Here is a 144,179-nt window from a genome sequence, read left to right as displayed (position 1 = left end):
ATTCATTTATTCATAAATAACCTCCTAAACACTAGCATTTGAAGTTCAGGACTTCAAAACAACATGAAAAGTCAATACAACCATAATTGCATCACCATAATGGTATTGGCTTTGTGAGCAGAAGGTGCTCTGGCTGGGTCTATGTTATATTTCTGAGGGAATGAGCACATGAGTAAGTCATCATTTGTTTGTACTGTGAACCAAAATTTGGCCTCCATAAATGTATCCAAATCAGTTAAGAAAATAAAAGCAAAGGAACTTTATTTGGCATAGATTTCATTATGAAATGCAACACGAATATTTCCTCAAAAAAAGTTTCTGGATAAAATCAAATCTTTTTCCTATTCTGTTTTTTTTTTTTTTAAATGCTATACTCAAAACTTTGCACTTCTATAGTTTCATATTAGTCCTTTCCTAATTCTGCTTTATCATTCTTCTAAGCATATAAATACTGGGAAAAAACGAACTTTGTAGACTTTTTAAAAATGAATTATTTTGTTAAAGATTTTATTTATTTATTTATTTATTTATCTATCAGAGAGAGAGAGAGAGAATAAGCAAGGGGAGCAGCAGACAGAGGGAGAAGCAGGCTCCCTGCTGTGCAAGGAACCCTATGTAGGACTCAATCCCAAGATTTTGGGATCATGACCTGAGCCAAAGGCAGAGGCTTAACCGACTGAGCCATCCAGGCATCCCTGTAGACATTTTTAAAAAGATTCATTTATTCATTTTAGAGAGAAGGAGAGAATGAGCATTCATAAGCAGGGGGAGGGACAGAGGGAGAAAAAAACAAGCAGACTCCCTGCTGAGCAGGGAGCCACAGATGGGGCTTCATCCCAGGACCCCAAGATCATGATCTGAGCTGAGATCAAGAGTTGGATGCTTAACCAACTCTTAACTGAACCACCCAGACACCACAAAGTGTATAGACATTTTTGGAGATTTATCAAGTCAAAACAAAAGTTGTAAATAGAAGAATTAAAGTTGAGGAGAAAGAAAGTATTCTCTGCACTACAAGTTGTGCTCCACAAATTTAAGCAGCCCTACAAACTATGCTACACAAAATTTATAAACCTAGAATCCTATGAGATCCATAAACACGACAATGTCAGGTTCAAGGGGCTCAGTTTAAAGGTCAAATGCAATTTAAAAAGACTTCCATCCTTCCAGCATTTCTGAAGGACATTAAAGAAGATCTACATGCATGGTTTTCGACTCTAGAATAATTTACTAGAGTCCTCCATGTCCTCCCATTCCCTCCTCCCCTCAGCTGCCCCAGGACCTCTGCTTCACTCATGAACTCAGCCCATAAGACTCATCTACCCTAGCTCCCTGTCACTTAGCACTCACTCTGCCAATGCACTTAACCTTTCCTAATTCTTATTTAATAATGTCTTAGGGGGAAGTCTAAGATTCAGGGGAGTCTGTGAATTGTCTCATCAGTTATGCTTTTCCTGAATGTATTAGTAAGATTGTTTTCATTTCAAGTGTCAAAAGAGCAACTTGAACTATATATGCACAGAAAGCTAAGCTATTGGCTTGTCCAACTGTGATATTACAGAGTATGTTCCTGCAGACATAATTGGAGCAAGGTGCTCAAACCATGACTTTAGGAATCCATTTCTCTTCATCTCTTGATTTTGTTTTGTGTGTGTGTGTGTGTGTGTGTGTGTGTGTGTGTGTTAGCTTTGATATGTGATAGGCTTTTTCCAGTTGGTGGCAAAATGGCCACTAGCAGCATTAGACTCATGTCCTATTAGCTTGACAACACTGACGAAGAGATAGCCACTCTCTCTTGTTTTTTTTTAGATTTTTATTTATTTATTTGACAGACAGAGATCACAAGTAAGCAGACAGGCAGGCAGAGAGAGAGGAAGGGAAGCAGACTCCCTGCTGAGCAGAGAGCCCAACGCAGGGCTCAATCCCAGGACCCTGGGATCATGACCTGAGCTGAAGGCAGAGGCTTAAACCCACTGAGCCACCCAGGTGCCCCGAGATAGCCTCTCTTTAAAAATGTTGCAGAAAGAATCCTGGGTTTGATGCTCATTAGCCTACTTGAATTGTGGACACCCTGACTTCTAAAGGATGATGTACTCTCCTGTACCCGGCTCTTTTTATCTATCCATTCCTGCAGCCAGAGATGGCACATCTGCAGATCAGATGGGCAGTGGATAGACTCCTGGTGGTCTCTTTTAGGGAAAATGGAGGAGAATTTATCTGAAAAACAAAACAAATACTGGGGATGCCAAAACAGCAGATGGCAGTCAGGATAGACCTGGCTGATCTGGGGTAACAAATTATCCCCAAATTTCAGGAAAAAAAAAAAAGAAGCCAATCTCTTCCCCTGCTGCACATACAACATGAACTGGTAAGAAGCTCTTCTCACTGTGATCACCTTCCTGGAGTCCAGGAAGGTCAAGGACCCATGGCTGCATTTGCCTTCAGAGTCCCCAAAGAGGAAAAGGGGAAAAATGTAAGAAGCACTTTTACGATGGTAGCAAAATTTGGGTCATTTTTTTTAAGCAAGTTCTACCAGCAATGCCCCACATGGGCAATGAGATGCATTTGCCTGGAGGTGATACACATCACTTTTGCTGAAAGGACCAGAAATTGCAATCCCACCAAGTGCTTGGAAAGAGGAGAACCAGAAATATTCAAGAAGAGCTACAATGATAGCCACTGTCCACTTATTAATAAAACAATAATGTCTGTGACAAGGAAGGACTCTGGACATTATAGACACCTTTCTGCAATGTTCACACAAGCCTGACATCCTATCGACAGATCCAAGTCGACTTCTACAGCCAGAGACCCAACTCAGAGAGAATGAAAACATCTCACGTGCCAGAACTGTCCTTACATCCCCCCCTGAATCTGCAGGCTTCCATGTTCTTACAAGGATTTTCAATGCTTTGTCATATCTGAATTTTCTCCTCATTCCAAAAGAGCAAAGAAACTTTGGAGATGATGAAATTTAGGCTTTTCCTTGTGACGCCTCTATTTGGCAGGGCCCTGGGTCTCACTTAACTCTGTTAACTCTGCCATCTGGTCAGCAGCAAAGATGAAAGCAGCCAGTGGTTCTGGGGCATTTGAGTAACTTGGTACATTTAATGAGAAAAGTACTTTGTATATTCTAGTCTAAGTGAAAGTTAACAGTTCAATTTTATTTCAAATTTGGCAACAGGTTTTGATTATTTGAAATATGAGAAACTAATATAAAGTGGAGACTAAGTTCTTAAAAATCTTTTTAAATGTGTCTTTCCAAGTTCTTGCTTAGTGTGCAGGCTATACACTGTTAAATGTATAATCATAGCAGCAGGCATCATTAAATGTAACTGCCTAGAACCTTCTCCCAGTGTTCAGGACTGGCTGTATGCTGGGTCTACAATGCTGAAGAAAACTATACAAAGTGGGATTCATTCAGGGAGGATTTTCCCTCATGAGACACTGTACTAGTAACTTGATTTTTCTGTAGAAACAGACCTGTGGGGCTTCATATTCCTAGCTTATATACATTATTTTATTTCCATATTTTAAAAATGTAAGAAACTCTTTTATGATGGTGGCAAATTCTGGTGGCAAAATTCAGCAGGTTCTATCAGCAACATTTGATAAGACTAAGGCAAAGCCTTCCAGGGTCTTGGTGGCTTTTTGGAAGAGAACAAAGCTAAAGGTATTTATTTCGCACTAGTTATCCTGCAGAAAACAAGGAAGATGGATGTTAAGTATAAATCTTTCATAAACCAAGGGCTGCCTATTGGCCCAAATCAGAATCCAGTAAAATTAATGTGGACACTGTTTCAGACTGAATTAAGGTTTTTATTATTCTCCAGGTGCAAAAATGTAACTTCTGCTTTTTTTCCCCACAGGGAAAAGACAAACTTTTTGGCCCTAGACAAATAGAATTTTAGCCGATGAGATAGAAACGGATTATCAGTGTAGAGATCAAGTTTCTGTTAATAGGTGGATGGCACGCAGAAGCACAGAAAGGGGCTGCACAGATGTATTTGGGGTTTTAATCAGACCCACAATATGATAATGTTCTGAGTGATTGATGAGCCCATAACTATGTCAGGGTTTCGTCTGCTGTAACATGGCAAGAAGGGAAACTGCGTGCACTTACGAACATGAGGCAGACTCTGACAGATCATAGACCTGAGTGGAAACTATTCATCAGATAAGAATAGTTACGATTTATTGAATAGTTACTACGTGAAAAGTGCCAAGTATGGTAGATAGGTTTATCAGGAGCCCTCACTATGGTCTCCTGAGGGATTATGCCAGTTTCACCCCTTACTCTGTGTCACTTCGGGAAAGTTACCTCACCACTTCCGCCTTAGTTTTTGCACATACAGATGGTCTAGAATAGAGTTTGGCATTGATTCACTCAACTGTGTGGCAGATATGGTTCCAGGCACTCAGGATACCACAGATCCTCCCTGCCCTCTTGGAGTTCCCATTTGTGATGGTTAATATTATATGCCAGGTTGGTATCTGGTAAAACATTTCTGGGTGTGTCTGTGAGGGTGTTTCTGGAAGTGACTAGAATTGGAATGGGCACACTGAGTAAAGCAGATGATCCTCCCAATGTGAGTGGGTATCATCCCAACTCTTCCAGGGCCTGAAAAGAACAAAGGGTAAAGGAAGAGTAAAGTCATTCTCTCCTTGAGCAAGGACATCTATCTTCTCCTGTAGTTGGACATTGACTCTCCCAGCTCTCGAGCATTCAGACTCTGAATTGCACCACTGGCTTGCCTGGTTTTCCAGCCTGCAGATGACAGACCATGGAACTTCTTGGCCTCCATAATTTTGTGAGCCAATTTTTATAATCATCCTTCCTTCCTTCCTTCTTCTTTCTTTCTTTTTCCTTCCTTTCTTCCCTCCTTCCATCATCCATCCTTCCTTCCTCCATCCATCCATCCATCCACCCATCCATCCATCCATCCATCCATCCAAGTTGCAAGATGGTAGGTGCTGTGGAAAAAAGAAAAAAGAACAAGGTAAGGGGTATATTGAGTACCTGGGTGAATGTAGAAGTGGAGATGGGAATCTTAAATAGGGGAATAGGGAGAGGCCTCACTGAGAAGAGCCATCTGAGGAAGGACTTAAAGGAGGAGAAGGAGTCAGGCTCTCTGATATCTAGAAGATTGTCCCGGAAAAGGGACCAGCCAGTGCAAGGCAAGACTTGCCTGCTAAAGCTCATATTTTAGAAGGCCCTGTACATCACAAACACCCACAAAAAATAAATAAATCTATTGAAAAAATGCACAGGTGCCAGGGTCACTGGGAATCTGGTGCACGGAGCTGACACAGTGTCACCCATAACCCCAAACAGCTGCTGTTACAGCCAGCACCGTTCAGGCCCCAGGGCAATGCCTCTCCAGAGCTCTTGCTGTATGTCTTTGAAACATGAGGCAACTGTGAGCTAAAGCCCCAGCGTTGGTGGGCTGAACTTTAGCCACCATCAGAGTGAAGACAGGCTGAGCAGCAGAAGCATGTAGGGAAGAGAAAAGACAAAGTGATTAAAATGATCAAATCCTCAGCGTGAATGTACCAAATTCTGAGGTTTTTTTTTTTTTAATGCACTAGATTCCTGCATAACAATTTTTTTTCTTTTCTCAATGGTGTCAAATATCTATTTTTCTCTCTTCTCTTCATATTCTAATTCTTGATCTGGAGTTCTCACAGATGAGTATGGTGCTTTTAAGAGTTTCACATGGAGGTTGAGGAATATTTTACAGTGGTAAACAATTTATCTGAGTCTTCAGTTTGCATATATGCATAAACAAAGCATGCATAAAGCACTATACCAATTCTTTCCATTGACAAGATACTGAATCTTAAGTTACAAAGTGGTAAAATTTCTATTAAAATATTGAAGATGTTGGGGCACCTGGGTGGCTCAGTGGGTTAAGCCTCTGCCTTTGGCTCAGGTCATGATCTTAGAGTTCTGGGATCGAGCCCCGCATCAGGCTCTCTGCTCAGCAGGGAGCCTCCTTCCTCCTCTCCCCCTGCCTGCTTCTCTGCCTACTTGTGATCTCTGTCAAATAAATAAATAAAATCTTAAAAAAAAAATTCAAGATGTTTTCATTAAAATCCCAAAACATTTTAGCTCTACTTAGTTGATATTTTAATATTAATAATCATGTTTTAGATTTTGCCTTATAATTTCAGTAAATAATTCTGGATAATTTAAAAGAAAAATGACTGCTGAAAACATGAAAAAGTTTCAATTTTCAATTATTCACGCTTAATTTATATTTGATGAACTGATCTTAAATTTTTGTATATTTTGACTATAACTAAATTTTAATTTTTAATGCTTAGATCATTATAGTCCATATAACATAAATTACATAAAACTCAGTGATAATTTTACTAAAATGGAGGAAAGTAAAGCAAACATTATAGAATAAATATAAAGTAATTATATAAATAAATATAATTTATGAATGTCTTTATTTTATTACTTAGCCAGACATTCCAGTCCAACAACACCAAAACATCCACTAATAATAAAATAGTCTTCTTTGATATTTTTCAGACTTTCAGTTATATAAAAACCATAGCTTTATTCATTGTCTATTTATACATATTGATATTTTAATGTTTATCTTAATTTTTGTTATTTTTTAAGTATAAGGGTACATGTGTCAAGATAGGGAGTGGAGAACACATTTTGTTTAGAATTAGTTATTTTGATTTGTAACTTCAAATTTAGATACATGGTATGGGAGCCTCTATTTGTTCTTGTTCCGTGGGTCCCACAGGTATTAGTGGTTTCACAGAAGTGGTTTCATTAAAAAGGGAGTGTTTTCTCAAGTCATTGACTTAAGCCTTTATCTTAAGATGTTAGGACAAGAATATATTAAATCTAAAGCATCAAGAAGAAATAAAATAATAAATATAAGAGCAGGAATCATTGAAGTTGAAAGCATAAAGTAGCACAGAAAATAAAAACAAAATTCCTCCTTTATTTTTTTAAATTCCAGTATAATTAACATTTAGTGTTATATTAATTTTGGGTATATAATATAGCAACTCAACAAATATATACATAACTCAGCATAAGTGCCCTCTTAATCCCATCACTGATTTCATCCATCCCCCCACCAACCTCCCCTCTGGCATCCATCAGTTGTTCTCTAGAATTAAGAGTCTGTCCTTTGGTACATCTCTTTTTTTTCTTCATTTGTTTGGAATGGATTTTTGTATATTGGTTTTGTATCCTGTGACCGTACTGAATTCATTTATCAGTTCTAGTAGCATTTGGTGGAATATTTAGGGTTTTCTATATATACTATCTTGTCATCTGTAAATAATGAAAGTTTTGCTTCTTCCTTACCAATTTGGATGCCTTTATTTCTTTTTCTTTCTGATTCCTGTGGCTGTGACTTCCAGTACTATGTTGAATAGACGCGGTGAGAGTGGACATCCTTGTCTTTTTCCTGATCTAAGGGGAAAAGCTCTCAATTTTTCCCCATTAAGGATGATAGTAGCTCTGGGTTTTTCATAAATGGCCTTTATTTGTTGAGGTATGTTCCCTCAAAACCCACTTCATTGAGAGTTTTTATCATGAATGAATGTTGTACTTTGTCAAATGCTTTTTCTGCATCTATTGAAATGATAATATAGTTTTTGTTCTCTCCCTTGTTGATGTGATGTATCACATTGATGGATTTGCAAATATTGAACCACCTTTGCATCCCAGGCATAGATCCGACTTGATCATGGTAACTGATTTTTTTTTAATGTATTACTGGACTCAATTTGCTTATATTTTGTTGAGAATTTTTACATCTATGTTCATCAAAGATATTGGTCTGTTCTCTTTTTTTTTGTGGTGTCATTACTGGTTTTGGTATCAGGTTAATGCTGGCCTCATAGAATGAGTTTGGAAGTTTTCCCTCCTCGTCTATATTTTGGAATAGTTTAAGAGAATAGGTGTTAACTCTTCTGTAAATTTTTGGTAGAATTCCCTGTGAAGCCATCTGGTCCTGGACTTTTATTTGTTGGGAGATTTTTGATTACTTATTTAATGTCCTTGCTGGTAATCAGCCTGTTCAAATTTTATATTTCTCTCTGATTCAGTTTTGGGAAGTTAATATGTTTCTAGGAATTCATCTATTTCTTCTAGGTTGTCCAATTTATTGACATATAATTTTTCATAATATTCTCTCCTAATCCTTTTTATTTCTGTGACATTGGTTGTTATTTCTCCTTTTTCATTTTTTACTTTATTTATTTGAGTCCTCTCTCTCTTTCTCTCTCTCTTTGTATGAGTCTGGGTAAAATTTATCATCTTTTGAAAGAACCAGTTCCTAGTTTCATTGATCTGTTGTTTTTTATTTTCTATTTCATTTATTTCTGTCTAATCTTTATTATTTCCCTCCTTCTATTAGTTTTGGGTTTTCTTTCTTCTTCTTTTTCTAGCTTGTTTAGGTGTAATGGTAGGTTGTTTATTTGAGATTTTTCTTGCTTATTGAGGTAGGCCTGTATTGCTATAAACTTCCCTCTTTGAACAGCTTTTGCTGCATCTCCAAGTTTTTGGACCATTGAGTTTTCATTTTCATTTGTCTCCATGCATTTTTGGATTTCCTCTTAGATTTATTGGTTGACTCATTCATTGTTTAGTAGAATGTTATTTAACCTCCATGTATTTGTGTTCTTTCCAGTTTTTTTTTTCTTGTGGTTCATTTCTAGTTTCATAGCACTGTGGTCAGAAAAGATACATGGTATGACTTCAATCTTTTTGAACTTGTTGAGACTTATTTTGTGCCCTAATTTGTGATTTATTCTAAGAATGTTCTGTTTACCATTGAAAAGAATATGTGCTCTGCTTTTTTCAGATGGAATGCTCTGAATACATCTATTAGATCTATCTGGTCCAATGTGTCATTCAAAGCCACTATTTCCTTGTTGATTTTCTATCAGGATGTTCTATCCGTTATTATAAACAGGATGTTAAAGTCCCCTACTATTATGGTATGACTATCAATTACTTCCTTTATATTTATTATTTGTTTTATGTATTTGGGTGTTCCCATGTTGGGTGAATAAATATTAATAATTGTTATATATTCTTGATGAATTGTTCCCTTTATCATTATGTAGTGTCCTTCTTTGTCTCTTGTTACAGTCTATTTTAAAGCCTATTTTGTCTGACATAAATACTGCTACCTTGGCTTTCTTTTCACTTCCATTGGCATGATAAATGCTTTTCCATCCCTTCACTTTGAATCTGCATGTGCCTTTAAGTCTGAAATGAAACTCTTGTAGGCAGCATATAGATGGGTCTTGTTTATAACATATTTCATTATCCAATGTCTTTTGATTGGAGTGTTTAGTCCATTTACATTAAAAGTAATTACTGATAGTTGTGCACTAATTGCCATCTTGTTACTCGTTTTATACTTGTTTTTGTGTAATTCTTTGTACTTTTTTTCTCTTGCTCTCTTCTTTCATGGTTTGCTGGCTTTATTTAGTGATATACGTGGATTCTTTTCTCTTTGTTTTTTGCATATCTATTATTGGTTTTTTATTTGTGGTTACATTAAGTTTGTATATAACATCTTCTGCATACAGCAGTCTATAGTAAGTTGATGACCACTTAAGTTTGAATCCATTCTTTACTCCTATCCTTCCCATATTTTAGGTATATGATGTCATACCTTACTTCCTTTAATTTTGTGAATCCCTTGAATGGCTTTTTAAAAGATTTTATTTATTTATTTATTTATTTGAGAGAGAGAGTGCATGAGCATAGGGACGGGCAGAAGGAGAGGAAGAAGCAGACTCCCCACTGAGCAGAGAGCCCTACTTGGGGATCAATCTCCAGACCCTGAGATCATGAGCTGAGTGGGAGGCAGATGCTTAACTAACTGAGCCACCCAGGGGGCCCCTCCCTTGACTGATTTTAATAGATATACTTAATTTTACTGCTTTTGTGCATCCTTCTTTTCTTACTCATAATCTTTGTTTTCCACTCAAAAAGTTCCCTTTAACATTTCTTATAGGACTGTTTTAGCAGTGATGAACTCCTTTAACTTTTGTTTGTCTAAGAAGGTTTTTTGTTTTTTTTTTTTTAATCTCTCTTGTATTCTTAATGATAGCCTTACTGGATAGAGTATTCTTGGTTGCAGGTTTTTTTCTTTTAGCACTTTGAATATATCATGCCACCCTGTTCTGGCTACAGAGTTTCTGCTGAAAAATCAGCTGATAGACTTTTGGGTTTCTGTTTGATGTAACTGTTTTCTTTTCTATTGTTGCCTTTAAAATTCTCTCTTTATCACTTCATTTTGCCATTTTAATTACTATGTGTCTTGATGTGGTCCTCTTGGGTCGATTGCGGGGGGCGCTATCTGTGCCTCTTAGATTTGGATTTCTATTTCCTTCCCCAGATCTGCAAGGTTTCCAGCTGTTACATTTTCAAATAAATTTTCTATCACCTTTTCTCCCTCTTCTTCTGGAATGCCTACAATGTGAATGTTATTATGCTTGATGATGTTGCTGAGTTCCTTTACCTATTTTTATTTTTTATTTTTCTTTTTGCTCTCCCCTGTTCAGCTTGATTTTTTCCATTATTCTTTCCTCCAGGTCACTGATCTGTTTTTTTCCCCCCTGCTTCCTCTAGTTTACTATTTCTTCTATTTAGTATATTTTTAATTTCAGTTATTGAGTTCTTCATCTCTGATTGGTTCTTTTTTATGTTTTCTATTTTTTTGTTGAGGATCTCACTGAGGTCCTCCATTCTTTTCTTCAGTCCAGTGAATATCTTTATGACTATTACTTTAAATCTCTGTCAGGCATATTACTTATCTATTACTTGTACATTTAGGTCTCTTGCTGTGATTTTGTCCTGTTCTTTCATTTGGGACATATTACTCTGCTCTTTATTTTTTTCTAACTCTCTGTGTCTGTTTCTATGTGTTAGGTAAGTCAGCCATGTCTCTTGTTCTAGAAAGTGCCAGCCTTATGAAGAAGACATTCTGTAGTGCCCTGTAATGCAGTGTCCCCTGTTCACCAGAACCTGGTGCTTCAGGGTTGTCTCCTGTTTGTTGCATGTTCCCTGTTGTGGCTGAACCTCTTTTGTCTTTAGTCCAGCGATCTGCAATGACTCCTTTTGCCTGCTGTGGCCAGAGTTTGGTCTCTGGATTGTTAGCTGGTCAGTCTGGGGCCCTCTTAGGCCTGAGTTGAGTCAGACCAGGCATTCATTAGAGTTGTGGTAGCACCAAACTGCAGGGTGCTCTTCCTATATTGTCCCCTGAGAAACTTTTTTTTTGGTGGGTGCAGCCTGCACTCAGGCCAGATGTCAGCCCCCAGCCTACTATTGGGGCTAGAGCTGAACTGATATGTATAATTTTCTTCCCTTCTCCCTTCAGCAGGAGTCACTTCGGGGGTGGTGCTGGCTCCTGTTGGAGCTGCTGGCACACTGCCATGCTTGTGGGGCTGATTTGGCTGGACTCCTGCCAAGGGTGTGTTGAAGGGGGCAGAACCACAGGAGAGTGTGGGGACAGGGCACACAGTTAGCAATCTAGGTGGAGTGCTGGCACTGCACTGTTTCCTGCAGATGTCCAGTTATCTAGGCTGGGGCATGGGGGAAGGAAATGGCACCTGCCAGTTCTTTTGTTCTTGGAGAAATCTCCTAAAGATCCATGACCTTCTAGCATATGCTCTGAGATTAGTAAACAAATTTCCCTCTTGTATACCCCAGGCATTTTTCAAACTGCTGCTTGTATGCTATATCTCCATGGGCTGTTTTTTTTTGGCTAGTTCTTTGAAGGAGGGAACTCAGTTTCCTATCCTCTTCTGGCTCTCCTAGAATTGAGCTCATTGACTTTTAAAGTTCCAAGTGTTAAACCCCAGTGATTTTAAGAACTTGGAAGTTAGGCCCCTGTGTTTTTCAAAACCAAATGTTATGGAAAGTCATCTTTCCAATACAGGTCCCTCATGCTTGTGGTGCCTTCTCTGGTGTCTGCTCCTCTCCCCTCTCCACATCAGTGGCATCCTTCCCTCCATCTACAGACAATCCTATGGGTCCTTTTAGTTGTGTCAGCTGTGTCTCCATCCTTCCTACCCTCTGCAGTGTTGCTCCTTCTCTACATTTATCTGAGAGGAGTCTGTTCTGCTAGTCTTCTGGTCATTTTCTTGGTTATTTACACTGATGTGGGCATTTTATAGGTGTATCCTTGGGATGAGGTGAACTTAGGATCCTCCTACTCCATCATCTTCCCTGGAAGTCTTCAAAAATTATTCCTTTAAAAAGGTCAATCAAATTAATAAATACCTAGACAAACTAACCAAGAGAAAAAGAAGGTAAAAATTACTCATTTTAGAAATGAATGAGAGGACACCACTACAGACCATAGAGATGTTAAAGCAATAATAAGAGAATGGGTGGCTCAGTAGGTTAAATGTCAGGCTTTAGCTCAGGTCATGATCCCAGGGTCCTGGGATCAAGCCCTAAGTTGGGATCCCTGCTCAGTGGGGAACCTGATTTTCCCTCTCCCTGTGCCCCTCCCTCTGGTTGTGTTCTCTCTCTCTCTCTCTCTCATATAAATAAATAAAAATCTCAAAAAGGAGAGAGAGAGAGATTTCTATCAAAATTTTATGCCATGAATTTCACAACTTAGGTAAAATGAATCAAGTTTTCTTTTAATTTGAATCAAGTTTTTGAAAGATACAAACCATCAAATTATTTGTTACATTTTTAAAAATTGTTTTTAATTTAAAAAAAATTTTAAATTAACATATAATGTATTATTAGCCCCAGGGGTACAGGTCTGTGAATCGTCAGGTTTACACACTTCACGGCACTCACCATAGCACATATCCCCAATGTCCATAATCCCACCACCCTCTCCCAACCTCCCTCCCCCTGGGAACCCTCAGTTTGTTTTGTGAGATTAAGAGTCTCTTATCAAACCATCAAATTTTATGTAAAAAGAAATAGATTAAACTGAATAGTCCTGTATCTATTAAAGAAATTAAATATGTAATTAAAAACCTTCCAACAAAGAAAACTCTAGATCCAAATGGCCTCACTGGAGAATTTTACTTAACATTAAAGGAAAAAACTAATAATAATTTTATATAAATTCTTCAGGAAAATAAAAGAGGTTGCAACATTTAGAACTTATTTTACAAGACCAGAGTTACCCTGATACCAAAAGACTGTGGTACTGGCACAATAAGAGACCAAAAGACCATCAAAATAAAACACAAAGTCCATAAATAGACCCACACATATATGGTTAGTTGATTTTCAACAAAAGCACAAGGGCAATTGAAGAAATTCTAGTTTTTTCAGTCTTTCAATAATGTTGGAACATCACTAATATTCAGAAAACAAGAACCTCAACTTATATACCATGTATCTTACATAAAAATTAACTCAAAATGGATTATAGACCAAAAAGTCATAACTAAAGTTATGAAACTCTCAGAAGAAATTATACAACTTAGGAGGAAATATTTGTGATTTCTTATGTATTTCCCTGAAGTCATAATCCATAAAAGAAAAAAACCTGATGAGTTGGACTTCAGCAGGATTAAAAACATCTACTATACAGTAGACACTGCTAAGAGAATTAAAAATTCAAACCTCACACGGGAAGAAAAAGTATGTTAATCATATCTCTGACAAAAAAACCTGTTTTCAGACTATATAAAACACTTCTTTAACTCAATAATAAGAAAACAAACAAACCAATTGAAAGAAATGGGCAAAGTATTTTAAAAGACATTTCACCAAAGAATATATAAGGATGATAAATATGCACATGTAAAGATGCTAAACATAATTGCACATTAAGAAGTGCAAACGAAAACTGACAAGTCCTGCCAGCAAAGATATAGAGAAACTGAAACTCTCATACGTTACTGGTAAGAATGCAAATGGTACTGCCACTTTGGAAAACAGTTTGACAATTCTTACAAAGTTAAACGTGCATACATTTACGACATTACTAAGGAAGTCTTCTCCTAGAGAAATAAGAACTTATGCTCACACAAAATCCTATACATGAATCTTTATAGTAGCTTTATTCATAATCACCCCCAAATTAGAAACTACTCACATGTTCTTTATCTTGTAAATGCATAATCAAATTGTGCATGACACACTTATATAATGGAATAGCAATCTACCAAGTATTTATAAATCATATATCTGATAAGGGATTAAAATTCAAAATATATAAAGAACTCATACAATTCCATAGGAAAAAAACCCAATCCAATTAACAAATGGGCAGAGGATCTGAATAGAAATTTTTCTAAATAAGACATACAAATGGCCAACAGGTACATGAAAAGGTGTTCAACATCACTCATCATCAGGGAAATGTGAATCAAAAGTATAATGAAGAAAAAAAAAGAATCAATGTACACTACATCAAAATCTAATGATGTATTCCTTATACAGGGGCTAATTGAACATAATTTTAATAAGAGAGAGACCATAGTCCAAAAACACGAAAAGGAATGGATATGAATACCAGTTAACTTGATACAGTGTAGGAAAAGTGTAAGTGCTTTCCTATGACCCAACAATTTCACTTCAGGCTATCTACTTCAGGGAAACTTTTAAATTTATGCAAAAGGATGCTTCTTGCAGCAATATTTGAAATTGGAAAAGGTTACAAGCTAAGTGTCCACAATGGGAAATGGCAAAATCATTGTAAAGAAGATTATTTCATAGTTTAAAAATAATTAGGTGAAGCATGTCTGGGTGGCTCAGTCAGTTAATTATATGCCTTCAGCTCAGGTCATGATCTAATCAAGGTCCTGGGATGAAGCCCCACAGGTCTCCCTGCTCAGTGGGGAGTCTGCTTCTCCCTTCTCCCTCTGTCCCTACCCCCTCTCATGCTCCTGCTCTCTTTCTCTCTCTGAAATAAATGAAATCTTAAAAAATATTTAGGTGAAAGTATCTGGGCTAGAATGGGAAAAAATAAAGGCATATTGCCAAGTAAAAGACAAAATGCAAAACAATGTGCTCAGTATGATCTTATTCATATATTAATTATGAATAAATGATATTATACATATTTACAGGTATAAATGAATTTTAAAATGCATGAGTAAAGGTCTGAAAGGATCTGCACCATATTATTAAGTGACATCCTCTGGGGGAAGGGATTAGAATTATGGGTTACCATCCAGGGAACTTGAGCATAAATAATTTTTGCATTAGTGTACTTTTATGATCCTTTGCAATTAAAACTTAATAAAATTTCAACATAAAAAAAGTATAATAAAGTATTACCTCATACCAGTTAGGGTGGCTGGTATCAAAAAGGCAAGAAATAACAAGTGTCGGTGAGGATGTAGAGAAAAGGGAATACTCATGCACTGTTGGTGGGAATATAAATTAGAGCAGCCACTATGGAAAACAGTATGGAAGTTCCTCAAAATTTAAAAAATAGAACTATCTTATGTCCCAGTACATCCACTTTGGGTATTTATCCAAAGAAAATGAAAACAATCATTTGAAAAGATAAAATGCACCACGTCTGGATCTTTGGGGTAAATACCCAGTAGTGCAATTGCAGGGTCATAGAGAAGATCTATTTTTAATTTCTTAAGGAATCTCCACACTGTTTTCCAAAGTGGCTGCACAAACTTGCATTCCCACCAACAGTGTAAGAGGGTTCTTCTTTCTCCACATCCTCTCCAACACTTGTTGTTTACTGTCTTGTTAATTTTGGCCATTCTGACTGACATAAGGTGGTATCTCAATGTGGTTTTGGTTGTTTTTTTTTTCTTCTTCAGCGTAATAGTATTCATTGTTTTTTGCACCACACCCAGTGCTCCATGCACTCCGTGCCCTCTCTAATACCCACCACCTGGTTCCCCCAACCCCCTCAATGTGGTTTTGATTTGAATCTCCCTGATGGCTAATCATGATGAACATTTTTTCATGCATCTGTTAGCCATTTGTATGTCTTCATTGGAGAAGTGTCTGTTCATGTCTTCGGCCCATTTTTTGATGAGATTATCTGTTTTTTGAGTGTTGAGTTTGAGAAGTTCTTTATAGATGTTGGATATCAGCCCTTTGTCTGTAGTGTCATTTGGGAATATCTTCTTCCAATCCGTGGGTTGTCTGTCTGTTTTGTTGACTGTTTCCTTTGCTGTGCAGAAGCTTTTGATCTTGATGAAGTCCCAAAAGTTCATCTTTGCTTTTGTTTCCTTTGCCTTTGGAGACATGTCTTGAAAGAAGTTGCTGTGGCCGATTCAAAAAGGTTACTGCCTATGTTCTCATCCATTCTGATGGATACCTGCCTCAGGTTGAGGTCTTTTATCCATTTCAAGTTTATCTTTGTGTATGGTGTAAGAGAATGGTCAAGTTTCATTCTTCTACATATAGCTGTCCAATTTTCCAAGCACCATTTATTAAAGAGAATGTATTTTTTCCACTGTATATTTTTTCCTGCTTTGTTGAAGATTATTTAGCCATAGAGCTGCAGGTCCATATCTGGGCTATCTCCTCTGTTCCACGGGTCTATGTGTCTGTTTTTGTGCCAGTACCATGCTGTCTTCGTTATCACAGCTTTGTAGTAAAGCTTGAAATCAAGCAATGTGATGCCCCTAGTTTTGTTTTTCTTTTTCGACATTTCCTTAGCAATTTGGGGTCTCTTCTGTGTCCATACAGATGCAGTGAAAAGAAGGACCATCTGTACCCCAATGTTCATAGCAGCAATGGCCACATTCACCAAACTGTGGAAAGAGCCAAGATGCCCTTCAACAGATGAATGGATAAAGAACATATGGACCATACATACAATGGAGTATTATGCCTCCATCAGAAAGGATCAATACCCAACTTTTGTATCAACATGGACGGGACTGGAAGAGATTATGCTGAATGAAATAAGTCAAGCAGATAGAGTCAATTATCATATGGTTTCACTTACTTGTGGAGCATAAGGAATAACCCAGAGGACATTGGGAGAAGGAGAGAAGTGAGTTGGGGGAAATTAGAGGGGAAGATGAATCATGAGATACTGTGGACTCTGAGAAAAAAACTGAGAGTTTTAGAGGGGAAGGGGGGTGGGGGTTTGGGTGAGCCTGATGGTCAGTATTAAGGAGGGCACATATTGCATGGAGCACTGGGTGTGGTGCATAAACAATGAATCTTGGAACAGTGAAAAAATTAAATTAAATTAAAAAAATAGGTGATGTACTATATGTTGGTAGTTGAATGTGATAATAGAAAAATAAAAATTAAAAAGAAGATATATGCTCTGCTATGTTTATTGCAGTATTATTTACAATAGCCAAGATTTGGAAACAATCTAAGTGTCTATCCATAGATGAATAGATAAGAAGATATGGTATATATATATAGTGGAATATTACTCAACCATAAAAAGGAAGAAAATCCTGCCATCTGTGACAACAAAAATGGACCTTGAGAACATTATGCTAAATGAAATAAGGCAGACAGAGAAAGACAAATACTATATCATTTCATTTATATGTCGAATCTAAACAAAGCAAAACAAAAACAAAACAAAAAAAACTGAACTCAGATACACAGAACAGATTGGTGGTAGTTGGGAGTAAATGAAATGGGCCAAGAGTCAAAAGGTACAAAATTCTACTTATGAAAAAGTAAATTCTGGATAGTAATGTAATGTATGATAACTATAATTTTTTAAAAAGTGAATAAAATCATATGGTATTTACACACAATGGAATGCTATTCAGCCAAAAGAAGGAAATCCTGCCATTAGCAACAATATGGATGAATCTGGAGGCCATCAGGTAAGTGAAATAAATCAGACACAGAAGGACAAATATTACATGACACCACTTATCTGAGGAATCTAAGAGTCAAAGCCATGGATCAGAGAGTAAAACCTGGACAAGGACCTGGGTAAGGGTGACATTGAGTCAAAGGATGCAAAGTTTCAATTATGCAAGATGAATAAGCCCCAGAAATCTATTTTTCATAATAATGCCTGTAGTGAGTACTACTGTGTTGTATACTTAAAACATTGCTGAGAAGGAAAATCTTCTGTTAAGTGTTCTTATCACGCACAAAAAATAATAATAAATAAAGAGGGTGGAGGGAAATTCTGAAGGTGATGGACATGTTTATGGCATAGACTGTGGTGATGGCTTCTCAAGGACGTACTATCTCCAAACTCACAGAGTTTTAGACACTAATTATATTCAGGCTTTTGTCAGCCATACCTCAAAATGATTTAAAAAACCAAAAGATAAAAAATAAGAATAAAAACAAGCAAGGAATGGATCTGTATTTGGAAGAGTCCTTGGTGCTTGGTAAGGACCTACTGAAATTGGCTATTAGGGATGTGTGTATGGATGCACTAATAGTATTTACTTTGTATTTGAACAGTGAACCAATCTAATATAATCATACAATCTATTTTACAACTCAATAATTACCAATTAACTCAGAAATATCCAGACAGATAAAACCCTCTATTAATTCCAAGAAAGTCATCTGGACTGGTCAACAAGTTTTGTTGTTGCATTCCCAGTGAGGAAACAGCATTTTCCAATTCAGTATCAAAAACAGAACGCTGGTCACCAAATAAATATTTCATATAAAACAAGACAACCCAAAAATGCTGTAAATGGAATTCAGAGTCTCAAAGCAGCTGTGCTTCACATGGAACACAACAATCAAGATGACAGCACAGAGAGAAAAAGAAACACAAAATGACTTCTTTAGGTGCATTTTCCCCAATCTTTTAAAGAAGTCCAGCTTTTCAAGTACTGTTTTAGTGTAGACTGAACTCTGAGGTGGACAGGAGCTGTGTGTATTTGTCATTTGTCCATACCCCCTGGCACTCGTTGTTGTTGAAAGTTAGTTGAATCGAAGAAGGGATGGAGCAACACGTCTCTTCTACACACCATCACGTGCTGAGGGCACACGTCAGATTCACCCACTCTCCCAACATTATCCTAAGCCTGCAGTTGAAGCCCATGAAATCCTGTGTCAAAGTGAACTGTAATGTCCGGGACTCCGCACCACACATGCTCATTCCTGAATGAACCTCAGACTTCTAGAGCAGGACTACCTCCCATATAGAGCCTTCAAGATCCATCTGGCAACTGACTGTCGATTTCCCCTACTTTTTCAACTGAGGCAAATCCTTAAATTTCCAAGACTTCCAAGGAGGTGGTAGTGGGATGGGGCTTATTAGGGTCTTGCAGAGTGGGGGATGGTCTTTATGCCATGCCTGTGTAGAGACAAATGGGAAAGCAGCTGAGGCAATGTGCTGGCTCCACATTGAGGCAGGGACAAAAGTGACACAATGCTCCTCTGAATCCGATGTCACAGGAGGAGGCTCAAAAAGTGACCTGAAGTAATGCCCAGCCACAGGAAGAGTGGAATGGATGCTTTTTCCTTAAATTTGACTAAACTTTTGGGGGCAACAAACACACCTCTCTCTCCCTTTGGCCTCAGAAGCAGCTAGCACAGTTCTGACTACATAACAGAAGCTTGTGAATCAATCCTTGATAATTTAAACTAAATGAAGACTTAGTGCTGAAGAAAGCCAGATTTGTCACCTAAACCCCAAAACGTGGACCCTGTTGGGTAGAAAACACCATTTGATTCAAACCATCATTTCCCCCCAATTCTGACCACTTATCAGGGAACCTTGAGAGTTGAAGATTATTCTTTGCAAGATTACAAACAAAGAGACATTTACAGGGCAAGACAGCAAGCAGGTTTGGACTTGACTTCTGGCAATGTTCAATGTGAGAAATGCCCAGAGATAGACGTTGACAGTGACGCTCTGGTCAAAAGCAAGTTGTTGGGGGCAAGACCACCTTGATTGATTAGCTGTCTGTCATGGGTCAGGGGAAGGTGAGTGGTAGCCCCTGCACTCATATTGTCACACCTGCCAGGGAGAAGGGTGGGACCTGTGACTTGGTATGTGGCTTGGGCAGGTTATTTCAGCCTTCAGGGGCTCAGTTTTAGGTGAGATGTCTCTACCAGCTCCAAGAAGAGGAAGGAATTTGAAGTTCCTTTCTATTTAAGTGAGTGCTCTAAAAATTGTCCTTAACTCATTTTTGCTCATGATATGATAACATATTAAAGTAACTAATTAATGTGAAAAATGAGTTATCAATACCCAGATGTGGTGCATGCTTCTAGTTTGTCTCTCTAGCTATGTTCTGTTCCTTCCTTCCTTCCTTCCTTCCTTCCTTCCTTCCTTCACTCTGCTCTCTGCTGCAGGGGTGACCTGCTTCAACCTCATCAGCTAGCCTCTTTACCACCTGGTTTCCAGATGGATTTGGGTGATGGGGAGCTGGCAAGAAATAGGAAGAAGTAGGAAGGGAAAAGGAGGAAACCAGGCGTGGTTCCTTGACTGAGGTCATGCTTCTCTAAAACTGGACTTCTCTATGAGACCCTCCCTCTGGATTCTGCTAGTCATTCCTTCCTCTGGCTCTCCAGGCTCAAAGGCAGTTATGGTCAATACTGACACAATATTTCTTGGTTCCTAACCTGCACCTACATAACCAGTCCCCCGTTTCAACCTCCTTGAATGATCTAATTTGAATGTGACATCTGTTCTCTGTTGGGATGCTGATCCACCATCACTGTGGCTTATACAAGTTAGTTAGTATTAAATGTTTGCTTAATTGATGAATATGTATAAGGCCTGTGTATGCTTGGATGGGTGTATCATCTTTGAAGAGATCTAATGGGGTTGTGGAGAGTAAGGATAGAGAATTGTGAGCAAGCATCCTGGACCAAAAAACTTAGCTCTTCCTGTGTGTCTCTTGCTGTCTAAGCCTCCCTCTTGGTGTCACTGTTGAAATTATGGTGGGTTTTACTATCATCTATCTATCTATCTATCATCATCTATATCATCTCCCTAAAGAGATAATCTGATAGATGCATTTGTGGGCCCCTACAGTCACCCTCTAGTTCTAGCATCATTTTTGTCCAACGAGACTTGGGGAGGACAGCTCCTTCACAAAGCTTCTTTTCTCAGAGAGGGACAACAGGGGGAAGTGTAACTTGCAGGTGCTTTGAAGAATCCTGGCCTGTCCAGTGAGAGTGGACAGCAAAGGCATGAAATCAGGTCAGGGGAGGAGTGGGAGGCAAGCAGTCAATATAGAGACCCATCTTTAGAATCCTTTCTAGCCACTCCTTCCCCAGTCAGAGACCATGCTTTGACCCAGACACTGCCAATACCTACCATCAACTGGCCTCCTGGAACACTCTGTGTTGTCTTTCTGTCCTTCTGGAAGATGAGGCTCAGAGGAGATTTGTGGGGGATGCTATTTGCATGGGAGTTCCTCCCCTGCTCAGGTTTTCTTGGCCCAAACTACAAGTTCTCCTGGTCCTGACAAAAAGGAAAAAAGCATAGTAGTCTTGAGTCACAAAGGCTAATTATATCCCAGGTTTTGTGTTACAATGGTATATAATGTATGTCAGGTATTGGGTCTTCAATTTCCAAAGGAGAAAAATTGCAGAAATGAAAAACATTGTCACAGAACTGGAAACAGGCTAACTGAAGACCTGGAGAAGATACTAACTAGAGACACTGGAGGAATTTCTCCATGCTAGTGGGACTTTCTTGAGATAATGATGCTGGCCTCAAATTCTTTGTCCTTTGAAGAAAGCTGAACAGGGCCAGCAGATTGAAAGAAGCCGCACACAGAGGGAATGCAATCAGAGGAGAGCAACAGAGAATGCATTTAGCTATCCATTTGCTCATTCATTCTTTCACTGAAGACTTATTTACTGAACACCTGCTATGGACCAGGCTCTGCGTGTGATGTAGGAAACAACAGTAAATGAAATAGCAGACGTGGCTGTGAGCCCTTTGGGAAATTTACAAAAATTTCTCCATGAGCCCAGCTCCAGCCTTACTGGCTTACTGTAGTCATCCTCACTCTACCACAGCCCCAGGGATATGGGTAGGAATGGCCTGTGGGACCCCTCTAGCATCTACCCACCGTCTTGGGGGAAATGTCTCCTTCTCTACAGTAACTCTCAAAGCAATGATGCCCTACCCTTGCATATCTCTTTAATGTGCTTGGACTTTGGAAAAGAAAGTCAGAGGACAAAGTTGTTGTCTTCCGATATTATCTAAAGTCCCTTAAACAAAAAACAAGAAGATTTGGTTGCCATTTTGGAGCCAGGAAAGGAAGAACCATGTAGAAAACAGTTCAGGAAGGACAAGATGGTGAGCAGCTCATTTCAAAACTGGAAAATACTGACAAGTGTCCATTGGGTTGAGCCACCAGAGAGACCAGGGCCTGGGAAGCTGAATGTGAGGTGGTTCCCAGAAGCCCGGGTATGGCGGTGGTGAGACAAATGCATGGGAATGAGGTAGAGGGCTGGGGGGTAGAGTGCAGGTGGTTAATTCAGGGGCTTAGCTCAAAGCAAAGCACAGTGGGAGGGAGTGGCTGAGGGGGCATCTGGGGTGATGGAAAACATTTTTTAAATTTATATTTTATTTTATTTTATTTTTTTAAATTTATATTTTATATTTTAAAAATATTTAAGGTGAGAAAGACTAGAGCATGTCTGAATTTGGGGGAAGAATCTTTCAACACAAGAGGGAGACACCACAGCATAGAGATCAGGGCACTGGGCCTGGATTGAGGAGGCATCTCAACATCAAGACGGACATGCTTCAGGCTCGTGGGAGACTGGTGGCTCCGTCTGCCTTGAGAGCTGAGGAGTCTCCTGAATAAGGGTCAGTGGAGGGTGCAGGTGAGTGATGATGGGAAGTAGATGTCAAGACCCTGAGGACAGCCTGATGAATCTTTGTAGAAAACTACAGGGAGCTGAGGAATCCCAGACATACTGGTGGGCTGGAGAGGCACATTTTGCTCATTGAAAATTTTGGATGGAAAAGCTTTGTATTTTCAATTTGCATCTGTATCTTAGCAATATGTTCACTCATTTGGTGAATATTTACTGTAAGCCCACTCTGTGCAGGCTCTGCGACAGGCAGGAGCAAGGGGGGTAGGCAGGAGGTCAGAGTAGTGGCAGGGTCATTGGTGTCAGTGGGTATGTTGGGGGCAGCCGTGGGGTGACCAAATTGTCGGGTGCCTTGGAGGCTGTGTAAGGGTCCTAGGATTTTACCCTGAAGAAGCTGGGTATCTCAGAGCACAGAACAAAGTATATCCCCTAGTTACACCAGAGCCTGGAGTAAACTCCTCCAGCCCTCATGAGGGATCAAGGCCCGTTACTTCCAAGGCTTTCACAAACTTTCAAACTTTCTTTTTTCTTTCTTTCTTTCTTTCTTTCTTTCTTTCTTTCTTTCTTTCTTTCTTCTTTCTTTCTTTCTTTCTTTCTTCTTTCTTTCTCTTTCTTTCTTTCTTTCTTTCTTTCTTTCTTCTTTCTTCGTAGGCGGGTGGGGAGGAGCAGAGGGAGAGAGAGAGAATCTCAAGCAGACTGCCTTCTGAGCATGACCCTGAGATAAGACCTCAGCTGAAATCAAGAGTTGGACGCTCAAGTGATTGAGCGACCCAGGCACCCCTCAAGAACCTTCTATCACTGGTTGATTCACTATATCTTGTTCAGGAAGACTACATTAACATCAGTTATTCATTTCATCATTGGCCTGGTAACAAAAAGCTTCATGAAGGCTGTGTATTGCTCTCTGATTTCTGTTCAAAATTTAAAAATTTCCTGGAGCATCTCAGACAGCAAAAAGAATGTACTCATTTTTTTTTCTTTAAAAGCATAGGTGTGGTAGAGTGCATCTAAGCCATAATTTAATTATAAATATTTGGAATTGTCTTCAAACTTTTCAGTTAAGAAGGAATGATACCCCAGTGGTAGCTAGGACTGAATTGAAGGAAACGTAAGGCCTCATGTAAACAACACGAAATCCTCAATATATCCTGAGTGAAATTTTAAAATGACCAGTTGCCCAATACAGTAATTCACTTTCCTTATTTGATTTCTCCTCACCTATGTGTATTTGTCCTAAGATGTCAGTATTTTTTCCATATGCAAAGAGCCCCACGTAAGGGGCCTTGTTTCCACCAGCTGACAACCCTACGTAGGAACAGCTGGTTGGATCAGGGTGTGGACTCTTGCCCAAGACATCCAGTCCGAGCCTGGTTGGGATAGTTAGAACTGGGTACTAAGAGACTTGGAAAGCTGGTTGAGAGAAGCAGAGTTACAAGGTCTGGTGGACCAGTCATTGCACACAGGATGACAGCTGGACACTTGTATATGGCAGCACTGTGTGAAGTCTAGGGGCTGGTGGCATTTAGGCATCATGTGTCCAGAGAAAGCCATCTGCATGGAAGAATATGGGGTCATGCATGGAGAGGAGAGAGAACAGACCAGATAGAAAGGGAGACAAGAACCACTACTTGCCAACCTGTCACTCTCTGCAATCCCACAGCACCTCCCACACATTATTTCCTGTCTTGAGACTGTGTGGTCCCACCTTAGGCAAACCCTTGACTTAGCTCTTGAGTTATTTCTATTCTTGACCATCAGATAATCTCAGCCTGAGAGAATATTTCTTTCCTAATCTGGACCAAGAATTTGTATGTGTGTGTTAAATTTATTGGCTTCCAACATTATATCAATTTTACTTCTCTTTTATCATAAGCCCTTGTGTGCTTAGCTCTCATTATGATTTTTAAATTTTGTACATTAATAACCTTACAACTAAGATTTAAAATCACACCTCTGTTCAAAACAGGTATGCTCTGGGGTTTCATACAGTTTTACTGAGCTCAGCCTGATCTGAGAATGGCTGGAAATGGATGGTTGGGGAGACATTCTTACTTTCCAAACTCACTTCTTATTTCCAACTGCAAAATAGTTACACCTCAAGGAGAGGATTTTAAGGGATCCACAACATGCAAGATGCTCCATCAGCATGGATGGGCTCACTGATTCTATCAGAGGAACCCTCCCAATAGTGACCAAGAGCTGATTTCCATGCAGAGAGAGGAACCCCACTATAACCCCATTCATCATCACATTCCCAAATTCCCCAGCCCCCTGAAGTGACCAGGATCTGTGGCTTGAGTAGGTTATAGGGGAGAAAATAAATCAAAACTCATCTTGTAAAAGCTGGAAATTATGTTTTAACCAGATGATAATAAATATGCATGAAGCCTCCCAAAGAGTACGTTGACTCCCGAGACTGTCGCACAAAGGACTTGCCAAACGGGGAATCTGGGAACCGAGGATCCAGACACTTGGGGACTTACGCGTTCCGCGCAAGAGATGGTCAGAAAAAAATATAACTCAAGTAAGAGAAAGTGGAATGGACATGTATGAAGTAGTATGTGCTAGTTTTTATTTTTTATTTTTTTGTGATAGTTTTTAAATTAGGACTATGCTTTAACCTTCTTTAAACCTCAAGAAAACAAATGCGTGGGTACACAAATTTTTCTTATAGGGTGAGATAATATTTTAGGCCTTGCAAACTACAGAATATAGTCTCTGTCATATACTATTTTTTTTTTGCTTGTCTGTCTGCTGTTTACAACCCTTTTGATGTGTAGACACTGTTCTGAGCTCACAGACCATCAAAAAACAAGTGGGAGCCTCCAATGACAAGTTTAGACATTTCCATGTATATTCAAGGCCTTTCGGTAATGGATATTGTCCTATTTTCCAACAAAGCTCATTTGCTAACTGCACTCTTCTAAAATTTCATCATAATGAGCCAAAATTAGGGTGCCTGTGTGGCTCAGTTGGTTAAGCATTTGCCTTCAGCTCAGGTCATGATCCCCAAGTACCAGGATTGAGCCCCACATCGGGCTTCCCTGCTCAACGGAGAGTCTGCTTCTCCCTCTCCCTCTGCCCCTCGCCCTCTTGGAGTCTGCTTCTCCCTCTGTTCCTTATCCTGCTTGTGTTCTCTCTCAAATAAATAAATAAAATCTTTAAAACAAAAACAAAAAACATGGAGCCAAATATTCTTTTCCTTTAATCCCCACTTGTGCCTACTTTTGACCTCCAGGGTTGCCAAGCTCTTCTTTCTCAAAGCCTTTGAACTAGATGAAGCCTTCTTTAGGGAATCAGTACATTAATTTCCTACTAACTTGATACACACTGGTTTTGAGACCCATGGCATTCCTGGAACATGACCTCCAGACCTGACACAGAACCAGAAACTCGATGGTGCCCCTGTGCACTCATTTAAACTGTTATGTGACCCAGTTTGGACAGAAATCAGTAACAATACCAGTTACCTATGCTTAGATTCAGTGCGGATTTTTTGCTGTTTTGCTTTTTTCGTTTTTGCTTTCGCTACTCTGTCACCTGGGGTTTGTAGTAATTTCTGTCAAAAAACTGCCAACATTTATTTTTAATAGAAGTTCAGATTTCCAGATGAATTACAGCCTGAGGAGGTAAGCAGGGCTCGAAAATCATCGTGTGAATGAACACCAGGGAATTTCTTTGGCTTTCTGTGAGGTGAGCATAAACTCCTGAGCGACCCATGTCCTTTAAGATGCGGCCCGAGCATCCAGCCCTTTGGGGGTGAGGCAGGGAAATTGCCCTTCAATGTGTGAGTCGCAAAGGGTGAGGGTAGCTTCCTCTCAGTGCTGATCTGGATACGTGTGTCTTCCGAAAGGGGCCCCAGCACCAAGACAGGCTTGTGGAACTGACCAAATGGCTCTTCTCTCGTACATGCTAATGAATTATTTATACCCGAGGAGACACTTTCAGGAAATGTGCAATCTGCTGGTGCTCTCCCTGACAGGGGCCTCATTTTGGCATCTTTCTCCAGTCTTTGATAGCAGGCCAGTGGAGAATGAAACCGGACAGAAGTTCCAGAGGGGTGGGTGGGAGAAATGAAGGACGCCACTTATGTGTTTATCAGGAAAACTCACTTATATTCGAAGACCATATCTTTTGCTTGGCCTTATGAAGCATGTTTGAATGTTATCTGTGTGAAAAACAAGGTTTTTAGATATCCTTTTTAAAATAATCCCTCTTTCATGGATAAGAGCCCTAAAAGCTACTTAGAGGTTCCCATCCTGTTTTGCAAACTAAACTGTGAGTGATAGATGAACTTGGTATCTAATCTGATCCCTAAGGAATTCTAGTACTTCCCAGGCTGTCAGAATGCTTGCATTTTCTTTACTGTTGTTTACTGTGGAAAGGGGATCGTGGAATCTGAGGAGAACATCAGCTTTCACAGCCCCATGGAAAGGACCCTGCTAAGTTTCCTTCTAAGTTTTACCTTCAAACCCACCAGATACATTAGGCCGCCCCTCAACACAGTACTGGCACTGAAAGAAATGGACGCCAGGAAGATGGACTGCATTCTGCCATTAAATCATTCTGTAGTAGCCTGGGGGCCCCAGAAAAGGGTACGCCTCCAGCTCCCCCCTCCCCGCCACCCGCTTCTCCAATGCTGAAACCTTTATGAAAGAAGACAATACCTTCATGCCACGGAGCTGCCTGATTACATGGGACAGCCAAGCACATGGAAAGGACACCATGTTTGAAAAAGAATTAGAATAATGTGTCTTTAAATAAATGTTGTCATGTTGCCGTCCAAAGGGATAACAAGCATGTATTTTGAGGAGGAAATACTCAGGCAGGGAAGGGGAAAGGATTTTTTTAACTGGACTTTTAAATCATTTGGGACCTAAAACCTTGATAATTCTGAAAACATACTGGATATGCCCCCATAGAGGCAAGTGGTAGTTTTCACCTGGGTCTGGACAGATAGCCTCCTAAAGATACGGTCCATATATAAAATGGTTGATTACTCAGCCATCAGAAAGGATGAATACCCAACTTCTGTATCAACATGGACAGGACTCGAGGACATTATGCTGAGTGAAATAAGTCAAGCAGAGAAAGACAATTTTCATGTGCTTTCACTTATTTGTGGAACATAAGGAATAGCATGGAGGAGGTTAGGAGAAGGAAAGGAAAAGTGAAGGGGAGGAAATCAGAGGAGGAGATGAACCATGAGACACTATCGTCTCTGGGAAACAATCTGAGGGTTTCAGAGGGCAGGGGGCTGAGGGATGGGTTAGCCCGGTGATGGGTACGTATTGCATGGAGCACTGGGTATTACACCCAAACAATGAATCATGGAACACTACATCAGAAACTAATGATGTCCTGTATGGTGACTAACATAACATAATTTAAAAAAAGAAAAGATTGTCTCCTGAGGTAGAAAGCACTCGGCTTGCATCTAGGTGGCCGGTGTCAGTCGCTGTCACCGCCAGCTCCCCATCACTCCCAGAGTCCGGCAGCAATCACTCTGCTGGTCTCATTACGCAGAGTACAGATTCTTTGGACACTTCTAAAAGAGGCTCATAAATAGCACCTTTGCTCCATAGAGTCCCACACGCATTTATCTAGCAAACAAGTACAAATTTAGCCACTTTAATCAGTGTTCTTGCAGACAAGTGAGGATATGTATATGCCTATATACACATATATATATCTTTCAAAATTGAGAATTTACAAATATGATTTGATACATTTGGTCTAGCAATGGGTACACCCACGGAATAAATCTTAAGTATGGATATATTTCCTTTGGTGGTGCTTTTAGTAACTCAGTTCTACTGCATAGTGAGAGATCTGAAGCTTAGATCTGGCGACTTTCGGAAGAGTCCAGTGAGAAAAGAGAAAGTGTGCAGCATTCCATGAAGCAAGCACAGCATATTGATGCTGTTCCCTGGAGACACTGATGTGTCTGACTTTTGTGCCTATAAAGTGTGAAGACTGCAGCGAGTCAGTGGGGATTCCCTGCAGCTGTGTTTCTGCTGTCTCTGGCAGGTGCTATTACAACCAAAACACGTGGAGAAGCGAAGTTAACAGCCACACTGAATTCTGTGTGTAGTCCAGGCCAATAAATAGGACCAAGTTCCAGATGGGAGATGCCTGAAATGTCCAGTGTCCATTATGTGGTCTTGCTGGAACCAGGAGTCCATGGGGCTTGGAACACTGTCTTTTCCTGCTCACGGTCCCTAGTGCAAGTTAGTCAAGGGGGCCGGACGGGTGAGCTTTCAGTATGATCTTCCTGTAGTTACCACTTCCCTGGAATGGAGACCCCACACTCATACCAGCCCACGTAGTAGTAGGGGGTTCCAAAACCAATGTTGCCGAAGCTGACTGGCTCCTGGCGATACTGGCGGAAGTAGCCTACAAGGGTAAAAGGAGAGGAAGGGAAAGAAAATGCATCTGTGATATTGTGATTGATAATAAGAAATCTATATTTGGTCTTCACCCCTGTTCCTGGCACATAACTCCTAAAACCCTAGGACTTCCTAAGTGATGAGAGTGGTATAGGTATCTTGATATTCCTAACAAACCCCATTAGACCACTCCTGAGTTTATGCTGATGGGATTACTTTCGGAAAGCATCTATGGATGGGTTAGTCACCAGGGAGACCAGTCATGGGATTAGAGGTGAAAGTCCCACCTCCTGGCCTCTGTGGAGGGGAGAGGGGCTAGAGATTGAATTCAGTTATGAAGGGGCAATGTTTTCTTCAATCAGGCCTAGATAATGAAGTCTCCAGAAAAACCCAAACACACCAGGTTCTGAAAGTTCTGGGTTGGTGAACACATGCAGATGCTGGGACGGTGGTGCTCCCAGGGAGGACACTGCGTTCTCTCCCCACTGTGCCTTTGCATCTCTTCCATCCGGCAGCCCCCAAATTGTACACTTCTGTAATAAACTGGTAGGCAGCCTATTAAGTAAAATGTTTCTCTGAGTCCTGTGAGCCACTCTTGCAAATTACTCAAACCCAAGAAGGGGGCAATAGGGCCCTCCAATATGTAGCCAATAGGTCAGACACTCAGATGGCCATCTGGACTTTTGACTGCCACCTGAAGTTGGTCGGGGGAGGGCATTCAGTCATATGGGACTGAGCCCTTAACCTGTGTGATCTGATGCCACCTCTGGGAACACAGTGTCAGAACAGACTTGATTTGTAGTACATCCAGCTGATGTCCAGGAATTGCTATTGGTGTGGGGGAAAATCCCACACTTGGAATTGGCATCACAACTGTAGTATCAAAAGTGGCCAAACCAAGAGAAAAATTCTCATCCTTAGAACCTCTATTCAAACAGAAGATCTCTGAGGAATTGTTCTTATAACAAATGTTACTTCCAAATAAATACTACCATTTTTATGTGGGTCACAATAACCCCTTGGGTTTATACCAGACATGATTTGAAGGGATAATCCAGTCCCCACACGTATGTGACACAGGTGGGAAAGCGTGTTTGTTAGTTTCCTATTTCTCTCTCCCCACAAAAGAAGATCATTTGTAGCTGCTCTTTATGGAGACTCCCTGCAGGGTGAACAAGAGCCGGCACTTAGGACCTCAAGCCCCCAGGTTTAACTCTTGAAGTCTGTGGTAGGTTTTTAGATCTTTCAAGTAAATCTCTCAAGGAAAGAATACGATAGCACTTTTGAGCCATTATACTTTAAAGTAAAAGTGAGGCCCCAGCCTGTTCAAAAAAAATTTTTGGCAACTACTCTTTGGCCCTGTTTACTCTTGCCAGATGAAAGGTTACCTACTATCCTACCAGTGAGCATGCTGGTTAGGCAACACCTCTGCTCAGAACCAAAACCATGACCACAGCAAAATACAAATAATGCATAGTAACCCTGGGTCAATGCAAGATCCTGAAAAAAGGAGGAAATGTTATATATTTTATATACTAACTGTGATGGTTAATTCTATGTGCCAACAGGGCTAAGCCATGGTGCTCAGATATTTGGTCAAATATTATTTTAGATATTTCTGTAAAAATAGTTTTAGACGAGATTAACTTTTAAATCATCAGATTTTGAACAAAGTAAGTTACTCTCTATAATGTGGGTGGGCCTCATCCAATCAGTTGAAGGCCCTCATAGGAAAAGATTACCCTCCCTAACAAAGTCTGCCAGTAGACTGCCTTCAGACACAAACTACAACCTAGACTCTTCCTTGGGCCTCCAGCCTATTGACCTGCTCTGCAGATTTTGGACTTGACTGCCCCTATAATCATATGAGCCAATTCCTTAAGACACCTCTCTCTCAATCTCTCTCTGACTCTGTTTCTCTGGAAAACTCTGACTAATACACTTACTTTTCTGTTCTGTATATTTTACTCTATCTTAATTCTTTGAAAATAGGCAATTTGTGTTTACCAGTCAATCGTATTTTTTTTCCAATTTAAAAAAATTGATAGAGCATCTCGTGTTTTGAAATTGCCAGTTGAGTGCATAATGGAAAGAGTGTTGGACTTCATTCAGTTGTTCTGTTTATTTTCTTGTTTTGGCAGTTGAGGGAGTTAGTAGCATACTGCAGGTTGTTAAACTTTGAGGTTAATATTTTTGTTCTCACCCTGTGATACCATAATGAAATAGTTACTACATAACCTCCTGAAGTATGTGATAAGCTATGGTTGGTTTGCATGTTTGTTTACCTTTCTTTCTCTGCACCTGTGTTCATGCTGTCCTCTGCCTGGAAGACTAATCTTTACATGTCTAGGTCTCTATGACTCAGCTCAGACTCTGCTTCTTCTTTCCTGACAGCCTCAACTAGCCTGCCTTCCCTGAACTCAGATAGTGATTACAACCTGCACAATTACCTAAAAATAGTTTAACTATGTGATATAACTCCTGTCATTATCTGTACTTTAAGTTGTTCACTCTTAGTTGCCTTTCACATATTTATTTCCTCTTCCCAGTTATGGAGCAGGGAAGAGATTTTTCTGAAGTAAGGACAAGGTCTTATATTCCTTTGTACCCCTGCCTCCTAGGTTCACACCAATTCCAGCACATGGTTGGAGTATTTTGTTGGTTCCTTATCTATATGATCCAAAATGTTGTCAACATCCATCTTTAAGTGGTAAGCAAAAAGGAGAGCTATGATTATTTCCTCCTTATATTAGCCCTCCTTTCCTAACCCACAGGGTAGTATAATCAGGACTTTGTTTGAATTACCTTGAATGGTAGGGAGAGCTTCTACATAGGACTGAGGCCCTGTTCTTCCATCAAGATGTGAATCCACAAACTGGCAATGATCTTCACCTCTTCCCCAACTGTCCCCAATGCTGTAGAATGTGTCTGCATAAGGGAATATCATGGGTTAGTGACTGGTCAAAACATAAACACTTTTCTAAGAGTTTTCACAAGCTTTGGAGACCATCTGAACTGGGTACTTAAATTTGGTGTGTCATACTTTCCATGTTGGAAAAATAGTAATAATGGCACCAAGGTCAAAGTGTTGTAAGGATTCAGCAAGATCACATACACAAATACTTAACAAGTCCTCAATAAATGGAAACTATTAATATTGTAGGCAATTTCAGCCTATAAATGGTAGTGCTTTTTATGTCTTGGTTTTAAAAAAGGAATAGATAAAACCACAATAGAAATGTATCATGAAATAATTACAAAAGGCATGAAATCTGTAAAAAACAGAAGAACCTATTTTCCACACACAACTAGAAATAGGGTGTGTGTCTGTGGCATAACCTGCTGTCCATGGTCCTGAACCACCGCTGCACAGTAGGGTATTTTTTTCTGTCGACCCTGGGACACTGGAGCTGGCTGTGTAATTTCTGCCAGGAATTCTGATGCAGGGGAGGGCAAGTACAATGGTGGGAGAGAAAATAAAGAGCAGAGAGAAACAGACAGTAGGTATTGGGAGAGGCATATGCACTGGGAAACTGCCAGAGGAGAATGGTAGGGAAGACTTTGTTTTGACATTGTCTTTAAATGATCACCACTAGCAAGAAAAATAAAATCTATAGCAGCCAAGGAAAAGTTCTAAAAATGTATGTACTAAAAAAATTAAAAGTGTGCAAGTTTAAAAATAAAAAACAGATTTGTGTAGGTAGGGGAATCAAAGCCAGCTGGGTAGAAATAACATTTTGAAATGTTAGTAGTTCAAGGTGCTTATGGTATTCTTTGTTTCAATCCCCTACCATAATGAAAATAATGTAATTTTTGTTCAGGCACAGAACAAGTAATACTGAGGTATGTTTCATCATCTATATTTTTTTCTGCATAAAGGTGTAGCAATGGCAAGGGCAGGAAGGGGGTGGCTTTTCCTTGATATTTCTAGCTTATGCTCTTATCTAGTATTATTGAATACACAGCAAAGAAAATTGGCTTTTATACTTTTAACAGAATTTTGGACCTCATTTCTAAAATGTAGTGGATTTTAAAAAATAATGTATTTATAAAGTAATGTATTTAAAAGAAATACAGTGAGAGAGCACTTCACACCTACCAGGATGATCATAATGGGGAAAAAAAGAACATGGAAAAGAATAAGTGCTGGCTATGATGTGGAGAAACTGGAATGCTCACATATTATTGGCAGACTGTAAAATGTTATAGCCACTTTGGAAAAACAGTTTGGCAGTTCTTCCAAACTTAAACACAGAGTCACCATATGACCCAGCAATTCCACTCCCAGGCATGTGCCCAGGAGAACTGAAAACAGGTATTCACATGAAAACTCAGACATGAAGGTTCATTAAAGCATTATTCAAAATGCTGCAGAAGCAGAAACGACCAGAAATGTCCGTCAATAATGGATAAATAAACAAAATGTGGTCTATCCATATAATGGGGTATTATTCAGTCTTTAAAAGGAATGAGATTCATTTATATGTTACCATACAGATGAACCTTCAAGACTTCAAGACAAAGGGACAGATATATAGTTCCAGTTCTACGAGGAACCTGGAATAGGCAGATGCATACAGATAGAAAGTAGAATGGAGCTTACCAGGTGCCGGAAGAGGGGAAATGGAGAAACTGTTTAGTGAGTGTAAGTTTCCTTTTGGGAAGGTGAAAAAGTTCTGGAAATGGGTAGTGATGATGGATATTTAGTATTTAGTATCACTGAATTGTGCACTTAAAAATGGTTAAAAATGGTAAATTTTATGTTTATATATTTTACCACAATAAAAATATATACATTAAAAAGTAAAATGTAGTGGATTATAAAAAATTATATGAGTGTGTGTGTGTGTGTGTGTGTGTATTTCTGGATGTCAAAGTAAAAATAAGGAACTCCAAAGTAAAGCTTGAAAAACTGATTTGTGTTCAAGCCACAGTGATATATAATGGGTCCACAGCTCAAATACATTCTGATGCACCTGCTATGTCAAGTTAGTACCTGACAACATACCTTCTCATACTTTCCCATACCTCACCATTCTCAAAGACCTACCTTTCAGATTGTCACTGAGGTAGATCTTATACCGCAGTGAATTACAAAGAACAACTCCCACGAATTTTCTATACCATGTCCGCTTCACATACTGCCGGCCGTGGCAGTCGGTGTAGCTAGGGTCATGTTTGAAAGCAAATGGGATCCAGATGGGCTCACCACCTTGACAACACAAGACACACTCTCTCAATCATGGCATTCCACAATGTTTATTCTCACACAAAATATCAGAGAATTTGACTTATTCATCAGCCCTTCCCCTCCTCTCAGGGCTTTTCCCACCTCCCCAGTAGGCACTCTTTCCCTCATTCTGCTTCTTTCTTGGCACTGAAGTACCACTGAGGAGCTTCTTATACCTGAACACATTTAAAGTATTTGAATTTCTACAAGGGATTCTTGAAGTAACAAAAAGCCCTTCAGCTTCAAGGAAAATAAGATATAATGGCATATTTGATCTTTTGGGATATGCCATCCTACCTGCCCCCCTCCAGCAGTCCTCCTCATAGACTCTCACTGTTCTCATCACTCCCAAGAACTGTCTTGAGCTTAAGAAATAGAGCTTTCACAGTTTGTTTGAAATATGAAGTAAAATTTTGTTGTATATTTAATGCATTTTGCTACACTTTCAGCCATTTAAAATATTCAAAGAGATCATGTAAATAAAGTTATCTATTTTATAGATATTGGTCACCCCATAACAGTTTATTTTATATAGATTGGCTGCTATGGTCCTATAAAATAAATTCCCAGATCATTCTTTTCCCTAGATCAGGGTAAAGGGGGCAAGGAAAGCAAAGAAGTTGTCAGAAAATCATAAAAATGCAAAAACGGTCTAGCATTTCTACTTGTCAGCAATCATAGCAATCTCATTGTCAATATCCAACTTGGTTACTAGAACGTCAAGTTTGTCAAGAAAAGAAACTTACCTGGTGGCCTCACAACAAGCAGAGGATTGTCTGTAAAATGAAAAAGAAAGTATTGACTTCACTATCCTATTTGATAACCATGAAATTGTTGAAATGTTACTGTGGTGGAGACAGCTAACTGAAGAGCTCCCTGGAATAGGTACAAATAGAGTTTATAAAAGTGGTGCCAATGTTTTCCTTAGTTTTTATTTTCTGAACATTTCCTTTTGAAAAATATCCTCTTCTAGTTAAACTACCTTGATATTTGTACAGAAGTTGTGGGTCAGTATAGTCATATTTTGATTTGGAGTACAACAGAATAATTCAATATTCATCACTTTTAAAAGATGTGTCTGTCTTGAGAAAACAGTTTTATGGTTTCTTAAAAAGGTAAACATACACCTACTCTATGACCTATCCATTCCACTCCTAAGTTTTTACCCAAGAGGCATTAAAATACATGTCTGTGCAAACACTAGTACATGAGCATTCATAGCAGTTTTGTTTGTAATCGTCAAAAAGTAGAAGCAGCTCAAATGTCTATGAACAAGTGAATGAGTACGTTATGGCAAGTGGTTAAGTTATGATGAAATATTGCTAAGTAATTAAAAGAATGAACTATAAATAAGACAACAGTATGAACACAATGGTTTTGCTGAGGGGAAGAAGCCAGACAAAGAGTTCATATTGTATGATTTCGTTTATATAAAATTCTAGAAAGCGCAATCCAATCAAAAGTGACAGACAGCAGATGAGTTATTCCTTGTTAACAGGGGAGAAGATGGGCCCATGGAGGGGGCAGGGGAGCTGGGTTGCACAGCAGCAGTCAGCATGCTGGGGTGACGCTGATCTTCACTAGTGTGATTGTGGCGATGGCCTGAATGGGGCAAATATACTTTAAAACACATTAAGTTATACACCGTACATAAGTGCGTCTTACTGTATACCATTTGCATCTCAATAAAGCTATATGTAAAACATCTCTATGTCTTAGCCGAAGTAATGCCCCTTAAGAAAATATGGCAGCGCCTGGGTGGCAGAGTTGGAGAAACGTCTGACTCTTGGTTTTGGTTCAGGTCATGATCTCAGTGTTGTTAGATCGAGCCCCACATCGGGGAGTCTGCTTGACTCTCCCTTTCTCCCTCTCCCTCCACCCTTTCCCCCAACTCTCCTTCTCTCTCTAAAAATAAATAAATAAATCTTTAAAAAATATGGAACTAGTCTTTAAGCAATTCTGTTTTAGAAAAAAATTCATTTTTATAAAATAACATGGGCCATTCTCCTTTTTTTTTTTTTTTTGAAAAATTATCACGGAGTAAGATTACTCTTTTAGGGTAAATATCCTGTGAGTTTGAACACATGCATTGATTCACGGAGCCCTACTACAATCAAGACAGAGAATATTTCCATCACCCCAAATCTCCTGTGAGCTGCCCCTTTGTACAGACCATTCCTTCACTCCCACAGAAGAGTAACCTGAGTAACCTACCCTTAGTTATAAGTGTAAATGCTCATTTTGCTCTCCTGCTCTTAAGTTTCAATAGTCTGCTGGAAAAAACCTCAAATGCTCCAGGGTGGAGGGGGACATATAAACCAACAACAGCACAAGACAAACAATGTCAAAAGTTGACCCCATGCTGCAGCCTGTGCTCACATATGCATCTACCTCATGTATTTTCTATGTTTGGCAAGTGCCAAAGTTCAATTACTTGATAGTCTTCCTGTTGTTAACCTAACCTCTTACGGCAGGGTTGTGCAAAGTGAAGGAGAAATTTGAACAAACTGACTGAATAAAGTGAAGATGGCCAAAACTAATAATTGTTTATTAGTTATTATTTAATTATTTAATTATTAGTTATTATTTAACTAATAATTTCAAGTAATTGTCAAATGGTGTGCATGAGGATCTCCTGGGAGCTGACGGTAAAAGAGGTCTGCATGTGGGGCCCTGGAGTCCCGTCACCCATCCTTTAGGGGTCCCAAAGTATAGGGTGGGGGCATGGTGGGGCTTTTCTTGGGAGGGAGAGTAGCAGAGAGCTGTCTTTTCCAATTTATACTGCAGTCTCAGAAATTACATTTATATTTCTATTCTCAGATTTGGGGCCAATTTCTTGAAAGCTTTCTAGATTTGAATTATTTTATTTTCCTATAGACTTTTATCATGTTAATTCTGATAGTCACCAAAGGTCCATTCCCTTTTCAGAAAATGTAGCCGTGAACATAGACACGTTCCCTACTTTAGCAAATTAACCCTTGAAAATGGTTTTCTTTGACTCTTTCTTAATTACTAGTGAGGAACACACTTCTTAAATGAAAAAAATGAAAACACTCTTGAGGTCCTTTGCCAACATTTCCAATATGAAGCTTACTCTCACAAAAGATTTTATTTTTTTCCACTTAATTGTGAGTCAGTAGATTTCAAAGAAACACACTTAAAAATAACTTCCAATGATCAATATTCTGGGATCAAGCTACATGTGGGAAATAATCTAACTGAATAGAAGCTAGAGCGAATTTAGTGCACAGCTGGTTCAGCCGGACCTCTGAAGGTGGCCTAGCTTAGAGGCAGAGGGACCAGCTCCCAGTGTGGCTTCCTGTGTGGAAAGGCTGCCCACCTAGGACCATCACCACGGCCAGCTCAGGGCACACTGCTTCAGATGACCACAAGATGACCACATCTTACAGAGGGCTGGAGAGCTCTGTACACCAAGTGTCCCCCAGTGCAGGGCCATCCTCTGAGTAATACTGCTTCTAAGATTAATTAATTAATTAATTAAACTCTCCATATTAGGACCTCTTGTCTCCTAGTGAAAGAACCATCTTGGAGACCTGACTAATTGGAAGAAGCAAATGACTCTCAGGCCACATGACATTTATGCTTTTCAGCTGTTTGCAATTAAAAAAAATTAGCTCTGCAACTAAACATTTTACAGAGAGATTCAAAATTATCTTTCCCACATGGCTGAAAACTAGATTTTTTTTCCCTTTCTTTGGAATGTGATGTTTTCACTTTCCAGGCAGTTCCTCTTAATTTTGTTGTCCAGCACAAAGAAAACGATGTTTATTTTATAAAGTGATATCCAGTAAGACTCACTAAATAAAGAAGTGAGGACTTCACTTCTTCAGTTTTTATTCTATTGTGGTCATGATTCCAAATTATTTGTCTTTGAGGAAAACGGGGGAAAGATGAGAATGTGAAGTCACAGGTACCTGATTCTGTAACAAATGAGACCGAAGGGCTGATGGGTCCGTAGCCATGTGGATTTTTGGCTTGAACTTTAAAATAATACCTGAAATTATAAAAAAAAACAACATTTTTTGAAAGAGAAGATTGTTTAATTTCTGTGTAATAAGACAGATCCCAAACTATTGAGCACTTAACTCTGTGGCAGGGTTTGAGTGCTATTTCATAACAAATGCATACATTGCTGCTATTCGTTATTTTTTCTGAACTTCTCACTTTCTAATAACTCAAAATAATACAAGTCACAGCATTGACCAATGTGGCTGATGGCAGCAGAAGGAGCACATGGGGCAAATAAGCCATGTAGAGAGCATATGCTCCTTAGGGCGTCAAGGCTGTGTGGCCCCACATGGGCTCACCCCTGGATTGATGCTCCTGCTCCAACCCACCCGAGTTCCACAGCTCAAGAGGGAGAAGCTGGAGCAGCAAGTCACTTACAGCAAAATTCAAAGTTAACCTAATTCTTATCACTGAACTCCCTGTGAAAAAGCGTGTGTTTGACCCAGTAATGATACAACTCATTGTTGGTGGAAGGAAGGTCAGCCCGTCCCAAGGTTGGCCTCCTCAGTGGAACAAACGTGACAATGATGTTTTGGGTGCATGACAAGTGCTATGGTTGGCTCTGGAGCTTTAAAAGTCATGGAGTCCTGAGCTTCTGTGCCTCCAGGAAAGAGAAGCAAGTCCAAGAAGAGGAAATGGAAAAGGCTGGGAGAGATTTTGCTGTCAGATTTATCCTTGTCTTGGAACAGAGAATGTACTCATTCGTCTAGAGGGAGACTGATAGGCAGAGCGGGTGGGAAGTCCCCAAACATCCTCTGTGCTCTGATGAGCTACAGGACAAAAAGTGGTGGTGAAGTAATATTAGAGACCAACAGAGCAGCTGTGACCCATTATATCCACGGTTAATCTCCTGTATTTCCTTTCCCTCTGGGATACCCGACATTCCCTGTGCTCTCCAAGTCCTGAGCTACTTACAGGTGAAGAAAGGGGTAAGAAACCCCTGTAAGGGGTGGCTCTGCCATTGCAGAGACTTCCTGACAAGTCTTTTCCTATGTCAGTCTTGACACACAGGTTCTAAGCGCTAATTAAAATGCACTCTATTTTCAAAAGGTGGATAATTTATTCAGAGAGCAAACGCATACTTCCGTTACACCACTGTCCTGGCACCAAGCCTCCAGAGCTCCTGAGATCACCAAGGGAGCCTCCAGCTTCACGGTTACACAGAAATATGTGACTTTGGGTTTGAATAAACAGAGAGCAAAGAAAGGCTAATTTGGTAAATTTAGTCTTCTTTTCAGGCTTTCAAGAAAATCATTCACATCTCATTTAGAAGAGAATCCTTTTTAAATTTCATTTAAAAAAAAGATATGCACAATTAAGAACATATGAGTTTCCAAATCTCAATTCACTCAGTGGTCTGTGTTTTCCCAATTATGCATACTTTTATTCAGTGGTTATGGAGTTATTTAAGACAAAATTCTACAGGCAGTGGGTTTGGCGTACGTCAATGATACTGGTCAAACTTTAAAGATACTTTTTCTTTCCTTAAAAAGGGAAATCAAACCCTAAGGAATGACACCTCCTCAGAGGCTACATGAAATATTTCTGCCAAACAGTTCTTAAGCCTGAGTGGTCCTGACACCAGTGCTCAAGGTCCACAGAGGGAATCATGGCTCTACGATTGTGGGGAGGGTACAGGATGCCAAACTGGTCTGATTCCTTCACTGTATCAATTCTGTCTCCCCACTGAAACCCCAGTGTTCTCATCTACTTTCTCTGTCCCCACAGTTCCTCTATCCTCCAACAAGGCCCACATGGCCGAATTCCACAGACATACTTCCGTTTGAACCTTACCGAATGTATCAAAGCAAATTTAAATACATGAAGTCGAAAAACACAAAATTATGGGGGAAAAGTAAGATTCCTGTTTTCCAAACCATATTAAACTTCTTCTAGAAATAAAAATATCTATCTCATATTCTGAACAGTCTCTGCCTCACCCAAGTAACAAGAGAAACCCATGCCTTGCCTTCTTACATAAGTTCTTGACACCTTCTTCTGAATAATCCCCCACAGTCAGAATCTTTGTGCTTTGAAGGATGGATGAATTACGCAGATTCCAGAGAGTAGTCTGGGACTGAGTTGGGTGAACAAGGCAGGCAATCCCCAGACTGAGTTATAAAGAACCAAAGCTGGTGTCTTACACTCCAGCCCATCTTGAGGGGACTGACTTCTTGTGTCTCCTACAGGGACGTGATGGTGGTGGGTTCCTGAGAAGCCCCGAGGATAGTGCTAAAAATGGGGACACATAGCCTCCATGGAGAAGGATGTGAACCACTAATGTGGGCCCATCAGTGTAATGCAGGGAAACAATAAGGGTCCTTACATCGGGCTGTTCATAGGGGTTTGAGGAAATCTGTGTAGAAGAGCCACATGTTCTCTATGACTCTGCCCAGCGCCCTCCATCAGGAGAAAGAATAATTGAGCAGGCAACCCAGAGAGAAGGCTACAGTAGCAGCTACTGTCCCTAGCCCTTCTATCAGGGCACTGAATGTGTAAGGCTAAGAGAGAAGCCACAAGGGACTCCCAAGGCCCTCTGGGACCAGCCTGTCCAGCCTCCCCTCCTCCTGCTCCCATCATCCTGGCCTCCTTCCCTTCCTAGAACATACCATGCTGTTGGACATGCTTTCCACCTAAAACAACCTGGCCTCACCCCACATAGCTTCTCCACGTTCAGCACTGCTTATCTATTTCCCCAGGAAAATTCACCACTACCCATCCCCTCCCCACAAGCTCAGGAAAAAAGTCTCCTTCAGGAGACTGATTAGTCAACATTTATATTTATGCTGCTGCTAAACAATCTGTCTCTGCCAAACTGTGAGCTCTGTGAGGACAGTTCCTCTGTATTTTATAGCCCACCTCCCTGACTCTACTCTCCTCCTTCTACCCTCACCCGCTTCCTGCTCCCAATGCCATTCCACCCTCAGTGCATAACCTGTGTCTGGTGCAGAGCAAACACCTAGTATGAACAGAAGGAATCATGGGCACTCCTTCATACCAGTTGAAAGAACAAATAAACCTTTATCTTCCATGACCATCTCCTGACATTCTAAACTCAAGCTCAGCCTGGCAGCAAAAGTTGGAAAAAGAACATTGGCCAGAGGGGGAGAGGGGTCAGGAGATGGTGATTCAAGTTCCACCACAAGAAGCTATGCAGAAAAACCCCTCCGGTACCTCTTTCAGTTTTGGGATGCTGATGCTGAGGCTGTGCTGGGGAAGCACCCTCACTCTGTATACAATACGGAGAATTGAGTGTGGACTCCACTGTCTTAAATGTGTTGTTTGCTTGCTTTAATTAATCCATTTTCTCTCACTATTAGGGAAAAAATAAAGTCCTTTCTCAGGTTCCAGTTTTGCTCCTTGCTTTTTATTTGCCAAATCCACAAATTGATAATAGTTTATGAACCAAGTTTAGCTCAGGGAAGCCCACGGCACCCCCAATACCCTGAGGAAAGTTCTCTGCTAGTTCAGCAGAGTCTCAGTAGCCATGGCTATTAATTAGTTTCTATCCCCTTTGGCACATTTCTGTTTAAGGAGAGTATTTTTTTTCAACTTTCTCCATATTCCTCTAACTATACAAGATATGAGAGACCTTAGACCCACAGACACATCATTTAGAGCTCTTTGCCCCATAATTATGGGGTTTAATATGACCATGGGGTGCTGGACTCATTTGCATGGGCTTGAGAGAAGCAATCATTAAATATTCAAGAATCCTGCAGGCCCACTGAAGGCTGGAATTGGCCACGGTGGGAGTGCTCACACTAGAGAAAATGGTAAGCTCCATAAACCAGGGACTTTTTCTTCTCCAGAGAGCTGGTTTACATGCACACCATGCTTGATCCACATGTGCTTGGTGCTTTGCCCATTTTAACCAACCAGGAAACCTTTCCTGATGATCATTAATATCAAAACCAGATAGTGTGAAAGAGGAAATGCATGCTCACTCTGTTTGTAACCCTGGGAACAAGTTTTGTAGATTTCACACTGAGTGCCACAAACTCTGGCTCCCAGGGGGGGCCTCTGGCCAGCCAGGTACTGCCCAGTCTAGGAAGGCATGTGTGTAACCTTATTAATGTGCAACATTCGTCTTTCTAAATGGTCTGAACTTCCACATCACAGGGTCTGAGTACAGTTAACTAATATGTTCAGCAATGGCTGCCTCATTAATGCTACATATGAAGGTTGTGCTCTCTAATGTCACCACCTGGGTGCCTGCACATGGATCCAAGTCCCTTTCAGCACACAGAACAACCTTTGTTTCCCCAACAGGAGGTGGTGTTTAGACTCTGGAAAATTGGTAACAAAATATAAACACAAAAGACTAACAACTCTAATAGATGCAGTAATTTCTTCTAAGAGAAATATAATGACATATGGTGGGTATTCCTTGATATTCTATGAGAAGTAAACAGAGACTACAAAAGAAATCGTAAAACCTTTTCATCAACCTTTTCATTTCCAACCTGAGGATACCTGTGACCATGCACACAGGTCTCTCTCTCTCTCTCTCTCTCTCTCTTTCTTTAATGACTGACACATCATACCTTGTATTTGGCTTCAGGTTCTCAATGGGCAAATGAGTTACTGAGGAAGCTTGAGTGGACCACTTGTTCCTAATGAAGTCTTCATAGGATGCACTGTAAACCAGGTAACCTGCAGATGAAGATACAGAAGGATCCACTGAGCATCAAGGAACCACATCACCCAAGAGGCATGCCTGATGGAGGAGGATGGGGAGGAGGCCATGGCACAGAGGCATTGCCGTCTGAGGGTAAAGTTCAAGAATGGGAAAAACCTCCATGTTGCGTCTGGATCGGTATAATGGAAACTTCTGATGAATTCAGATGTAGATAATAAAATTAAACACACTTCTTGACAACTGCTCGTTCCCTACTTCTCTTCCTTCTCTTTATCTCCCACATTTCCTGGCCGCCTTCATTTCCTCAGAACTAATCACCTCAACTGACCTTGACAGCACAGAGAAAAAGGCAGTGGAAGAAAAAGCAGTGACCTCCACAGAAATATTTAAGAATTTCTTGTCAGAGATATATACAATTGTCCTTACACAAAATGACAAAACTGTTCATGGCAAATGCTGTGTGTGTGTGTATGTGTGTGTGTGTGTGTGTTTGCATGTGTGTGTTTACACTAGCATGTGTATGTGGGACTGAAAGAGTCCAGATTTGCAGTGGTCTCCTCACCCAGTTGGTGAAGGCTCTCCTTTGATTGCTAGTTGTTGAATATCTGTGCCTGCCCTTGACCTTGATGTCTAGTGACAGCAGTCAGGCAGCGCCTTCTGCCTTCTCTGCTATGAATGGACCCCAGTGGGCCCTTACATCTGCCCAGCCTTCAAGGAGACCTCAGAAGGCCAAGTGAAGTCATGGCTCAGTGCATCCTCTACAGTCTCCCATGTTATGCACAAAGGAAGAAAACATTCATCAGGAATTTCCCATGTGTCAAACATTCCAAACACATTCAACCAAGTTTAATTTTGGTTAATTCTCCTGTTCCTAGTATGTAGACATCTCTATCCCCATTTTGACACAAGAGAAAACTGAGTCTTACAGAGCCATTAAAGCATGATATGAAACTGAAGAAGTATAAAACAGAAATATTCAGTGCCCTGGAGTCATGCAGGTTTTTACTTTTCACTCTAAAATAAAGGGGAAGACATTACAGGGTGGCACAACCAGACTGCACTTTTTTTGTTGTTTTGTTTTTTCAGTGTTCCAAGATTCATTGTTTATGCACCACACCCAGTGCTCCATGCAATACGTGCCTCCTTAATACCTCATCAGACTGCTTTCAATGCCTCCCTCTGGTGCACAGTGAAATGGGTCAGGTATGGGGTGTGGATTGGGTAGTCTAGCCAGCTGGCTACTGTAATATCCAAGGGACAGATGGCAACAGCTAAGGTTAACTTGGTAGTTAATGGAGAGAAATTGATGGGTTCATGAGAAACGTGGAAGGTAAAACTGATAGGATTCAGTGATGAATTGAATATGGTGGGGGAAATTAAGAAGATTTGAAGACAATCCCATGCTTACAGAAAAAGGGTGAAGAATAGGGTCATTCTCTGAAATAGGAAACGCAGATGAGTAGGTTTGGGAATCAGAAGGATCATGAGTTTGATTTTGGATATGGTGTCTGAGATGTTTTAGAGACATTCTAGTGATGATATCAAGTGCCCATTTGGTTTTAGTGTTTGAACCTCAGAAGAGAGATAGGCTTAGCCTTGAGCTATAAACCAATGACTCATCTCCAGGATGAATTAAAACTATGTTCCTGGGTAAGATCCTGGAGGAAGAAGAGATGGAGCAAAAAGGAAAGAGGAGTTGAGACCATGCCCTGAGAAGTTCCAACACTTAATTCTGGGGCATTAAATGTCTGTCTCACAGATAAGCCTATGAGAGTGACTCAGATTGAAAGAAACAGGTCACAAGTTTAGGGGGAGGAAAATGTTAACAGCATCGAATGCATATATGAGGCAAGCTACTTTATTTAACAACCTGTGGCTGCTGATTACTTTCCACAGAGTCATTTTGGTGACATAAAGAGAGTGGATTAGGGGCACACAGCTAACCAACGGGCATATCAGAAACAGGTGCACTGGGCTCCGTAGCTCTTTCCACACTGTTCCCTGGAGGAGTTCATTCTTCTCTTTTTTCAACAAATATTGTGTGAGAACTCATGAAGAGCTGCTGCTCCCTCCACAGGGTTTCCTCCTCTGCTAACAGTGACATCAAGCCATGTGTGCTTCCCGTGATGCTGTAGGTAACAATGGCTGGTGCTGTGTTTGGTCTGTTGCTCTGCCTATACCTGGCAGGGCTGTCGTGAAATGTTCCATGGTCATCAATTTAGCAGGCACAGCTTTAAACTGTGAATGCCCAAGTCCCTGGAAATACCTCCTCCGTATTATTTATACTAGGGGCATGAGTACCTGTGATGGGAGCACCGAGGTTTGTTTTTGGATGAGGTGTAGGGTACATGATGATGTGATGAGACCGAAATCTCCAAGGAGCTTTGTACTCCTTGGGATTTGTATTAACAAGAGCACATGGTTCAGAAACACACCCTCTACAGGATAATACAGAAGCCGCATCTGAATTAAGTCCAGAGGCAGAATCGTGGTCCCAGTGTTGACTCTTCCACAGGACAGTGCACATTAAGAAGTCTTTCAGGGCCTGTGCTTGCAGGGTCTGACCTTGCAAGTGGCTATGTGGACTCTGTGACCATTTGTGGGATTACAGAATGTTAGAGATGGAATCAGATTTTGCAGAGGAAGGAATCAAAGTCCAGAGAGATGAAGCAGCTAGTTCAAGGTCATACAAACCAATGTGGGGCTAAGATTCAGGACTTTTGACTTCCACCTGTATTCTTCATACTACTTCACAAGGCTTCCCTTGTGGCCTGTATGTCATCCTTTTGAAAGGAGGCATTTGCCTTCATCCATCCAGTCCACCCATCTATCCACCCATCCACCCATCCATCCACTTATCCATCACCCATTCATCCCTTATAGTCTGTATTTTCTACCTACAGTCAATGAGAACTCTGAGCATCTGCCTTGGACACACCTGTTACTACATCTCCCGGGGTGGCTTTGTCCCAGTCCACAATGACAAATGAGTGGCAGCCTTCCATGGCGACCACAGTGATGTTGCGGGGGGGATGCTGCGGAGGCAGGTCACTCTTCCTCATGTCATTTGGAATGATTTCATCCAGGCTATCCACTTGAAAGTGATCCAGAGCATCGGTCAGAGAACATGGGGCTGATGGGTCTTTACTTAGGTATGTCACATAAGGAGCTGGAAAAGAAGAGAGATACCCAACTGTATTGTTGAAAACTTTCCCTAGAGGGAGAAACAGAATGTCTGCTGGATGGAGCAGACCCACCATCCAGTCTTTCCCTGCTAGACAGAGGCTCCAGCACCATCAGCCCCTCAGCCCTGATGATAAACTCATAAACACATCCTTAGCTCTCTCAGTGGATCCACACATTTACATCTTCCAATCCAGAAGTTTCAGAAGATTGGTCTCCCCATCAATATCAACGACCGGGTCTTCAAAGTAATTTTGAAGGACCCCCAAACTATAATTGAATGTCATATAAGTCTGCAGTGTTCCACCATTTGTATGCCCAGATGTTTGGAAAGGTATGAATCGGGCCCAGCTGACACTTAATTAGAGCTCTCTTGGCACTGTTCACCTCCTAGACTGTGCTGGAACCAGGAAAAAAAATACCCTGATGAGGATGTGCAGCTTCTAGCCTCCAGTCATGGGTGTTCTTCTCTAGAGCTTCAGAGATACCCAGATCATCCAGGATATTTGCACAAGGCCAGGCCTGAACAGCCTTTACAATATTACTGCTAAGTACAATACAGCTACTCACATTTATGGACAGGTTCAGGGTTTTCTATACATATTATCTCAGTGGATACAAGGGCCCTGGGAATAAAGCAGGACATGGACAGATACTCCATGTTCCAGGTGAGCCAACTGCTGCTGAGAGGGCCCACAAAGCTAGGCTCAAACAAGACTCTACCTCCAGCCCACACTTCTTTAATATAAATGCTCTGTAAGAAGCAGAAATGTCAAGGAGTTGGAGCTGGTGCTTCATATATGCAAAACTCTGAAGTGTTTTCAAGTGACAATTTCTAGTACTTTCTAAATGTTCCACTGCATCTTTTGGTATAGGTTCTCATTCTTGGTGGCCACCGAGACTAAAAGCAATTTTTAGACCCTCTAATATCCAGTAATTTGTATAAAATTAGACCTTGAGAGCTTGTTGAGAGATCTAATCAGGTAGTTCTGGGGAGTAATATACTATGCTTTGAAGAGTTTACAAACATAAAAAAAAAAATAGCCAGACAATAGTAAGCCTTTCAGTCTTGAGAAGAGTTCTGTGGAACAGCAAACAATAGTGCTGAAAGCATTTTCATTTCTGTCCTGGAGCCACAGAGAGGACGGACCAGAACATTCAGCAAATTCAGTCAGTCTGCTTAATGCCAGAGGCCAGCACTAGTGCTTGCCTCAGGAATGCTACCTCAAATTAATATTTTTGTTCTTCAAGCACATGAGATTTAGACACTCAAGACTACATCTTGGCTGGCAAGCACTTTTCTCTACTTATGGCAGAACATTTGTTTTGGAAACAGAAAAGTGTGATATTAGTTTAAGCTGTTGCCTGTCTCCACTTGGTAATATTTTTCTCCGCTTTGTAATGTACTAATCTAAGTGTCTCGTTAGTGAAGTTCATTAAGGGCGTGGGAAAAGAAGACTCCCAAAGGGAGTGAAGCACAGTGTAGTGAAATAGAATTTCTTCTTGAAGTTGTTTAATAACCGAGAAAGAAGAGTCAAGTAAACGTCTAGATTCCTAGTCCCCAAGGCTAATGAAAATTACAGGAAACAACAGAAGAAAACCAGCTTTGGCTCTGTGGTACCTTAAGATGTACCAGTAGCTCAATTCAGTAAGCTTCTCATCTTTGAGGAAGAACTTAACCACATATAGGTGAGTCCCAGTGGAAGCCCCACCTTGAAAAAGTTGATAGAACACAAACAGTCATGTTCTCTGCTCCTGAAGATGTTTACAAGTGTTCTTAACCTTGGTCTACACGAGGCAGACTCTCGAAGCTCTACTCGATTGGATACCAGATGTTCTCCTGTCAACCCCATTCCCATGACTCCTGTAGAAAGCAAGCTAATATGCCTTCCAGCAGGACTGACTCACTGAGTCACCCTGAATGGAAACTTCACTCTGGGAAAGCTTCTGCTCCAAATGTGCTGCCTTGGCCAAGTCAAGAAATTGGTTATGCTCTTCCTCAAAGAAAAAAGTTAAAACCCATGTTTCTCTGACAAAGGAAATTCTATTTACCAACAAATCGTTTCTTTCCAGCCAAATCAAACTCTTCTCCAGGAAAGGAGCTAATGGAGCCTTCTGGTGAGATGACCTCAGGCACCACAGCCATGGTGGAGGGCCTGGTGGTGGTTGGTGGCCTTGAGGTCTCAAATTCATAATCTGAAATGATACAAAGGCTTTGTAATTGGGCTCCTCCAGAAAAGGGGCATACCTTCTCGAAATTCAACTCGAGATTAAAGCACACATGCACACACACACCCAAAATAAATGCTATGCCTGAACCTAATTTGTTCCCAGTGAAAAAGTATCCCTCCGGAAGGGGAGGTGAACCATGAGAGACTATGGACTCTGAAAAACAATCTGAGGGTTTTGAAGGGGCGGGGGGTGGGAGGTTGGGGGATCCAGGTGGTGGGTATTGGAGAGGGCACAGATTACATGGAGCACTGGGTGTGGTGCAAAAATAATGAATAATGCTACGCAAAAAAAATAAAAAATAAAAAAAAATGCTCGATGCATAAAAAAAATAAAAAGAAAGAAAAAGTATCCCTCCTACTTCAATCCCCTCAGAGAAGCAGCTACAGATAAAAGAAGGGAAGAGGGAAAGGAAACACATACGAGCAGAAAAATGAGGCTTTATACTCAGAGCTGGACAGAACCTTAGAATTCATCCAGTTTAGCACGCTCTTGCTACTGGCCCCCGGACATTCTGTATCTAAATAATTTTCTCTTTTAGAGCCATGAAAGAGTCACATCAGAAAATAAACTTGATTTTTAAAAAAAAAATTTACCTTCTGGTATGGGCTTCTTTCCTGGGGACCAGGTGGAATGAATCCTATTAAAAAACTAATCCTTTAACATTTAAAAAAGAAAACTCTGCTCCCTTTCAACCGCTCAAAGATAAAAAGAAAGTAAGAATGGAGCTTAATGTTTTCAGAGGTGCTAAGATACTCTTCTTTTTCTCCTGACATCTGTTGTTTTTTCTTTAAGTCAGTTTTTTCTTTTTTCTTTTTTTCTTTTTAATTTTATTTTTTATAAACATATATTTTCTTTCCCCCCAGGGGTACAGGTCTGTGAATCTCCAGGTTTACACACTTCACCGCACTCACCATAGCACATACCCTCCCCAATGTCCATAACCCCACCCCCCCTCCAAACCCCCCTCCCCCCAGCAACCTTCAGTTTGTTTTTTCTTAAACTGTGGGATGAAACCATTTATCAAGCTTTACAATGACTGCATCAAAGGTGACATTATTCTCACACCGGGGTTTTGGGGCCCCTGGAGTTACAGATAATGGCAGACAAGGAAGCACAAAAGTGAGGATATCTTGAGTATCAAAGGCCAGCCCTGCCATGCAGACAAAATGCCCACAGGAAAAGTGCAGAGACAATTTATAAAACAGACAGAACCATCACAGGGTCACAGGGTCATACGTAGACTAACTGCACTGGCTCCAGATTCTACCCAAAGCATATTACATTCTCAGTCTTACAATCTTATACCTGCTTGAAAAGATTTTGTGATTAAAAAACACCTGCATAGCACTGCATTTCTCTTTCTTTCTTTTTCTCTTTCTTTCTCTTTCTTCCTTCCTTCCTTCCTTCCTCCCTCCCTTCTTTCTTTCTTTTTCTTCCTTCATTTCTTTCTTCCTTCCCTCCCTCCTTCCTTCCTTTTTCTTTTTTAGAGAGTGAGAGAGCACAGGCATGCACATGAGCAGGGGGTGGGTGGAGGGGGAGGGGCAGAGGAAGAGAGAGAAACTCAAGCAGGCTCCATGCCCACTGTGGAGTTCCAGGCAGAGCTTAATTGTTCAACACTGAGATCATGACCTGAGCCCAAATCAAGAGTCAGATGCTCAAATGAATGAGCCACCCAGGCGCCCCCATAGCACTGCAATTTTTAAACACAATTAGAAAAGGAGAGAAAAGAGAACAGTGAGAGGAGCCAACAGAGGAAGCGGAGTCATGGGTTAAACCAAGTCAGGTCACAAGGGGTGGTGGAAGTACAGGCCCAGACAAGCAGCTCCAGAGTTCCAGGGGGCAGGGAGAGAACGGGGACAAAGGTGCTCGTGTGGAGGCTTCATTCACATATGAAACTCACTATTTTCCTTTGGATCAAATAGCACTGGGGGCTAACTTGGAAGCTAGGGTACAACCACCTTCCCTGAGCATTACCATGCAGCCAAGAGTTCTGAGAGACACTTGGAAAATTGAGATCATCCACTTTGTAATTAAAGTGAGAGAAACTGTCCACATCCAAACTGTAAAAATCAGTTGGTACCTTCGTCATAGATAACATACGCCTCTTCTGTGGGCATTGCGGTGTCAGTCTCCAGTCCTGAGAATTCATCTAGTGAAGAAAAAAGGGAGAAAGGTTTCCTCTCAGCGGCTGGGAACCACGCCCCCGGCACAGTGTCCAGTCCCCACCATCCTTCTACAGGGGTCAGTCGCCAGGCCAGAGTCACCCAGCTTTCTCAGAAGGGAGAGCATTAGAACCCAGATAGGAAATCCAGACTTCCTTTCCTTTACATTCAGGGGCGGGCACCCCGAATGCCCCCTGGCGATCAGAGGAAAGCCACCCACTAGCACACCCACTTTCTGGCACAAAGCACCTTCTGACCTCCCTACCACATACAGTGCTCACTCACCTGCTTGCCCAGGGAGCTCTCAGGAGGCCGTGAGAAGGGCCCCAGGCCAGCAGGTCACAGGCCTGAGAACACACATTCTCAGAAAGCAGAAGGGTGGGAAACTGCTGCTCAGGGTGGGGACAAAAATCCCTCCACCTGCGATCTCCCTTGTTTATTAGGTCTTCATCTCCCTTACCCCCTCAATCTTGCCACAATCACATGTTCTGGAAGTAGGTTGATTTCCTGCCTCTCCCATATTCTATGTTGGCAAACCACACCAATGTGAATTGCCATGCCTCACTGCTTCCCTTCTAACCCCTCACCCTCTCTGGTAGGAAGCCCGCAGCCCAGGGCCTGTGAGATGCTCTAGCACCTGCTTTGCCATTTAGGTGGGGACCCTCGGTGTGTTCTGATGGGGCCAATGGATGTCAGCAGGACAGAGGTTGTAAATTACTATCCACCCTTCAGTGCTCAGGACTGTCATTTCAAGAACAGCTATTAAGACATAATTTTTGGGGGGCACCTGGGTGGCTCAGTGGGTTAAAGCCTCTGCCTTTGACTCAGGTCATGATCTCAGGGTCCTGGGATCGAGCCCTGCATCGGGCTCTCCGCTTGGTGGGGAGCCTGCTTCCCCTTCTCTCTCTACCTGCCCCTCTGCCTACTTGTGATCTCTATCAAATAAATAAACAAAATCTTTATTTAAAAAAAAGGCATAATTTTTCCTTAGGTTAGTCTAACGTCAATATTCTTGGATCCAAGAGGAATCACTTCTGGGGTGGTTCAAATCAGACAGTTTTCAAGTTCACACCACCCAGTTTGGGGCTATTTTGCCATTGCTTCCTTGGGTACCATTTTCCTTCCCTTGTCAATTTAACTTTTAAGAACATGGTCTTCTTTTTCTTCATTCTTGGTTCACATTCATTTCTTTTTCTTTTATTTTTAGCCAGCTCAAAAATGAATAAATTGTATAACTTTTGCAACCCAAAAGGAAAGAAGAAAAGGGAAAAGAATAGCATTTCTTTGCTGGATTCTCGCTGTGGAGTGTAATTCTTGTACTGGAACACGGCAGTGCACGCAGCAGGCCACAGAAATCGTGCCTTTTACCTACAAACTGGGATCACTTCTTGAATGAGTGTCTTTTAAGTCTTCTGGCAAAAGTAAACATTCTACTGAGTGATTTAGTGCTTTTTTTTTTCACTTAAGCTCAAATAAAGTCAGGCATAATTTTCCTAAAATAGCACCATCTTGGCTCCAAGTAAAAGTAAATTCCAGATGGAAGAAAGTGTTTTTTTTTTTTAAATTGGCCCTCAGAATTTGTCCCACCTGATTGCCATTTTGAAGCATTGGGAACTACGTAAAACTAGATACTTTATACGTCAACTCAGCATCATTGTCAAAAGCTTCCAGCTCTTCACATGAAAGAGCCACAGCTGGCAGCCACCAACATAGTAGTATGGTTCATTCTCTGAGTAGTTCACCCAAATGGTTATGAAAAAAATTGAGTACAAGCTATCACCAAAGAATTAGGGTCTTGGCTCCAGAAATATTTAACAAAACTATAAAAAAAATTCTGAGTAGAAGTTTAAAGAAAAAGTTTGTCCAGCTCAAGTGAATTTTCAATTATTCTTCTTGTATTTTCTGTTTTCAGAGTGAGCTGTGAGTGAGTCGACTCATTTTCCATAATGACTGATGTTTTTCTGAAACGGCCCAAGATCATGTTACAAATTATTGAAGATGTTCAATTTCCACACATTTCCACACATGCATGATAGCATCTGATCCACTGTAGAAATGGAACCTGAAAAACAAAGGCCACTGGCTTTTACTTGTCAGTTAGAAAAACGGAAAGTGCCTATAGATCAAGACATTGCGTAGATACCCAAAGACAAATAATAAGGTACCATGATGAATGTGAGATGAGCAGAAGGCACTGTCTCTACTGCAAAGAATTTGTTATTTAATGGGGGAATCAGATCAAGCAAAAAAAAAAGTGTGTGTGTGTGTGTGTGTGTGTGCGTGTGTGTGTGTGGCAAGAAAGCGAGAAGAGTAAAAGCAACAAAACACTGAAAACAAGCATATAATGTGCTTCCAGGAATATACATACACATACGGCTTGCATAATAAATGAGGAAGTACGTAAATACTGCTTGAATTACTGGAATTGTTGAATGACACAAGGTTATTCCTAGAATGTTATTTTAAACAGTGTTTTAAAGGAAAAGAGTGCATGATTTAACAGGGGAGCCAAGACTTTGAGATCTGAAAAAATGATTTTAAAATTGGAGGGCTAGGGGCACCTGGGTGGTGCAGTGGGTTAAGCCTCTGCCGTTTGGCTCAGGTCATGATCTCAGGGTCCTGGGATCAAGCCCCGCATCGGGCTCTCTGTTCAGCAGGGAGCCTGCTTCTCCCTCTCTCTCTGCCTGCCTCTCTGTCTACTTGTGATCTCTCTCTCTCTGTCAAATAAATAAATAAAATCTTTAAAAAATAAAATAAAATAAAATAAAATTGGAGGGCTAGAAACAAAATTTTAGGACTTCACCAGTGGGATATAATAACAAATGGGTGACTAGGTGGGATTGTGGAGCAGGGGTCTTGAAGGACAGGTATTCATTTGCTGATCGCTAATGCAGGTGCTAGATCATAAGCACTACCACAACAAACATTTGAGACTATGGACCTGCAAAGTGCTATGGCCAAAGTGTCACTTGCTTAATACTGACTATGTACACATGGAGCCCAGCACTTGTGAGTGTACATCATGGACTTCACTAAATACAACAAAAGAGAGGGGCCATGAGAAAAACACAAACCTGAGAGCAGAGTAAGAGGAGACAGGATATAGATGGTTCTGCAGTTCATGTGTGAAGGAGAGCCTTGGGACTGACCCTCAGCTGACATCAGAGCCTCTTACTGAAAGCATCTCTCTGCTTTCAGTATCATTACAGCATTTACAAAATAAATATCAAGGCCACTAAGAGTTGTTTCACCAACAAATGACAAACTCCATTGTATTTCATAGATAATGCACAGGATTTTCCAGAGTAATTTTGACTGATTTTCAAATTATAAGCCATCTTTAGAAACTAATTCCCACCCAAGATGCTTGCTCCATTGTCTCTCTCCAGCATTGGCCCTGGCAAGTTTCATTCCAATGATGAAAGAAATTGGGACTATGTGTGGTATCCCCAGGCAAGTGGGGGCTGGTGGAAGGAAGCCCAGTAAAGAATAACAAAGAGTATTGGGCCAACAGGCCCAGCTTATAGATGAAGAGAATGAAGCAAATCTAGGACGTGTGATGAAGGGGAGGGGCAGATGGTAGTGGAGTAGGAGGACCCTAGGGAATGTGTCCCATGAATACAACTAGATAACTATCAAATATTCTGAATACCCCAGAAACCAACCTGAAGATTGGCAGAACACGTTCCGCAACTAAAGGGAGAGAGGAGCCCACATTGGAGAAGATCAGAAGTGCAGAGATGCAGCTTGGAAGAGAAACAGATCATGGCTCCTGTGGTGGGAAGGGAACCATGGTCACAGAGAAAGGCAAGAGATGGACTAGCACACAGGCAAGTGCATGGGAAAAATGAATCCCCATAGCAATTGGCTTAGAAAGTGAGAAAGGCCAAATTTTGTGACTTCTGACAACCAGGAGACTTTCGAGCCTAGAGTTTTAAGGGTCAGTGGGCTTGGCTCTGGGAGAGCCCAGAGGATATTAAGGCTGACCTTACAGAGAAGGCTGGGCAAACAGCATGACATGCAGCATGGAAATAGTGATCCGAAGCTCACCTGGAGCGCACAATGAGGAGGTTATTCACTCATCTCAGAGCACATCCCAGAGAGACAGCATTCACAAACAGACCACTCCAGGAGCAAAGGAACTGGCAGGCATCGTTTCCCTCTCCCATCCCTCCGCATAAGCACAGGGATACTTGCAGGAACCAGCACAGTGCCAACACTGGGTACCTAACTTGCTTTCACCAAGCCCCAACCCCTGGAAGAACCGCCATCCCCCAAGTCACAGTTTCTTCAGTCCCAGCATGGCAGACCCCCTCTACTGGAAGATCAGCCCAGACCACTGCCAGTACCACATCTTCTGACCTGGGAGTTTTTCAAGGTCTCAGTTCTGGTAGTGATGGTGACAGGTCTCATTTCACAAGCAGATCAGAGCACACCTAGTCAAAACTCATATGTTTAGGCCAGGAACCAAACACAACTCACCACAGGCAAAGAGAGACTTTGCAGATGGCTGGCCTGAAGGATAACATAGCCAGGACACAACAGCATAACACATGCAACCCACATTGAAGATACTCTCAGAATCATCAGGCCCTGGTGAACAGGGGACCCTGTACTGCAGCATAATACAGGAGCTCTTCTTCATAAAGCCATTAGAACAGGAGACATAATTGACTTTCCTAACACAAAGAAACAGTCAGAGAGACTTAAACAAAATGAGAAGATGAAAAAATTTATCTCTAATGAAAGAACAGAATGAGGTCACAACCAGAGATCTAAGCAAAACAGATATAAGTAACATGCCTGATAGAGTACAAAAGTAGCGATCATAAGGATACTCATCGAGCTTTACAAAAGAAGGGAAGAAATCAGTGAGACCATTAACATGGAGATAAGATATAACATAGCAGAGATAAAGGACTCGATAAATAAAATGAGAAACATGTTTGATGGAAGAAGCAGCAGTTTGGAAGAGGCAATGGAATGAATTAAAAAACCTAGAAGACAGAGTAATGGAAAGTAATCAAGCTGAACAAAAGAAGGAAAGAATAATTATGCAAAACAAGAATAAATTTAAGGAACTCAGTGACTCCATCAAATGTAATAACGTTTGTATTATAGAAGTCCCAGAAGAAAAGAGAGAAAATGGGGCAGAGAATTTATTTGAAGAAATAATAGCTGAAAATGTCCTTAATCTGGGGAAGGAAACAGAAATCCAGATCGAAGAGTCACAGAGACCAGCCCCCTGCCAAAAACCAACAAAAGCAGATCCACACAAAGACATATTGTAACCAAATTGGCAAAATCTAGTGATAAAGAAAAAAATACTAAAAGCACCAAAAGAAGACAATTACATACAAAGGAAACCTGATAAGGCTATCAGCAGATTTTTCAGCAGAAACTTCCTAAGCCAGAAGAGAGTGACATGATATATTCAAAGTGCTGAGTGGGAAAAACTTGCACCCAAGAATACTCTATCCAGAGAGGCTATTATTCAAAATAGAGGGAGAGATAAAGAGTTTCCTAGACAAACAAAAACTAAACGAGTTTATAACCACTAAACCAGCCCTGTGAGAAATATTAAAGGGACTGCTTCAAATAGAAAAAAAAAAATGACATGACCCTTGGAACACTGAAAAAATAAAATAAAGTTAAAAAAAATATATAATACCAGTAAAAATGAATATTTCTATAACAAAATAAGCCAAGGAACTCACAAAATAAATGTATGTAAAAGTATGATGCCATATATCTGGAACATGGAGGGGGAGAGGAGAAAAGAATGGGTTCAAACTTAAATAACCATCAACTAAATATACACTGCTATATGCAGAATATGTTATGTACAAACCTAATAGTAACCACAAATCAAAAACCACTAATATATGTGCAAAGAATAAAGAGAAAGTAATCCAAACATATCACTAAAGAAAACAAGTAAACCACAGGAGAGAGAAGGACAAGAAAGGATCAGAGAGAATCTTCAGAAACAACCACAAGACGAGTAGTAAAATGGCAATAAAAATGTACCTATCAATGATTATTTTGAATGGAAAGGGACCAAACATTCCAATCAAAAGACAGAGAGTGGACAGAATGGATAAAAAGAAGACCCATCTATATGCTGCCTGCAAGAGACTCGTTTTAGACCCGGACACCTCCAGACTGAAAGTGAGGGGATGGAGAAATATTTATTATGCAAATGGATATCAAAAGAAAGCTGGAGAAGCAAAACTTAAATTGGACAAAATAGACTTTAAAACAAAGACTATGACAAAAGACAAAGAAGGGCACTATACAATAAGAAAAGGGAAAATCAAACAAGAAAATACAACAATTGTAAATATTTATGCACCCAATATGGGAGCACCTAAATACATAAAACCGTTATAACAAACATAAAAGAACTACTCAATAATAATACAGTAATAGTAAAAGACTTTAATACTGCACTTATATCAATGGATGACATTGAAATCCAAACATAGCACTAAACAGAAAGTCAACAAGAAAACAATGACTTGGAATGACACACTGGACCAGATGGATTTAACAGATACATTCAGAACATCCCATCCTAAACCAGCAGAATACACATTATTTTCAAGTGCACATGGAACATTCTCCAAAAGAGATCACATATTGGGCCACAAAGCAAACCTCAACAGGTTCAAAAAGATTGAAATCATACCATGCATTTTTTTCTAACCATAACATTATGAAACTCGAAGTCAACCACCAAAAGAAAAAAAAAAATAAAATAAAATCAGAAAGACCACAAATATATAGAGGTTAAATAACATCCCACTAAACAATGAATGGGTCAACCAGGAAATAAAAGACTTCACCAAAAAACCTCTAGAACTGATAAACAAATTTAGTAAAGTCACAGGATGTAAAATCAACATATAGAAAGTGCTGCATTTCTATGTATCGGTAATGAAGCAGCAGGAAGAGAAATTAAGGAATCAATTCTATTTATAAGTGCAACAAAAATATAAGTCACCAAGGAATAAATCTAACCAAAAGGGTGAAAAACCTGTACTCTGAAAACTATAAAATGGTAATGAAATAAACTGAAGATGACATGAACAAATGGAAAGACCTTCTATGATCATGGACTGGAAGAACAAATATTGTTAAAATGTCTATAGTACTCAAAGCAATCTACACATTTAATGCAATCCCTATCAAAATACTGAGAGCATTTTTCATAAAACTAGAAAAAATAACCCCAAAATTTTTATGGAATCACAAAATACCATGAAAAGCCAAAGCAATCTTGAAAAAGAAAAGCAAAGCTGGAAAATCACACTTCAGAGCGGTGGTAATCAAAACAGTATGGTACTGACACAAAAACAGACACATAGTTCAATACAACAGAATACAAAATCCAAAAATACACCCACAATTATATGGTTGATTAATCTTTGACAAATGGTGTTGGGAAAACTGGACAGCAACATGCAAAATAATGGAACTGGACAATTTTCTTACCCCATACACAAAAAATAAACTTTGAATGGATTAAAGACCTAAATCTGAGACCTGAAAGCATAAATATCCTGGAAAAGAACACAGGCAGTAATTTCTCTGACATTGGCCATAGCAACTTCTTTCTAGAAAAGTCTCCTGAGGCAAGGGAAACAAAAGCAAAAATAAACTATTGTGACTACATCAAAATAAAAACCTTCTGCTCAGCAATGGAAGCAATCAACAAAATTAAAAGGCAACGTACTGCATGGGAGAAGATATTTGCAAGTGACATATCTGATAAAGGGTTAGTATCTAAGATATATAAAGAACTTCTAGGGGTGCCTGGGTGGCTCAGTGGGTTAAAAACCGCCTTCGGCTCGAGTCTTGATCCCAGGGTCCTGGGATCGAGCCCTGCTTCGGGCTCTCTGCTCAGCGGGAAGCCTGCTTCCCTTCCTCTCTATCTCTGCCTGCCTCTCTGCCTACTTGTGATCTCTCTCTGTGTCAAATAAATAAATAAAATCCTTAGGGGAAAAAAAGAACTTCTATAACTCAACACCAAAAAAAAACAAATAATCCAATTAAAAATGGACAGAAGACGTGAAAGATATTTCTCCAAAGAAGACATTCCAGATGGCCAACAGACTCATGAAAGATGCTCATCATCACTTACCATCAGGAAATGCAAATCCAAACTATAACGAGATATTACCTCACACCTGTCAGAATGGCTAACATAAAATACACAAGAAACGCAAGATAAGGGAGGATGTTGGTGGGAAAGCAAAATGCTACACTGTTGGTGGGAATGCAAAATGCTTCAGCCACTGTGGAAGAGTGTAGAGGGTCCTCAAAAGTTAAAAATAGAACTACCCTAAGATCTTGCAATTACACTACTGGATATCTACCCAAAGAATACAAAAACAGAAGCACTGAGTGTTTTATGCAACTAATGAACCACTGAACACCTCATCAAAAACTCGTGCTGTACTATATGGTGGCTAACTGAACATAATAAAAATAAATAAAATAAAATAAAATAAAATAAACTTATCTAGCTATGGAAAACTACGAAAAAAACACCCCACACTAATTCAAAGGGATACAGTCACCCCTGTGTTTATAGCAGCATTATGTACAATAGCCAAGATATGGAAGCAGCCCAAGTGTCCACTGAAACATAAATGGATAAAGAAGTGGTAGATATACATAATGGAATATTATTCAGCTGTAAAAAAGAATGAAATATTGCCATTTGCAATAGCGTGGATGGAGCTAGAGAGAATGATGGTAATCAAAACAGGTCAGAGAAAGACAAATACTGTATGATTTCACGCATACATGGAATTTAAGAAACAAAACAAGCAAAGCAGAAAGACAGAGAGAGAGAGAGAGAGAGAGACTGAAAGCAAAAAACAGGTTCTTAACTCCAGAGAACAGATGGTTACCAGAGGGGAGTGGGGGTGGGGGTTGAGTAGGAAATGGGTGATGGGTATTAAAGAGTTAACTTCTCATGTTGAGCACCTGGTGATTAAAATTAAAACTTAAGGAAAAAAAAAAGGAAGCCTGGAGAATGAGTGAGTGCGCAATGAGGTCTGGCAATGAAATGAAAGAAGTCCAAGGAGACACTGAGGTTTCAGACCTGGAGAGCTCTCTGGGTTATTACGAAACAATCATTACCCTGTCTCATGTTATTTTAAAGAGGAACAATTTGGGGGATGCCTGGTTGCCTCAGTCGATGAGGCCCTTGGCTCAGGGTCCTGAGATTGAGCCCCATGTCCAGCTCCCTGCTCCTCAGGGAGTCTGTTTCTCCCTTTTCCTCTGCCCCTCCCGCCGCCCCCTTGTGCACACACACACACTCTCTCTAAAATAAATAAATAAAATCTTAAAAAAAGATAAAAATGAACAACTTAGTTTTCTGACAAGAGAGTGAGTTGTTTCTGTCCACTGTAACTTCAGTTCAATCGCAAGCCCTTCAGGGGCACAGGCAGTCATCTGTGGTTCTTCTGTATGTCCCAGAGAACCCAATCCACCTGCGCTAGATGATTAATCATCATTTGTGAATTTTATTTTATAAAATTGTGAATTAAGCCAGAATAACAAAAACAAGAGTTACTCTATCTTTTCTAGTTTACCACATGAACTTTCTCATAATGACACCACCACCACAATGATAAAGATGAAACATTATTCAAATAAATTTACTTCAATTCTACATCAGGGCTGACCTAAGGCACCAAAGATAATCCTGTCCACTTTCCCTTTCAGAACCTATCATTGGAAGGTACAAAAAAATCACCATCTCCATAGCATTAGTTATTAGGGAACTGGAAATCAGAACCACTGAGACATCACTTCACACCCACTAGGATAGCAAGAATCAGAAAGACAGAAAAGCAAGGTGTTGGTGAGGATATAGAGAAATTGGAAGCTTCATGTGCTGATGGTGGGAATGCAAAATGGTGCAGCCATTGAGGAAAACACGTCAGCAGTTCCTCCCAAAGTTAAACACAGAGATACCACTGGACACAGCATCTCTCTTACCAAGTGTATACCCTAGGGAACTGAAAACGGGTGTTAAAAAAATTGTACACACTGTTCATAGCAGCATTACTCATAATAATAGCCAAAGGTGAAAACAACCCAAATGTCCATCAGCCAATAAATGGATAAAATGTGGTTTATCCACACAATGGAATATTGATCAGCAGGAAAAGGAATAAAGTACAGATCTACTCTATAATGTGGATGAAACTTGAATACAATTCATGCTGAGCTGAAGATGCCAGACACAAAGCCCACATCTTGTAGGATTTCATTTATATGAAAAGTCCAGAAGAGACAAACTCATAGAGACGAAAGTGGATTCGTGGTTTCCCAGGGGTTAGCAGGAGGGGGGCATGAGGAGTAATGACTAATAGGTATGGAGTTTCTCTGGGGGGTGATGAAGTTGTTCTAGAATTTGATAGTGGTGATGGTTGCACAATCCTGTGACTATACTAAAAGCCACTAAACTATACACTTTAGAAGGATGAACTTTATGGTATGTGAATTGAATCTCGAGAAAGCTATAATTTAAAATTTTTTAAATAAAAATAACTACAATTAGAATGAATACAAGGAATAAAATAAAGTTGTTAGTGAAGCAGCATAAATAAAAAAGGAAGGTCAGCCATACAGGAATGTTTTTAAAATAATAATAATAGTACATCATAACATTATATAAAGATCCTAAGTTTCTCTCCACAAATTTACTTTTTTCCCAAGACTTTGTATTGATTTGTACTTATTTTGAAAATGCTGCCTAGAGGCAAATTATAATTAACACTTGGCTACGAATTTGGCCTGGGCTAGGGAAGTGGATGGATGACATAAAAGAAGTGAAAAAATACACATACATCATGATTTGCCAAAAAAAGAAGAAGAAACAAAAATACCAAAAAAAAACATTGACTTTCATGCCACATAAAGGTCCCAAAATCCAAAGTAAATGAAAAGAATATGGTATAAGCCCTCTTAGACAAAGGAAAACGCAAAATATTCATAATAATAGTAGTAATTCAATCCAAAGCCAAAATAGTCAATCTCCCGTTTTCAAACAATTATTAAGTAAATATCTGTTCCAATTACACACACACACACACACACACACACACACACACACATATCAGTGTATGCAGAATAGAAAGGTCAAGGGAAGTACATAATGTTTTCATACCAGAAATCCAAAGGTAAATTCCAAATCATGCTCCCTGGGGAAAATGATAGTGTGTGAATCTTCTCCCCAGTGACCCTCCTCTCAGCATGGTTCCTTATTCTTTGGTGTGAATTTTTAGATGGGTCCGATGTTCCTGTTTACTTGGAGATTTTCTGAAGGAAGGCCAACTTCAAAAAGAATTCCCATTTTGAATACAGCATCCAAGTTCAAGCTGATCACGGTGAAGAAGGCTGTGTAAAGAATTCTGGGTGTGCAAAATGATTCCTGAAATGAATTATCTTCACTCTGCATCAGCTTAAAAAGACGTAAGTTTCATAGCCTATGTGGTGATTCTTTTCCACCTAAGGGAAAGAAGATGAATTTTTCTCCTCTGGGCCAGACACCAGTGTAGGATGACCTCTTCCAAAGCAGCTTGAACAGGGACTAAGCAGAAAAAGATGATGACTCTGCAGGTCCACTGGGACCTGACCGAAGTGTCCTCCCTTCCATTCCTCAGGAGAAACTGGCCATTCTCAGCAGGAAGACACGGTAGGGGCAGAGGATAGTCCTAACTGCATTTCTCGAAGCAGAGGAAACAGCACAGTTCTACCCAGTGGAAAGCAGTCCTACCCTTGCTGCCACCAGAACTCAGTCACTCAAGGATTAGCATTTTGCAAAGGAAGAGCAGATTGAGAAAGCATTCAGGACACTATACTTTTCTAGGAAATTCACAAAGAGACTATTCAAGGATCTGAATGGTCCAACAGTAAGAATCATTAGCCTTGTTTAAATCACATAGCTAATCACAGAACTTTTTTTTTAATATAATGCATACAAATCTACTAATATCCAGTAATACACACTTGGGGAAACGCTCATCCATACTCATAATGTTCCATGTTTTAGCTAAATTTTTTTATTTGGTTTGTGATAAGGGTTGCCAGATAAAACACAGGATGCCCATTTAGATTTGAATTTTAAATGAACAGCAAATAATTTTTCACATTAAGTATGTCCCATGCTGTACTTTCATTTACTAAATCTGACAACCCTGGTTGTGACATATACCGCTGAACAAACCATGTGGGACTGGAAATGCCTCTTGTTGCCATTCCACTGTGCATCCTACTTACCTCTCCCTACACCCTTTGTGACCTGACTTGAAAATGAAGCATGCTAGTTACGTGGGCCACCATTACAAGGAAGGCCATTACCTTCTTCAGGGTAGCACTCTGGCACCCCGCTGGAGCCTGTTATGAGGTTGCCATTTTCATCATGCCGTTCTAAGGTCCCAGGGGGACAGGTGGGAACAGGGGTGGTGGGTTCAGGGGTGGTAGTAGTGGTGGTGGTCATCTGCATAGTGGTTCGAATGGTGGTCGTTGGGCTTGTGGTGGTGGTCGTTGGACGTGTAGTGGTGGTCATGGTCGTGGTCGTGGTCGTGCGGCGGGTGGCTGTGGTCGTGGGCCTCGGGGTTGTCGTGGTGGGTCGTGTGGTTGTGGTGGGGGCACGAGTGGTTGTTTTGACAACCTCCAAGCCCACCAAAGGCTTCCCTCCTAGACTCAGAATGGGCTTATCCTGGGCACTGGCCACGGGTTTGCCATGCCGCCCCTGCCCAAAGAGGGGCAGGCCATCAGGGCTCACCACGGGTGTTCCTCCCAGATCTGAAACAAAATCAGACAAAGGCTGTGCAACAAGATGAGATCATCCAGAGGAAGTAAAAACCAAATGCAAAGTGTCTTCTCAAAGCTTATGGATTCTTATATTCAAATCAGTAAAAAGCAAAGGAAACATTAAAAGGATACTCAGCAGAGGTAGCAATATCGGCTGCTATCCAGTAATTTCTAGCCATCTTAGATTGTCCCTTACTCTGAATTACCTTATATATACCTTATACCTCTAAATGCTTCATTGATATGCCCCATTACCCTGAAATAACTCAGTCTCTAGTCGGGGAAGTAACTCTTTCCTCCTCTTGATTCCTATACCTAGGAAGAAGAGTGTTACTTTGTACCTGGAGTGGCAAACTTATTCTGTAAAGGGCCAGAGAGCCAGATATTTTAAGCTTCATGTTGCAGCTTCTCAACTCTGCCATTGCAGGGCAAAAAAGCACAAAGAGTACACAAAGGAGTGTGTCTATGTTCCAATACAACTTTGAATATGGACACTAAACTGTGAATTTCAAATAATTGTCACATGTCACAAATATTGCTATTCTTTGGTGTGTTTTTTGTTTTTGTTTTTGTTTGTTTTGTTTTTGCAATCATTTAAAAGCGAAGAAACTATTTTGAGCTTGCAGGCAGTAAAAAACAGGAAGCAGCCAGGGTTTGGTCTTTGTACTGTCGTTTGCTGACACCTGCTGCTCTGGGCTGCCCTATCTCAAGAAGGAAGTCAAGTGCCACCTTTTCTGGAGGCAAGAATAGAACTACAGTTGTATCAGGGGAAAAGCTAAGTTCTGCCCCTTTGGGACACTCCTTTCCACATGGTAAAAGTAACTGGACCAAGGGTCCCATTAAAAATGGGCAGGGATTTGTTATCCCACAGCTGGTTCAGAACACTTTTTGTTGCCTACAACAATTCTCACCCACAATGGTGCGACCATCTCCTCCTAGTTTAATTCGAAGAGGATTTCCTTGTGAATCCTGGAGGTACCTTCCTTCTGCGTTCAACACCAACCCACGATCCAGATCCACGACCTAAAACCATGACATAGATTAAAGAATATACTGAGCATGAATCCACCTGCACGAACATATCCAAGAAGCTTCCGCAGGAGGAAACCATAATGTGAGTAGAAAATATTATTTTTGTCTGCATCATTCACAAGGCATAATAAGAATAAAGTGCAAAACAGTCCCATTTCATATTATAATGGCTTAACCACAGAATATACAAATTGTTTTCAATTTCTCAAATATGCAAAAATGTTCATAATACTGCTACCATTTAGTATGCTGTGTGTAATGCTGAAAAGAAGCAAACAATTTAAGTATTCATCAGTGGAGGGAAGGGATTAAATAAAATATGTCCCACCCACATAGTGGAAAGCTAGTGGGCAATGAAAAGGAATTGGAAATTCTACATATATTGACATTAACTGCTATGGACTCAGATTACAGGACTGACTATTTTGCAGAAATAAAAATATATTCATTTGTGTATATAAGCTTAAAATTGCAGAGAAAAATAATCTGGATAAATATATCCTAAACTGTTAGCAGTGGTTATCTCTGGGGAGTGGTTTGGGATGTTGATTAGCTTAGAAATTATCTTTTGCATATATTTCTGAATTGTTTTAACTTCTCACCATGAACATGTACTACCAGTGTGTTAAAAACATGAAATGTTTCATATGGGATCGGGAGGGAGACAAACCATAAGCGACTCTTAATCTCACAAAACAAACTGAGGGTTGCCGTTGGGGGTGGGTAAGGGAGTATGGAGAGGGTGGTTGGGTTATGGACATTGGGGAGGATATGTGCTATGGTGAGTGCTGTGAAGAGTGTAAACCTGGCGATTCACAGACTTGTACCCCTGGGGCAAAAAATACATTATATGTTAATAAAATCTTTGTTTTTAATTTAAAAAAATTAAAAATTTTTTAAAAAGCATGAAATGTTTCCATCTGGCTGTAATGTCAAACACTGAAGTTGCTATAACAAAAACAATTTAATTTGTAATTAAATTGCCTAATAGAGAATGTAGGCAAAAATTTCATATTCTAAAAAATTATAAAAACTTTGGGGGGAAGAGCTATTATTATCCCTGTTAAGGAACAAACTCATACTCTACACTGGTGGTTCTCTAACTATGGCCTGAACCAGCGCAGCCTCACTGGTCACATATGCTAATTACCTAGCCCTACTCCAAACCTTATTTGACACGCCCCCAGAGATTCTGATGCTCCATAAAGTCTGAGAACTGTGACTGCACAGTAGGTCACTGGAGGAACCCCTCCCAGAGGGCCACTTTCTTGGATGCTGTCTCAGTAATTAAAAATAAAATATACTTATATAAACCCTTCTTTTGAACTCCACTCCACACTGTTTCAATGTGAAATTTTTTCAATAACATTTGACTTTAATATACCTTCTTCCTTTATAAATTCCTGTTCCTTTAAGAAATGATAAAATGTATCTTGTAACCTGTGACTAAAAATTTTATGAAGTCTCTCAATGTTTTCCTAAACCTTACTGCTATAAAGGGGAATTTGTGACTGGGAATTCCCAGTCAAAATATGAATAATTTTGTGATTCTCTGAAAAAAAGTCTTTCAAATTCTTGAACATTGTACAGTGTTCTGCCCATTATCCTCTAAATTACCAAAAATTCCTAAACATTTAACCCCAAGAAGTTAAACTCATTTATCTTAAACACATATAAAATACTACTAATTATTTTTTATTTCAAACGACAATCATTGGAAAATTCAAAAGGTGATCTAATAAAAATTGCCTATTTGATCCAGTGTTTTTTGGTTTGCTCAGTTGTTTTTACCCTGCTTTCTTTTATAAAGGATCTGAGATAATTCGGAGAAAAATGTGTATATTAGTTAATCAAATAATAAAAAATAAAAATAAAATGAAGCTAACAGAGGTGGAGAAAAAGAAGTCCATTTGAGGAGCTAAGCATCAGAATCTATGTAATTGCTGTGGGGTTGGAAAAAATATGTGTGTGATCTTCCTAACCTGTCAAAGCAAACAGGAAGTAAAGGCCCACTTATCTTATTAGTTATGAGAAAAACACGAACTAGTCACTCAGAAGAATAAAAGATCCTTCTGAGCACAGGAAGAAGCAATATAAGAATATATTGATGTATGAGTGGTTAAAACTGGAGAAGAATACAAAAGACTATTTCGTTTATTGCTACACAGTGCCCACCACTTTTCTCTTCCCAACAGCATGAAAACAACTCATATGTGTAAAGAAGTTTACCCTACCCACTTTGTTCCTTGAGGGCCATTGATAATTCTTTGTCCACTTGGATTTCCATTACTACCAGGAAGCATTTTCCCTTCTACATTTGGTCTGCCATTATAACCTACATGGCACACAAAAGAGAACAATAGCAACAACAACAACAAAGCCAGAATCTGGTAAACTCAACACTCCTGTAAAGCTGGCTTCATACCAAACTCTAAGTAATAACACATCATTTCGAACAGAAATACTAAACAGAATTTTAAGACAATAATTAGCATATATTAGACTACAGTGTTAAATTGTGACTTCTAAGTACCAAATATGAATGTCTATGAAGAATATAATAAAGTACAGTTTTCTGACAATACTGGGGAAAGGAGAGAGTCCAGCACAAGTTTTCTAGATAAAGCTTAAGACAGTAGTGGCTAGCATGTTATTTTAACCATTTAGAAGATAGAGGGAAGGAAAGTTGGAAGGATGGAGAAACTCTCTAAAATATATTAGATGTTGTTCTGCTCTTCTTAGCAGATTATACTAAACCCAACAAGTATTTCTAGCTGAATCAGGTGCAATCATCAGTCACCAACTGTACATGCTCAGTGCTGGCCTGTGTGGGGCTGCTTGAGAAGTGTCTGCTCAGAGATAAAGTCGAAGGTCCCATTACCTGCCCCTTCAGTTGCTGCTCTGTCTGCCCCTAGCACCTGCCCATCTTCTTCGTCTCCTGGCATTTCTGATCAGCTACAGTTACTCGAGGTCTGTGCTGGAAGCATTCTGATCCAGCCCCACCCGTGGCATAAAGTACTTGGGCTTTCTGACAACTATTTGAGGGTCAGAGACTTACTTTTCTCACTCAAATAGTGAATGAAAACTAAATATTAATTGAATTTCTGCTGTATACAAGGGAATGTGGATTTTATATCTATTATCAGGGTCTAAGGTTTGCTTAAAATAGTCTATCTTAAGAGTAAACTGTCCTCTCCATGGGGCATTGTTCTATTTTTTTTTTTTAACATTGGGCTAAGGTAATAATACATAGTACAGACTAACAAACACTAATGCATTGATTCAAGAATCTTCCATTAAGTACCAATTCCATGCAAGGAGAGCGCAAGGTGTCACTAAACTGAATGCAGACATGGACTAAACACCCTAGATCCTGCCCTGGGTCCATGTCCAGACTCCAATTCAGAGCTGTCTACATGGTGTCCTCAATGTAAGTCACACATCTGCCTCTTAATCCTCCGTATGACAATCGTCTTTAACATGCATTTTCTGGAGGTTTTAAATAACATTCACCGATTGCAATATCTAAACAATTCACACACAAGACATTGAGTTTGTCCCAGGGTATGCTGAGAGTTTTATACGCACAATCAACAAGAACAAGATCCAGCCTACACAGTTACCTAATTCCTTTCTATGGATTTGTTAAATATACCCTGGCAGGTGAGCAGCTAAAAATAACCCAAAATACAGGAACCTCGTCTGGCATCATGACTGTGAAGCATTTTCACAGATTAAGAGCACATGTTGGGGAATGTAAAGAGGTAGTATGTGATAGAGGCATGGCAGAGGCATGGGGAATTAGCACGTCTGGAATGGGAACTGCAGCTCAGCCCTCAGAACTGTCTGACCTCGGGGAACCACGCAGATCCCTGGGCCCCTAGTCACTCATCTGAAAACCAGGAGACACAACACAAGAGGCAGTTAAGAGGATGAAATCAGTTACATCTGTAAAGCTCTTAACACAGTGCTTGGACGGAGCAGAGACTCAGTAATATCAAATAAGAGACTCTCAAGAATTGCTAGGAACCCTTTTGAGGACCCCAAAGAGAACGTTAAGTTAAAAACGAATTACCTTGTCTGGCAGGGGATCTCGCCGGCTGGCGCGAGAAGGGGTTCCGGAATCTCGCGTTCATCATGCGCTGGCGCAAGGAGAGCATAGGGGTGGTGGAAGAATACACCGGAGGGGCGCGGGTGGTGTACGGCTCCCGGGCCGGGGTGCCCGTGGTGGGGCTCGGGGTGGAAGGGCTGCGGTGGGGGGGTCTGGGCGCGAGGTGCGAGGCTCTCGGGGAGCTTCCTGGCGGGGGAGGAGGAGGACGCTTCACAGGAGTGTCGTTCTCGTCCTGCGGGGAGCCCACCCTGGGGAGTGAGAGCACAATGGCAGGGTCCATCTTGTCCTTAGCGATGTTCCCGTCCAAGTATTTGCTGGCCCTGGGACTGGAGGAGGAGGGCCACTTTGGAACAGAGGAGGAGAGAGGGTCCTCGTCCTTTCCTCCTTTAAAAAACATCGCGTCTTCACCCTCCTCCTCTGCCGAGACCGACTGCTGAGACTTAGAAGTGAGGGGCTCCCTTTTGGACGGCGCGGCCTGGGGAGCGCGGTCCTTGTTCCCCACAGCCTGGGGCCCCACTCGGCCCGGGACCCTGGGGCGGGCATGGGGGTAGTGGCGGGGGCTGCCAGGCCTCAGCGGGGAGCTTGGGGGTCTGCGGAGGTGACTGTCGCCCGTGCCTCCTGCGTGAGCCTCCAGCTGGCGGGGTTTGGGAAGGGACTGGATGGGGTCCCTGGCCCGGGCCGGGTGTGCGGGCGCCCGGGCGGCTCGGGCCTCTGCTTCTGTGCTGTCGTGGTGGTTTCCGCCAGATCTGCCCTCGGAATCCTCGTCCCGATGGTGGGGCGACGTGGGAAGCACCCCTCGGGAGCTTGCCCTGTGGGGGGTCTGACTGCCTCTGGCCGCGTAGGGGTCCGGGAAGGAGGGCGCCGCGGGGTGGGGACGCCCAGCCTGCGGCAGCTCGGGCTTGGGTTTGGACAGCGGATGCCCCGCTTCCTTGCTCGGGGGGCCGCGGGGCTGCGGCTGCGACACGGAGACCGCGGGAGAAGGCTGCCCTTCCGGAGCGGCGGCCCCGGCACCCAGCCCCTGGCCGGGCGCCGTCCTTCTGGGCACGCCCGGCCCCGGGTGGTGCTGGGACCGAGTCGCGGGCCGCCGAGCGGGGGCCAGCTGCGCCTTGGGGTAGCCGCCCTCCACAGCCACTTCTGTGCTCTGTTGGACGTCCAGCGCCTTGGAGGCCAGGGATTTGCCCTGAGGATGCGCACCTGCCTCAGTCCCGGCGAATTTGGGGTTCTCCGCCGGGGGCTCCTTCCGCTGAAGGCTCGCCCCTCTCTGCGGGCCTTTTCTTAGGTGGTCCACGCCCAGGGAGGCAGGCTCCCTGGAGGAGGAAGACACGTGGTCGTTTACCACGGTGGCAGGAAGTGGCTTCTCGTCCTCCGCTTCGCTCTCTGCACCGTCTCCATGGATGCCCAAGCCCTGCCTGTGGTCCGAAGCTGGGTGAGAATTCACCCTCGAGTGGACTCGGGGCGACACGGTGGACGGCGGGGAGCTGGAGGGATGCAACCGGGGTCCTCGGCCGCTGCCAGCCCGGCTTGGATATCTTGTATGGGCAGCAAAGGGCTTGTTTCTGAACAAACTGAAATGTCCAGAGACAGGCGAACCTGCGGGTAGCCGGGCCCTAGACGTCGGGGCCGTGGCTTCAGCCTGCCTACCTCTATCTTCTGTATCATTGTCACCATCCCCATCAGAGTCATCCTCTCGCTCAGAGACCTGTGTCCTTGAGGAGAGACCAGAAGACAAGGAAGACTTGGACTGTGATGGCACACTGGACTTGGAGGCTGGGGTGTCCTGACCATCCTTCCAGCCCCTGGACAGTGGGGTCCCGGGGTGTGGTTCCGTGGGCAGCAGCCGAGATGATCCTTCCTGGGGTGGAGAAAATTTCGAGGATGAGACTGAGGCACCCGAATTTTCCTCCCTACCCCCAAAATGGGGTGCTTTCCGCGCCGGCAATGCTGGTTTTGTGCTGTGGTGCCCAGGGCCTCTGTCCCGCAGGGCGCTCGAGGTGGCCTGGCGGCTGGGCCACAGGGCGGGCCTAGCCTGGGCGGTGGTGCTCTTAGGAGGCAGCCGCTGGGAGGAGGCCCCGTCCTTTGGGTCCCGGGAGCCGGTGGCTGGCTCGTCCTCCTCTTGGCCCACTGAATCATTGTCAGTAGAGCTGGGGGGCAGATGGGTGGAGGGCCCCCCTGAAGGGCGGCGAGGGCTACCCTCAATGGGTGTGTGGCGTGCAGATGAGGACGTCCCTGGATGAGGATGGGAAGGCAGAGAGGAGCCACCCCGGTCTGCGCCTTCCTTTCGGGGCAACACTGGGGTCTGCACTCCCACTGGGGTCCTCCCAAGAGCAAGGACTGGGGGGACAGATCTACTTGGTGGCCTCTGCTGTGGCTTCCACTCTTGGGTCTCTGAGGGCAACGTTGGTGGGTCCCCTTGGGAATCCAGCTCCTCCTCATCAGTGATTTCTGTCGACTGAAGATCCAAAACTTCAGTCCTCTTCGGGTGCAGCTGGGGTCTTCTGGGCACCCCACCATTAGCCAATATTTTGTTCTTTAAGTCAAGAAGAGGGTTCTTGACGTTTCTGCCTCGGGGGGAAACAGGCAAATGAGTGTGTTTTGTGGAAGCAGGAACTTTGGGAGAAGTCTCTGGCTTTTCAGATTTCCAGTCATCTTCAGCATGGGTCTTCTGCTGCACATCCGACTTGCCAGAACCGGCTATAAATAGATTTTAAAGATTCTGCCGTCAAAAAAATTGAAAGCTGAGAAACATCAGGTGAGTATTTCAGATGGCAGTGTGGAGGCATTTATAATTAGTCATTATAATTAATAACTTCTCATTCTTTAGACATTGAACACATTTTCCAAATTATGGCAATATCTTTTAAAGATCTCTTTTACTTTAAGTAATGATATAGTCCCAGAAAATGTATATTAAATTTCCATAAATTGAATCATTATGTTGCAGCTTATTATTTGCAGAAATTTTGAAAGGAGTACTTTAAAGTAATCTATTGATTTTGTGAATGCAAAATCTTGTGTAGGATTTTCTTAATAAAACTGTGAGGATACTACAGATATATTATAGCCACTCTTAGTGATGTAGGGAAGAAACACACATAAGCCTGGTAAAAAGTGTTGAAGATCTATACTCAAAACTAAATGGGGATGTGTTGTGTGTGATTTGCTGGTGACAGGTAAGCAACAAATCTGTAATTTTTAAGGCATTGCAAAGAGTTCCCTATTCCCCCTAACATGTCTGTATTTGTTTTCTCCTTCTTACTTAAAATCCCTTTAATAATGGATACATTATAATAAGGCCTGAACTCAAAAGACTCCCGGGGTAGGCAAAACATTTTATTACAGGTGCCCTACAATTTACTCTTTCCTGAGAGCAGGGTTGAATGCAGGAAGGGATGCTGCAGGAGCAGGGAGAATTTATATGGCAATGGGGGACCCAGAGGGAGCAAACCACATCTATTCCAATTTTTCCACCACAGAACTGTTTAATATTGCACTATACTGTGAATCCTCACAACACACCACGCAGGAGACAGCTACCAACATCTGGTGTAAATATGGGGAGGCAGAAAAGAAAACACAGTCTAGGAACCATGAGAGACTGTGGACTCTGAGAGACAAATTGAGAGTTTTGGAAGGGAGGGGAATGGGGGGATGGGTGAGCCTGGTGGTGGGTATTAAGGAGGTCATGGAATGCATGGAGAACTGGGTGTGGTACATAAACAATGAATCTTGGATCACTGAAAAAATAAAATTAAATTAAAAGAAATGGAAAATACAGTCTAAAAACACCTCACTCCAATTTGGGATTTTATTAACCTCCATTTTGATAGTGATCAGATTACGAGGTAATTTAAATTATCCTGACTAGAGCTGCACTCCAAAATAATGGAATATAAACTAAAAATCTTAAGCACTATCTAGAAATTGAAGAAAGCTAATAATTAAAAATGTCACATTACATCTGTAAAAATGTTATTTCCCTGTCATTATAAGCCCCAAATTACACAGTGATATAAGATCAATCACATAATTAATACATTCATGTTATTGGAATATTGTAACAGTCATTCATATGACTAGAAATCAATAATCTTTTAGTCTCCGGGGAGACCAATTTCCCAAGGGACAACAAAAATATTTTAGAAATCAACAAGCAAATGTAGCCCCCAAAATCGTCAACAAAGCAGTTCTAAATCAACGAGCATGATTCAAAGTAAGACACCACAATTAGCAGTAATGAAGAGAGACAGAGAAAGAGCCACAAACACACAATGCTTACTTGTTGGCATAGCGACAATGAAGGCTTTGGAGTGAGGCCCCAGTCCTCTCCTGTTTGCGGCCCGGATTTTGAAAAGATAGCGTTCCCCAGGCTGCAGACCATCCACTAGGGCAGAAGTAGTCTCTCCAGGATAGGTGAGGGACTTTGCTCCAAATGGTTTGAGAGCCGGGGCGTATGAAAGAATGTATTCTGAAATGATTTGGCAGACGGTTGGAAGGAGGAAACTGAAAACAGTCCTGTGTCCAGCAGACAGACTGTATGGGCAGGATGAATTAGAACGTGCATTACTAAAATTAATACTGTAGCAATGCACGCCAAGTCGGCAGCTGGAGCGTAAAGACACAATGGACGGTGAACTAACATCCATTCAGGCTACGAGACAAGGCCACGGAGTGAATTCTCGGGCAGATTTCTATTTTCGGCAAATTAAACATATGGAACCCAGGAGGCCAGTCTTCACACAACGACCAAATCTACTTACACTGCATTGGAGTTTTTCTTCATTGTGTTTATTTACTAATTTACTATGTCAGCATTAATATATCCTGAGTAGAAGAACCCGTGGAAGATTTAAATGACAATGGTCAGAACTGAATCGGAAGAGCTACCAAGACCTCTAGGAGTCTCGGTATATTAATCTGGGCTATTTGTGCATTAATCCCATATATGGAGTATAATTTCCCTTTTGTAGGAATTACATTCCTGACTCAGTATACCTAGGTAAGGATATTTCACAGTATTTAAAACTGTAAGGAAAAGTTCCCAGTTCATAGATTTATGTGATGTCTAATGTTTCCATCTCCAATCACTGATATTTATGAACATGTAATGCACTTGAACTTTGAAAATCAGAGCAAATTCAGTCCAAGGAACTAATATAGTTGTATGGCTTCTATGGAAATGCTGTGCCATAAAGAAGCTATATTTTGAAGCAGAATTTCCACCCTTGACTAAAAACTGTCATGCCTCTTTTCCTCTCAATGTACTCAAGACTTACAAAACTTGTCAAATTAATGTGAGTAGGAGCTAACCACAAAAAATCATCTGAATCACAGAAAAACCAAGTAACTGTCATACTATCTTTGTCATATCTAGAGAAGCACAGAAGACCTTTTCTCTTCCCTGAGATCTAATCTTTAAAAAGTACATTAACCTAAAAACTTCAACCAAAAATGTCTTTGCAGCATTTGTCTGAAAAAAAAAAAAAACCCACATTCTTTTCTCTTTGAAAATGAACAAACTAGTCATTTGTGGTGGTCAAAAGTAAAAATTAAAAGAACCCACTGTCTATAAAATTTGGTAATGCAGGTTTTTTTATGAATTCAATTCAATCTGGAAAAAATGTAACCATGTCAAACTATATTCTTCTATTGTGTTTTATATTTGTCATACATATAATTCCCCAGTGTAATTATGAATTTTCAGTCCCACCATCACTCCTTTGTGAAAACTGCCTGAGCAGAGTTAAGATACATGAGTTCTTTTGGACACAAAAACTCAGTAGCTGTTACTATTTTTGAAAATATTTGATTGACTACCAAGGAGGTTCATTCGCCAGAGAGCTATAAATATAAACTAAGATGTGGGAGAGGGAAAGAAAGCAAATAAGTAGCATGATAATAAAGTCATGAAAGGAGCAACAATTGACTTTTTTATAACTAATGAAAGTCATCAGCCAAAAATGTCTTTATGCAATTTTCAGAATCCTTGCCAGCATCATGACAAACTGTCATAAAAAGGATGATTTAAAGGGCTAACTAAATATTTCTTCTCTTCATTTGCTTCTCATTTATTCCATTGGGAAAAATATGAGCAAGAATAGTACAATATATTCTTTAAAATCTCCAAGCAAATGAGAAAGCATTAAGTTTAGAAACTACTCCCCTACATGTGCCTCCCTTAACTTCCATTGTTCCATCTTTACAGGTCCTCAAAGATAACTGAGATATCTTTGAAAGTTGAATATAAGAGAACATTTCAGCTTTTCAATTAAGAAATTCTCAAAAGAGGTTTGTAGATAATTTTCTCAATTTCTTTAACCTTACACAAACCTTTCATAGTTTTTGGACATAGATGTAAGTTGTCTTCCAAAATCAATAGTATAATGTACCTGTAAGGCACATCTGTATATGCGATGTCAGGGGAAAACCACCATACAGCCTTCTCAAATGTCTCTGAAAAGACTTCTGAAAGGTTCTTGAATGTTTTTACACCAAAAAGAAGTAATTTGTGTTTTTATTTCATACTCTCAAGAGATTATTTTTAAATTTAGCTGTGAATATTTTATTCTATTTTAATTTGGTTTTGTCTTTGGTAATTTTTTTTCTGTTTTAAAGTCATATTTTTCCTGAACCAAAAAAAATTTAATTAAAAAGTTTGACAAATAGGAAAAAATCCATTTTTATTTAATTTTTATTACTTTTTTTTCAAACCCATTAAATATCTATGGTCTCATTCAAGACATCTGTGGTCCCACAGGGTTTCTACTTACTCCCACATTCCATGATCTTATTGGTACAACGAGAAGATCCACAGAATGAAACACAAGGCGGTCATTTGTATGGGTAAAGGTTATGATGTCACACCCATACAATTAAAAATACCCCTCCTGATAGCAGCACTGAAATCGCTGTGGATATGGAAGATGAAAAGTCATCTTCATGCGGACCTGGATCCTACTGACAATGAGAACCTGACATGAAATACCCTTGTTCATTGGGTTAGCGCCCCATACATATATGTTGCTTCCCTATTGCTCTCCCAGTCACCAAACCTGCTATTAGAGCTGGTGCTGATCAGAGTCAATGTACACATCTCTATTTGGAGTATGTCTCTTGTGTGTGCACTCGATACCTTAAATAATGAGGTTCCTACCTTTCACTTTCCCCTCGGTCTCAGGCAGTGCGTCCCAAGCTACAGTGACGGCGGTAGGCTTGCCGTTGACTGGCCAGACATTTAAGTTTTCAGGAGCTGTTGTAGGAGCTACAAAGGGACAAGGATCTAAGGTTTAAAAATGCTCTTGTGGATATTTTAAAAGTAAGTGACATATGGTTCCTGCAGACAGATTTTTCAGGGCAGCACTACTATGTTCATTGTTAATATACATGACAGAAAACTCCACTCTGTATTACTCTTTGTGCAATATAGCGGTTATGTCAGTGCTACTGACTCATGCAGTGAGTTCAGACATATGCTTTTAGAAATTCAGAATATCTCTCATTGCTGAATCTTGAAATATATAAAGAAGATTAAAATCCAGTTCGAACTTCTTTTTAATAAAACTTGTAAAGACATCATTTAAAAGAAAATGATTGATACCAAGTACAATTCTCCCCCAGAATCAAACGCAAGCTCAGCCTCAGGGAAGAAGATTCTCCCTACCCTCCCTGCCCTCCATGCATTACCCAGGGGCATGCACAGATCCAGTGGTGATTTGTAATTATGCTCTATTCTGGGATGTACTATGCTCCACATGTCAGGATAACATGCTAATGAAGACGGCCAGTGGAGGATAAACGTGGGCAACAATGCCCGAACTTCTTTGCCTTGGTACCTAGAAACACATCCCAGATTTAGAGTTAATCTTACTTTTTTAAAAATGCCTCTGCTGGCCTTTATCACCATTGGTTTCTTAAATTATCTTTAAATCTTATTTTCAGGGCAATTCCCAAATGGAAGATCCATTTTAATACACATTTAATACAGACCATTTAAATACAGACCAGATTCTGGTGTTCTCTGGAAGACAGATGTACTCCATTTGCCATCTCTTTCACCCTGTGAAATACGGACTGCAAATTCATACATGGTGTCTGGAATCAGGTTCTCAACCAACACGCGTCTGTTGGAGGTCTGCTTGTGGTCCCACCTTGCCAATTCCCCCTTTTCTCGATAGCGCACAGTGTACTGTCTATAAGGAAACAAGGCAACCAGTTGACCAGTTCTCTGCAACTGAACGCTAGGTTCCTTGCTATTCTTCCTTCCCTATAAGTAATGACTTTGGGAGGTAAGGAGAGAAATTAAAGAGGAGAAAAACCTACATTTTTTACTATGTTATTAAGTCAAAGAATTTACTGTTAAGTTCCAGGAAAGGTGTCTAAAGTCAGCCAGGAAAGATGGAGCTTAGTGTCATACAGCTCAGAGATAAAGAAGGGAAGGGACAGAAGAGGGACAGGTTTGACCAAGCAGGTACCTTCTGAGGGATGTGTGTGTGTATGTGTGTGCAGGCATGTGGTGTGAAAAAAGCAATATTAAGAACTGAAACTGGCCTAAGGTATCTTGGTTCTCCAGAAAAGACAGACAAGAAGATCCACTTCATGCCAAAGCAGGCATGTTTTCTATAGGTTCATGAGGAAAGGCAACATGTGGTTTTGAGTAGAATTATTACCATGAGAAGGAGCAAAAGTGTGTAATAAACAGAGCAGGATAGAGGAGCTTACAGAAGGAACTCTACTGTGTGATTATCAGGGAGAGAAATGCTAGGAACAAACGTGGTAGTAATGATCCCAGACAGAAGACATCCTCCTCAGCATCCTCAAAGAGCTGCAAACTTCATTTATTGTATTCCTTTGCCAAGAAATGTTCTTTGCAGCCACTTGGCAGTAGGAAGCATCTGAAGCATTAACAAGGTGATATTTAATAAGTCAAGATAAGACTTCAGTTGCAAACACAGCCCACCAATTAATACAAGAGTCTTGCTAAGAAAACTCAGGCCCTTTATCATTTTGATCAAGATACTGGGAATCAAAGTCCAGTGGTAATCAGGAACAAAATGGAAGAGAATCACTATGAGCTTTCTCACTTTCTTTCAAATGAAGCAGATGTCTTTTTCTTTTTCTTTACTAACAGACAGTAACAAAAACTGTATATAATACAAATAATGGTGTGTGTGTGTATAAAGAATAAATATATATAATAAAAATATAAAAATATATACATAAAATACATATATAATCTCAGAATTATATTCCATTCATTTTTTTAAAGGATGTTCACTTTTCTTGGTTGTAGATATGTTCAAAAGTTAATATATAGGGTCCTAAAAGTTAATATATAGAAATCTTGGCTTTTTCTTGGTAATATAAACTATTCAGTAGTTTAACAATAAAATTTTGATGTTTATATTAATCTACCACTAACAAGGAATGGTGCCCACCAATGTTTTTTAAACACAAAGATTACTTTAATCTTATGATTGGTTTTTCTTCTACTGATATTGCAAATCAGTATAAAAATCTGAACAGAATAATATCATGAGCTATTATAATATCTAATATTATCATAATATCATTATGAGACAAAACAGTGCCTTCTGCTATGTACAAATGAGCTAGATATAAGGCAATTCAGTGTCTGAAGAATGAAGAACTACGGTGTGCAAGGCATTCGACAAATGTCCCCTTCTCTACATAAAAATCCTTCCTGCTGTCACCCTTCCTGGATAACAGGAGGAAAGGTAAGACTCCTTCTAAAATGGGGTCACATCCTCTGCTCACAAATAGATCACAATGAGGCAAAGCAAAACCCACATGGGGCAAAGAAAGAAAACGGAATCTAGGGAATTTCCAGACACAAGACAAAACTCTGAACAAGTGAGAAGTGAGGTCCTGCTGTGTGCGTTACACACAAGGCCCTGGTCATATCTGATCTGAGGAAAATGTGTGACGGCACCCGAGACTAGCTAGATTGTCATAGAACAGTCTACCACCCAGCTACCAGAGAGGCCAGCACTCACATGTCAGAAGATAAGGTCATGCAAATAAACACATGTCTCTTAAGGACCAGAAACTCACATCTCTCATACTTAAAGACAAATAAATAAGGGAAAGTACCTTGATGCAACAACTTTCTTCTGTTTTTCCAAAACAGGATCCACCCACGCTACAAGCACCGATTGGGATGACATGACCCGGACATTGATGTCTTCAGGCACATCTAGTTCATCCTCTTCTGAAATGACAACAGGACACGTTAGAGGTTATCTCTACAAGAGGATCTGCCTTGAGTCCTCTGGCCCCCAGAGTTCATTATTCATGTTATATAATTTTTAAATTGCTTACACTTGATGTAGATAAAATGAAAGCTAAGCAATTGTTTGCTCGGTCAATGTAGAACAACCAAAATCTCCATTCTTGTTCTTACCCACAGTCTAATAAATGGGCAGTTTACTTGAAAAGTTCCCCAATCCAGCTGACCTAAAGAACAGTGCAAAGGGATGCTTTGCCTTGGTCCAAAATACTCCAAATAACTCAGTGTTTTCTTAACACATACTGTAAGTTTCTGGGAAATAATACAAAATTTACAGGAAGCAAAAGTTTTGGGGGAAAAAAAGGTCAAGCCAGAGCATTTCCTTAGCGATCATGGCAATGAAATGAAATTCTGGTTCAAACAAATGCACAAATCACATTGGGTTCAATGTCCTCCCATTTTAGAAAATGTGGTTCCAGCAAGACAGATTAAAAGTTACATTCAGACATAAAGTAGAGTTCGGTTTGCCAATCTCCAAGAGAATACATCATACCCACGAAGCCTATAGCTTCTGTTCAATCTCTACCCAAAATGAGGACTTACAGGCTTCAATTTTGCTTTTAGTCTCTTGGGGGTTTTATTTTTTTTTTTCTTTTCACCTTTCAGGGACCATGTTTCAAAAGGATGTGACTTTTCTACAGGTAAGGGAAGGTAGAAATAGCTTGTTAAAAAACAATGTGGACACTTTTTCTATAGCAGTAAATACTGAAAAATAAAAACGCAGCATCATGTATTTGAGATTTCCATCACACAACGTAAGCAATTATAATCATAAACAAAAACGATAATATAGAAATATACATAATTTAGTATCTGGTCTGTCATATAAAATTGTAATCACAAATAAATTATGAATTCCTGAAAATAACCATGCTGCAGGTTGCCTCTTTAAATTAAGGTGCAGGACCCAGAATAGGTATGTGTAATTTATTAAGATGTAATATTTTAAAAATCTGTGAATAGATGTAGGGAAAAACATCCCTCGGTAAATGAACAATGGTCAGACTGTGAGTAAGCCTCTACCACACTTCTCTCACTCTTCTCAATGCTATGTTTAGGAGATTTGGGCTAAAATTAAGTATGAGGGCAGATCTTGCTCACTGGCCCCTCCACACGGACTCTCATTTCTCTCTGTTCATGGTGTGCCACCAAGGACAACTGATGTGTGGGTTAGACTGTGACTGTAATTGGACCAAATGCTTGGCAGGTCCTACAGCGGCAAATCTGTCACACAGGGAAGCCATTCAAAATACACAGAGAAATATACTTCCTCGGACGAACACGCTTATCTCTGAGTATAAATGAAACATGCTCGTGTCCGAAATATGACCAAGCCGGTCCCGTGGTTTCCTTCACACTCAGTGACATCCAAGTGATTCGCCACTTACGCAACATCATTTGGAAACAACACGGCATCCACACAGACCAGGACGTGAGCAGGTTCATCCTTGGAAACATACCTGAAATCTTCCGTTTCGTTAGGGCAGCCCTGTAGACAGGCTGACTCTGCCCCTGTGAGTTCATGGACTGCAGGGAGACCACATACACCGACTCCGAGGCTGTGGACCAACCGGCAATGGGTGAGGCTCCGCGCTTGGCTTTCCAGGACGCACACCCTCTTTGTCCGCATCCCCCACCCCCACAGCCCCGCTCCCTTCCCATCTTGTCTTTCTGGAGCATTCCAACTTCTTCAGGATAATTAAAGATGAGACCAAGAACATTAGAAAACTAGGCTCAAGAAAAACACTATCGTGTGAGAAAACGTGGAAGTGATTATTACCTGTAATTCTTGAGAAATGGGTTTCTATTTCCTCAACATTGAAGAAAGATGAACAATGTTTAAAAAAGAAAACAAGAATATATTTGCCCACAGAATCCCCCCAACTTCTTTTTACCTCCAAATAGAGAAGAGGGGTCACTCTGGTTTTTTATCTGTCATCACAAAGAAGGGAGCAAGACAAGAAGAGTGAGTGTACCATGTTATCAGTGCAGAGAGGATGCTGGGCCCTTGGAAACTGAATTCCTCAGAATTGAGCCTCCGAAAATTTGCTAAGAGCAAATGTAGGAGTTTAAACACATCCTTTATTTCTAGATTGTTCTTTCAGTTAGTTCCTTCTACGCCACATTCCAGTAGTACCTAACTGAATCTAAACTTGAAAACTATTAGGAAAAAAATTACAATGATGAAATAAAACTTGTAGCTCTTGAGTACCATGGAATCATAAAATCTGGGATCCAGATGAAACCTTGATTAAATTCCAATTTGGCCTTCTACTTTATAAGTAAGGATATAAAGCCATGAGAAAATCGATTTGCCCACAGTCATGCCCCTAAGAAGGACTCATAATCTTCTCTGAATCCGGAGTTTCTAATGCCTAACTCCCAGCTCTATTGACTGAGTTTCCAGCAACGGCCTTAATTAGTTTAAGAATAAAAATGAAGCAATATGATATATTTCTTTCTTTTTTTTTAATTTTTTTGAGATAGAACGAACACGGAGAGGGCAGGACACAGACAGAAAGGGAGAAAGAGAGAATCTTAAGCAGGCTCCATGCTCAGTGTGAAGCCCAGCGTGGGGCTCCATCTCACCTCCCTGAGATCGTGACCTGAGCCCAAATCAAGAGTGAGATGCTTAATGGGCTGAGCCACCCAGGCTCCCCAGTATGATATATTCCTAATCATACACCATCAGGTAATGTAATACACCATCTGGTAATATACCATCAGGCAACTACACCATCAGGTAATACCTAAGCAAAACTTGCAGAGGTGACAGAGATGCTAGTGAGAACTTGTAACACTGGGGAACTTCAGGCATTGCAAACTTTCATCACAGTAATGGGAAAATTAACCTTTTGTTTTTGCAAACAGCGTGTCAGTTAAACATAAAAGGAGATCAGCATTCAAAAACCTCACACAGAGCAACTTATAAACTGCAATAGCCCAGTCACATTTCATGGGAAGGGGATATTATTTGACAAACTTTGAACAGTGCCTCTCTCTCTCTCTCTCTCTCCACACACACACATACATACACAGACATAGGGCAAATGAAACTCATGCTTTGATGAGTAAACTATTATTTAGGCTAAGGTTCTGACATGCTACCACCGGATTTTGAAATATATGTTTCATAAAAGAGAAAAATCAAGTCTGTAACACTGGGATTCATAGAGCATCAAACTAAGCTTCCAAAAAGAGAAGTCCCATAAGATGGTTAATTTCTTGGTGCTACTGACAAAGGAAGCAGGCAAAGGTCAACAAAGAAAAACTCTGCCATCCAACCTCGCAACCCAGGAACACATATAAAGAAACTTAAAAAGCAGTGTGCCATCATTTATCAAAAGCCCCCAAGAAATGGATAATTTCCCACAACTGATGTTTTACATATTTGGAATGTATTTCTTAAAGTTCCTAGATTGTTGTTAATACCCAGATTCTTGACTTGCAAGCTCTCTACACTAAAGCTGGCCTGCGATTACCATGAAGTAGAATAAACCAGAAGAGCCCACGTGTCTGAGTCTGGTCTCGGCTGGGCTGAGTGTGTCACACCTGCCCCTCATTTAGTCCCAACAAAAGCCCCATGAAGAAGCTATTCCCACAGTCTCCTCTTCGCAGATGAGAAACCAGGGTCAGGGGGATGAGATGACCCACCCACAGTCATGGACAAGGTGTTAGGGCCAGTGTGACACCAGGATTTACTACAGCAGGTGAGGGAGTAGGGCCCAGAGCCAAGTGCTGGTTATGGAGTAACAATCTCTTTTTCACAGAAATAACGAAGACTCACTGGTACAATAACACACTCTGTTCTGTGCCCCTGATTATTGGTACTCTGGAGATAAAATTTCCAAAATGACCCCAGCATCATCATACCAGTGCCCCCTGAAGCCCCATCCACCACAGCCTCTTGTCAGAGCCAGTGTTTCGGCTCTGAACTTGGGACTGTCTGTCATAACTTCCTGAAGGCCCCAAACTCATGCACTACTCCTTTATTCCTGTCCCGCTCCCACGTGAGTCCGGGCGCTTGCTGTGTCCTCTGGCCTCTGTCTTCCACTGCCGTCCGTGCTCCCCTGGATGGGCTTGGCCTGGGGTGGCCACCACACCACTTCCAGCCCCCCGTGCCTATTCTACGGTTTCTGCTTTCACAACACTCTATCTGCGATCTGTCTCTGTGAGGGACTGCTGGGGCCCCGGTTCCCCCAAGAGGCCTGACACGGAAAACGTCTAGTCACATGTGCTTTGTAAATGAGTGGGAGGGTGGGACTTTTGCTGACAGGACCCCACCTCTCTCCAGGTTTCCTTGACCATTCCCTGTGGGCACCACGCTCTCAATGGCATCTTGGTCATAAACATAAGTAAAATCCTATGTAGGATAAAATGAGGACACTGGCCTCCCATGACACAGCAGATCCACTGCAACATCCCCTCCTGGAATTCACAGCATCCTCCCCATTAAGATAGAGCAAGTGTCCAGGGAGACCTCTTCTTCCTGGCAGCCTCATAGAGCATTGGTGATGGCAAGTCCAACGCTTTTTTTTTTGGTGAAAATTCAAAAGCCTAAATGTCGTGGAGGCGTAGGAGGCACTACCAGGCTGGGACCGGAGCCCAGCCCTGACCTCAGTTCCCACATTGGCTCAAGTTCAAAAAGCAGAAAAATCCTTCTGCTGCCCTCGGATGAGCCAGGGGTCACTACCGAGCAAATGAAGAGACAGCAGCACTGGTCAGGTGAGAAATTTGTTCGCACTAAACCAGGTTTTACTGCATGGTATCTATGAAGGACTCAGAACAATGAAAACCTCCCACTGGAAACACGCTGCCCTGCAGCCTCAGGAATGCAGAAGGAGTGACTCCCCTGCTGCTGATACTCTGGGCAGAATCTGGCCCATTTCCCCTGCGGAGTACACCTATTCAGGGCAAGGGGTCGGTTTGGGAATGAATGACCGATGCGTCTCCAGATGACGGGGCCTCTGGCTCTAGGTCTCACTGCTAATACTGAAGTCTCACAAAGCACGCTCAGTTCAGATGTTTCCAGTGCCTTCTATGATCCCACGTGGTTTCCGGTGGCACTGGAGAAGAGAGGTAGGTGGTCTTTTTTTTTTTTTTTTGACAGATCACGAGTAGGCAGAGAGGCAGGCAGAGAGAGAGAGGAGGAGGAGGCAGGCTCCCTGCTGAGCAGAGAGCCCGATGCGGGACAGATCCCAGGACCCTGAGATCATGACCTGAGCTGAAGGCAGAGGCTTTAACCACTGAGCCACCCAGGGGCCCCAGTAGCTGGTCTTTTGGTTGGGGGTCTCTGGAGTCTGAATTTTGAGATGGTTTGTATATTATGCCCAGGAGAACACCCACCGGAATTGTCCAAGGGTCTTCAGCAGGTGGCTGAACAGACAGCTGGAATAGGATGGTGACTCCCTGGCTATACTGGAAGGGAATGCAGCGTGGGCTTCCACTAGTGTCTCCAACCAGCTCAAACCAGCCCCAAACATGCCTGCCATGTGGCCCAGGAGGCTGGCCTTGGAAGTCCTGAGGAACTCGGAGCTTCTTGTCCAAATTCCAGAATCTGTGGTCATGCCTTGAGCAAAGGGGATTGTGTTCCCGAAGCACCTGGGGCACCTGGGACAAGCAGACCTTCTTCCCACAGGCAGCCCTGGTCCCACCATCACCTTTCTCACCAGGCTGTTTCCTGAGCTCCAAACTACTGGTCATCACTGCTGCAAGCCTAGAACCCTCACTCTGGCTTCCATTTCTCTATTTTGTCTCGCTTGTCTCATTTCCCGCCACTTGCCTGTCTGTCGTCGCGTCTGACAGACTTAAGGAGGCAACACGGGCACCACTGCCCTCTCACCAGTGACTCTGTTCATAGCACAGACCTTCAGCTCTGTGCCCTTCTGGGCTCCTCTGCCCGGAGCCGGCCCTCCTTCCCACCTCCAGCCCATCTCACCGGTATGAGGCCTGGCTGGCATCATCAAGTGAAGAGATCACCAGGTCCTACTGGAGTCTTCTGGGAGGGTCCAATAAAGAACCCCCCTTCCTCATCCAAGTACTGATCCAATTTGGAAGAGACTGAAGAATAAGCAGTGGGGCCAACATATTTATTGCTGGCACCAGCTATGTTGGAGATCATGGGGCAAGCATGCTTTCTAGTATGAGCAGCAGAACCACCAGGCTCTGCTGCCCAACCCTAGGCCCTACATGACATGTGCCCAGAGGAACTGAGCAGATCATGTGCTCTCTACAGTCTGGCTTCCCTGTGAGAAGAGAACACACAAAGGGGCAACCCATGCTTTCCCAGCACCTCCTGCCAAACTCATGAGGAAAGGGGGAGAAAAGCAGGAGTTTGCAGCATCGCCTTGCTCGGACTGTGGCCTCTGCCACTGTCCAGACCTGTCAGTGAGTGAGAGCATCAAAGGTCAGGCCTCGACCCAAGCTGGAACCATGTGCACAATCTCTCCACATTCCAGCAGATGTTCCCATCTGCATCGCATGGCCAAAGCTTCCTTCACACAATAAGGGTCTGCAAAGGAAGAAGGCGGTCCTGGTGTGCAGACTCTATCAGCAGCCACATTTCATCTTGAAAGGACCCAAGGTCCAGTGTCCTGGGAGCTAAGACAAAGCTTGAAAGAACAAAATGGTGAAAGCAGAGACAAGATGAGAAAAGCATTAGGTTCCCTCCCACATCCAGGGTAATGGCCCGGCTCAAGGAACTGGTGCTGTCAGATGAGGCAGCAGCTGAGGCGCACGTGGAGGGGGGCCTCGTCCTGCCACTAACTGAAGGTTGAAAGGATGAAGGCACAGAGGACGGACAGAGCAAAGAACACAGTTAATAATCATCATACCTGGAAAATGAACAGCACTGCGTCTCAAATATAATCCTCGGTTATGAACGAGCTTCTAAACATTGACGTGATGGCAAAGGTCACCAACACATCCGATACCATATAACATTGAACTCACCCAGTTTTTTAATTTCGTGCGTCCGCTCATCTCTCGTCAGTGGGACATAATTCATCTTCCGGCCACTTTCTCCATAGCCCAGAAGAAAACCCCGTGATCTGCGTGGACTCTTGGCTCCCGACAGGCGCGGTGCCTTCCACGCAACGGAGAGCCGGTCGTCTGAGGATCGGACGCGGACACGCAAGGGCTTGTTTGGCACTTCCTTTTCTTAAAGAGGACATGACACAGAAATTATTACACAGTATACCCCTAAGAGTGAACCGCTGAGTCTATAAAGTCTGTCTAAAGACGGAGCAGCAACAAGTAGCAGCTGGGCTCAAAACATCCATTTTTGGCAAACCAATTCTAGTAGGAACACTTTTGCCCCGAGGGTATCAACACTCGATGCACCGGTTCCTCCCCGCGCTTCAGACAGAGAGGTCCCAAGAAGTCATTTTGAGGCTGCCACCCGGAAATCTTGGATGTTTTACAACGTTCCTTCTTGTCTATTTTGCCTTCTTAAGGCCAAAATTGTATATTCTCTAGTGAGAGCTAAAGGTCAGTGTAAAAATAGAGCAAACACACTTGTGCGTTATTTCTAACAGTCCTTCCCGAAGCACTTTCCACTCTAAGGTTGAAAAGACAGGCTTTCCTTGTTTTTACAGGAAATCACTAAGAGTGGAATGCTAACTGGTTTTTGTGTTTTACCTTGGTTTCTCTGACACGGCTGTCTTGCCCCTCCAGACAAACACAGCTGCAATCCCCAGTCTCTGTTCTTTCCTTCTTGTGCAGTCGATGTCTAGAAATCCTCTTGCTAAATGAGCAATCTCAAGAAACACCCTGATTGTTAACTTTTTCAAAGCAATGCCTTCTGGTGGCCAATACTTCGTGTTCAAAGTCTTGCTTTTACATCAGTGAAGAGCTGATAAGTTTGGCAAGAAGGCGGGGGTGGGGAGGGTGCGACGACCACACCGCCCGTTTGGAACATTAGCCGCACCCTGGCCCTACATCAGGGATACAGTTTGGCTAATGAGCATCTCTCCACCTACAGAAGCCAGGTACTTCCCAGGCATCACTCATCAACCATCTACACTGGCCCTATTATTAGTCAATTCTCAGCTGACTTTTTAGACTGGAAAATTCCTAGCTAAGCAAAGACATAAAAATAAAATCTAATGTCTCAAGTTAGTGTCAACTTCAATAATGCAATAAATCAATAGCCATTGGAGATGGTTATTCTGAAAAGTCAGACACACAGTGCCCATGTCTTGAATCTAATCCAAAGGAATATCCTTTAGTACATGAGCTGGAGATTACCTACTCAGTTATTGGGCACCCCCATTCCTAAAGGCATCTACAAGAATACCAGGTTATGGTTCAGTAAATACTTTTCTCAATATGCAAAATGATCATTATTAAGATTTTTTGATTTTGACCCAAAAATGCAGCCAAAGGACTAACTACATAGAACTTGCCCTTACAGCCTGGTGTCATGAGTGTAACCACTTTCTGTAGGGTTATACTAAACTGGTTTCAGTTTTGTTCCAAGTCAGAGGTGAGCTCTCACTTTCAAGGACTAACCTCTATAAAAATTAAGGGCCACCAAGTAATTATGGAAATGATAACTACACTCATTTATATAGTTCAAAAGAAAATAATTTGCCAAACGTGTTCAATACTGATAACCCAACTCATTAATGGCACAGCACGGAGTAACTGTATGAGTTCCTACATTAATCCTATGACCTGGTAACTTTTATGCATTCCCAATGGGGATCTCTCATTCATAGCCTTAATAATGTGGTGCCCATTTTCCTAGAAAGATCCAGGCTACTAAAACTTATTAAGTGCTTGAGTTTTCCAGAGGTGACTGTGTCACAGAGGTGAACAGGAATGCCCTTTGTCAGCATTGGTCACTGATGAATAGAGCTTGTGTGGGGCCTGAGTGGGAATTTTTTTAAATACTGAGGGAAATGTCTCATAAAAACCACATATGAGAAGCAAAATCTGAATAACGAGCAGCATGTTTAGTCTCATTTATCAACAACGATGTTTAGGTTTGTTTTTAAAGTTAGCAGATTTGCAGAGGACATTCATTAGAACAAAACACATAACCAAGTTGACTTTCTCAGCAATAGTGTTTGTGCCTTTTTCAGCTTTGTGCAAAGTAACAAAATTGACTTGAATGAGCCATGAGCAGGGGCATAGAAGTCAAGAGAAAATTTCACAGGAAGCAGAAACCTTCACTTCATTCTGTCTTTACAGCTTCTAAGTCACATTCCCCTTTATGTGCCTCCAATACAAACTGTCACCACATGCACAAAATTCAGTTTTAACAGAAGACCCTCCTGTGAGTGATGACATAGATTCCCTGAGGGTGAACCACCTGAGGTTGGGGTTTGATTTCATGGGGTTCCCAGCTTTGGGCAAGGGTTGGTACTATGTTTTTTAAAAGTTTATAAGGTGAAAATTATCTCTGTCAACAACATAGGATATTTATTTTACTTCTGTAAAAAGTTCATACCTCCTCAAGGCAACCTCTCACTGATGTGGGGCTGAAAATGATGCTTGCTCAAGCTGCCACCAGCCATTTGTACTGCTAGTATTTTGGGCAGAAATGACAGGGTTATCACCCAACCATGACTGCCATGGTCTATTTCCTGAGACAGCAGTAAATGGGTCAGATATTCATGGTGCTGCTATCAGCTTGTTACCCCCCATCCTGGCTCTTTTTTTAAATCCCTTTGTGGCCTATGGCAATGTTCCCATCACTCCAGAAAGCAACATATCAGCATGGGAGTTCTGGGTGATCACTAGCAAAATGGGCAAATGTACTGAGAACACACATGTGGGTCTTACAGGAGTCAGAAAAAAAAATCAGTTATTGAACAGAGATAGTATTCTCTACCATGGGGCTCCCCTCCGGTCCTGGGACACTTCCAGCCATGCACACCACAGGGCAAAGTGTTTCGGGAGGTTGCACTCTCACTGCTGAGCCTTGGGAACACAGCAGGTCTCTACTCCAAACAGATAACCCCTGACACTCAACAGTAAAGCACTGACAAAACTCTAAAAAGGAAAAAGACCATTGGAACCATGACAGGGTCTCTGAGAAGCAGGAAACTGTAAGGTTCCAAGGACAAGGATCTTGGTCTCAGATGGCACAAGTTTATTGCCTCAGGTGCCTGTAGCTCTGTCTTGATTCCTGCCAGGCCCAGTAGGCATCAGCCACCCTGCTGCCCTCAAACTGTACGGGCTTTCACCACAGTCTCTAACCTGCTATTAGCCACCCCATACCAGGGCTGGAGAATGAGGCCGGCCTCCTGAGCAAGGGGGAATGGGGAACAGGGCCGAGGCTAGCCCCAGCCACCAAGCACACCGTCTGCTTTACATAGAACTTCACAGTTTACCACAAGGAACAGGGCCAAGGCTAGCCCCAGCCTCCAAGCACACTGCCTGATTTACATAGAACTTCACAGTTTACCATAAGCCCTCACATGGTTTATTTTAATTGTCCTTACAAGAGCTTCCAGGTTAAGTAGGATACATGCCATAATCCCCAAGAGAAAACTGAAGTTTGAAAAGGTGAAGTCTCTGACCCAAGGCCACACAGTTACAAAGTGTCAAGTGAGGACATGAATTCAAGCACTGTGGGCTGGGTTCCATTCTTATCTCACTAGACAACTTCCACTTCCACTCTCCCCTCACCCCATGTGCCATCCCGCCAACCACCTAACCTCTTCTGCCAAGTAATGTGAAGCAAGGTTCTGAGCTAGACAGACCCTCCTCAGGGCATGAGCATAATGCCTGGCACAGTAGGCACTAAGTGTGTGTGTATGTGCGAGCGCACACTTAAATAGACCAGACAGTACACACAGCAGGTAGCAAATGAGTAAGAGAAGGCCTCTCATCAAAGACTGTCCTGAGATCTCCTCCCACCATACACAGAGGTCACTGACTCTGCAAACCACCGAGTAAGGTGAAAATGGCCCCTCAACACAGTCCCCCATCTTCCAAGCCTTGGTTTTAGGAAAGCCAACTGTAATTTTTTTCAAGTATTTTGAAATTTTCCTTTCTTTAATATTCTGGGATACATACCATCAACCATTTTCTTAAAATCTTTTATAGGTCATCTAGTAATCTTCTTTTAAGCTGATGCACACATTAAAAAAAAGAAACTACCCATATGGTTCAAATTCACTTGCCATGAAATCATTTTAGTGTTTTCTCTAAGCCCCATGAAGTTTTTCTGATAATTCTCCCTTAAGTCTTCTATCATGAAAACAGGAAATCACAATTGCCACAAGTGACCACATTCACACTGACCAGCACAGAGTATCTTTTAAACTGGCAGGATACAGTCCCGCCTCCACTGCTCTTGGAACAACAGAATCAGGTAGATTACTCAGAACGGGTCCATCACAGAAGACCCACAGCACTTAATTACACACTGTCTCCTTGGCAGGGCAGCTGGGTGTGACGATTACCACCTGGATTATAGCAGACTCCAGAAAGCCAGACAGGATTAGAACATCTCTGCTGATCTCTCCTGCCAGCTACGAAAATTTGCAAATATTCTGAAGTTATACAGAATCAAAATCCATTCTTTTCACAAAGAAAAAAATTAAAAAATCAAAGGATCAACAAGGTACTGTGCCCATCTACACTCCAGCACTGGCTGAACATGGTTGCTTCTGCATTCAGCTTCCACAGGCACCAAAGTCAGGGTCTGAATCCGAGTCTAGTACTCCCAGGCTGGGTGACTTTGAGTACCTTCACTGAAGCTCAGTTTCCTCTTCTGTAAAGTATAGACAGCATACGGAGTTTTGTAAGATAATCCACATGAGGCATTTAAAGCTGTACTTGGCTTCCATTAAGCACACATTAATTGTTTAATTAAATGTGTTTGAGACTGTGATAAAGATGAAACCCCTCATTTATCAGCTTCCCTGGATGGGTGTGCCACCCCCTCCAGAATGTGAGCCATAGCTGGACCACAGAGCTTATGGTGATGCTTTGCACACAGGGGGCACAAAAAAAATGTGTCTCAAAGAACCAGACATAAGCAGAAGAAAGCGCTATTGTCAAAGACTCTTCACACTGGAAACCTTCTCAGCTATGAGGTGGTCCAATCCAGCCCCCTTTTTCTGCACCATAAACTGGCAGTGCTATTCTTCATCAACATCTAACAATTATCAGTTACTCCGAGCAAGTCCCTGCTCTTTGTTGGCATAAAAGAGTCCATGACCACTGCTGTCCAGTCACCACTTTCCTCAGCCTGGTCTCAGGTAACAGGACATTCTCATTTTCCTACAGAACATTCACCATCACTCAGCACACAGCTCCACTGAGCAGCCTGGCACCCCACTTCACTGCCCACCCAGCTTCACAGAGATAGACAGTCCCAATCCTCCTCTTCATGGCCCAAAAGGGCTGGCGTATGTGTTCTCTGGCTCTCCGCTTCCCTGTCCTCTGCCCCCAGCACCTTCCCCCAAATCCCCAAACATCAGACCCTGAGGGCAGCAGGGGCACCAGTTTGTACAGCAGGAAGGGGTCTAACCTATAAGGCCAGTGCAGTGACCCTCACACCGCAGAGTGCATCAGACTCACCTGCAGGGCTTGTGAAAACACGCCCCAGCCTCCACCTCTATCAGAGCCAGGTGCGAGTCCAAAGCTTCTGTGTACTTTTTTTTTTAAATTTTATTTATTTTTTAAATTTCTTTTCAGTGTTCCAGAACTTTTTTTTAAAAAGAATTTATTTATTTGACAGAGAGAACAAGAGAGCACAGCAGGGGGAGCAGCAGAGGAAGAAGGAGAAGCAGGCTCTCCACCGAGCAGGGAGCCTAGTGAGGGACTCTATGCTGGATCCTGGAATCATGACCTGAGCAAAAGGAAGAAGCTTAACTGACTGAGTCACCCAGGTGCCCCAGCTTACGTATACTTTTGATAAATAAGCATAAAGAAGAGGAGGGAGGGCAGGAAAAGGGGAGGGAAGATGCATTAGAGGGTGCGCAGATCAACTGTGGACAGCCAGAACAGAGACAGGATGTGGGCTTTGCTATCCCCACTCAGAGTATGGATTCCCTGCCACTGACATAGGCCCAGCCCCAGCATTGAGTGACGTCTGCCAAGGGCTCCTTCCTGAGAGTGTTCTGACTCGTCATCTCGAGACACTTCTGAATGTTTCACGAAACTCTCCTTCCACACCAACATATGCAACACTTAAACTGAAGTCTTTTGAATGCTATTGTTTTCTTTTCCAAAAAAATCCCAATAATCTGACTACTGGGTTTTTGTGTGATATTTGGATAGGCCTAGCTATTTAACAATAAGGAGAAAGGGTACCTTATTTCTTTATTTTAGAATAGTGACTGTCACTATGTTACCAACCTTCATAAATTATTGGATCCCTACCAGGTAGAAGGCATTTGACAAACGTCCTCACAATCACCCAAAAATACCTTGTTTACAAAGTGAGGCTGAGGATGCTTAAGGGGGAATTTCAAAGCCAGACAGCAGGGGCAGGAAACTGGGCTGGAACTGTGGTCTGTTGGATCTGTAGCCCTCCTTGTCTCCACTTCACTCTTGTTCAGAAACTCCTAGTGGCTACAGAGTTGGTGTCACCAGCAGCCACACTGTGGCATAAGCCTGGTGCCTGCCCTGGGAGAAAGTCCCCCTTGGTACCTCACAGACACCTCGGGGTGAAGGATCTGGTCTCCTGCTCCAGGAATCACTGTCCATGACTTCCATGCCACAAGTATACCACTTATAGAAAATGCCAACATTGTCCCCAAGACCTCGCTGCTCTTAAGGGAAGTCAGTCCATCTGCTCCGTCAGGAGCCACTCATCACATGAGTCTCTTGACATTTGTACATTTCAGCGCTCTGGGAAACACCATGCAATGAAGAGCCCAGCACCTGGGCAGCCAAACCGATGGCCTGCTTGCCTGACTCATCCTGGGAAGCAGTTGGGACATGAGACAGAACAGTTTTGCAACTTATACACATCTCTCCACCCTCAGAGATACTAAAACAGCAGCCTTAGGCCCACACCTAGAGGCAGTACATCCTCACTGTCTTTCCAGGGTTTAGGAGAGGACAGAAGATCTTGAAAGAAAAAAAAAAGAAGAGAAAAAATAGAAAAACAACCTTGATTTCCTCTGAACACACCATGGCCAATGACTAATAATGTTATGGATTATGGAAGTCCAAAGAGCCTTTCTAAAACATCAGACACTAATTCTTAAAACAAACAAGCCAACCTAAGTGTCTTTGGTCAAGCTTCCTCCTGCCCCAGGACCTGTCCAGTTCTTCATAGACTCTTCCCTCCTGCTCTCTGGGATCATGCATGGACACCCAGACTGTCACTGGATGAGGAGCCACAGGGCATCCTACTTGGCATGGAGTAGAGAAAGGACAGTGTAGTCAGAGGCCAACCGCACAGGCTGGTGTGAGGCTGCCAGCACTTGTGCCCTAAAAGGTGACCGTCAAAATTCAGAGGACTGTCTCAGAAACAAAGCAAATACAGTAAGCCCTCCTGGAACCTCTCCACAGAGGTCATTTTGTCTTGTCTGCTGTCTGTTTCACAAGATTGTGGAATCCCTTTATCCCTTAGCAGAGCTCCTCAAACTCTTCCTTGAAGTTCATTTAGCAGCAAAGAAGATGGTGCAATCCCAGAAGCCTGGTGCAAGGCAACATATTCATAATCTTTTTCTCAAAATCCCACACATTTTGAAAGATCAACCAGAAAGCACTTCCTGTGGACGTGGCCAGTGTCTCCTGTGCCTTCATGGACTCCTGGCAGGGCGGCGTCCTCCCAGGTTCTGAGAAGCCCAGTCTGAGAAGCTGCAAGCACCCCTGGTACATGAGAAGCTTCAGGCTGGCATCCAAAATGTCCATCGTGGCTGACTTTGACCCCAGGAGTGCTATGAATATCAGTAAAAATGACTTCATACTGGCAATGTCACCCCACAACATTAGGGCTGCAAAATGCCAGGTCACCCGAGATGGGTCTCTGCACAAGTTGGTGTGAAGTCCTGCCCCGGGAGTGAGAATGAAGAGGTTCAGCAACTACTTCCATGAACACATCCCTCAGTTCTTACAGATATTAAGCCTTTTGAGAGGCATCGCTCCCTACACTAAGCCGACCATCTTACTGTATAGGCAGAGAGAGGGTCTGCTTCCCACTCAGGACAGCAACTCATCTCTAAGCCTGGAAGGATGATACCAGCCACAGATGTCCTCAGCCATCTGTGACAGGAGCTTGCAGGGAGCCCAGCCCTGGCCCAGCCCCATGGACACAGCATGAGGGGATCAGGGAGCTTCTTCGGCTGTGGAGGTCTCCTCCACTGGAGATGGGTAGGGGCTGTCACAGGAAGCATCTGCTCTGGATGCCTCTGGGGGTAATGTTGCCTCCAGAAGCTCCTCCTGAGGACCCATGAGGGCCACGGAAAGCAAGGGGAGCAACAGCCCATTCCTGATCTCCTCAACAGCTGAAATGCAGACATCTGGCATTTCTTCACCCTGCAGTGTAACATGGGGTCAGCCTCCTAGACTATGGAAGCCAAGATGAAGGAGTGGGAAATATGCTGAGGAAAATTGTCTCTGTTCCAAGGTTTGTTTGGTTCAGTTTGTTTGTTTTAGTCTAAAGCTCTTCTGCCTTGCTTTCATTCAGGAGCAGGGCAGTAAGTAATGCACCTGTTTTCTGGAAATGAAAGACCTTGTTTCTGTTGAGTGGCTGCTGATTAATTCAACTTTTTACTGTGACCCAACATGCCCTTTGCAAATGGAAGACCTGGTTAGGATATATGAACAGGCTGGTAAGTTCAAAGAGAAGGGCTTTCTTTCAGGCCTAATACCTGCATTTGCAGGGATTCTATATAAGGACCACAGAGACCTCACAAGGGACATACCTGACCTCTTTTTCACTCAGACAATGAAAGAAAAGCCCGTGATGGGTCTGCCATCAGACAGTGGCAACTGGCCCCCAAGATGCTGACCTCATCAGAAGCATTAGGTATATTAACGAGTGCAGGACATGAAGGCCACACATGTGGGGACAGTTCATCTCTCCAGCGTTCAGGCCCTGCCCTGCCCTCTGGGAGCAGCCACTCATCAGCCTCTGAAGAGAGAACCCACCCCACACCTGGGGAAACAGCCTCACTCTTGGTCGCCAGCTTCCTAGGCACTCATTGATTGGAAAATCTGTGAGCACATACTCACATTCATCGATGTGGAAGAAACGCACGGTATGCCGGGGGAAAGTCTCTCCAGTCCGTGACAGCTCCTGATTCCCTTCCAGGCATTTCTGTGGGGGCTGGAACCCCTGAGACCTTTGTTCTGACCCAAGAACATTCTAATGGGAGAAGTTACACAGCTCTGCAAACAAGATTCCACTACCTACATTTTCTTTGTTGAAAAATGGGCTTGCAGGCTGGGGAGGTCTACACTCTAATGGGAGAGGGACTTTGGAAGGAGGCACTCTGATAAGATGGGAGGCCCCAGGAAGAAGGAATATCCCCATAGCAGATGGATCCTGCTGTATACACACCTCGTCTTCACAGACCAGCCACCTCGTGGAATTCCAATCCACAAATGTACTCCATGTCATTCCAAGACACTGAAGGCAAGAATTAGGATCTCTGATTGATGGCAGCACCCCTCTGTGGCCAACACTCTGCCCTGCCCAGGACCACCCCCAGCAGCAGTGGCTGAACTAGCCAGGGGTGACCCTGACCTTCTGACACCCCTCTCTGCATCTCGCACTGTCCTAGCCTAGCCTTGTCACTGCTCATCTCCCCTCCCAAGGCGCAGACACTGAGTGGAAGCAGCCTCCAAATGCACTTCTGTTTAGCAAGCATTTATGGAGCACCTACTGTGTGCTTGACCCAGGCCCCCGAGATACAAAGACGAGTAAATCAAAGCACCCTACCATTGAGGCAGCTCACCATCCAGGCTGGGAGGTGGAAACTGATTTTTGCCCTGTAAACTGCACTTAATAAAACTCATGATTGCATGAGAAAACTACTGAGAAAATCAGGTCATAGACATTACTAATTCCCTGTGGGCCAGGGCGTTAATTGAAACTAGCGTGAGAAAATAGGACCATCTGATCATAATTACTTTAAAAATTCTGGACTGGGGTACACTTTATGCACAAGTCTGGCACACAGCAGCCCCTTGCCTGGCTCCAGCATTATGGGATAGAGACCCGAAGGGAGCAGCACTGTGTGCAAATGCTCACTGGTGTGCTACACCGGCACCTTTTACCCAGAGTGACGCTCACAGTCTAAATATGTTAACGGGGCCTTCTTCCTGGCTCACACGGTGGTGGTCTGTCATGCCATCACACACAGAGAAAGGGGAGTAGGTGGTACAGACAACGGGGCCTGTGGGAGACGTGTGTCCAGTGGATCACTGGAGACGATTCTTTATTCTGTGCACCTCCGTGTGCTCAGGCACAAATTCAACACCTAGGAACTGCAATTCAGCGTTTCTCCCTTTAATAATATGATTTTGATTTTGCTGACCCAAAACAGTCAAAGGAGTGGAGAAAAAGGCAGAATTATTTCTCAGTAATACAAATGGTTCCCAATTGCTTACAAAGTTTAATCACCCAATAAAAGTGGTGGAATCAATACACTTCATGTCCTCAATTCACAACATTTCCAAGCTGAAAGGAACCCTAGAACTTTAGAATAAAACTTAGAACCTGAGATGGTTCTTAGAAAGGAGACTAGAATCTTTCCATCAAGATCCAGCACTTCACAGCTGAGGAATCTGGATCCAGGAATATGCTGGAGCTGTAGCCAGGCCAGCCATGAAGGAGTGGACAGGGTGGGGAGTATAGCCTGGTGGTGACTATGCTCTGAAGTCAACAGGTCAGGAAAGGGCCCATAGCAGGACACTATGGTTAGAATTTCCACACTCCACATCAGTCACATTTAAATAAATTGGCAAGAAGATACACCTGAAGGTCAGTGCTCATTCTGATGAACTATTGATAGGAAAGGCAAGAATTCATAATTTTAGATTATGAAATATCCATTTCTCATATGACCATAGGTATTTCCTAATAAAAGTAATGCCAGGCAAGGAATAAAGATGCCAAACTGTGGTTTACATGGTTTCTTAGTTTCATCATTTCCATGTTAAATAATTCAACACCTGTTCAACAGCAGGTATCAGCCTTTTGAGGCAGGCACCGAGGAGACTAGTGGAGCTCCATGATGGACCCGAACCTAGGCTTACCCTCAGGTCTGACCATGTGTGCAAAGCAGCTTCACATATATGAAGTCAATCTCAGGAGTCATGGGGACAGAAGTTCCCCTCAGAGACAAGAGGAGGGAAGGGAGATGAGGGTTTGGAAATCATGAGAAAGAAGAGGAGTGGTATGATGCTGATGACCTTTATTTCAAAGGGAGGCAGGAAGCAAGGCTAGAAGCAAGAGGAGCAGGAGGAAGGAGACTGAGCAAAGTGGCAATATTTTAGACCTGACAGCCCATAGAAGAAAGGAAGTAACCTTAGTAAGGACACAGAGAACAATTGCCAAACAGTGCTGAGGACCCAGTTGGAGTTAGCAGACCAGCTGCAAGGAGTCACAAATGTGCAGATCAGCTTAGCTCTTTGCTTCTCCCACAAGACTCAGAAATTCATATGCAAGAGGGAAGTCAGGGAGTAGAGGCCCTAGTATGGGGACTAACAGGCCACTAAGGCTGTCCCAGGGTCAGGGAAGCTGCCAAGCTGTCATGAGCAGGACCGGAAAAGACAAGAAATGATCCAGGAGACAGCCCTGGACTGTGGAAATGGGAAGGGTCTATGGACCCAAAGCCTGAGTCAGTCCAAAAGGGAGCTCAGGAGAGTGAGAGAGTTGAAAAAGTGAGATGACTATGGAGAGGAGCAACTCTACCACAGGCAGCAGATGGTAGCAGCTGGAAACCACGAGGTGAGGATGTCACATGGGCCACCGTCATGGAGGATGCCCATGTGGACAGACCATTAGGAGCCAAGCACTAACTTGCTATTTGTATTTGGGGAGAAACCTGGAGGTCCGAGAATGGGTGGGCACAATTATGCTGGAACTGGTTGAGAATGGCCAAGGAGAACGGTGAACTCAAGTCGGAGCTATAATTTGTTTAAAAAACGAGCAAACTTCATGTACTGAAATATAATGTAAGAAAATATGAGGCAGAAATCAGACTTTCATCTCAGTATTATGTCTAGTTTGGGCACCACAGCTTAAGGACACCATAAACAACTAGATTTTTAGAAAACCATCACCTTATTAAAAATACATATGATCCTGTTGAGAACTAAAATTTTCCAGATGAAGAGCCTGCTGAAAGCAGAATGACCTGTGCGCCAAGTCCCTGGGTTGGTTGGAAGCAGAGCTGGGCCGTGGTCTTGTCCTGACCCCAGTGTCTGTCTTGGCACAGACCAGATGACCCCACATCCGGTAACAGAAATGAAAAGCTAAAACAACTTCAGAAAAGAAGTCTACAGGGAAGGCAAATAAGATTGCAATATCTGAAGGGACTTGGAACCTTTCTTCCCAGGGGACAAAACAAAGGGATATGGGTTTATAACTCAACATGAGGGATTTCACATTGAAATACAAAGAAAACTTTCTAACTAGAAGATATAACATGAGCTATCCAAAGCCAAAGCCAAAACTTCTGTCAGAGTTGCAGTTCTGCTTAGTCCTTCTACTTTCTGAGTCCTGAGGGCTTTCAGATTTGGACTAATGACTAGTCAGATTCATTCGAGTTGACCTGCCGTGTTCTTCCTCCTCTTCAAGCTCCCACTGGCCAGTGGTTCCCATACCATCTCAGCAACATGCCACCATCATAGCACCTCCCCAACCTGGCTTAGTCTATATCTCAGTGTTGTTCATTTTTCAAAGAATTTATGATTCTGCTACAGGCTGAATTGTGTCGCCACCACAAATTCATATGTTGAAGTCTTGACTCCGAATTATCCCAGTAAGTAACTGTCTTTGGAGACTGAACCTTTTAGGAGGCAATTAAGTTACAATGAGGCCATTGGGATGGGCCCTACTCCCACCCGGCTGGTGTCCTTTTAAGGTGTCTTAAGACAGCAAGAATGTGTGCTCACAGAGGAAAGCCAAGCCAAAGAGAGGCCTCATGGGAAATCAAACCTGCTGACACCTTGATCTTGGACTTTCAGACTCTGGAACTGTGAGAGAAAATAAACATCTGTTGTTGCCACCACCCTCTGTAGTATTTTGTTATAGTGGCTCTCACAAGCAAATACAGATTTTGGGGTTATTTTTTGCTTACATGTTTATTGCCTTTCTTTCCCACTAGAATCCAGTCTTCATTAAGGTGAACCTTGTTTGTCTTACCCACTATTGTATCTGTAGCATCCAGACCTGCCTATGGAAAGCCAATGACACTGAGTGAATGAATCTAGTAGTTAGTGAAAGACATTAAGGTCGAGATAGGTCTCCACCTCAAAAAGAGGCCTTCTGGAATTTAAACTGAAACTACTGTTTCCAGCAAAGTGAAAGGATAGATTTTCCTCTGGTTTCAAATAAAACACTCAAAGAAAGTGAGATGTTACCAGTCAAAACACTAAAGGGAACCCCTGGGGCCTTCCCACAGGAGCCAATGCCAATGTCTACATTTTGAAGACAAATCCCTTCCTTTAAATGAAGATACCTTCCTTTGAAGGTATCTTTGAAGACAAATCCCTTCCTTTAAATGAAGAACACAAAATACTTACTTTGTTTAATAGTATTGTCATTTATTTAACCATTCCTCCGAAAAGCAGCATAGCATATTTTCCAAGCCTTATAAAAAAGGCATAGATGCATGCTGATCATTAACTGATAATTTCTCATAAATTATTCATAGTATTTTTTTAAAATGTCTTTTTCTTTTTATTGAATATTCTTAATATTTTTACTACCAGTGAAATGTAATTTTTTTCTGGACCATTGTAACCAAGTCTGTGCATTCTGGTATTCATTTTTTTAAAAGAAAAAATTCTGCTTTATATCATATGCTGGAAATAGTTTCAGCTAGCAATTTCTTCCAGTATCTTTTTTATCATAATGTAAAACAAATATAGTATTATGTATTATAGAAGAGTGCTCTTTGGCAACTAGGGCATACAAAGTCTTCTACAGAGAGAGGTTAAACGATTTCACAGTATGCAAAACCAATAATGAGTTGGAGCATGACTGTCTGTGGGTTCCAATTCCCAGTGTTTCTGTAACCCAGCACTCACTCAGAAAGGTCAGAGACACTCAAACACACACAGGCACACACACATGTTTTTATTAAAGAAGTCATCAGAAATTAATTACTTAAGAAAAAGCAAAAGAAAATTACTTGTTCTAAAACCACAGTCATTCAGAAAACTTTATCAGAAAAATTATAAAAAATAAAATGGTCATTTAAAATACAAGATTCCAATACAAGACACTGAACATCTGTCAGTAAAAAGTTTACATACACCTCTTCAGGCTAGAAAATCTCGGAATAAATACCCTTGCCTATTTTGCACATTTTCTAGGTGTACTACCATCATGGCTACTCCTCACTGTCATCATTCTCTCAGTTTTGATCTTAGCCCTTTGCTCTTATCCCTCCTGTCATCCTCATACTCTCTCTCAACTTCCACTCACTCTGGAGCATGACTCTGAAATCCATGCCCGCCCCTTAGTTTTCTTTTCCAACTTTCATCTCCCTGCCTCCAGTCACCTCCAAGATGTCTCCCTTCCAACACCCCATGATAGCCGCAAGTCCAACATATTAGAACAAAAGCATATCACCTTTCTTTGAAAGCCAGCTTCCTTTTCAGGTTGCTTCATTTTTCTAACCCCTTTCTGTGGAAATGGGACTTTGAAACTGCCTACACCCATCAAAGCTGACCTGAGAAGTTGATTATGGTCATTGGTTTCAAGGTACTCACCTTCCTCTCAACACCACCACCAGATCGATGGACTTAAAAAAATGGTTCATAGAATAGAATACAGGTCCTCTCCATATTGCCTTTGGGATATTATCCAACCACACTCCAAAATAACTGCACTCATTTTGCATTATTTTTTCACCATTAATCAAATATATTCAAAAAATACAAGAAATGAAAACACTTCTCCCAACAAGCAAAACAATATGACTAGACAACATCAACATCCAAATGATAAAACAGACATATATACAAATATGGAGCAGAGATGGAAGGTAGGTGCTCTGACATACCACAAAATATCCCAGGCTCATAAGAACAGAGAGAAAGACTTGATGCCATACATTTGCCAATAAAAGCCACTTCTTGGTGGATTTTATTCATTTATGCCATCTGCAGGTAACAGAGCAGTAAACATCCTTATCTTGGCCAGGGCTGCCATCTCAACGACCATATTTGCCTGTTAACAGTGCAACAGTATCCCCAGATGTAGACGCAGACAATTCCCCACACCAGAAGACAAAAGAACAGTGGAAAATGAGCAAACATGGGCGAGTGTCTGGGCCATCAGGTGCAGAGCAGATTGACTGAAACCGTGTGCCATGTGTGTTAGTTTAGCGATGGGAACTACATGAAGGTTGGTAAGCAATGTGTGTGACAGAAGCACGACCTTCTTGCGAGACGGTGCTTCAGTGAAGACATGAACCAAAGGAGGACATAGTACCTGTGACGGTTTCATTAAATGGTCCTGGACCCTTAATGGGAAAACCATCAATCTGGATCCATTCACCTCCTAAATGAGGAAAATGCAACTTCATAGTTAGAAACGAGGACGATCGGATTTTCCACATTTCAGTGCAGCCCTAATATATGTTTAGTGGTCTTTTCAACAGTCCTCAAAAAAAAAAAAAAAAAGGATCCGCTCAGGCCACATCAGTAACAAGGCACCTAAGCTTTCTGGACAGCACATCTTTTTGGTCTTTTGCACATGGCTTACTCTAATGAGTACTCAAAAATTTTAGGACAAACCACTAACAACCTACATTAAAATTACTTTAAAAGAAGGAATAAGTCTCTCCTAGTTTTCCACCTTTCAACTTGCTGTACAAGTCATTCTTGCTCAGGAACTCTAATTTAAAGATTCTAAATTTGTATAGATCTGAGAAAGCAAAGAGGGATGTTTCTCCCCATCTAAGAAACAAAAATACAGCCTCCAATTCTAGGTAAGACTTACCAGGCGGGCTTTCAGCTCTGTAAACTGGACGGCTCACTCCATTGTGGTTTTCTGCAGTAACCAGCACAAAGTACACTACCCCCGGCTCTGAAACATACGGTTTATATCAAGCCACCATTTCAAATCTCCAAGAATGACAGTTTGATTCACTAACTGTCTCCCTTACATAACCAAATATAAAAATCTGAATTAAGTGACAAGTCTAACTACAGCTTTCTCTCTCTCTTTAATCAATATCACTAATATTCCTCTCATGCAACAAAAATACACCTAACCCAAAGAACACAAAATTTATTTAGTACAAAGTACATGGCATGTCTAATAAACCTGGATGCATAAGCAGTCAACAGAAGCGGCTTTTGCAACTGTGAAATTAATGTAGGAAATAAGAAGCCACCATCCACTAACTAGGTGTTTTATAGCCTACAGTGTCAGTAACTGCAAGTAATATCTCCCCCTGGAAGCTTCAAACAGAAATCTTCAACAAATAGAAAGAAAATGTCAGGGTAACTCATAAAATTTAGCACACGGAAAATCTTCATTGCAATACATAAAGCTTCATGAAATTCTCTCCTTATGATAATAAAACACTCTCTATACTAGGTCTACATGTTATCTTTGACCATTTCAACGAAGACCTAGAGAAACAGCTGTTGGAAACTTGGACATGCTAATCTTGAAATAACTGGGCTTCATTTTGACTTGTATCTAGGGTCAAGTTCAAATAGCCATGGTCTCTTTGGCTGAGCTCCTGAAGTCAGTGGGACGGGAAGAGAAACCGAGAGGCCACATTATCGTGTGAGTGAGCCCTGAATTTGCAAAGGCAGAAAGGAAAACTCCAGTAATGCTGGTTTTCCTGAAGATGAATTACTATGAAAAGTAAATGAAGGTGCCAGTTCTTTGGAGAGATGAGAGTTTGCTAGTATTTGCCCAGACGGACAGTTGGAGAGATAAGGGTTAGTTGTGTCAAAGGCAAGAAGCATCTGTACATTTCTCAAGGTGTTAAGTGTTCCCATAACGGAACCTCTGTTCTCAAGCCAGAGGCCCAACGGGAGAGACACGGCAATGCCATCGAGCATCCCTGCTGTGCTCCAGGTCGGTAGGACCTCTGTCTGACTGCGGGAGGGCCTGGTGGTATTTCAGGTTTGGCACGGTCTGCCGGACTAACTGGGGACTGCTCTCTAAGGTCAGACACATGGAAAATCATGCTTCACCAGGCACTTTCTCTCTTCATTCTGAGGTAATTCGTATTTCAAAGAAATTTAATCCACATGTCTCTGATTTCTGTTAACTCATCAGTGAGTTACTTGGGAGACACTTTGTTTTTCAGTAAGTTCCAGGGCTCTCTTTCTGCATGTTTTTCTTCTCTGCAGTGATCATAACAACCTAAGTTTTGAACAAGCAAAGATGACCCGGCTCATGCCTCTGGCCCAACAGAATCTCCATTTAACCTCACTGTCAGACTTTGTAGGGTCATACTGATGTGGAAAATATTCGGAGAAATGAACATTTAGCTGGAACCAAGAAGAAGGAAATCTGGCTCCCTTTATGTTCATTCTATATACTTTCTGCTCTGTTACTCAGAAAGCCTAACATATATAATGTTATATATGCAAGAGGTGGAGAGGGAGAAAGTGTATAGACTATGGCCAGAAATGTGAGGAGCCATAAGTTGATTTTGATCCACTAAAGGAAGGCAGGAAAATGGTAACCTGGCACAGGGAGACCTGGTTGTCAGAGATGCTGACTTCTGTTACTTCCTTACAATCCATCATGAGGTTGGACTGTAGAATAAATGCGAGTTTCAGGCTCATGGGATCAAAAAAGCAAATGATAGAGGATCCCAAGGAAGCAGCTCAAAGGCTAAGTTCAAAACCACCTATGCCTACACTAATAAAACAATATATTTAGGAAAATTTTTAAATATCGCAGACTTTCAGAATCAACTTTAATGGGGGGGGATGTCGCATCTTTGAACCAGATGTGGCTAAGTGTGACATATCACACACACCCTCACAGGGACATATTATTTGAGTAATCTTTAATTGATTTATAAATTAGAAATCTCAAGATTAGGCTACAAAGTAGTTAAGTTTCTGTGAAACAAACAAAGGACCCACATGTTTTCCAAAATCACATTCAGAAACTAAAAACTGGTTTCCTAGATCTATTTGGAGAGCTATCCAGAAATACTTGAGTTAAAATGCAGAATGAGGAAGTCCAGGGGCAAGATAAAGGTTGAGCAACAGCCTCATGACCTTGGCTACCTGTTCTCAAAGAACCATGAGTTTCCTGGAGCCTGGCCACACTGTGTCTCACAAACAGCCACCCTACCTAAGAAGGGAACTGAGAATGTTGATGTACAGTTAGTTCTGACTGGGAACAAGACCAGAGTGTCACTTACCCACATCATCAATAAGGAAGGAGTACGTCTCAGCATTCACCTTGATGTATTTAAGACTTTTCAGTGACTTCCCATAGGCAATGTTGTAATGCTCCACGGGTCTACTGGTAGCATCTTTGGGTGGGTCCCACGTGACTTTCAGGCCCATTTTAGTGGACAGCAGTTTCACATGCCTTGGCTTCAGTGGGTGGTCAGCTATGCAAACAGCGCAACTATCAACTTATGGGAATGGCAGATTGTGAAAAGGAATTTTTTCCCAATGTTCTCTGATATTGTTATCAAAAGAGCAAATGACTTTTAATTGTCTGGTCCTAAAGACATTAAGTGTAGTCATGATTGAACATCGTTATAGTATGAGAGCAAAACAAACATATCAAACCCACAACTTTCATGTGTTTTGGATAACGGTGGGTGGTAAATTTAAAACAAAAGTGAAACAAATCAAAACAAACTCTAGGCATTCTCTGGCTTGATCATGTTGCCTTGCTAGTGCAGGAATAAGAATTCATAATTTGACACACTCTCCAGAGGCATTCATATATCAAATAAGCTCTTAGTATTCTGTAAGGTCCAGTTGGATGATCTTTAAAGTACCTCCAAAAAGAACAACATAAAATTGTCATGATGAGGATGACTATCCATTGTATCCAAAGCATTCATTTCCACAAAGAAAAAAAACAAGATCATCAACACCTTGAAAGGGAGGAAAACCTCTGGTTCATCTGCATAGAGCTAATTTAAATGTTTCCATATTTTGTCCCAGAAGAAGAAAAACAAGTTATTAAGAAGCATAGTTACATTTTTATCTTCAGTTATGAGGTTCCACAAATGTATTCTTGATTTTGAAAAATAACCCAAACGAAACATAACATTTGTCAAACAAAACCTCTCAGCTCACATTCTAACAGACCCTGCAACATCGCATAGTATAAGTGGACGCTAAACATTCACACAACAGTCAAACAAATTTTAGGCAAACCTGGATCTGAAACTGTTTATTCAATGATGGAAGGACCTCTCAGGAAAGAGAAAAGTAATCTAAGAAACCCAGAAAACCTTTAAACTGAGTAACATGAAAAAAAAAAAAGAATTTTTTCATGTGATGACGCATGGATTGGTTAGTATGTGATTTTAATACTAGATGAAAATTCTGAACAACATAAGCACAGATGACGCTGGCATACATCACTCATCCTTCCCCAAATTGCCCCACTGCCTCAGGAGTAACACAGTGGAAAAGGAGAACTCATATGGTCCCACTCAAAGAAATCCAAGGAATGGAAAAGAAGAGAATGAATCTGGGGGCACCTGGGTGGCTCAGTGGGTTAAGCCTCTGCTTTCAGCTCACGTCATGGTCCCAGTGTCCTGGGATCGAGCCCCACATCAGGCTCTCTGCTCAGCAGGGAGCCTGCTTCCCTCTCTCTCTGCCTGCCTCTCTGCCCACTTGTGATCTCTGTCTGTCAAATAAATAAAATCTTAAAAAAAAAAAAAAAAAGAATGAATCTGATGATGTCAAAGCAGTAAAGAAAGAGTGCCTATTTTGGAGACAAAAGCATGTTGTCAGACTCCATGCAAGAAGCAAAAATCCACAAAGCCTCCCATCCCCGGTTCCAGGGACGAGGGTCCCATAAACCCACAATGGGAGAAATCATAGACAAGAAACCTAGTGCTCTCTACAAGATTTTGAGTTGAGGAGATTGTACACACAAGGCGCCGGTGACTTTCTTGGAATTTAATAGCAATCATGGCTACTCTTCAATCATTCTCATGCACCCTTCCCTCCTCACCCAGGAGAAACCTTCCAGAACTTACTTAGCCAGAGGACTGGGGTTCCCTTCTCTAAGTTTCCTTTCTTTCCCCCAAGACTTCACTATAAAACCTCTCCTCTTTCCCTGCCATCTGACTAACCAGTTCTAGTTGTGATCCCTATTTCCTCCAACAGCAGCAATCAGTCCCAGGAATTCAGTATTTCACACAGACTGAAAGGTGTTCAAGAGCAAAGCAAGTTCCCCCCCAAAATGGCAAAGGGATGCTCACAGTTGGGCATACTCCTAAGGAAGGAAACAAACGAATGAATATGCAAATGACATTTTTCTCTATAGTTCGCTTCCAAATCTCCCTTAGGGTAAGTTATGTCCTGGACACACAGCCGAAAACAAGAGGTCAGTGACCCCCAAGCACTGTCACATCTTCTCTTGGGTGTAATGATTCAATCAGTACAAAATCAGTACCATCTGCCTAGGCCTGAAAACGATTGACTTTAATTACTGATACTCTGAAGAGAAGACCAGTTTATAAATATACTCACTGTTCTTCCCAGCCCTGCCTTGCATCTATCCTTGGACGCAGCCTAGAAGGGTTTCGAGCTTACATGAGAACCCACATTCAAACCGTTCCGTCAGCCCAGCATACGGGGAGACATTCCAAACCTTCAAGGAGCATATGCACGGAGATATGCAAAGTAAAGAAGGGCGAGGGGGAAATACCTCTGGGTTGCCAAAATCTAATGACTATCGTTTACGGGGCTTACACAATCGGAGCTTCCAACTGTGTCTGTGCATGGGTTTGTTTGTTCTCTTCCTGCCAATGACCAAGCACCGTCAGCGTGTCTCCACTTGATAATTGCCTGAGCCAGCATTTGTATGCTGAGAGAAAAGCCATATGGTGTGCAACGACGGTAAATACAAATGGACCTGAGGTGGGGCGGTTACGGAGTATCCACCACCCACCTCCCACTACTCTGAGCACCTAACCCAGCGTTACATGAGGTGCTCAGAACACACACCACCTGGGAGGTGTCATTTATTCCCTCCATATTCCAGACAAAGAAAGAAGGCCGGGAGCAAGGTTAGGGTTCACCCAGAGTCACACAGATGCACCAGCGCTGGAGCCAAATGCAAGCCCTGCTTTGTCCAATTCCAAAGCCCAGCTCTCCCTTCCCAGCTCACAGACCCTCAGAAGCCACTCCTGCCCAGATATGACCTGTGACCACTGCTATCGAAAATTACAGCTTAAATTAATAAAATTAATTAATTTAGGAAGCCACCACCATTCTAAAACAAATTACAAGCCTCCAGAGCGGGGTTTATCATCTCTCCCACCATGCCACTTTCCTCTCTGGGGGACACTTCTGCCCCCCATACACCGTCATGGCACCTTGCACTGGGTGTCCTCATCCTCCCCCCTTTCTGGAAGGAATGGAAGAAGCAGAGCGTGTGCTCTCTCAGGGACATTTGCCTTCTTATGACAAAACTTAAGACCAAAGACTTTTCTAATAGTGACAATTTAGGCCTCAGAGAGTTGCCTAATGAAGGTCATTTGTGAATAAAGGTCTCTGGGAGACCTGGAAATCACACTTTCAAGGCAGTTCCTTCAGTTTCCTTAAGATAAGTCCTGAATTTAAGGTTTTCCAAAGGTGCTAGGCCAATCTACCATGACCCTTCCTCCCACCCTCCCCTCCCAGCACACACAAATTGGGTCAGTTAAACAAACTGTATGGTTGCTTGATTAGCAGATATTTTCACTCCCTGGATTGTTATCTACTTTGATATTTCAAACTGGTATCATTTTTGATGCTTCCTGGTAAACATCATCTTTGTCTGCTTAGAAAGAATTGGAAGAAGAGAAGGAGAGAGGGCTGGGTGGAAAGCCATCTTTGCTGTCCAGCCCCACCCAGAGCCCCTCACTCTCAGAGAACTCATCAAACCATCATCTACCAGTGGAACAGTCAGTCTGGGCAGGCACAAATCAATGTATGTGCACTTGAATTACTTGACAGAAAGCTTCTTCTTGGGACTAGAAATGTGACCATATGTTCTATTCTTGATGATTGTTTTTGTAGGTCTCCTGATTTCATTCCTTACATGTATAGTCAAGGCATAAAGGCTGTGAAATTGGTTTCCAGGTCTGCAGACTGCATTCTGATTCTGTGCTGTGAGATCAGTAATCTGGGAGCAAAAGGATGAAACGTGACAAAGTGATTCCTGATTTATTCTAATTTATTCTAACTGTTCTTAGAAATTTAGACCAGACCACCCTCTCTGCTAGATAAATGCCACACATAACATTTTGTAGTAGTTTTCTGTATTCTTATCTGATAAAGATGATACCGGGTACATTCTTTAAAACTATAAATCCCATGAACTGCCTCTCTAAAAAGGAAAAAAGGACAAACCCAAAGTCAAGACAACAGGAATTCTATGACCCAACAAAGGGAACATGGGGAGGTAACCTCACAGAGCCTCCATGACAGGTTAGGGCTATGACAAGTTGTTTTTTCCTTCTCCCCAGGATACAAAACGAGGAAATGAGCTTAAGCGGCAACCTAAGGGATGCTAGGTTAAGTCAAAAGAATTTTCTGTCCGTGCCTTTTCCCATTTCTCCCCATTCAAGGAGTCTTTGAATGGAGCAGATGGTAAGATGATCCGAAAAGAAGAAGAAGCGAGTAGAGTCTGCTATGACTCCAGCAATTTCATACCATGAGAAAGTCACTTCCATAGTTCATTCCAGTAAACATTATCCATATTCAAGGATATTTTGCCAAGTACCAAGCGGCAATGGTATTTTGGTGATCTTTCAGATGCCCAGCAATTGCCAGGCTGGATGTTTCAGAGCCATGGCTCCAATGAGACCTCTACTGGTTTGTTCGGGAACAGACAATATGGACACAGTCAGCACCTAGAATTGTTATGTGGTCTAGCTCCAAACTTCCGGTCTTATCCAAGAGTGCTCTAGGAGGCCAGTTTATTTCCAGGGTCAAAGTACGAATCCACTTTTGTTCAAGGATGGAGACCAAAATTCCAATGACTCTGGAATGTCTGTCTTTATTAGGTCTTCAGCTTACACAGAGTGATCTCAAGGGGTTCTCCAGGGCTGAAGAATGCCCTTGGGAAGCCAGAGCTAGATTCCCAGGGCTAGGCTGGCCTGACCAACATCTGCAGGGCTCATGTCTCACAGTAAATAGGGATATAACACCTCACCTGGCCCTTGCTCACCTTCCCACTCTGGCATCTTACTCACTTTAGGTACAGATCTGTTCAAGGACTCATATCTCACTGTCAGACCTCCCTCTGTTCCTTGAGAGGCATAAAGGCTCTGAAAAATAAAAGCTGGCCTGGGTTCCAGAGAAGAAAGGAAGGCGCATCCCAGGATGGCTTTGGGGAAGGGAGTACGGGATGCTACACAGGCTTTGGCTACTAGCAAAATCGATGACAGCTACATGTCCAGCACTGGCCTAACCATCCCAGACCAACAGTCCCTACTGTCTACATGAGGGTCCCATGTGAGTTCCAACTGGAACGTGTTTAAAGTGAAACTCATTATCTCACTTCTCTTTGCCTTGCTTCAGACACCACCACCCATCCGCAAGTGTACAGGCACAACCACAATGAACAAAAATACATAATTCCTAGCAAGGGAATTCTGTGAAGGGCTATTTCTCAGAATAAAGGAAGGGAAGTTCACAATCAGTTGATAAAATGAATCAATGGTAAAAGTAATCCAAAATGCATACAATTCATGGAGAAATCATGCCTTGAGTGAGGACTGTGATTCAAAACAGTAACTGAATATTTCTGGATCCAAAGTGTTGTTTTGCTAGTTTCTTTGTTTCATGACTTCATCAGAGTCTCTGAATTGGTGAAAAAAAATCAAACCATCAGGTTTATTATCGATAAGTTTACATTAGAGAGGGCAGATCTGATATGGGACCATCACCGTGCTTCCTGTCTCCCTCCCTTCAGGACACAGAGGGGAAAGCCAAGCCTACAGAGCAGACCCCTCCGGGCCACTGCCTCACAGGTGGGGGAAGAACAACAGGCCTGAGACACCACCCAATGCCTTCCCATGTAGAAGTCAGAGAGGAACTAAATGCAGCCTTCCACCAGGAAGGCAGACCTGAAGAGGAGGCTCATATGCCTGTGTCTTCCAACGCATTAATACCATTGAGTAGAGAAAGTAGGCCAAGAGAGACTGGACTCTAGTCCCTCAAGCCTCAGATACAGCAAGTCTCAGGGAGGATAGGGAGCACAGTATGAGGCCAGAGGCCAGAAGTGAGACATGAGGTGAGGAAAATGGAAGTCCCCTTAACATGTCCAGCAGGCTATTCGCTGGCCCCACTGGGCATGACCGTTAACCTGAGTCAAGTGTGGCTGTTTCCTCAGAGAGAGGATCAAGACCACTTGTCCCACCTTCAGGGGCCTCTGCAGGACTAATCACTGTCCCATTATTATGCTCTTGGGGTGAAAGTTGGGGATCCTTCCAGACCCCAAAAAGCTCTGAGATGAGGAAGGCTCATTCTTTGGTCAACTCCAAAGCCACACTGACCTCTAGGCTAAAAATCCACTCTTGCCTGTCCTTTCTAATCTCATATTTTGACCAGTCCATGCTGTCCAAAGTAGTCTACCAGAGTTTAAGCAAGGGGATGATATATCATACACATATTCTGATAATATAATACCAGCAATAGAAAAATGTTCCAATTTCAATGTAAGTTCATCCCATTATGAAATTCCTAAGGAAAATTTAGAGTCCAAGAGTGAAGCTTTCTGGGTCTTACAGCTTAAAATCTAAAGAAATTGAGGCCCAAGTTTCTTTCCACTCTTACTTCCCGTTCTGTCTAGCCTCGGCCAGAGGAGATTCATTTAGTGCCCAGATGGGGTCAGAGCCCCTGCCATCCTTCTCTGGAACTGGTGTGAATTCTTCAGGATTCCCTGATGTAAAAATAATCAAATCCAAAGTCTTCCACCTGCCTAAATTCTTAAAGAGCCCCAAGACCCTCAAATCTCTATAAGCCAGCAAATCCAAAATGTGCAGTGTAAAAAACACATATTATGTTTGTCTATCCAATGAAGCCTCTCCCAGTTCTGGTAATAGACTTCTGTTCATGTGAGCTCAGATGGCTCAGGAGACTTCATTGGAATCGTTCTAACTGGAACCAGACCCTGGGCACCACCTCTGCTTTCCCGTCATGAGGCTGTGGCGGCAGCATCTTAGAATTGTTAGTGACAGCTTTCATGTCACACGGAGAAGAAACCAGAAATGGTCAGAGTGTCCAGCGGCTGTTAGAGTCCTGGTTCCGAGGTTCAATCCTTAAGGCCAGCTGAACCCCCTCACTTCGGAACATACAGCTCCACAAAACAATGAATTTTGGGACTTATATGAGTTCAAGTTGGGGTTTTGGCCACTTGCAGTCAGACCCTGATGGATTAATCAAGATCTTCTATGAAAGTCAAAATTAACTTTCTTGAAGCTACCCCAGTAGCCAGTACGTTTAGTCACAAAATGCTGCCAGTGTGCAGACAGACACCCCTCCCAAAAAAAATTAAAGCAAATACCAGCCAGGGATGGCTGCCATTCCTAGCTGAGGGCTCTGTACAGCCCACCCAGTCTGGCAGTTGATGCTGAGGAGAGGAGTAGACAAACTTGGTTAAGAAGGAAACCCCCAAAGGAATGTTAAGAGCTTTTGAAATAAACTAATACAGTGAATCTTGGAACACTGAGAAAAATAAAATAAAATTAAGATGTTAAAAAAAAAAAGAAAGGAACTAGTCCCTTAAAACCCCAAAAATTTTAAAATTATTTCTTAAGTATACTAAGGATTGCTCTTTAATGCAACAAAACCTTCGTGTTTATTTAAGTCTCCCTACTTTGTCTGTGTTTGAAATGCAAGTTTTACTTTCCACTGGAAACTGCCAAATACTTCCCAGACTGAAATGAAGAAAACACAGATGCAACCATGAGTGTTTGACCAAAAATTCAATCAATAAGCCAGAAAAGGTTAGGATGTAAACCGGGGTGGGGGGGAGTTGAATCAGTGTGATCTACAACTTTGAGACTATAATTCCAAGGAAAGGTGGAAAAATTCAGCCCTTATCCATAAGATACCAGTCATAAAAGGAATAGTCACAAATGTAGAAACAACCAGATGGTCGGCAACACATGGGCAAAACACTGGAATGCCTGGCCAAGTTTTAATAACTTGTCAAATGGATGGAATTATATTTGCCAAATAATTATGATGCTCCCCTCAAAAACAAACAAGGACAACCAAAAAACAAAAAAAAAAAAAAAAGGGCAAATACAGGTTGTTTTGCAATGGTGTGAAAAAAAACTTATATGAGTATAATCTACATATGGTTGACTGCATTTTCCACCTGGAAGACTAGGGCTGGGTAGACATAGTCTGAGTATTCAAATAATGGCCTGGCTCCTCTTCTGACATTTCACAATATGAATGGGGTTCAATAAAATTGTTTTCCACAGTTGGCATGTTTCTCTATGGATAACTGCTTTAAAAAATAAAACCTAGGTCTGGAAGTCTAGGTCCTTGGAGTCTTTAAACTTAAAAAACACTCCACAGACCTGAAAGAACTTTGCAAACACAACCTCTGACCCCACCATGGGGAAGCCACAAAGCGCTATCCTTGAGTCAGAGAGAAACACCAAGGCAAGCAGATGTCCCAGGTCCTTCGGGAGATCTGAGGGCAGCCAGGGCTCTCCAGACTTTATCCCTGGCCTGCATTCCTCAAAACCCAATCCACCTTCCCTTGTCCCAATGTGCTCTCCTGTTACTGGGTCCCACCCCCATGCCCAACGTGTCCTGTCACGTTCACCTATTGAGGGCATACACAAGTAGAGTGAGAAACCAGAAGACTCAGAATGCCCCAGACAGCTCTGGTGTGTGGCTGGGGCACCCTGACCCTCACTGCCGGCAGACTTTCCTAATGAACAGAGGGATGAGTGAGGCCACTAGGCTCAGTGTATGCTCTGCTCACCTCTCTCCTCAGCTAAACCTGAGTTCCCTGCCCTTGTCCCCAAACCCTCAGGCTATTCCAGTATTTTGATCACAACAAAGCATCATTTTATTCAGAATAAATGGCCAAATTCACAGGCGTACATGCCAATGAGCTTATAAGGGCACTAGATGGTCACCGAATACAATTGTGAATCACATTTTTTCTCCATCAGCTCAAAGAAGCCAAATGAAGCCATCCAAATCTCAAAACTCATGCCACTGGCCGAACTTGAGTAGAGTTTGTCTGAGTCCCTTTCTATGCTCCCCAGACATCTAGCACTGCCATCACCTTCCTCTGCCTCTGCGCAAGCATTGTCACCTGGGGCAATTCTCAGGTGGCTACATGTCACAGAAAGAGGTATCTTCATATGTAGCTTTGGTAACCTGCTTCCCTGGGTCGTGGGGTGGGGTGGAGGTGGGGGTGGGGGGCGAGGGGGCGTGGTAGTGTTGCACATAAGCTGGCCATGCCCTAGGCTGCCCAGCACTCCTGCCAGGACATGAGAACTTCCCAAGGAAAGATCCCCAGTGTTGCATGGGCTGTACTTTCTTTCCTGTGTCCCTTTCTCCTTAGGAGTTGACCCCCAAGCTCCCACCCAAGGCCACCTACACCCAAAAAAGGCTGTCATTCAAATGCCATCTCACTACCCTCAAGGGTTTATGGTTTCCTATGGGAAATTTCTGCCTAGAATGTTCTAGATTCTTTTTTTTTAAAGATTTTATTTATTTATTTAACTGAGATCACAAGTAGGCAGAGAGGCAGGCAGAGAGAGAGGGGGAAGCAGGCTCCCCACCGAGCAGAGAGCCTGATGCGGGGCTTGATCCCAGGACCCTGGGACCATGACCTGAGTTGAAGGCAGAGGCTTTACCCACTGAGGCACCGAGGCATCCCGAGAATGTTCTAGATTCTAGGTTGTTTATTTGTATTGTAATTGTATTGTATTGTATATTTGTATATTGTATTGGGGGTTGTTTATTTGTATTGTATTGTATTGTTTATTGTATTGTTTATTTGTATTGTATTGTATTTGTATTATATTGTATTTATTGTTTATTTGTATTGTAAAGGCAGAATACGTGTTAATATAGTTTACCTCACATTAATCCCTTTCATTATCTTCCTTCCTCCCTGTCAGCCACCTTGGGGAAGATCTATAAAGCAGGAAAACACACAAAATGGACAACAAAATGAAGCAGCAAGGAATTGTTTCAAAACAAGCAGCAAGTGGAAAAACTAAAATCAAACAATCAAGCCCAAAGAATACTCTTAAAGTGAATCTGCCTTCTCCCTCAAGATGTCTTCTGAGATGTTTTAAGTTGAATTTTTATTAGTTTCACTCAAGAATGGCCAGTTTCCCAACTAATTTATGACAGTTTAAAACTTGCACTAAATTCAGAAAGTGTCATGGCAGATCCATTTCTGGCTTCTTCCTCCCTTGACTTCTTCCACAATAGAAACTGGGATGCTAAATATCCATGATCCTTCAGCCTTCCCAGTAGCCATGGGTGGTCATGTGATCCACTCTAGCCAATGACACTTATGAGGAAGTTACTGCTATCATTTCCAGGAAAGTGTTATAAAGGGGATAGGACCCACTGTCTTGTGCTTTTGACCTTTTGTACCTTCCTTTATTCCCCCGTGGGATGTCAACATGACACCTAACCAGGCAGCAGCCATTTTGGAACATGAGGTGACAAGCCTGGGTGTAATGGCCCAGCTTAGGATGGCAGACTAGAAAAATGGAAAGAACCTGGTTAGCCTCTATGCTCCTGAGATTATTGATGAGTGAGATAAACAATTCTCTTACCTGTTTAGCTAGCGTTTATCAGATATTATGCCATTAGTACCCAGTCCATTGCTACCTGGTGTCATCATTTCTGGACCCATAAAATCAAGCCACTTTTTCTCTTGATTTCTAAGTGAGAGCTGCTTTGTTTTAACTTAATTTATTTCTGTTGTTGTTGTTAAGGGACCTGCTCTGGGAATTTGATTTTGACAATGTCAATACTTTATTTGTCAGTATGCCACAGACTTGAGTCAGTACATCTGTCCAGAAAATGATGCAGCCAAAAATTAGAGTAAACTTAACCCACAAAGCTGGCAGAATTTGATTGTTAGGATTTAAAGTTTTAAAGCTCTTGGCCATTTTGTTCAGGAACTAATATAAGCAAAAGCTACTCTTCCAGAGAAAAGACAAGAATGTTTCCCCATATAATCCACCAGCTTTCCAGAATGATTTAGGGAAATGGAACTGGAGTTATTGGACAGATATATTTATTTAAAAAAAAAAAAGTAAGAAAACAAGAGACCGAGAAGCGAAAATACCTATGGATTGAAAAGGAATACAGAGCTCATGCCTGCTGTTGACCGGCATCAGAGATCCCACTAGACACCAGTACTTTCCAGGTTTTTGTGGGATCTTTTGCACATTCTTCAAATTCAATTCGCAACTGAAGAATAGTTTCTCAAAGAATTACCATTGTTTTCTAGTCCAGCTTAAAGTCAGCCTACTATAAACTGCTTGACATGCCAGCCAAAAAAAACTCCCTGAAAATTCATTCCTTTTCCCAAAATGTGAAAGTCATTGTCTAACTATGTTAAACACTTGGGTATTACTATCACTGAAATCGCCACTCATCTTACTCAGAAACCTCCCTGAAAAATACCCTTAGAAGATAAGCCAAGCAAATGTTGTGGAGAGACAGGTATGAAACAGAGTAAATGAGACAGACATGACCAGAAGCCAATGACCACATGAGCCCAATGACAACCCAGACTACTACTAATAATCATCTTTTAAAATATGCTCTCATATTTTAAAAATTAATATTTTAGATCATCAGTTAATGGTTATGAATAAAGGCATGGGCAAACAATCTCTCAGTAAAGAGGAAAGAAATGCTCAACACACTTCATGAACAAGGAGTTTGGGTTTTGTAGTGGGGTCATATGTAATCAAGAAAAAATAGAGAGGGAAGTAAAAAAAAAAAGGAATGAATATTTGTTATTTACCTATTTAGTAAGAGCCAGACATCTCATTTATTTCTGCAACAGACATATGTTGAATACCTACCATGTGTCAGATTCTGAGTTAGGCACTGGGGACTCAGAGGTGATTAAAAAGAGTTCTAGATTACCATGACTATCAGCTCTTGAATCTCCATAAAAACTGTATCAACTGTGCTTTGGTATCCCCATTTTTATAAATGAGCAAACTGAGTCTCATAGAGTTCAGTGACTCCCCAAGGACACACAGTTAGTAAGTTATGGTGTTAAAACCAAGACAAATCCAAAACCAAAGACAATGCTCTTTATACTACTCTTTGTTGCCTCTCAGCTGCAGTTACAACTGAAAGAGATAAATGTAGGCCTGGACAGAAATCAGAACCAAAGTTATAAAACTGTAAGTTATTGGGGTGCCTGGGTGACTCCATTGGTTGAGTGTCCAACTCTTGAACTCAGCTCAGTTCTTGATTTCACAGTTGTGACTTTGAGCCCTACACTGGGCTCTGCACTGGGCATGGAGCCTACTTTAAAAAAAAAAACTGAAAGATATTGGTGACACCAGAATTCATGGTGATACCTGAGCTCATTGTGCTAAGTGAACTCTTACAAATAAATACTAGGAAGAGTCCACGTTGCCAAATACTCAGCTCTTGGTCCTTGACTTACTCTATCTACTTCCAATGACAGCTGAGGGGTTCTCCTCAAAGTACCTCTTCTTCTGTCTTCCCTGACCCCACTGTCACCTGCTTTCCAGAACACCATCTTCCCTGGATTCTCTTCCACATCACTGGTCTCTTTTGCCAGAACTCAAATGTTAGAGTACTCCAGAATCCAGCTTCTGGCCCTCTCTCTTCTCTGCATGCACCCCCCTTTGTCTTCTCTCCCTCCTTAGCACATCTAATCCATGATTGCAAATGCCATCCATAAAATCATGGCTCCCAAATTCATAACTCCAGTCCTGGCATTTCCTATTTTTTTTAAGATTTTTTATTTATTTATTTGACAGACAGAGATCACAAGTAGGCAGAGAGGCAGGCAGAGAGAGAGGAAGGGAAGCAGGCTTCCTGCCGAGCAGAGAGCCCAATGTAGGGCTCGATCCCAGGACCCCAGGATCATAACCTGAGCCGAAGGCAGAGGCCTTAACCCACTGAGCCACCCAGGCGCCCTGGCCTTCCCTATTTTTTTAAGATTTTATTTGAGAGAGAGAGAGACAGAGAAAGCATGACTAGGGTGCAGGGCAGAGGGAAAGGGAAGAGCAGACTCCATACTAAGCATGGAGCCTGATGAGGGTTTTGATCCCAGGCCCCCAATTCATGACTTGAACTGAAGGCAGATGCTTATCTGACTGGACCACCCAGGCACCCCTGGCTTTTCCTTTGAGCTTCAGTATATCCAACAGTGTATAAGACATCTCCAATGGGACCCAAAGAATATAGATATCTGAAGAATGACTGGAAAGAAGACATTTTAATTTGAACCATTAGTTATAAAGAGGAGAACGAGGGAAAAGTTGCATCTTGGAACACAGAAGTGGAAAGATTTTCAGGAAGAAGGGCCTAAAACAAAAGAAATAGGTCATCAAAGTTTCTCTTGGAAAATATAAAACTCTTCTACAGCTATCCTCAAGGACTGATGCAACAACAAAATGTGAAAGAAAATCATAAGGCACTCAACTAATGTGGGAGGCAGAAGAGCCACAGAGGGGATGATGTCACCAATTAAAACCCAATAGAAAATGGGCATAATTCCCAGTACCTGGGCTCTTGGTCAGTTCTCCCTCCTCACATAGCAGGAGTGGGCTTGGAGGTCTTCATTTTCCTCAGGAAATAGTCTTTGGATTAAATTTTAAAATCTTAAAAGTTGAAAGGAAATTTAGGTAATCTGGTCAACTTCCCCTTTTCAATCTGCCTATCAATTCTGTGCCTAAAACAGTCTTCAGTAGTTTCCATGATTAGACAGCTCTACCTAGTCAAATTCTCCACATTCCCCCCTCTTCAAAGGTATATCTCCGTGAATGTGTTCCTTAGCTGGGTGACACAGAGTTAGTATGAAAGTTGCTGCCCTGGGAATACAAATGAATAAATTCACAGCTGTGTAAGGAAGGCAGTGATCTTCAGGCTTCAGAGGGAAGCACTGTACTCATGCATGAAAAAAAGAGTAAAGGTATCAGACATTTAATATCAACTGAATGCTACTAATTATGAACATTATCAGGGCTCAGAGGGTGAGGAAAGGAAGACTTTCTCAAGTCAGGATGATCAGAGAGCAAAGTACAACATTGGTGAGATTCAAGGAGGGTCTTTGCCAGAGATTTCCCCCATGTGTGGGAGACCTAACCAGTGCTTTCTGCAGCTTGAATTCTTATTTTAAATTTATTTATTTTTATTTAAATTCAATTAACATATAACATATTATTAGTTTCGGTGGTAGAGGTCAGTGATTCATCAGTCTTATATAATACCCAGTGCTCATTGCATCCTTATGCCCTCCATCACTAAGTTACCCCATCCCCCCACCCTTGTCCCCTCCAGCAACCCTCAGTTTGTTTCCTATGCTTAAGAGTCTCACAGCTTGAATTCTAAGAGGAAATTTAATCAAGGCATTTCTGTGAATCTAACCCAGCCTGCCCTTTAACCCTGAGAATGCTCTGAATTGCTTCCTATAATAATAACTCTTTATAATTTCAGAGGATCAGTGGACCCCACAGAACTCATCCCAGAGACTCTTAGTTCAAAATCCTCATGTTCCTCGAGAGAGACACTTAAGCTGCTCAGACAATACCCTATGTCTCATCTCCAAGACTTGTTCCTTCCTAAGTATTGGAGTCAAAATGTGGTGATGACACAACTATAAAATAAGATCAGCCTGTGTCTCAGGGAAGTTGGGGAGCATAGTTTCCTCTGCCTCTATTTTCTCCTCCTCTTGGCCCTGGTTTGCTCAGATATCTGCAGGTACATGTGTGTATTCTGAGAGTTATGAACTACAAAAAGAGGTTTTAATTCTCCCAGTCTATCAGAAAATAATAGAAGGCAAATGTTGGATGGGGTAGGAAATGTGAAAAAACAGAGCAGGCCAGGGCACATGTTACAACAGAAAAAAGGACATGACATTTTTCTATGACATAAAGAATGTCCACAATTAGAGCAAGGCTGCCTCACCTCATCACCTAGAAGTCTTGACTAGAGACTATAGTCTAGATAAGAGAAAGATAGTGGTGCATATTAAATTTTATTGAACAGGGAAAAAATAAAGATTGAGTGAATATTCAGGTGAGACCACCAGGAAAAGTCCTCACACAAATTTACTGATTTCTCCTGCTAATCTTATAATTTCATGTATATCAGTGTAAAAGCATTCAGAACTTGTTGAACAACAGTGGCAAGAGTGGGCATCCTTGTTGCGTTCCTGATCTCATAGGGAAGGCTGTCAGCGTTTCCCCATTGAGAATGATATTCACTGTGGGTTTTTCATAGATAGATTTTATGAAGTTGAGGAATGTTCCCTCTATCCCTATACTTTACAGAGTTTTAATCAGGAACGGATGCTGTATTTTGTCAAATGCTTTTTCTGCATCAATTGAGAGGACCATGTGGTTCTTCTCTCTTCTCTCATTGATTTGTTCTATCACATTGATTGATTTGCGAATGTTGAACCACCCTTGCATCCCAGGGATAAATCCCACCTGTTCATGGTAGATAATCTTTGTAATGTACTGTTAGTTCCTATTAGCTAGGATCTTGTTGAGAATCTTGGTATCCATATTTATTAGGGATATTGCTCTGAAATTCTCCTTTTTGATAGGTCTTTGCCTGGTTTGGGGACCAGGATAATGCCAACTTCACAGAAAGAGTGCACTACTGGGTATTTACCCCAAAGATACAGATGCAGTGAAAAGAAGGGCCATGTGTATCCCAATATTCATAACAGTAATGACCACAATCACCAAACTGTGGAAAGAGTCAAGATGCCCTTCAACAGACGAATGGATAAAGAAGATATGGTTCATATATACAATGGAGTATATTATGCATCCATCAGAAAGGATGAATACCCAACTTCTGTATCAACATGGACAGGACTGGAGGACATTGTGCTGAGTGAAATAAGTTAAGCATGGGGCGCCTGGGTGGCTCAGTGGGTTAAGGCTCTGCCTTTGGCTCAGGTCATGATCTCAGGGTTCTGGGATCGAGCCCCGCATTGGGCTCTCTGCTCAGCTCAGCAGGGAGCCTGCTTCCCTCTCTCTGCCTGCCTCTCTGCCTACTTGTGATCTCTGTCTGTCAAATAAATAAATAAAATCTTTTAAAAAAAGAAATAAGTTAAGCAGAGAGAGTCAATTATCATACGGTTTCACTTACTTGTGGAACATAAGGAATAACATGGAGGACTTTAGGAGAAGGAAAGGAAAAGTGAATTGGGGGAAATCAGAGGGGGAGATGAACCATGAGTGACTGTGGACTCTGAAAAACAAACTGAGGGTTTTGGAAGGGAGGGGATGGTGGGATGGGTGAGCCTGGTTGTGGGTATTATGGAGGGCATGTATTGCATTGAGCACTGGGTGTGGTACATAAACAAGAAATCTTGGAACACTGAAAAAAAAATAAAATAAAAACATTTGGAACTTAACTCTATATCTGATGAGTAGAAGTTAATTAGAAAGTACTAGATGATCCTATATTGCTACACATCACATTCGATGCCATTACTTATTGCTACATCAATCCTGATTTCATTATTAAGTCTTTGTATCCCTGTGCCTCAGAGCCTAGCATAGTCACTGGTCACAGAAGATATGAGTTAATTACTTACTGACTTACTTTATGAATGAAGGATTCATCCAGGTTTGATCTATGAATTAGGAGAATTGAATGTGCGTAGGTCTTTGGAACTCTGGGTTGACAGTTCAGCCCAGAGTACAACAGTGACTCATGTCTTCCTACGGCTCAACTATGGCCCACTGTTGGAAGCTGCAAGAATTCTTTCACCTACTGAAAAAGAATTGTGTTGGTAGGCATACCATATGTTGTGGGTTGAACTGTGTCTCCCCAAAAGCTATGCTGAGGGCTAAGGCCCAATATCTGTGAATGTGATTTGGAAATAGGGTTTTTGCAGATATAATCTAGTTTAGATGACGTTATGCTTGATTAAGTTTAGCCATGATCCATTGTGACCACTACCCTTATAAGAAGACTCAGAGAGAAGACCATATAACAAAGGAGACAAGAGAATGGAGTGACACATCTATAAGCCAAGGAACATCAAGAATTGCTGGAAACCACTAGTCACTAAGAAGAGACAAGGATGGAGTTTTTTCTAGAGCCTTCGGACAGAATATGACCCTGCCCTACAGATTTCAGACTTCCAGCCTCCAAAACTATGAGAGAATAAATTTATGTTGTTTAAAGCCACCCAGTTTGCAATCCTTTGTTACGGCAGCACTTGGAAACTGGTATACCATGAAATATAATTCTCCAGCTGCTGATGGACTTCCAACACAAGCCAACACTCTTCAAAAATCAGGGTCTGACCTCACAATGTCACAGTAAGATGGAGGCAGGACACTGCCCAACACTTGCCACCCCCACGTATCCTGTTCTTGTCAGGTCATGTACATAAATATATTTGGTGTATACCACATGTAATCAATAACAAAGAAAGCACACATCAATACCAACCATTCAGCAAATATTTATTAAGCATCTTCTCTCTGCAGACAGCATATCATTCTAGGCAATGAGGAGACTTCAGTGAATAAAACTAACAAAATGTCCTGCTGTCATGGAGCTTATAGTGCAATGGAGGACAACAGCCAATTATCAACTACAAAAGCAAAGTATATGAACTATCAGGTGGGGCTAAAGGTTGTGGAGAAAATTAAGCCAGGATAAGAAGTGTTGGGGGGTAGGGATAGGATTACACTGTTAAACTGGGGAGAAAGTGGTCACATAATGCCTCATGAGATGTTGCATAAAGAATCTGGACACAGTGAGAAATGTACCCATAGATGTTTATGGAAAGTTGTTTGGGCAGAGGGAACAGTAAATACAAAGGCACCGGGGTTGGAAGGTCCCCAGCACATTACAGAACCAGCAAGGAAGCCAAGGAGCTGGAGCTGACAGTGAGGGAGGGTGTGGTATAGAAGATGATTATGTGTAGCCCTGAAAACTTGTTGGGATTTGGGTTTTTATCTAAGAGAGATGGGGAGCTACTGTGACTTCTATGACTTCATACATCACATGAAGTAAGAACTACTGGGACTCCTGTTTTGAGAATAGGGTATAGGGTGAGAGGGCCAAAGCAGGGAAACCAATGAGGAGGTTCTTGCAGTAATCCCGATAAGGTGGCCTGGACCAGGGTGGCAAGCAGTACTTTCCTGCTATGCCAAATTACATACCATGAGATCTCAGAACATACAAAAACACCGGCAAGCTAACTGTAGTGATCTCAAGCAGAATGGGTGAAAATACTTCTTAAAAATAGGCTTTTAGCAATCTCAAAAGGTGACATATTCCATAGTTCCATTTATATGACATTCTCGAAATGCCAGAATTATAGAGGTGGAGAATGGTTGGTGATTGCCAAGGGTGAGGTGGAGTTAGGTAAGAAGGAAGGTGAATGCACATACACACATGGTAAAATTACGCAGGAACCCACACAAGCCACAGGTCACACTGGTGAGATGGGAACAGTAGTGGCTGGTAGAGATGTCAGCTGCCTGCCAGACCCTGCACTATAGTTATACAAGCTGTCACCTTTGGGAGACACTGGGGAAAGGATATAGGAGATCACTGCATTTTTTCTTACAATTGCATGTGACTACAACTACCTCAAAGATGACACTTTAAAAAGCCATTCTTGAGAAATAGTCCTTTGTGCCTACAGTGGAGTCCGAAATCCTAATCCAGATGCTTGGGGAATAGAGCACCCCCGGGGTAGACTCCTAATAAAGGATCGCTGAACGCACCCTTGGAAACTGAGCCACGGCCCTGCATATCACACCAGTCTCACTGTGGAACAGGCTTCCCGAAGCTTTCTGTTTTCTAGGTGGAAGCAGCTGTGTGGCACCATCACGTCTCTCTAGGGGGACTTTATTTTATAAAACTCTGCTGTCATAAGATGGTGCCACTAAGAAGGCAGTCTGCCCAGCCATCACCTGGCCAACAGCAGCCCCTGGCCGGGGTCTTCAGAAGGCTGCCATCGCCTGGCCTGGCTGAGGTTGCTGCTCCCAAGCTCCTAGGAGACCACACCTGATTGTCGGGGTCCCTGGCCTCTTCTGTGAGTTCTGGCTGCAGTGACTGCCAGAGGGATTTCACCCCAGACAAACATGGCGTCCTCCCAAATTAAGCCATTGTGGTGCATCCAACCTCTCACTGCAATGCCACCTAGTGTAGCCATAGAGTTCCATGTGCTATGGAACCCACCATCCACCCTGTGCCAAGGACAGCACAGTCGCCTTCTCAATCTGTGTTTGCTGGCTCTAACCAACCACCTGTCCACCACATAACAGCCTTCAGACCCCCAGAACGAGTAGATGCTTAGGTGGCCTTTGAACGGAGTGTCACTATTTAGACTCTAAGAGCCTGCATAAATAATATCCATTGATTTTCTCCTTCCCAAGTTACCCACCACTGCTGCCCCCATGAACTCCTAAAATTACTGACACCATTTTTTTCCCTTGGAAACTAAATTCCATCCCCAGAACCACCCTTGACCCCAAAGCCATTGTATTCAACTCTTTAGCTCCCCCATCTTAACTATAATCTACCCACATGTGGAGGCATGAGACTCATGGTAACTTGGAACCCATTCCAAGATCGGGTTGTGCTATGCTAGAACATTTCAGATAGAACTGAAGGTAAAGACAGTAGTTAGGAGCTATCAGTTTGGTCTATAAAGTAAGGAGAAACCTCCCAAATCTCAAATAAATCAGAAGATATAAAAGAACCCCCTCCCCTCTAGCCTGACTCCTGCACTGTCCAATCAGCATCTGTGTGACCTCCCACTGTGCGCACTCCTTCAATGGTCATTGGAACATCTAGTAGGGCTGTCCTTCCAGCCTTGAATGCAACCGTTCCCACAGGGGCCACTTTGCAGGATCCACCAGAAATGCATATTTCTTCAAAATTGTCACCATGATCTTTGCCTCTCTGTGCCTTCACACACGGCATGGTTCTCCTTCACCTGAAATGTCCTTCCTTGCTCTCCTTCCCTAAGTAATGCCCACTCCTCTCCTCAAAACCCAGCTCAAATATGGCTGTCCTGGATGTCCAATCCAATTTCCCCCACCCCAGGGACTGTCCTAATATGCACCACACTGGGTGCTTTCCCTCCCCTACTCCCCTCCGCCTATGCCTTCTGGACAGAGGGACTGTGTTTATTAGATTGGTATCTCTGCATCTGACATGTATTAATGCTGACTGAATGAATGAATGGATGGATGGATGCCCTTTAAATGGAGACTCACGCAAAGTTATCATCAGAAGGGACCCTTAGCCATGTCTATAGTCCGATCCCCTCACTTTGTAGATGAGAAACAAGCCTGAAGAATTATGAGCCGCCCAAACTCACACAGCGCAAATTAGCAGCTGAGTCAGGTGAAGCAAATTTGGTTGAAGAGATGGAACCCAATAAAATAATCCCTAAAAGACAAATCCCAGCGTTTAGAGAATACTGTTTTCTGAGAAGTTCCAAACACCTTAACAATAATGCTCTTACAGTCTTCTCACCTCTATGAGGTGACATAGATTAACAACTAATGTCTGTCAGCAGTGTTGCTTGATTTAAATGGTCTGCTGTAAACAAACTTGAATTCTGGGAACCTTGGGTTACAATACAAGGCTGACAGGCTCCATCATAAGGATCAGGCATCCACAGACAACCACTCTATTAAACTCTGAGGGTTTCTGTAACTAACTAGACACAGAGCATGGATCTCAAGGGCAAGTTTTTTTTTAAGTCTTTAAAAAGATTCTTTTTAAAAATTAAAAAAATTATTTAAAAAATCTTTAAAATTTGTTTTAATCTTTATTTTTTTATTAACATATAATGTATTACTTGCTTTGGGGTACAGGTCTGTGAATCATCAGTCCTACACAATCCACAGCACTCATCATAGCACATACCCTCCCCAATGTCCATAACCCAGCCACACCATCCCTCTCTCCTTTCCGCCCTCCCCACCTCAGCAGCCCTCAGTTTTTTCCCGGAGATTAAGAGTCTCTTGTGGTTTGTCTCCCTCTCGATCCCATCTTTTTTCATTTTTTCCCTCTGTACCCCTCATGAACCCCTGTTGTGCCTCTCAAATTCCTCATACCAGAGAGAGCACATGACAGTTGTCTCTCTCTGATTGACTTATTTCGTTTAGCATAATACCCTCTAGTTCCATCCACGTCATTGCAAATGGCAATATTTCATTTTTGATGGCTGCATACGTGTGTATATATATGTGTGTGTATATATACATATATATCACATCTTCTTTATCTATTCATCTACTGATAGACATCTAGACATCTAGACATCTAGGTTCTTTCCATAGTTTGGCTATTATGGACATTGCTGCTATAAACATTTGGGTGCATGTGACCCTGATCACTACATTTATATCTTTAGGGTAAATACCCAGTAGTGAGATTGCTGGGTCGTAAGGCAGCTCTATTTTCAACTTTTTGAGGAACCTCCATACTGTTTTCCAGAGCAGCTGCACAAGTTTGCATTCCCACCAACAGTGTAGGAGGGTTCCCTCAAGGGCAAGTTTTAACAGGAGTCACTAAGGAAGGGACACTGCCTGCCATGAAGATTGAGCTTGTACCCAATGCCAAATAGATTTTGTAACCGGGAACAGGTTCACTACAACCTCATCTGAACTTAACCCCTACTAGAGTTCAACATGCTTCGGTGTGTGACAGAATCATTTCTCAACAGCCAATGGCAGTGTGACTGCAGTGTAGACTTAGAAGGGCATTCCGAGCCAATCAAAAGTGGTGGTACCAGCTCCCACTACCAGCCCAAAGGAGAAAACATGGGGAATTCAGCAAACACCCAAACAGGAGCTGGATTAGCCTGCAGGAAGCACAGAGGATGTGGATCTAAAAGACTGGGGTCCAAATCCCGGGATACCACAAACTACATGACTTTGGGAAAGCCAGCGAACTCCTGGGAACCCAGTTCCCTTGTGGTGAGGGGAGGATGTTACCAACTTCACGAGGTTGCCACGAAAATCAGATGGCATGACATAGAAATGAATGTTAAACTTTGTGGCACTTTTAACTGCCAGTTAGTATTAAAAAGAAATTAAAATGCACACTGAAGAACTCCACGTAAAAATGAAAGTAGAATTGTGTAGAGTGTACCATACAGATTATGATGCTATTATAATTTAATCATTTCCTCCACATACAAGGGGCCACAGCTGGCAAATGTGATTAATAACACGAGCAGCTCTCCAGCTATTCTGCTAGACTCAGAAATCAGCCTTAGATCGCGCATTATTCTCCCCAGATACAAAAAGCATCCTGAGAGGTCAACGGGGAGAAACTTGAGACTGATTAACCAACTCATTCAAAACTGACTCGCGGTGCTCAAGAGGTCCGTGTCCTCCTCCAAAGTCCCTTGTCCCTCCCCGTCTTCCAGCTGCTGCAGTTCTGGGGCGCCGGCAGAGACGCCAGGGGTCCCCCAGGGCTGAAGGGCTGCCGACCTGTGCTTTAGCTTTAGGCTTTCATGCTCCCCCTAGCCAAGGATCATTACTAACAAGCACTCAATTCCAATCTTAACGCATGATTTGTCCTTCCTGACTTACTGTCTGAAGGAAGCTTCAATGAGGAGCAAAGCTGACAAAAGGCAAACATTAAGGGAAACCCAAAGCAGATAACTGTACGTTTTATCCTAATTTTCTTATCTCTGTAAAGCCACCGCCGCCGGGGCGCCAGTGCAAGGGGCCAGCGGGCTGTGGAAACGCCGCCACAAGGCCAGCAGCGCCCTCTAAGGGCCGCTGGGCGCAAGCGCGGCCGCCCTCGGGGCCGAGAGGAAAAGGTGGGGGGAGGGGGGAGGAATGTGTCTTCCTCATGACGTCACCTCTCAGTGGCACAGATTCCTTTTTCAAAATTTCTAAATTTTAACCATCTGGCCCATACTGGAGAAATTTCCTTAATGAAAAATCAATAATAACACAATTCCCAAAAACAGAATTAAATTCATACTCTTTGCAACAAGACAAGGATAAATTCTAGAAGGAAGGAAAAGATGTTAGCTTATGTGTATAACCAATACCCCTATCCATATGCCCTAATATGTGCTTACTATAACTGATAAAAGAAATAAGCAATATCTGTCCCTGCCCCCAGCTACCCAGCTCTTGTCAAAGTCACCTAAAATTTCAGGTTTGGATATATTGCAACGCAAATATTCTATGGATTAACAAGTAAGTATATGTATGTTTTCTCTTCTTCATTTTTATACCTTTAAATACTTGCCTTTATATTTTCAGACTGAAATAAAATGTCCTGATAAGAGACTTAACGATAACTTAAGAAATCCCCAGTTCCATAGGAACCATGAAGAAATGTTTGCTCCTCATTCAGTGACAGGTGATGGGGTCCTTCCTGAAATGTTTGCTTTTAGCCTCCCCTCCAACCCTCACCTGCAGTAGCAGAATAGCGGCCTCCAATGATGGGCATCTCCCAGTCCCCAGAACCTGTGAATATGTGACCTCATGTGGCAAAATGGACTTTGCAGATGTGACTGAGTAGAGGACCTGGAGATGGAGAGATTATCCTGCATTATTCCAGTGAGTCCAATAGAATCACAAGGATCCTCATAAGTAAAAGAGGGAGACAAGAAGGTCAGAGTCACAGAAGGTCAGGTGTGGGAAGGAGCAGAGTGACAGGACCGCTGGGAGAGGCTGCTAGAAGAATGTGGGCACCTCTAGAAGCCTGAAAAGGTAAGGACCAGATTCTCTCCAAGACCCTGCAGAAGGAACACAGCCCTTCGTTTTAGCCCAGTGAGACCTATTTCAGAGTTCAGACTTCCAGACTTACAACATAATAAATTTGTGTTGTTTTAAGCCACTAAATTTGTGATAAACTGTTACAACAATAAATAAGAAACTAATACAACCCCCCCACACACACACACACACACTCCTCACCTCCTCCCCTGCCTGTTTTCAGGAAATGGGGCTTTATAACTCAACTAGAGATATGAATGGCCCTGGGAAGACATATTGATAATCCTCTGGAACCGTCCGGTGACAACTCCTCAAGGACATGAATCGTCATTCTGAAATTCTCTTATAACCTCTGATTCCACAGCAACAAATTGCACGCTCAGTTGATGAATTAAACATTTCTTTCATCTGGGTGGGCTCCAATGCACAAGACAAAAGGAAAGGGTATATTCATCCTTTCTTCTCAAGGAGGACAAAAGTAGGTGGGAAACCCTGCAGAGCTGGGCATAGATTGGGCCATAGGGAGACCCTTTAAGACTTTGCAGATGGAAGGAATCTTTCCATTCACTTGGACTAGTGGAGACTGACTAGCTGGCCCAAGGCTGGCCATACTGCATGTGAAGAACACTGTACTGAGTCTCAGAGTTAGGCATCTTGATGGAGGACCTACTTCCCCTTTCTATCCCAGTGGCTATCAAACTTCCTCTTCTCTGGATTCCTGTCTACTCTTAAATTAATGACCATCTCCCAGAGGTTATATTTATGTTGGTTTTATCTGTTGTGATCTACTAACCAGAAATATAAACTAGGCATGCATTCCTCTGAATGCATTAAATCATTTTAAAATAGCAGCAGCAAGCCATTTCATATTGGCATTAAAAAACTTATATTTTATGAAAAATAACTGTTTTCCAAAACAAAAAGAAATGGAAGAGTGACATTGTTTTACACTTTGGCACATCTCTTCAATAGGAGACAGCAGGATCTCTTCTCTGCTTACATCTTCAGTCCATTATAATATGTTGTAGTTGAAGTGCCTGAAGAAAATCCAACTTCACACAGCTCTGTAGTTGGAAAAGTATCTTAACAGCCTCACGAATCTTTTTGGAAAATCTTTGATACTACACCAAAACTCATCAAGTAGCAGTTTCTTCAAGGTTGGCTGTGATGTAGAATCTGAAACTGTATAAAGAGTTTTTCACACTTTGTTACATGAAAGATCCATTGGGCTCTCTTGCACTTTGGCTGGATCTTTTAGCTAGGCAAGATTTGGTAACTTTATGCATTGGTCACTTGGAATTTACTAGTTCACTTGGTTATGCAGATCATCTAAATGCTGACACATTTTTATAAGACAATATTTAAACCATCATATTCATTTATCTCACCACTGATATTGTTAGAGAAGTTTTTAAGCATTGGGAAACTTTCGAATGATATTGGAGATGACTTGGCAAGATTCCAATTTTCGTCTGAAAGCTCAAATTTTATTACTGACAAGACATACTATCAGTTATTTTACTAGAAGTGACAGGTCCCCTTGTTCATCTTTGAGAAGATGTCTGCCAAATACCCAAGTTTGTCTGTGGTCATTCTTTCTGGTAAATATGGTGTGCCATGAAAAAAGAAGCTAGTTCAGTTCACAACTCAAACTATCACACAAGAGCTTTTCCTTAGGATTACCTCAGGATTACCAGGATTTTCCTTATGATTTTTCTTCAGGATTATCACTGAACTTGGGCAGTCTGCAGAAGTAATTTATGTCCCTTTCCTGTTCCTTCCCACAAAATATTAAAAAGACATGCATTCAAGGGTAGAGATTTGTGAAATTAATAATTTTTACTGTTGCACCAGGACATTCTTAACTGAAACTGGCATATCTCTTCTTCACTTCAATGACTATTAGTTCATTATGGCATCAAAACCTCAATTCACCCTAAAATACCAGCGGTTTCACCCACCAAGTTTCTACTTTTTCAGCAAACATCAACACGGTTAAAAAAAAAAAGGGGGGGGGGCAGAGTATCTTGCCATTTCTTTGAAGATAGTTTTCACCTTGCAAATTCCCTGAAAGGATATTTAGGTTCTAAAGAAAAAAATCAAAGTCACCCATAACCACCCTAAGAGAACTGCTAGAAATACATGTGAGTGTGTGTCCTCACATTTTTAGAGATATGTATCCTATCAGACTGGCAAGTGCCACTGTAATCTCAATGGTTGCTCAGTAGTTTATTGTAGGGATGGATGTTGGAGACATCACTTGCTTATTTTGGTTTATGTTTTAATGGACCACCAAGGTAAAGGGTTTCTTTTGATCTTTCGTGTGCCCTGCAAATCTCCTCTGTTTTAAGGAAAGTTCGTCTGAGCTGTGGTAGCTTGCCATTTAGAGTGGCTCTGGGTGCTTTCATTACAAGGATTCTGGCCCCCAAGGTCTGGGGAGCAGGGGAAGGCTTGACTCAGGCAGCTAGCTGGGCCCATGTGTTGATTCAGCCAGAGAAGGAGACGTGTGCCCATGGCCTTGCTATCAGACCCAGAATCCAAGTCTGGAACAGCAACTACAACTATGTACGGCAGGACAGACAGGAAGACTTCCAGAGGAGCAGATGAAATAAATTATGTGCCCCATGATTTCTTTCACAGCAGTGGGGAGCTATCTCCAGATTATATCTCTTCCTTTCCTTCTATTATTTCATTTAAAGGCAGTAGATATTCGTTTCAAAATGTGCTGGTCCATTTCTAGTCTGATCATCATTTTCCTGCAAGTCCCACGTCAACACAGTCGAGCGAAGTGCCAGCAAACATTCCAGCTCCCACATTCCACAGCTCAGTGAATTTACAGAGCAAAAGGCAAGTGAGGGCATAGCATTTCAGGAGCTGCCACACAGAACCCTAATTCCAGGCACACGCAAATGTAACCCACTGGGCAGGTGGCAGAGGAATCCAGCAGGAGTGAAGCTGGAATCATCATGAAGCCAGGTTAGCATTACTTCCAGCTCCGGCTCATTTTCTGAAACAATAACTCTTTCAACATTCAGAAAACTTAATTTAGTGGGGGAAAAAAGCCATGAGCTGTAGGTGGGGGAGTCGAAAGGCTTTAAAATAGCTTTATTCTTGTTAACTACTGCACCAAATATTCAGTGAATGCTTTCCTAGAAATTGTTGAGAGAAGAAAACAAAATCTACCACTGGTCCTGCCTTTTAGGAAGAAGTGACTTCGGGCATCCCACCATGAAGCATGAACCTGCTGCGGAGGTACCCACCATAAAGAACTGCAAGACGTGACCCCCTCCCCCCAGCCGTCCCTCATTTCCCCTTTTTAAAAGGGCAATAAGGACACTAAATAGCATCATCAAGCAAGTAGCCTTCCTTGGAATCACATCTGAATTTTTATAACCCAGCTGGGAGTGAATAGTATCAACAAAAATGTGGACTTCTTGGATTCCTACAAACTGATGGCATAAATACAAGCCTCGCCGTTTCAAGTGTGGAAATGCCTGCACAGGAGGTGGGAACAAGGGCCACCAAAGGCTTAGGGATGAAAAACCCACCACAAACTTTAACTCTCCGCAGGAAACCTTCAGAACTTCTGATACCAGCACGCTGGTATTTTCTGAAGAGTGCTGCTCACGTTTCATCCCCGAAAGAAAGCATCCTTCCCATCTCCAGCCCGGTGTCTTCGGGGAAGGGCGAGCTTCTCCCAGATCGGCTCTCCCACTTTCTCTCTCCCTCCTCTCAAGACCAAAGTCTTCTCCCAGCTCCACAGTTCCCACCCGGAGGTACTGGCTTCCGTCTGAGTGCCGCGGACGCTTGGGCGCCTGGGTACCCGACCGCCCCCGGGGCGGCTCGCAGCTTTCCCCCGTGCGCTTCTAGAAGAGTCCTACCTCCCTGCCTCCCTTCTGGTCTCCCGAGTGCCACCCTCCAACAGGCATCCCTACCTCCGGGCAGGTGAACTGGGGGAAAGGATGCCCACAGGGAAATTCTGGGCAAAGAAAAATAAGACCCCCACCTCCACCGCAATGCCAAAGCGTCGCTTTTCTCTTTTCTTTTTTGTTTTTCCTCTGCCTGAATCTCTCCAGGAAGTTAGCCTGACTGCTTGAGTCTCTGGACTCTGGGGCGTTCGACGGCAAAGTTGAAACCAAGGGCACTGAGGTCCCCAGCACCCATGGTGTCCCCTCGCCCGACTCCCATGCGCCAGGTGCCGAGTGCCCAGAGCCCGCGTCCCCAGCCGCCCCTCCGCGCCACGACCCGCGAGCGATGAGGACGCACAGGTTAGTGACACGACACGCACAGCACAGAGCGGGACGGCGGTCCCCGGAGCAACAGGCAGGGTGGGTGATGCGCGGATGGTGGGCAGAGAAGCGGCGAGGAGGCGCGGGGAGTCGGGCAGCCGAGTCCGGGACTGCGCGTACCTGGAGCCCCCGCCGGGGACACGACGGGCAGCAGCGCGGCCAAGAGCAGCAGCACCCAGGGCAGCGGGCACAGCGCGCGCGGGGCGGCCCCGGCCTCGGGCGCCATCGGGAGCCCGGGATGCGCGGCGGGCTGGGCGGGCTGGGCGGGCCGGCGCTGGGAGAGAGTCAGGGAGCGCCGAGGCGCCGCCGTCGGGTCCTCGCCGTCCGAGTGGCTGCGCGCGCTCTGCGCCGTGGCCGCGGCGCCCTGGCCCAGGGCTGATCGCTCCGCCCGCGCACCGGCCGCCGCGCGGTGTACTGAGGCCTCGGGCCGCCCGCCGAGCCTTTTAGCCGCGAGCGGGCGCCCCCTGCCGGCGGCGGGGCGGCGGGGCGGCGGACTACGGCAGGAGGGGCACCGGGTGCCGCGTCGGCGCTCCTGTGCCGGAACGCCCCGGAACCCCGCTTGGTGGTTCTGAAATTTCGGTGATTCTCAGGGCAGTGAGAATTTCCTCCCCTTGTCCAACGTCTCTCGTTTTCTGGCTCGGGAAATGGCTCCAATCGCCGCCAAGCCCAAGAGTGACCTACGATCCCATCGATACCCCTGGTTTCAACGCTGGGGACGGGAGCCACGTCGCCTCACCTTTCTGCACATCGTGGCCTTTCCTGCGGCTCAGCCCGGCCTTCCCACATCCCGCGCGCCCAGGAGAGGGTTTTGATGTCCTCGGACCCTGCTGCTCAGGCTGTCCTTTCTGTGGAGGTCATCACCTGCTCCCAGAATCCGTCCTGAAGTACGGGGAATTTCCAGCCCGAGGCCTTGACTGACCTGGCCTCCTCTAGGATCGGTGGTGTTAACACTGCTTCGACTTCCACCTGTGGTGGCCCGCTCCCGCCCTCGGAAGCCTCGCGCCCCTCCGAGCGGCTGGGTGCGCCCCTGCAGGCGACAGGGACACCTGCGCCAGAGCGCCGGCTGCCCCGCGGTTTCCGCGCCAAGCTGCTCTGCTGGAGCTGACAACCTAACCCTGAGCCGGCCCTCCATCGGGACACCCCAAAACTTGACCAGGTTTGTGTCGTTCCACAGAGAGGAAACGATTGTTGAATGAACTGCGGACCGATGAAAAAGAGAAATGCATTATCTCTTCTCCGAAACAAAGCAACAACACATTCTTGACCTTAAACCCTGGCTGGTGCCTCTTGCCTAGTGATCAGCTACGAACCTGTATTTCCCTCAGCCTTCCTTTTGGGAACGTTTCTCTCGCTTGTCAGTGAGGTTTGTTCTTCATTCATCCTGAGGGTCTCATCTCAAAATGCCTAATCATATATTCTTGAGTGGTATCTGTTTTGTTCTGATTTGCACAACAATCTTAGAGACACTGCTTTGCATCTACAGAGGGAAAACCAAGACTCCAAGAGTTTATGTGGCTTGCCCACCTAGTGTAGGTGACGCCCTCCTCCCCTCCATCTGACCCCAGGTGTGGATCTTTTCCACCACACCATGCACCTCCAGATGTCTCCTATTTGATTTTCAGCAAAAGCATCAGGATCCAAGCAGAGAGTACAAATAAAAGTGTGTTTTGCTCACCCTGTGTCCAGTACAGATGGATCAGAGACACCTCTTCATCATCCAAATGGTGAGCAATCTTTGTTAGCAGACAATTACACAACACCTCAATGTTACATCATTCACCTTCTCGAGGTTTGGAAGACATAGGAGAGAAGTGCTGGTTACACTTCCATAAATACATCATTGCCTGAAACATGCTTCCTCTGGGCAGAAGTTCTGACTAGTTTCCGCTGCAAAGCGCTACCAAGGCAAGTCCTCTTCTGTGCAAATATACTACGAATTAGTGGAATATAAAGGATTAAGATGTCAGATACCTGACCTAGCCTAAGAATCGTGGAAGATTCTAATTGTGAATGTTTTGATTGCCATGATAGGAAAGCCCACAGACCTTACTCTAAGTTTCTGTCTGGTGGCCCCAGGCCATTAGGCAAACATGCTGCAAATGGAAGCAGCTAGATACCCCAGTTTATCACTCGCCACTTGTCAGTGGGCACAGAACTTGGCTAGATCGAGAGAAAACATTCATTAATCTATTCCTTTATATGACCTTGGTGGAACAGCTGTTTTTGCGTCAAGTAATGTGTTAGAATCTAGGGATAAATTGTGACTGAGGCTCAGGCAGCTCCTTGCCCCAAAGAGCTTACACACAAAAATTTACAATCCCAAGCACCGGGCTATTTCAGCTGTGAAACTTACGGACCTCATTCTAAATGCTGCCTATCCCTTCTCTTACTTTATTCTCTTTTTTCCCCAAGGAGGGCTTTAACCCTGCATGTAATTTCCATAGGCAGACCTCACTCAGGGTACACTCACTCTAATCCTGCAGAATTAAGAAGTCTAGTTTGGGGAGAAGGCATTAGTAAGCCGGGGTGGAACAAAAGCTCAAAATGTCCCATCTCTGAGTTGCGGTTGGCAGTTGGAGAAGTTGGCTGAGGCATTATGCTAGCAAAACACACGTCTGGCTGCCTTCCAGCCTGCGCTGGCCAGGCCCCGCCTCCCGTCGAGAGCAGAACAGGGCTGCAGTTCGGTGGTACAACAGAGGCACAGAGCTGCCAACCATAGAGCATGTCACACCAGCCACATGCGCCTTGGACCCCATGCAGATAGGCAGGTATCGGTGCTCAAAATGGGGAAACTAATTATTACTTCAGCAAAACTTTCATGAGCTCCCACTGCATACCTGGCCTATATTCAGCGGCACAGACTGGTGGTCACCTCTGAAATGGCATGGGCCAGCTGACAGGTGACAGGGGCTTTGCTATCAGCAGCCCAGTGGGCTACCCCCAGGGCAAGCCACAGAAAGGTCCAGCATAATCTTGATGCCCAGCAAGACCCTTGTCTCCCCAGGAACACATAATTGGTAGTATCATGCTACCCAGAGTAACCAGCCCTGGAGAAGGTGATGAGGAAGAGAGATTGTTAGCAGTGAACCGCACCCCCTTTCCTCCTGGGTGGCACCCCCTCTCATACCGCTTGCCCCAGTGCACAGCACCCACAGAGCCTCTACCAACCCCTCCCACTACAAAACCTGCCTTCAAGGACATTCTTAGACCTCCTTCTAGCTGAAATGTGAATGACTGATATGGCTTCATGTACTCTTAACTGTAAGTATGTGGTGCTTTTCAACTCACAAAGCATGATCTTGTTCACCTTCATGAACCATGAAGGAGGAAAACACACCATTATTCCCATTTCACAGAGGTACAAACTGAGATTACACAGTTTGTATAACTAACTGTATATACAGTTATTGTGAGAGCCAAGAGGCAAATCATGAGACTCCCTTTGCAAACTCAGCCCTCTTTGCATTACAGACTAGTCTCCTAAGGCTTCTATGAATTAAAAGCAACAAAATATCAGCAAGGGGAGGGGTATTTAATGCTAGAGCCTCTTTTATTTACACTTTAGAAAAGGCACCTTTTTTTTTTTTTTTTGCATCAGTTTCATAACCAATTCTTTCAGGCCACATTTGAGAAGCAAACAGCCCATTTTTCTTACATCTTTCAGAATCTGGACGAAAGTGTCACTCAAGAAGAAACTTCCTATGATTTTGTACCATTCAAATCCATGTGCTTCTCTAACATAATTCGTGAACTAAGTAATTATTTTTATGATGCTCTTGAAAGAAAAGGTGTAGCTGAGCTATTCCTGGGTTACCTCCATTCCTGGAAGGGCCCTAGTCCTCTGTTCCTGCTTCAGCCATAGTCCAACGACTGCCCAGTGGCATCACCTCCATGACCTCTTCCTCCTTTGGGAAACACCCTTTCCTTGGCCCCCAACACTCAGTGCTGTCCTGGCTTCTCTGCTTCTGCTACACAATGCCTCCATCTCCTTTGCTGACAGGGCCTTTTCAGCTCTGGCTCTCCGTCTGTCTCTTCTCTCAGTGGAAGGCCTTCTTCCCTCAACCTCTCCTCTCCCCCCACCCCAATCCTGCTACAATAACTCTGCACACAGCCACCAGCCTTTTTGCAGTCCCCAAGTCACTGTACTGCCTCCTCCCACAGGGCTTTTGCACCAGCTGATCCCTTCCCTTGTTTTTCTGCCTTCCTTACTATCCTTCACAACTCAGCTCATATCAAAGTCTCCCAGACCTCTGCAATCTGGTAAAATGCCACCCCCCCCCAACTGCATGGCCCACTTGAAGTACCAGATAACTTTCCTTTGCAAGTCCTTCTCACGGCTGTGTGTTTATAGTTCTCCAAGTGTTTATCCGTTGTGCATCACCACCGTGTGACTGTGTGCTCCATTAGGGCTGAGACCATGTCTGGGTTTGCTCCCCCTATAGTCCAGGAACTGGCCTGTGACCTGACTCACACAGGTGCACAGCAAAAACTGATTGAGTGCATGCAGGCTGGAGGACATTCTGCGCTCAGTAGTACAAGCTTGGTGGGATGGGCCTCTGCAGGAAGGAAGGGTAAGCTTGGACCTCTGCCCTGCTGCCACTCCACTCCCACCCAGATCCTGGCTGTGCTGAACACCCTCCATGCTTAACCAGTGATTCATCGAACCAGCGGGCAGACATCCTCAGGTTAAGAGACCCTCCTGCAAGCACAATTTAGAAAGACTAGACTTCCCCAGGGCACCTGGGTGGCTCAGTTGGTTGAGCATGTGACTCTTGATTTCAGCTCAAGTCAGATTTCAGGGTCATGAGATTGAGCCCCACACTGGGCTCTGGTCTGAGTGTAGAACCTGCTTAAGATTCTCTCTCTCCCTCTGCCCCTTCCCCCTTTCTCTCTCTCTCTCTCTCTCTCCCCCTCTCTCCCTCCCTCCCTCCCTCTTAAAAAAGAAAAAGACTAGATTTCCCATTCTGGATGATCAGTGCCTTGAGTCTAGTAATCACAAGCAAATACTCATTTATTGTTTCCAACATGGAGAAGGAATGAGTCTAAAGTAATTGTGTAACAAATTCAGGGTTTTTTTTTTTTATTTATTAATTGGTGACACACATCTCGTTTGCTGTTTCTTTAATTCATTCAACAGATGGGTGTTGGGTGCCTTGGGATTTGCAGACACCATAATTTCTCCAATCAGCTCGTGTATCTAGTTTGGTATATTCAATACTACCCATTGCTGCCAGGGAGGAGTCCATGTGCTTAACAAATGTCAGTGATCGCCTTGACCAACACCATCATATCAGAAAGGCAGAGATTGAGGGATACTCCTCTTCTGATCCAAGGATATGACAGGTTTAGTTTTTTTTGTATTTTTTTTTCCAGAGGGCTTGTGTTTCAGCTATTCCAAATAGTAGTGACTTAAAGCAGTGCTCATGTGTTGTCTGTCACAGCTTCTGTGGGGCAGGAATTCAGAAGCAGTTTGGTTAGACAGTTATAGCTGCAGGTCTCTCATGAGATGCAGTCAGAATATCAGCTTTGGGGTGCTAGTCAGCTGACGGTTTGCAGGAGCACCCACTTTCAAGAGGATTCCCTCTCATGGCTGGCGTGATGGGCTGGCTGTTGGCTGTTGGCCTCATTTCCTCTCCATCTGGGCCTCCAACAGAGCTGAGTGTGCTCAGAATGGCGGCTGGCATTCCCTAGAGTAGGCAGAGCAGAAGTCCAGGAAGAAGCAGAACAACCTTCTGTGATATGTCTTGGAAGCATCTACCACCACTTACATCATATTCTATTGATGACTCAGACCAACATTGAGGCAGCACGGGAGGGGACTACACAAAGATGTAAAAACCAGGAAGCCCAGACCATGGAGGACTAACCTGGAGGCTGGCTACCACAGACTGATCCTGTGGCCATGTCCCTGCTTTCCTGCCAATTCCTAGATTCAATGACCAGTGATTTGTTTCTCTTTGAATCTTTACTCCACGCTCACTCCCCTTTGTTCCAGTTGAGGCCGCCCTGCTAGGAAAGGCACCCCACCTTCCCAGGCCTCCTCCACAGGGTCAGAGAACATGACATTCTACCCACCACTGCCTGTGATGTCCTTCGTCATTGTGTCCCAGTGGCCAGTGTCCCTGAGCATGTTTTTTTTTTTTTGCGAGGTTATGACTTTCTGGTTTGCTTTAATGGCAAGGATCCTTATGCATTCATAAGATATGACATAGATTTTAGCTCATAAATTCTTTGCAGAGAGTCATCGAGGACAGATCCCATTTGCAGCTTCATTACATTTAGCAGGCCCCCCTTAAGGATCCTGTGAATGGAAATGACAGTTTCTTTCCTAATTGCTCCCGTCGGCCCCTCTCCTCTGTACTCCCTCATGCACCTCCCTTAACCTAGAAGGTCCTTACCCGTTTTTCCTTCACCTAATCAGTTCACTTCAACAATGTTTTTTTGCAGCATGTATTCAAAGCTTATGCCACCTCCTCCTAGAAGCCTTCCCTGACTAGACCCTCAAAGAATTTTCTCCTGAAAATTCCTTTAGCACTTATGTCTGCATCACATCATTCGTAATCATGTGTTATTGTTCCAGCTTGGTGGCAAACTCCTATTCCTTTTTGATGTACCATGGAACCATGAAGAAGGTAGAGAACATTCTTCTTAGAAATCATTTTTAGAAATCATTTTTAAATACCTTCATTGATTTTTCAACAAACATGTCTGGAATGCCTTCTACATGTCAAGCACTAAGCTAAATACCAAAAGCACAAGCATGAGTAAAACACAGTGTCTGGAATGATCTTTCAGAAGAATGATATTTTGGTGGCAAATCACACACGGTCTGATCATGTATCATTCACTTTAATGTGTGACTTATCTGCCTGGCTTAGTAAGCTTTATATCACATACAAGTTCAAATGTAGCAATCAAAATGTGGTCACTTTGCATATTGCAATAGTTAGCAAACTCCTAAATAAGGCTAATTAATCAAGCTGGATATTCTCTTCAGGCACTTGTTTGCTTGGTTTGCAAAGCCTAACACGAAGATGTCATTGGAATGTATTTTTAAAAGCAGGATGCATTGTTATAACTGTTGGCAGGAAAGAAAATATGCAAAGTTTCAAATATCACACCGAAAAACTTGAAACTGCTAAACCGCCAAATTATAACTTCTCTGAGAAAAGAGACTGTCAGTGTTCCTCAAATGAGGATGGATAATCTCTCTGGCAAGCATGATCCTCTGCCCACTCCCCTCACTTCCCTGTCTTTGCTCTGATGTCCTTCTGAATGTGGTCACTGGGCTCCATGCACATATTCGAGATTGAATCATTCATTCAAGATTGTATCTCTGGGTTTTTGTCCTCTATTGTCCATATACAATACACATCAGTGGAGAGTTCTTAGCCTTTTAGTCCTCCAGAATTAAGTCCCTTGAAAGCACCGACTGAATACATGCCACGTCCAGTCCAACTTTCCACCTAGAAAGCCTTCAGGGGAGCCACTGGGTATAATTGTGCAGTTACAACCACCACAGTCTTCTCAGGGATGTCTCCACTGTGCTCCCTTTAAAACAGATGGGATTCTATAAACACATTTCACCTTTATGTGAAAGAATTATTAAAGATGGGATTGGTATGAGAAAAGCGGGGAATTTGCTACAAAGATGAAATATAGGGGTGCCTGCGGTGCTCATTCAGTTAAGTGTCCGAGTCTTGATCTCAACTCCAATCTTTACCTCAGGGTCATGAGTTCAAGCCCCATGTTGAAGTGGATGTGGAGCCAATTGGAAAAAAAAAAAAAAGACTGAAATAGAACCTGACTGAAAAAGGCATCTTCAGAGTAGTAGAAAAGAGAAGGAAAGGAATTCTGAGACAAAACACAAAACAACTAATTCCTGAGGGAAGGGTATGAATTTGTGTGTGTGCATCTGTATGTCTGTATCTGTGCAACTGTGTGTGTATCTATGCATCTGCATGTGTGCACATCTGTATCTGTGTGTGTGTGTGTGTGTGTGTGTGTGTGAGAGAGAGAGAGACAGAGACAGAGACAGAGAGAGAGAGAGAGAGAGAGAGACGCTTAATGCACTGGAGACATAAACTTGGTAAGCTGAGGAAACAATGAAAGTATCTTAGAAGGGTGAGCATTTGAGCCAGACCTTGAAGGAGAGATATGGCAAGTGGAAACAGTGATAACAGGACCTTCTCACCAGAGAGACTGATGTGAAGAAGGAGAAGGAGAACTTTGAGAAGTTCAGATTGGCTGGACTGGAGGATGCATAAAATGCATTAATAGATGGGATACTGGGAAGTAGAATTTATAGAACATGGTATATGTTCTATGGGAAGAGGCATTTTTTTAAGATTTAATTTCTTTGTTTAACAGAGAGATAGAGAGGGAGCACAAGCAGGCAGAACAGAGGTAGAGGGAGAGGAAGAAGCAGGCTCTCTGCTGAGCAGGGAGCCTGATTTGGAGCACAATCCCAGGACACTGGAATCGTGACCCAAGCTGAAGGCAGCTGCTCCACTGACTGAGCCACCCAGGTGCCCCTTGGGAAGTGGATTTTAAGGTATCCCATGATTAATCGCTGGGCTTACCACAAAGCAAAGACTGAATCTGAGCACCCCCAAGCTCAACATCAGCCTGGACTCCTGAGTGTCCTACGTCAGAAACATCTTCTGTCCCTGGCAGAAGCAAATAAAAAATCTCTTTAGATGAAAACATCTCCATTTTAGGCCCTCATGATTTCCACAGTTTAAGGTTAATCAGATAAGAAATCACAAACCCTCAAAGAAACAAACACTATGAGAATAATCAGCAGAAACAAGATTCAGGCTCTCAAGTGCTTTAGATATTAGAATTATTAGATACAAAATATGAAATGATTATGCATGATATGTTCAAAGAAATAAAAATAGAATAAAAAGTAAATAATAGTTTGGGGATGCCTGGGTCGCTCGGTCCCCTAAGCATCTATGTTTGGCTCAAGTCATGATCCCAGAGTCCTGAGGTTGAGTCCGACATCAGGCTCCTAGCTCAGCCTCCCCTTTGTGCACTCTCTATCTCTGACAAATAAATAAAATCTTTTGAAAAATAATAAAATAAATAAATAATAGTTTCAACAATACCCAAAACAACTTACAAATGAAAAAATATTACCATGAATAATAAAAGTTCAGTGGATGGCTAAATAGTAGATTAGACACAGCAGAAGAGAAAATTAGGCAACTGGATGACTGGTCAGAAGAAATTGCCAAGACTGTAAAACAGAGGTAAAGGAAGATGGAAAAGACAAAGAAAGAAAAAGACATAAAAAAAAATGGGAAGATTTGGCATCTGTCCAATCAAAGTCCAGGAAGAAAAGAGAATATTATGGATTATCATAATTGTTTGCTCATCATCATTATTTGATCTGTTCATAAATAATGTTAATAAATTTGAAAACATCTATGAAATAAACTCCTGGAAAATTATAACTTACTCAACTTGACTCAAGAAGGAATAGAAGGCCTAAATGGTCCTACAATTTTTAAAGAAATTTAATCTGTAGTTCAATATCTTCCCAAAAACAAAATAGCAGTTTCAACCAATTTTATGAGCAAATTCTAAGAAAGATCATTTTAGTCTCCTAGAAGATGGAAATGAGGGAGTACTGCCCCAGTAACATTCTATGAGGTGAACAGAATCTCAATGCCAAAACTAGGCAATGATGATATGATGAAAGAAAATTGCAGACAATCTAACTTGTAAACATCAATACAAAAATCCTAAACAGCAGAACAAATCCAATCCAGCCAAGTATAAGTATGAAAATATATCTTCTCCAGACTTGCTCTATCCTAGGAATTCAGGAGAGGTTTAACATTAGAATAAATATAAGTAACCACATTAATACATTAGAGGAGAAAAACCATATGGTCTTCTCAGTTAACTCAGAAAAAGTATTAGATACATGCCTTTAGCTTAAAAAAAATCTTAAGAAATTCAAAACACAAAGGAGACTCCTTAAACTGATGAACAGTATCTATAAAGAACCTGCATACAGCAACACCTTTCTTAATTGAGAAATACAAGAAGCATGGAATGTCCATTCTCATCAGCCCACTACACTGGAGGCCTTGGCAGCCAGCCTTTATTTCAGGAACTTGGCAATTTCTCCACCTGTCAGTTGCACTGCTTGGCACACAAAAGGCAATCGTTTCCATGTATCTTAGTAACAAGACAACACAACTTTATTTACTTAAGCAATCTTCCTATGATCCTATAAGATGCATCTTGGTGATTGATTTAATTACCCCCAGCTCTTAAACAAAATCTTGCAAAGCCCCCACTCCCACGTTCTAATTCTCTCTCTTCTGGAAATTTTCTGTTCTTTAAATTCAACAAAAGTAGTTGGAGCAAGAAGAGGGGATAAAAGTCAAATATGTACATTTTTTCCTCTTGTTCATGATGCAAGAAATATTTCAAGAAGTTGGTGGTAGGCATGATTCCATTTCTCAATATCCTTCCTGGTACATACAATTCTTGGTGATAGACTCTTCATTATCACTCATTCTCATGTATGGTTCCTATCGTCCATGAATAACCCGAACATTTCTCTTTGCACAGGGCAATGAACCCTACATGTACTGCTTTTAATGATGGCATTTGCCCAGTTGGAGAATCTGATTTCTTTTTCATATGCTTCAACTCAAATCATAAATTATTCTACTTCTACAGCTGGTTTTTCTAATATATAATTCAGTAAGAATAAAGTAACTGGCAAACATGATGTTAATTAGAGGAAATTTTTGAAGCATACTTGACTGTTCTTTTTGCTGGTATTTGACAATTACGTAATTGTTTATAGTTGCTAAGGTGATCATGTGAGAATACTCAGTTTTAGAACACTTGGAGTCCAAGTTTGTGGCTCATGTCCTTGTGAATCACTCGACTTATAAATAAAATTAATTTGACACTGGGCCATTTAATCAACTTTACCTCTGACAAGCTAAATACAAGCCAGTTGTATTCTAGTAAGAGCAAATGAATTACTTGTTGGCCAACCCCTTGCAGCTAATATCGTTTAGCCCATTTAGAAAGAGAATCACTCCACCAGGAAATCAAAGTGGTATTATATCAGGAAAATTGAATAAAAGGAGAATCTCTGGGTATATCACCACAAAACTGCTTAAAGCCAATTAAAAAAAAAATGAAGTCCAGAAGCTTCCAACTGTTGGTGAAAGTTTAAACTGCGATCTCAGCAACTACAGATATTTACCAAAATATTAAATGTGCATGTTCTTTATGTCATCCACAAACAATAGAGACATGTTCAGGCTAAATTAGGTCATAATAATTTTAAGATTTTATTTATTTATTTGAGGAGAGAGAAAGAACAGGAGCAGTGGGAGGTAGAGAGAGAAGCGACTCCCCACCAAACAGAGAGCCTGATGCCAGGCTTGATCCCAGGACCTGGTGATCATGACCTGAGCCGAAACCAAGAGCTGGATGTTTAACTGACTGAGCCACACAGGCGCTTCACCTTTTTTTTTTTTAATATTCTGTTTATTTATTTGAGAGAGAGAGAGAGAGGGACAGCACGAATGGGGTGAGGGGCAGAGGGAGAAGCAGACTCTCTGCTGAGCAGGGAGCCCGATGCAGGACTCAATCCCAAGACTCTGGGATCATGACTTGAGCCAAAACCAACAGCTGGATCTTAACCGACTGAGCCACCCAGGCACCCCTACATTTGACCAGCTTTATAAGATCCCTTTCAGGACAAATCATCCCCAACCTTCTTCCAATTTTGTGTCACTCTGTT

The 144,179-nt window shown here is 42.3% G+C and overlaps 1 protein-coding gene across 4 annotated transcripts; it reads right to left on the bottom strand.

The window, feature by feature from the left end:
- Window positions 1-28,309: 28,309 nt before the first annotated feature.
- FNDC1 (fibronectin type III domain containing 1) lies at window positions 28,310-132,638 on the bottom strand. Of its 4 annotated transcripts, XM_032836480.1 has the most exons (23): window positions 132,512-132,638; window positions 104,364-104,558; window positions 101,960-102,046; window positions 101,450-101,518; window positions 85,810-86,016; window positions 80,319-80,417; window positions 78,663-78,780; window positions 76,554-76,741; window positions 75,706-75,813; window positions 72,832-73,020; window positions 68,520-71,246; window positions 66,679-66,779; window positions 64,324-64,435; window positions 62,957-63,403; window positions 50,491-50,559; window positions 48,231-48,374; window positions 45,934-46,164; window positions 42,901-43,009; window positions 38,260-38,339; window positions 35,071-35,100; window positions 34,145-34,306; window positions 31,900-32,022; window positions 28,310-29,101 (listed from the first exon to the last, which is right to left on the bottom strand). In XM_032836480.1, exons 1-23 carry the CDS (start codon window positions 132,615-132,617, stop codon window positions 28,986-28,988), a joined length of 5,817 nt encoding a protein of 1,938 aa, XP_032692371.1. In that variant the 5' UTR covers window positions 132,618-132,638; the 3' UTR covers window positions 28,310-28,985. The 4 variants fall into 4 exon arrangements, with proteins under 4 accessions (XP_032692371.1, XP_032692373.1, XP_032692372.1 ...); XM_032836482.1 differs by lacking the exon at window positions 72,832-73,020; XM_032836481.1 differs by lacking the exon at window positions 80,319-80,417.
- Between the last annotated feature and the right edge of the window lie 11,541 nt (window positions 132,639-144,179).

Source organism: Lontra canadensis, unplaced genomic scaffold (assembly GCF_010015895.1).
Source record: "Lontra canadensis isolate GAN:19392208 unplaced genomic scaffold, GSC_riverotter_1.0 scaffold92, whole genome shotgun sequence".
NCBI classification, from domain to species: domain Eukaryota; kingdom Metazoa; phylum Chordata; class Mammalia; order Carnivora; family Mustelidae; genus Lontra; species Lontra canadensis.
Note: the sequence above shows the minus strand (reverse complement) of the source record. Positions and strands in the feature narration are given on the sequence as shown.

Excerpts from the sequence above, each read along its gene's own strand:
- FNDC1 (XM_032836480.1), bottom strand. The coding sequence starts at position 132,617 with ATGGCGCCCGAGGCCGGGGCCGCCCCGCGCGCGCTGTGCCCGCTGCCC. Across the intron at positions 76,742-78,662 it reads AAGAAAGTTGTTGCATCAAG|ACAGTACACTGTGCGCTATC; the intron begins GTACTTTCCCTT and ends GTTTCCTTATAG. Across the intron at positions 35,101-38,259 it reads CTCATTTGTTACAGAATCAG|ACAATCCTCTGCTTGTTGTG; the intron begins GTACCTGTGACT and ends TTCATTTTACAG.